At 36.4% G+C, this 144179-nt stretch overlaps 3 protein-coding genes across 12 annotated transcripts in view; 1 reads left to right on the top strand and 2 right to left on the bottom strand.

Annotated features, from left to right (window-relative positions):
* Positions 1-8490: 8490 nt before the first annotated feature.
* On the bottom strand, positions 8491-41656 carry calcrla (calcitonin receptor-like a). Of its 2 annotated transcripts, none has more exons than XM_055215003.2 (13): positions 41487-41656; positions 23196-23279; positions 22956-23103; positions 22368-22481; positions 19015-19127; positions 18820-18911; positions 18600-18726; positions 16288-16441; positions 16117-16177; positions 15747-15813; positions 14818-15036; positions 13673-13714; positions 8491-12118 (listed from the first exon to the last, which is right to left on the bottom strand). In XM_055215003.2, exons 2-13 carry the CDS (start codon positions 23256-23258, stop codon positions 11903-11905), a joined length of 1416 nt encoding a protein of 471 aa, XP_055070978.2. In that variant the 5' UTR covers positions 23259-23279; positions 41487-41656; the 3' UTR covers positions 8491-11902. The 2 variants fall into 2 exon arrangements, with proteins under 2 accessions (XP_055070978.2, XP_055070979.2); XM_055215004.2 differs by having other exon boundaries at positions 23196-23307.
* Positions 41657-42911: 1255 nt separating this feature from the next.
* On the bottom strand, positions 42912-80755 carry tfpia (tissue factor pathway inhibitor a). Of its 3 annotated transcripts, none has more exons than XM_055215029.2 (7): positions 80575-80755; positions 60608-60808; positions 49370-49540; positions 48717-48800; positions 47606-47683; positions 44202-44411; positions 42912-44054 (listed from the first exon to the last, which is right to left on the bottom strand). In XM_055215029.2, exons 1-7 carry the CDS (start codon positions 80654-80656, stop codon positions 43990-43992), a joined length of 891 nt encoding a protein of 296 aa, XP_055071004.2. In that variant the 5' UTR covers positions 80657-80755; the 3' UTR covers positions 42912-43989. The 3 variants fall into 3 exon arrangements, with proteins under 3 accessions (XP_055071004.2, XP_055071003.2, XP_055071005.2); XM_055215028.2 differs by having other exon boundaries at positions 60608-60811; positions 80575-80750; XM_055215030.2 differs by having other exon boundaries at positions 44202-44381; positions 60608-60811; positions 80575-80745.
* Positions 80756-123325: 42570 nt separating this feature from the next.
* Positions 123326-144179, top strand: part of gulp1a (GULP PTB domain containing engulfment adaptor 1a) — a 97506-nt gene continuing 76652 nt past the window's right edge. The window contains exon 1 of one of the 7 annotated variants that reach the window (XM_055215012.2): positions 123326-123617. The gene's annotated coding sequence lies outside the window, so the exon portion shown is untranslated. The remainder of the gene's footprint in view (positions 123618-144179) is intronic. The other 6 variants (XM_073854656.1, XM_073854653.1, XM_055215009.2 and 3 more) reach the window with 6 other exon arrangements.

The following is a 144179-nucleotide window of genomic DNA, read 5'->3' on the forward strand; positions in this document are numbered from 1 at the left end:
GTGATGTCATTTCCTTCAAATACAGCCTTGGAAGGCTGCAGCCCCGTAAATTGGGATTCGCCCAATAATCTGAATTTTTGACTAACCACCGGCCACAGGAAAAAACCCCAAAAAGGGCATGACCTTGTTGCACTTCCACGGAGAAGAGGAAGAGTTGCTTTAGTACAGTGGTTCCCAAACTTTTTCAGCGTGCGGCCCCCTTGTGTACAGTGCATTTTTTCGCGGCCCCTGAAAGAAAATTTATGACAAAAACAGTTTAAAAATATAATATTTTAATTAAACGAAACATATAAAATTATACCTAGTAGTGCTGTTGGTTAGTTGGCTTATTATTTTTTAGGTTTAATTACACAGAATTCATGATAAATGAATGTATTTTATAAAATGTCATAAAACTGGGGCCCCCCCCGGCACCATCTCGCGGCCCCCAGTTTGAAAACCTCTGTTTTAGTAGAGTGTTTTTGTCGCCATGCCATCGAGGTGCTGTTTTTTTTTCATCTCGGAGAGAAATCCCCTTTGTTTGGCATTTGCTGAGGAAAGCTTTCTCAATCTGGCGTGACCTTTCTGGACATTGTGCGCTAAGCTGCTGTCCAATCACAACACACTGGGCCAGCTGTACAATCATATTTCTAAAAGAGGGACTTCATAGAACAAGGAAGACATCAGCCTATTTTTAGGACAGTGAAAACGACAACGGCAGTATAGAGAAAAGTCAATTCTAATAAAATATAGTAAATAATATGCACCATAAACACAATCAAATCTTCAAAAACACAGGAAAAAACGCACCTTTAACAACCGCCCAAGTATATCTGGCATCAAAATGTTTTCTTTTTTTGTTCTTCTGTGATAATGGCACTCTTTGATTGATAATGATATTTTGCGTTCGAGCACATGAATTCGGTGTGCGTTCGCGTACCCTCTGTTTCTCGATGAATTGTGTGCGACTTATATAATGTTAAATTAATATAAATGTTCAATAGATCAAAGTATTGTGTTGTGTCACACATTACTAGTTGTTTGTTACACACATTTTTTTGTCGGTGGGTAATGATTGCCTTTTTCACTGGCTACCACCACAAGTATATTTCATATCTGTGGGAAACCCTGTATAATGCTTTTAATGTGAGTTTAATTTGTCCATGTGTGTTGCTTTGCGTTCAGTATTGACAGAATTATCAATCATGGTAATATTAAGCAAATGCGCAATTATTTAACAATACAATCATTTGACCGTTTGAGTGTTTTGTTCACAGCTATGTGTTTGTCTTTCTCTAGCTGTGCATATTAGTTGGGAAATAAAGCTACCTATTCTTATATTGGTGTAGCCTGTTTTCATCACATTTTGAGGCTAAATCCAGGTGACATTGGCTTCAAGCAACCTCGCACCCTGTGCTAGATCCCATTAGTCTGCTCTGCCTGCTATTTTGGTCATTTAGAGGTAACAGTAATGAGTAATCTTGAAACATGGGTCTTGTAATGGATGCTAACCTTTTTGCATTATGTCTATTGTGCAGAGATCCAAGACATTAATATCTAGACAGTGTTCAATTGATTAATATTAAAAGCAGACAAACCTATTGAGAAAGGCAATAGAAATATATTATCTCAGAATATATATTGTGTTCAAAGTGCGACAGACAGAGTTACAGATGTGTATATTGCTGTGAGAATTGAGATCATGCATATGAAAAATGGTCATATATGCTGTCATATACTATGTATATGCTGTACATATATCGTCTACTGTAATTAATAAACCAGGGTTACGCTTTACAGTAAGGTTGTATTTGTTAACATTAGTAAATGCACTAGCTGACATGAACTAACAAAGAGCAATATAGTTTAAGCATTTATTACTTTTGGTTGATATTAGGGATGGGATGGTATGAAAATTTCATATCATGATTATAATGACCAAAGTTATCACGGTAATCAATATTATCATTGTTTTGTTAAAATGAGATGGAAATGTAAAAAAACCTGATAAACACACTGAAAACATTTAAACAAGTTTTATTTTTGAAAATCACAATTTAATATTTCATCTCCCTGAAATTATTTCTGTGGTAACATAAAAAAATCTGTCTAATAAGTTTACCGGGAATGAATACAAAATACTAGACTTATTTTCTTGTGTCGTTTTGCTTATCAAGAAAAAGCATCTTAATTTAAGAATTTTTAGATATTTTTTACTGAAAACAAGACAAAAATCCTAAGAATTTTTTTTGCAGTGTGCTTTTTGTGCAAAAAATTATATGTTGCATGTGCGCGCCTGCGTCAAACTGATTCTGGCTGGACAGGATTTACCGCAAGTTTTCAAAATCACGGTAATCAAACTCGGTTGTAATGATAATTCAATTTTAAGGAATAATTGACGACGGGCCATTGAATTATAAGAAAATAATGCACACCAAGGTGGTAATGCGGCACGACGCGAAGCACCGCGGGTGTGCATTATTTTCAAATAATTCAAAGGACCGGAGTCAATTATTCCTCTTATACCACGGTTACCACAAACATTGCTCTGGTGCCTATTTTTAATACATTTGACAAGTTAGGTGTGCGGTTTACAGAAAAATAATCAACACCCATAGAACATTTCTCAGCCAATCAGAATGCAGCATTCAACAGACCCGTGGTATAATAAATGATAATACTAACAGTCAGGACATTTTATTTTGGTTAATCATGAAACCGGTGATCGTCCCATCCCTAGTTGATATTAGTTAATGCTAATAATTATTGTATAGTGTGACCTAAGTCAGTAATCATTTGCGGTCATGATGTTAAAATCAAAGTTTTGCTGAGGAAGTTTTGAATGAGCTTGACGTTGACAATGATGTTTCAGCAGTTGCATTACGTATATTAATTACTTTCATTTCCTTTATATGATAACCAAATGATTTTTACTGATACCCAAGCAGCACTCTTTGCATATTTTTATATTAAAATGTTTTCATAACGCTCGCATTTATGTTTTCAAAACACAATAGAAAACATTATTTAAAGAGAATGGATGGAAAATGAATGATATATGGTATTGCTCAGCCTTTGTTTTGTAACTGTGTGAAGTTGCATTTTCACCTAGTGAAAGATAATCAGATCGTTCATGTTAAAACACTTCTTGTTTTTATCCGGTCGTTTCTCATCCCCTTACTGGAAAATCTGCTGCTGCGTTCCTTCCTTCACCTGGCAGAACCGTCTCATCATTCCTGCCATATCTCTGTGCATACAGATGAGCACTGTTTGTTTAAGGCACTGACGTAGGCCGCTGTTGAAATTGCAGTACTGTTCTTGAAAAAAAAAAACGAACAAATGGTGAGAAAAATCCATGTGGGCAGATGAAAGAAAGCTTTTTTGTTCGGCAAGAGCTTTTGTCTGACAGCTCTCCTGCATCAGTAATGCATCATCTTCAATGGACGTTTCCTCTGATTGGACAGACTGATGCTGTGTCTTAAATTTTAGAAGGAATATATACCATTTCTAAGCTCTTCAAAAAAAGAAAAGATGCATATGACCATGACAGCAACAAAATACAATATTTGTCATCCGTACATAATCTAAGGTCCTGTTTGTAACTGGTATTAACATGCATTTTGGTCAGATCAAATCACAAGTGGATGAGAGAGACGCATCCCTGCTGAAAAACCAGCAAGACCAGCATATGTTGTGACCAGCTAAACCAGCCCCAAGCCAGCATGGACCAGCATGGGAATTATGCTGGTCTATGCTGTTTTTTCAGCAGGAATGTCTGTTCACACATGGGGCCTCATTTATGAAATGCTGGGTAAAAAGGCCTAAATTCAATCTTACGATAATTTCTCAAAAGCATGCACATGTGATTCATAAATGTGAATGTATAAAAAGACAACGTCTTACTTTCAGACGTGAAATCTATAAATCGCAAGTGAGCTTGAAATTGTTGCAGATTTCCACCTTTAAACAATGTCTTATTAAAGGCGGGGTGCATGATCTCTGAAAGCCAGTGTTATTATTTGAAATCACCTAAACACGCCTCTACCCCCATAGAACCTGGACCTTCTTTTGAAAGACCCGTGTTTGTTGTAGTCCAAGAAAAGAGGAAAAGAGATTTACGTTGGAAACGATAATTTGCGTCAACATTTACTTTGAGGTATGTACATTTTGCAAATTGTTAACATGTACTAATACACACCAAAGGAAATGTAAAATCATGAATCGGACTATAGTTGCCCTTTAACATACAGTACTTATATATTTTACACTGTGCTAGTATTTTGCATGCTTTTGTAGTTCATCTATTTTTTAATGATGCTGTAATTAATGCAGTAATAGCAGCAATAGATCAATCCATAACTGGTATTAATTACTGTAGATTGACTAAATAATTTAACAAAATTTTACAGTTTTAACCCTCATAAGTCCCGATTTTCCTGTTTACACTAAGGGTCCTTGGGGATCAAAATGAGGCCAGAAATTGATAGAGTGATTACAAAAAATATATACATTTTTAATAGGGATGAACGATATATCGGCAGACATATCGTTATCGGCCGATAACTGCTTATTTTTAATATTATCGGTTATCGGACTGATAGCAAAAAAAAAGCAGATAAATGAAAGCAGATAAACGAAGAGTTTCGTTGCAAAACGAGATAAATCCATTTTTTTACATTTTTTGTCAAAACATGTTTAATATTATGTTATCATGTTATTATTTTGTTTTATGGTGCTACTTAGTTGTATTTTTTAAGTTATGAAGGTTTAAATCAAAACAAACCAACTGCAGTTGAATTGAAATTAATTGGAATGCACAACCAAAAAACGAGATTTCTGAACAATTAAAAAAACGGTGCTTATCTCGTTTTGCAAATAAACTCTTCAAATGATGGATTATTTTGGTTTGCTGAACCACTTCACTTGCTCATTGCTGGCCATGTGGAGTTTTGATTGGTGCTTTCTGTGACAGCACGAAGATGACACGTGTTGCGTGCTTAAGAAGAGTATGCTAGTCTAGCAAAAAGACAAGAGCCGTTTCTCAATATGCGTTCTTGTCTGTACTTGCGTTCTTGTGGACTTGTGGAACGTCATCAGTCGCGGCCCAAGTACTGTTCCAATTCAAAGTTCGCATTAAGCCCAAGTTCACATAAAATCCCCGGATGTGTTCTTGATCCGCCCATTTTATCGAGGATGCATCAGAGGAGACTTGTGTGGACTTATGACAGCGAAGTTTCCCAGAATGCATTTCGCGTCAGAAGTTCGTTCTTCCAAGTCTGAACTTGCAAGTTCGAACTACGAAGGACACAAGTCCGAGTTTGGCGTACTTGGTATTGAGAAACGGCTCAGATGTCCACGGTCTGGGAGTTTTTCATTGTGAAAATAATATGAATATTTATCGGCCTATATATATATATATATATATATATATATATATATATATATATATATATATATATGGTTATTGGCCCCCAAATATAAAGAGTTATCAGTATCGGCCAAAATTTCCATATCGGTGCATCCCTAATTTTTTATGTTACAAATAATATATATATTTTTTTTTACTTCCCATCTATACATTAATGCTGTGTTTTGGGAAATATGAAGTACTTTTGTACCTGTTTTCCACTAAATTCCTCAACTACACCATAAGCCTGCATGTAAAATATCAAATTCTTCTGCAAAATTCAAATAAATTATGATCCAAATTTGATTTAAATTGTTTCTAGATATTGATTAAGAAATTGAATTTGCCATCTGCTAGTTAGAAAAAAACATAAAATAATTACAGTTTAGGAAATAAATCATTTTGAACAGCAGAGGGCCATAGAGACCCATTCATTTTACTGGATGTGGCCAACTGCTCACATCACTACTTTAGTGATACATGTTGTGAATTCATGTATATATAAACATTAGAAAGTACATTAAAAATAAATATTATTTCAAATAGTAGACATTTTCGTAGTTTTTGATGTATTTTGAAATGTCTGTTTTAACAAAATGACACAAAATTTGACTGAATGTAAGTGTGTGCGTGCGTGTGTGACTTTGTCTTTCTGTGTGTGTCTGTGTTATTATGTGGGTAAGTGTTGTTGTGTAAGTGTGTGTGTCTGAGTCTGTGTGTAAGTGTGTGTAGGCACGTGTGTGTAAAAAATGCTCTTTGTGGCAGGCATACCTTTGGGCTGTGTGTGTGTGTGTGTTTGAGCATGTCTTTTCTATATTGCATATGTGTTCTAGCACCAGGCCTTATTTTCTGTGTGGAAATGTTTAGATTAATTCTGAATGCATTGATTTTTTTGACAAATAATACAAATATATTTTTTGCATTTCACATTCATTTTCAATTGGGATAATTTCTTCAGAATGACCGAATTAAGCCAAGTTTTTTATATGAATATTGACAGATAATGTGGAACAGTAACAAAATCTTATTCCACTGAGATGAACATAATTTAATATCAATACAATTCGGCATCTGTTCACAAAGAAAATTAAGAAAAAAATATTTCTCTGTTTAGGCAAACATCTGATTTGTATTGCAAAAATATGAAACACATTTATATGATTTCCCAATGTTTGTTTTTTATAAGCAATTTTCCTTCAAAGCAAGCTAGTTTGTTTTGCATTAAAGTTGATTGATTGGTTTGTCTTGGTGGGAGTAAATGAGTATTATTATTATTATTATTATCAATTTAAGTCATAAAACTAAAATCTTACTAATAAATCAAATAATTGTTTGTTGTTGTTTTTATGTTCTGATCTGTTAGAAATGAAGATGTCCATAACATGCCTTACTTAAGTAAACACAATCTCCTTAGTGTTCAAACTAAATGGGGAAGAAAACATTTCATCTTAACTTATACTGATGGTCTCATGCTGTGGCTCTGTGAATCCAAATCTTTTGTTTTCCATTTAAATTGTTATGGACACGCTCTCTGCGATTGCCTCATTTTATGCTGTCTAAGATGTTAAACAACGTATGTTTTGAATTTAACGCTGAACTGTGGCATGACAGAGGAAACATCTGGTGGCCAGTACTTCCTTTTTTAGTCTTTACTCCCAGCATGATACCCCGTGGTTCCCATAAATAATCTGAGGACATGCAGTACAGACCTCATTTGAATTTACTTCACAATTTCCACCATTAAAGTAGCTACTGTACTTGTTAGCAGTACTTTTACATGTTGTTTCCCACATTCCAAAAAACGTACTCATAATGAAGTACGGGAGGAGCCTGATTATTCTGTCCTGTCAATCATCACAATCATATTTAAGCAGTCGCCTTCCTTCCTGCAGCAACAATCCTTCCGGTCTCCCCCACTCTTTTCTATTATATATCGCTTTTTACTAAATAAACATTTGGAAACAGAGGTCACGCTTGCCTCAAACATTAATGCACATTTTTCACTACGTGTCTTTAGTAAATCCTGACAGTAGTTTTTTAAAAGGTCAAAAGAGGCATTTGTGCTAATGCACGCTATAAATCTGGCCCTAAATAATCTCCTTCCATAAATTTGCGACTTCCAAAAAGTCAGTCGCAAACATAACTTGAGTTCAGCGCTAATTTTTCATTGTGTACAATGTAAACTATTTGTTCAAAGATAAATGAACATTAAACATTAACAAATCTTTGTTTTTAGAGAATTAAACTAAAATAACAGCCTCATGCAAAGCATTCTAGGAACCAGAAATCCTCATCAACCTTTTTCTGTTTTTTTCTTCAGATTTTGGTTCCCAGAATACTTTGCATGAGGCTGTTCTTTATTCTGTAAAGATTTGTTAACGTTTAATGCTCATTTAACTTTGAACAAACTAATGACAAACAGCTGCACTATTTCTACAGAAATTTTAGTGAATCCAACAGTATTTTTATGGCAAAAGAGGCTTTTGTGCTGGCACAACTGTTATAGTTTCATATTTTGTTTATTTAAATTAGTATTTTAGTTGTTAGACTGCCTATTGCTCAACACAATGTGTTGCTGTAGCCCAAGTTGTAAAGCATTGTATTAGCAGTGCAAGGGTTATGGGTTTGATTCCTAAACTGTAAAAAAATACTTTGCTGCCTTAAAATGTTTCGTTGAATCAACTCGGACCCACAAGTCATTTCAACTTACTATTATTTATCTTCACTGAGTTGTTATAACTACAGGTGAGTTGTTATAACTTATAAATTTAAGTTGACTTTTCTCAACTATATTTTATAAGTTGTGACAACTAATTTCTGTTGACATGACTTGTAAATCTGAGTTGATTCAACCAAAAATTTTAAGGCAGCAAAGTTTTTTTTTACAGTGTAGGGAACACACATATTAATGAAATGTTTGGCTTAAAGCACTGTAAGTCACTTTGGATAAAAGCGTCTGCCAAAATGCATAAATGTAATTATCTATGGATGTTCAGGCTTTATCCTTTCTTGTATCTGTGTATTCTAAAACTAATATGCCCGCTTGTAGTGATTCCAGTGAAACGGCACATTAAAATGCAAACAAGACTGTAATTACAATGATACACATTATTCCCACATTTTAATAACTGTTAGACGAATACACCCCAGTAGGACAATTCGGGAAAAACACAGTACATTCATACAGAAAAGAAATGTGTAATGGTTTAAATGCAGCATGATATACATAATTTAACATTCTGATATCAACTTGCAACTTTAAATACCATATCGGACAAAAAAGCATATGTATGTAATATTTGCGACATACAGTACTACAACACACATGAAACTGTCCTGCAGTGAGTGTTTTCACTAAAACACACAAAATATCAGACAACACAACAACAAAAACATTAAGATAAGCAACAGTAAATGGCTCACACTTATGAAAAGTGAACTGACATTGAAGTAAAAGTGGGTTTCAATTGCATTGGGGTAACCTGAAATAAACAATACAGCTGATGTTTGACTGGCATTTCTTTACATAGTGCGAAATGTTATGGTATGCATGTCAACACTGGTGTGTACTGTATGAAACCAGAGTAAAGTTACATCTGTTGTTTACGATGAAAGGGAATACACAATGCAAAGCAAGGCCAAAGCAATGCACACCCCTTTAAATATATTTAAAGCTAAAAATATAATATTTACATAGTATAAACACATTCCTATTCAGAAAGTCTATATGAACATTTGTCAGGATATGGAAAAAAAGTAGCAGTTAGGCAGAAAAATATTTCCAAAACAGAGTAAATATAATGTGACTAACAAAAATAAACCCTTAGCCGCTCGTATGGAATGTATGTAAAGTGATTTAGGCAGTTTAGGTTAGAAGATGAATTACATATGAGCAGTCTTTATTATGTTATGAATGACACTACACAAGAAAGTGATGTATTTACTGTACTATACTGTACTATACTGAGAGAGCTAATGAATAATATACTCTTGGTAGTGCAATATTGTACCTTGATTCAGTCACAGATTAATCATGCACTTATAAGTCTATGAAGTCATAAAATTAAATCAATACTGAAGGATTGGGTTTGGCATTTGCAGTATAGGTTTCATTGTGGAAAACTGATTAGAATATGACACACAATATACTGTTTCGTATGTTATCATGCTGTAAGGCTTTCACATTTAGTGAAAAAACAGTCACAAGTAGTGTAGTTATCATTGTACCAACAGCCAACAATATATTGTATGTAACAAAATTATCGATTTTTCTTTTATTCCACTGTAAAAAAAAATGTGCTGTAATTATGCAGCTGGTTGGCAGTAACTTACTGTAGAAGATAAAGACTGAAAATGTTTCATGTTCATTTAATTGTTGCCAGTAAATAACATAAATGTAAAATTTACAGTAAGTTACTGGCAGCTAGTTGCCAGTAATACCTAGTAATACTGTAATTTCTACAGAATTTTTTTTACAGTGCAAACACCGTTAGGATATAATGCAAGTAAACTTCCTACTGTGATTATCTCAAAACTTTATTTTGTGAGTGGAAGCAGTTGCTAAGGACTTAATTTGGACAACTTTAAATGCGATTTTCTCAATATTTTGACCCTCAGATTTCAGACTTTCAAATCTTGTCCTATCCTAACAAACATACATAAATGGAAAGCTTATTTAATCAACTTTCACATGATGTATAAATCTCAATTTCAAAAAATTGACCCATATGACTGGATTTGTGGTCCAGGGTCACAAATGTTACAGAAACTATGGTCCAGTGTAATTTTTGGGGACCATTAAGCAGATGTTTTTGAATTATGATGAGGAATCACTATATTTGAAGAGTTTGGTTCCAAAACGCAATAAATCCATTTTGACTAATTTGGGTAAAAATGTGTTTTCTATACCAAGAAAGTGACAAGATGAAAACCACTATTTTCTGTTAAAAATTTTCACATAGCATCTTTAGGTTATAATAACATCCATCAAATCCATAATTTGTTTTTCAAAGATTTATTATAAAAAATCAAAATGCTATAAATCTATTGAATCAATATATAAATGTGCATTCATCTTTGCCATGTTATATTCATTTAGTTGACTAGTGATATACACTGATTAAAAAAAACTAAACATTAATGGTATTAATCAAAACACTGACTTTGTCATATTAAAAACACTGTCATTGGTGCGGTCATACTTGGGACATCGTCGCTGAACTTTTTTGATAGCGATCCTGCTTGATTTTCTTGATTTTCGAGTAAAATAATGAAAAATTTTTCATAAGATCTGCTGGTGTCAATGTGTTAGCATGACAGAAGCTTGATGCTGTGGTGTGAGAACAAGCAACAGCCGGCATTTTTCCTTTGCCCGAGTGCCTCCCACGTAAATTATTAGATTTTGATGGCTTACGTTTCTTCCCCGCCACAGAAAACCACCACAGGTTTATCAATGCCATCAAAAGTATTATTTTGTTTTTGTTTGTTTGTTGATCACGAAGTACAAAGTAGATGAGGAAAACTGTGTGTATTCAAAGCGCTGCCATTATTGTGTACAATGCGTGGAATGGTGCGCTGTGATTGGTTAAGCAGATTTACTGCATTCTGCAGAGAAGGAGGACTGGCATTTGTCACCGTTTGGAAAAAAGGGAGAAAAGATGACAGAACAACAAGGCGGATATTGGATTTTGCGTAAAATTAAGAATTTACTTTTTAATACTGACCAGATACAATACTTATTTTGGTGGTAATTTATTTGTTTTTAAAATGGCGTTTATCACGTTTTGGAACCAAACTCTTAATTTGTAGTTTGTTACTGGTAACATTGGGAATTTTACCAATGTGTTGGATGTTGTGAATTTAAATGGTTAATGAGTAACAAGTTCATATCTTTAAATTTGAAATCATTAAAGGATTGAATCGCTGTTATTTACCAAAACTGCGTATGGTTTCAGAGGAAGATGATTAAATGTTAATTTTTTTCTTACTTTTTTTTGGCACTAATCTTTTGTGGACCCAGTCAATAAACTTCCTAATGAATTTTTTATTTGATTGTTCTCTATAAAAACAGAAACAAATGCTCTATAATAGTCTAAGTATTCAACTATACATGGGCACTCTGTTATTTTTCCTCGTGTTCAATAGTAAAAATATAGATTTCTCATTAGTCTGGTCTTCTTTGGGGGTAGATATATACAGTAATTACACAAAAGGGGTTGATCTTATAAGACAAATAAGTGCATTACATGTGTGATATCTCAGAGCGAACTATTTACACTTCGACCGCACACAGCAGTTAGGCAACCTAAAATACTGTGTAGTACAAAGACGAGGCCACAAGCGTCTCTTCATTTAATAACACTACTTGAAGGTAGTAATGTGTGTTTTTCAGTGTAAATACCAGGAGAAATGCTTTCGTCTCCTTCACCCTTCAAAAAGCACAAGCAGTGAATTATGGGTAAAAGGTCCAAGTCAGGCATTTGAGTGAAAATGCCAGCAGTTTTTTTCGCTGTTAAATCAGGCGAAGGGATTCTCTGGTTTTATGATGTTGTCAATATCATGGCAGTTTTTGCCGTTCAGGTGTTCTGTATGGCCGTCGATGCTGTAACAGCCCTGGACCTCAGTGATGGATGACGCAGTGTATGAGGCAGATCTCAGCGCATCAGAGTGGGTGATGGTACTGCCAAACTGAATGCGATACTGATTCCAGTGCCTTCTTAAAACCGCTTGAACCTGAGGAAGGTTTGCATATATTAGCTCCTCATGCAGAAAATCACATAACTAACCGTGCAGCATTAATAATAATTTAAAGGGACACTCCACTTTTTTTGAAAATATGCTAATTTTCCAGCTCTCCTAGAGTTAAACATTTGATTTTTACCATTTTGGAATCCCTTGAGCCGATCTCCGCGTCTGGCGGTACCACCCCAAGCATAGCCTAGCACAATCCACAGAATCCGATTAGACCATCAGCATCACGTCAAAAAATGACCAAAGAGTTTCAATACTAAGACCGACAGAAAATTAAAAGTTGTGATTTTCTAGGCAGATATGGCTAGGAACTATACTCTCATTCTGGCGTAATAATCAAGGACTTTGCTGCTGTAACATGGCTGCAGGAGTCGGAATTATATTACACACTGCCCGAAAATAGTCCCCTGCTATTGAAAGTTACAAAGGGGACTATTTTCGGGCCCTGCGTAATATTATTGCGTAATATAAATATTATTGCAGCCATGTTACATCAGCAAAGTCCTTGATTATTACGCCAGAATGAGAGTATAGTTCCTAGACATATCTGCCTATAAAATTGCAACTTTTAATTTTCTGTTGGTCTTAGTACACGGTGTAACTACAAAAGAGTCAAGTTTTAAATAGGAAAAATATCGAAACTCTAAGGTTATTTTTAAACGCGCGATGCTAATGGTCTAATAAGATTCAATGGACTGTGCTAAGCTATGCTAAAAGTTGTACCGCCAGACCTGGAGATCGGCTGAATGGATTCCAAAACTGTAAAAATCTAATATTTAACCCTAGGGTTATATTTTCAAAAAAGTGGAGTGTCCCTTTAAGACAAACGACATCTGCAAACATCTCTGCTGTTTGGTCTTTAACAAGTTACTCTGTTTATTGTAATAAAATACACTTTGAATGCATTTATAATACACCTTGGGAGGTATGACCAAAATCATTTCATATTACAATCATCATTTTATATACATAATATACATTGTGACATACACTCTAAAAATGCTGAAAGTTGCTTTTGATGAAAGTGTCTGCTAAATGCATAAATGTACAGTAAATATATAATAAGAATAAGTCTCGCATCAATGGTAAAATATATCTCTATATGGTCACATGAGTTAAAAACAAAAGATTTGAGCAGTAAAACTAATAAAATGCATCGATTTAAATATAAATAACATTTGGATGAGCCACCGTAAGCTTCTGTGAAACGGGTGTTTTACACACACCTGTGACCGCACATCAAATGAACTCTATATTAAAGCACAGATATGAGATATTGCCATAGCAACCTTACACAAATAGCATAGTTTTTCAGGTCACGTCCTTCTCTGTACGTTTTTTAACCTTCTCAGATATTAAATAACTAAAAATTCACAGTATTTTGCGATACATTCTTTTAGGTAAAAGCCAGTAGGCCATATTAAAAAAAGAAAAATTCATCTGATCTTTGCTTTCAGGGAAAAGGATGTTGGCAGATCTCTGTAATTCCGTAAAGATAAACAGGAAAAGTGTCATTTCAGTTTGGTAAACTCTTACCTCCCCATTGAAAAAGCAGAAGATTGTGGCCACCAGCAGTCCCTTAAAAAACAAAATCCCAAATGCGTATCATTAGTACATAAGAGGTTAGCTTTCATCCATAAACTATAAATGTCCTTTTATTAAAAAACGTTTTCTCTTTGTGTTTGAATGCATTTTGGCAGCGATTCCTGATGTGTATGAGAAATCATCTGGGATGACAAGCTTGTTTGCATTATTCATTGCATTGATTCTGTTAGGTCTGGTGACAACAGCTGTCCAAAGCTTCTCAGTGTAGCTTTATATACAATAGACTTCAAATTATTCTTTTCTTCCTGCTCAAGACCTATTAAGTTTGCCATGATAACAACATTTTGAACACTGTGGTGGTTTTAGGTAGCCTTAGGAAATTTGGCCATTTGATTAATTTTTATATGGTTTTAATATCAATTAGTTATATTATCAATTTATTAAGTAATATTACGTAATATTATATTAATATCAATTGTCATGATTTTATAAAAATGTAAGTTTTGCATACATGGAATTTATTTGGTGTGCTGTCACTTTAAGACCCTCATGTGATGCCTGGATCCAATAGACTGTTACACGTGCTTTTACTTACTGAACTGTTCGCATTCACACAACAAACTATGTTTATAAGAATAATCACGGCATTTTGAAAAAATTTGGGGAAATATGTCAGTTCAAGTCTTGAGATGTTGTCTGGGCACACCCTTGTGATCTGCACACACACAAAACTTTTCAAACGGCACATGAGTAGCGCATTAAAATCTGCTTTGCATCTTCTTTTCTGGAATATTTAAATTGGCAAGGCCTAAAAAACGTGCAAACTTGTGTGACGCACTGACCCGATCATGGTTGCCGCAGGCCATTAGGCACTTATTATCGAGCCTGTCTCTAAAGTAAAGCACGCACGTTAAGAATCGATTCAGGGATTTCCCGAATTGTTAAACTGAAGATTGATTAAAATCTGGAAATCTATATTTTATCGGAGACTCGTACAAAAAATAATGTGCATGTGATTAATTGTTTGAATTAAATATTGGTTCCAGTAGTTAATAAGCAAACAAATAGTCTGGTTAACACGGTACTAAAAACAAAATGACAAGAAATAGAATAATAACTAAATTATTTTCACATACCTGATAATGCATTATGATATGCATAATGTATTCGTAAATTTCTGCTGAAACACGCCCGCCGGGTTTGTATGGCAGGAGGACGTACTGGATGCCCAGTAGTGGAACCAGAATAAGCGTGGCCCGCACAGCTTTCATGTAGAGGCTCGATTCTGCCTGATGCGTTACTTTCAGCTTGGTGATGAGGACTCGTACGATGTTCAGCAGAAAGAACAAATTCACCTGAAAAGACAGGCTAGATGAAAGGCAAGCAAAAGCAGTGACAAAGCCTTCCAAGTGGCAGGAACATCCGATGAGAGTTTCATAACATAATGTTAGATGTAGGTCAGTGGCGGCTCGTGACTGCTCATACGAGGGGCGCTAATTCAAAATAAGTGTTCGGAGTGTCATGTGCGTTGCTTGCGTTTTCAAAATATGTGTTTGTTTCGTCATGTGAACCATGTGCATCACGTGTTTTGTCAAAACAAGTGCCTGCTGCACACACGTCAAAACCATTTATGATACAAGAGACGCTCACATTTACAAAATACACTCAAGGCACTCCCTTAACAGGAAACTCTGATTACGCATGAGATTATGCGAGTATCTGGCAAACGCAACATCTCTTTTATCATAAACCCTTTAGACGCGTCTGCAGCAGGCACCCACTTTGACAAGACACGTGAGGCACACATGATCACTCGACGCGCAAAACATATTTTGAAATTACAAACCACACACATGACGAGCTACATACATGTTGTGATGAACTTCGCATCGACCGCCCTCGAAAAAAGAAGTCACCGGCCGCCACTGATATAGGTAACATAAACTTTTAAACACTGAAATTGTACTATTTAGGAAAAAGTCAAATTAGCAAATTCCCCTAAATGTCTGCAAGTAATTTGTACAAATATTTTAGTTTTAATTACAAATAATAAAATATGTCTTACCAATAGTGCTGCACAGATAGGGCCGTGAATAATGTACAGGAGAGACGTATTTGAGCTGATCCAACAACTGAGTATTTAAATAGCAAAGAATTAGCCAAACATGTAACAGAAATTTAAGACAATTATTTTAAACAATAACAAATTAAATTTGGAAACAAGTTTCACACTCACACTACAAGATTTTCAGCTTAAATTGACCGACAGCTCAAATTACAAAACTTTATTATAAGCTTACCATTGTGAATTTGGGTAGAGGAAAGGTGTTTTGAACACTGAATTATTATGTTCTTGCTCAATAACTGATTTTTGTATATTTGTAACAAAAAGTCTGCATTGCAGATTTAAACTACACAAGATGAAGTATACTCACTTATCATTGTAGTAGTAACTTCTGGCTACGGCGTGTATTGTAGCTGGTATAAGTGGGAAACCTTTTAATGAAAAAAAGGTCAGCATTTAGTATTAATACAAGCATTACAGAACTATTAAAAATATTACAACAAATGCTAAAAAGAATGCATTCATTTAGCTGTATACTCACCCCATCCAAGGAGGTAGTACCACATTAAATGCTGTTTTTCAGCAAACACTGCCACGACAATAAGCGTGTGCAGGTAGATCCCTTCACACAGCATCCAGAAGTAGTTACATCCAAAGATGTACAGATGAATGAACTGTGATACCTTACAGCTGATCTAAACAGAAACATATAAAAATTATTAATTATGACATCTACTGTTTGGCTTTATTAAGTATTAAATCGTGAAATCCTAGAAGTGCGGTGCGTACAAACTGCAATTCTGTTTTCATTTACACCCAATTCAAAATAAGCAGACAGTATAAATGTTGTTTTTGCCAAGATATAATCTACCCTGATCATTGGCTGTTTTAAAACAATGGTTTGGTGTCTGGTAATGGGAAAATATGCTTTTATCAGTTTATTCCGATTATAGGCAGTTAATAAAGATTATTAGAGAAAGGCAGATTGAGGGCAAATGATGACAAGATTTTTTAAAGATGTCAAATAAACCATTGGTGTCCCCAGAGTACGTATGTGAAGTTTTAGCTCAAATTACCATATAGATCAGGGGTGTCAAACATACGGCCCACGGGCCGCATACGGCCCACAAAGGTGTCCAATCCGGCCGCATGATGATTTATTAAATATAAAATACATATTTTAAAAACCCTTTCAGGCGGGTGTCTAGTTCGTTTTTAATATGAGAGACTTGCGGAAAGCAGCAAAACGCGGAACATAGACTAAACACGGTGCCCAAAAATCTTGCTGTTTTATTGTTACTGCTCCGCCAACGATCCACTTATTCCGGTGATCCACTTCGTGTTTTCCCGACCGCTCCGCAGCATCTCTGTGTCCACTCTCTGCCTGGAGAGCGAAGACGACAGTTTCCGAAGTTCGTTTCATTAACAGGTAGTACATTAAATCAGTTGTTAAACAACAGAATTAGTAATTTGGAAGTTTGTTTATGTATTTCTTCCGGTAATGATTTGCTGTCGGTGTTTTAAAAGTGCTAACAACTTAGCAAGCAAACAACAACAAAATAGCCACATTCTTAGTATTAACGTTACACATGTCTAATCAATTGAATCTTCCCGATCAGATCTAAGTTAATATAAACACTAAATTTGCTGTTGTTGGCACACTTTGTAGACAAAAAATACAAAAAAGATCAATGCCTTCACAAAATAACGACAGAAGCGAAAGAGAGGCTGCTAAAGGCAGTTCAACATTGCAAACATGGATTCAAAGCTCCATCAAGCCAGCAGGTAAATCATATTGAATATTTTGCAGATTGTCACACTTTAATTCTTGTTATTATATCTCCCATTATAATCACATGCTAGTAATATAACACATCATATTTATAATACTTTATTAAAACCATAATAATAGTACCACCCCCCTTAGTGCCCTTTTTGGTTTGGGACACTGCCCCATCTAGCATTTTCATTTTCTAAATGACTGTTCTCATTACAAATATATTCCAAAGAAAAGTGAATGATTTATAAATAATTTTGGCATTAAGGAATAATGCAAAAGAAGTTAAATTAAGGCTTTTCAACCTAAGGCCAGTGGATTTTGTACAGATGTAAATTTGTGTATATAATATGAGTGTGACCTTATGAAATGTAGTTTTCACAGAGCTGTGTGTTTCTCTAGTTTTCTTGCTGAACAAAGTAATTAATTGGTTTGTTTAGTTAATATTAACACAAATATCAGCACACGAAGGTTTAAAAAAATTATCCGGCCCTCACATCATGGCGTTATTTACCATCCGGCCCTCAGCCTAAAATGAGTTTGACACCCCTGATATAGATAATTTATTACAGCATGTTAAAATTGTTACTTTGTACATGTAAGCTTTTAAATGCAAATGAGCTGATCTCTGCACTAAATGGCAGTGCCATTGTTGGATAGTGCAGATTAAGAGGCGGTATTATTCCCCCTCTGACATCACAAGAGGAGCCACATTTCAATGATCTATTTTTCACATGCTTGCAGCGAAATTTTTACCAAAACTAAGTTACTGGGTTGATCTTTTTCACATTTTCTAGGTTGATAAAAGCGCTGAAGAACCAATTATAGCACTTAAACATGGAAAAGTCAGATTTCGATGATATGTCCCCTTTAAATGGATAAAGGAACTGTAACAACCAGAAATGAATATTTGGTCATTATTTATTCACCCTGACATTTACCATATGCCAAAGTAACACAAAATTATATAAAAAGATGAATTACCATAGTTTATAGTCACAGTTTATAGATTGTCGACCATCAGTAAATGATTACTGAATGACACAATTGTCCTTCATTGGCTGAAAGCTACTTACTGGATTTTGCTGGACTAGTTCTTGGTTGTTTGCCACTGCTGTTAACCAAATGATAGTGATGATGGAGTTTAATACAAAGGAAAAGAAGAGGTTTTTGTGCAGGGTTATTCTCTGACAGCTTAAACTCCTGCAGGTACACAAAAAGAAGCACAACTGTAATACAACTCTAAACTACTTTGCAACATAAATATATGATAGGTGAACAGATAATTGCACTTACTTAAAATGGAAGAATATGGTGAGTGAAATAAACAAAGATGTAAGGGAAAGCCCATGACCTATTAATGCCAAGTAGAACAAGTTCATTGCGGTCTGCAAGACAATAGACAATAGAATCATGGGATATTTATATCACAAGCCAGTTCAGATTTGTGTTAATATTCATCTCAAGCCGCTGCATTGTTTGTATTCATACCCTTCGTCCTTCATTAGCGTGCAGATTACATCTGGTGTAATTTGTCCATGTTCGGTTGCTCGCGGGATGCAGGAACCACTGGCCACTTTCTGTGCATATTTTAATGACTATTTCTACATAGGAAACAAGAGTGTTAAATGTTTAAAACATTACTGACTGTGCATGGAAAAAAATTGTGCTAATTAGTACATTTTAATTCTGTTCCTGCACACACATATGGGACCCTGGACCACAAAACCATTCAGTATTGTAGGTCACATGGGTATATTTGTAGCAATAGCCAACAATGTATTGTGTGGGTCAAAATTATTGATTTTTATGCCAAAAAACATTAGCATATTAAATAAACATCATGTCCCATGAAGATAAATTTCCTAACATTTACATGAAAATGTATTCATCATTAGTGTTGCTAAGGACTTCATTTGAACAACTTTAAAGGAGATTTTCTCAATATTTCGATTTTTTGCATCCTCAGATTGCAGATTTTCAAATAGTTGTATTTGATCAGCTCTCAGCCAAATGTTGTCCTATCCTAACAAAAATACATCAATGACAAGCTTATTTATCTTTAAAAATCTAATTTTCAAAAAATTGACCCTTATGACTGGTATTGTGGTCCATGGTCACATATACAGTAAGATCACATAAAATTATTACTTAATAAGCACAAAATGGCTATAGATATTTATCAGTGTTCGGTAAAGTGGTACATCACGGTGTTAAAACAGCACAGTAATGTTGTTGCGCGCAAATTACCGCAAAGTTTTTATATCTAAATATATGGAGGAGACAGTGCTTTAAGTGGGCCGGAACGCGCAGGTACTCAGTACCGCCACTTCTAAAAATAGCTCTTGAGCGTACCACCACCTCTCCCTGAGCCCAGAACGTGCTTTTAGCGTACCGGAACGCTCATTTGCACATCTGTTTAAATCAGAGGTTTTAATCCTTTGGCTGCGCTGGCGCTTTTCAGAGCACTCTTCACAATGTACACTTCCTAATTCGTCCCACCGAGAGCAGAGACTACATTACCCATACACCCTTGAGTTTACAAGTTAAAAGCGCATGCATCGCCTTTGCTGTCAGTCAGCCTCAACGTGGTGTGGAGAGGTGTGACTCATACCCGTCAAGTATCCCGTTTTGGCCGGGAAAGTCCCGTATTTTACCCTTCTTTCCCGCCGTCCTCCCGTATTAGTATTTTCCTTTAAATCTCCTGTATTTTATCCTCCGTAATTTCGCACGCAAAGGTTGTGATCTATAAAAAGATCCTAAAGTTCGCTAAAGATCCACTGATTCCGCTAATCCACTTCGTGTTTTCCCGCCTGCTCCGCAGCATCTCTGTGTGCACTCTCTGCCTGGACGAGAGTTTCTGAAGTTCGTTGCATTAACAGGTAGATTTATTACATTATATCAGCTGTTAAACCGCAGAATTACTCATTTGGAAGTTTTTTTATGTATTTGTAAAATGTAAAAGTGCTAACAACTTAGCAAGCAAACAACATCAAAATATCCACATTCTTACTATTATCGCTTGTCTAATGGATTTAATGTTCCCGATCAGATCTAAGTTAATATAAACACTAAATTTGCTGTTGTTGGCACACTTTGTAGGAAAAAAAATACAAAAAACACAAATGCCTTCATAAAATAAAGACAGAGAACGGAAAGGGAGGCTGCTTCTAAAGGCAGTTCAACATTGCAAACATGGATTCAAAGATCCATCAAGCCAGCAGGTAAATCATATTGAATATTTTTTTGTCACACTTTAATTCTTGTTATTATATTTCCCATTATAATCACAAGTTGATGCTAGTAATATAACACATCATATTTATAATACTTTATTAAAACCATACTAATAGTACCACCCCCCCCCTTAGTGCCCTTTTTAGTTTGGGACACTGCCCAATGAAATTTCAATGAATTTGAACGCACAGTAGTTTTACCACCCGCAAAATGGAAAACAATGGGAAAAAATAAAGTGACGACTTTCTAGTTTTAAATTGCCAGTATTTTGTTATTCTTGAACCCATAGACATGGTCTTGGTGTCATTTTAAAGTTTTTGTTTTAAGCTCTTTCTATCTGAACAACTAGTTTTAGCATTTGACCATGCTGAAAATTTTACTTATATATCTACCTTTTGCACATTTTATGTATGTCAATGGCTATTTCTAGCTCAAGCAAATCCACAAACTTATATAAGGATTTATTATTTTTTACAAGGTCGTCTGTTGACTGCTGAATATAAAACCCCTTAAATATAGAAGTCCAGTCAGCAAAAAAAAGAAAAAAAAAATAGAGTACCGGCACTTTTTTTGGGCCACTTAAAGCACTGGGAGGAGATTGTATTTAATTAAATTGCGGAAATTTCCATATCACGTTTTTGGTAATAGACTACAGTGAACATCCTGTCAGAACATCCACTGAAGGCATCGTTCTAAAAACCATGGTTACCATGCGTCCGATGCCCATTCCCACTAAAGTCTGATGCCCATTCCGACTAAAACAGTAAATGTTCTTGGTTTAATTTGAAAGAACTAACAAAATTCTACCTTCTGTTAAAATGCATGCAAATATCTGCAAATTTCATGCTACTATCTGATAAAATGAGAAAGTTATAAGCAAAAACATGTGAATAGGCAGCATTTTCGGTCACACAATTTCCATACACATCCCTATATAACTTTTCCTCTGATTTCTAATGTTAAAAATATCATAACTTTCTCAATCCTAAATGGATTTTTACAATCCAGGTATCTTTGTAAATGGGAAAGTCTGCTCTGTCTACATTTTGAGAAGCGGGATTTTTGAAAATTTTGTCATCATACCTACAGTACAAGTGGGAAACTTTAGCTTAACTTTTAAAAGTGAAATGCAATTAAACACCTTGAAAATATCCTAATAAAAAGCTTAAGCAATATCCGAATTACTGCAACATGACAATTTAATACGGGCACATACCTAAGGCTAATTGTTGTGTATACTTGAAAACTATTTTATTTCTAATCACTTTCCAAGAGCTATTAGAAATCATTACAGTAGTTAAGTCCTTAAATGCAAAATACATTTTTTCTTCCTGTTTTATGCACTTCTACCAAAAATGCTTTTCTCTCATCACTTCAGCTTGTGGTTGGAAAGAAAACATCCCACCTAAGTTGATATTCAAACCACATTCACTCCCTGTTGTCCTGCAGGGCAGAGATGTTTCCTTTCATCAAAGTATTAAAAGCCATAGATCTTTTGATTTATGCTCATGTTTTGACAGTGAAGGAGAATAAAGCAGGGAAAAATCAAACACGTGAAAAGCAAGTAGAGTCGAACTTTATACAGGAGCACAGAACCTTAAATTCACCTGTAGGGTCAAAGTCCTGGTAATAGTCCGGGCAGTGTTGCTCAGATGTGACACCGGCATCTGTGTCGTCCCAACACAACCATCCATCCCAGGTTCTGTTGCATACTGGACCAGCTAAAGGAAACAAAGTAAAAGCAAAACATTTTTTTTTTATTCTGTCACCCAACAGAACCCTTCTCTAAAACTGAATAAATATGAGTTCCCAGAGGCATTCTCTGTTCTTGCTATACTAATAACACAAGATGACATAAACTAATATCATAATATATATATTTGAAGACAAGTGTAGTTGAAGCAGGAAAAATGGTGGTCATAATGTTATGGCTGATCGGTGTATGTATAAAGGGATATTAAAATCTTATTTGGTTTTTATTAATATTTTAGTCATTGAGCATAACGCATTTGTGCCACACACTTGCTTTTCAAGGGGTCCTATTATTAGTCCCGCCTTCCATTTTAAAGAACTTTAAAAATATATGGTTGGTTTTGGTTATGGATTGGGTTATAACCAATAAAAGATGTTGACCTTGGTAGGCCACCATTTGAATACTCTTATATATATATGTTAAAATACTGTTAAGTGCTTACTTTTTCTGTCTTGGGGGTTGTCCTTCATGATCCTCTGATAGCATTCGAACTGGGCAGTCACGATCTTGTTTCTGGTAATGGTAATGTCATGATACACATTCTGAGGATGCTGTTGCTGACTTTCGTTCACCTCGGGACTGGCAATAAGCTACATAAAGCAGACACGTTCAGAAAGTCATTTCTTCTTTCTATCTGGAGAACGTGATAACAGCTTTAGCAATAGCTTTATACTTTTCTCACCTCTGTGACAGATCCCAGCAGCAATAGACAAACCCAACAGCTGCGCATCATCTTCTTTGACATTTCCAATGATCCTCTATTGATCTGCAAGGCAGTTCACGTCAATAAAACACTGCACACAGTACACAGGGCTCTTTTACAACTATTGACAAAAGCAGAAGTACTCAAGTGTTCAAAGATGCACTTCAATGCATTTACAGACACTAAACTTATACCAAAGAGCTGGAAAAAACATTCAAAATATTTTAGGACAAAAGGGAATTCTTGTAACCACTGATCATAACACATGCAAGTATGCGTAATGCAAAATCGGTATTGTATCAGGTCAGTATTTAAAGGTAAATTCTTAATTTTACATAAAATCCAATATCCGCCGTGTTATTCTGTCATCTTTTCTCCCTTTTTTCCCAAAACGCAATAAACGCCAGTCCTCCTTTTCTGCAGAATGCAATAAATCCGCTCAACAAATCACAGCGCACCATTCCATGCATTGTAAACAACAATGGCAGAGCGCTGAATACACACGAAATCCTGGTTTTACTCGTCTTGTACTTCATGATCAACAAACAAACAAAAACAAAATAATACTTTGATGGCATTGATAACCTGTGTTGGGTTTTCTGTGACGGGAAAGAAACGTAAGCCATCAAAGTCCAATAGTTTACGGAAGAGACACTCGGGAGACGGAAAATGCCGGCTATTGCTTGTTCTCACACGACAGCATCAAGGTTCTGTCATGCTAACACATTGACCCCAGAGGATCTTATGAAAAAGTCAACGAAAATCGAGCAGGACCAAAACATTTTACAGCTGTTCACTGTCCAAAAAGTTCAACGACAAAAAATGGATTCAAAATGGATTTATTGCGTTTTGGAATCAAACTCTATATTCATGAATTTGCTCAGAAATGGCTTTTTTATTCATTATAAAATGTAGGCAAATAAAAAGTGCATTAAAATCATCCCAGTAATTCATGGTTTTATTCAACTGTATTATAGCATATATAAAGAGCTCAGATGCAAAAGTCTCCATCAAAAAATTTGAAAATGATATTGACTGAATGCTTTGGCAACGTATCATACGTTAATTAAATACATTTGCTTCAAATCCACTTAATCTCGACCTCAGGCCATTCAGAAATACCAGTTAGTTAGCAGAAACCAAAACGCCATGATGATTTTTCAGCAAAGTCCTTTATGTGCACGGAAGAAGACTCGGATGAATGACAGCATGTGAACGTCAAGGTGCAAGAGTTTTTTTACTCTGTTAAATAGGTTTACTGAATATATTAGAGTATTGACTGAATTTGTAACCCTTTTACCTTTATTCAGAAAGGACAGTGAAGAGTGACTGGAGACTTTTGCATTTAAACCTACGTAAAAGGGTTTTGCGACAAAAGACAAATTTGTTGAAGTGCACCTATTTCATTACTAAAAACGTTATTTTGTGTATTTGGTATAATACAATGTGTTTTATGGTTAAAAACACATTATCTTCCACATACCGTACATTTTTGTAGCTCCAGATGTACTGCTTTTCTCAAATGCATTGATTTTATACAAAACTTATCAATGGGAAAAGCGATGTACGCGGAAATGTGACGCTCCTTACCATGTTTGAAAGATTCGCTCACAATGCAATGCTAACAGGAGTTAATTTACAGGCTGTGAGTCCAAGCGGAGGAATTATGTTAATGTCGGTCTTGTCCACGTCAACAAGCCCAGGAAGTAAACTGTTGCCTACAATCTAGGGGTGCACCAAAATTTCGGTCGGCGAACATTTCGGACGAAAATGGCATTATCGGTTTCGGGGCGAAATAAAAAATCCAGCCGATAATGCCAACCAAAAATGAATGTCAACCGCGCCCCTCCCATCTGTGCGCTAGCGCTTGGGTTTCACTCACGGTGATCAGTCGTCACACACCCCTCCCCTTAGTGCTCAAGCAGGTTTCACTCACGGTCGAGCTGTTTGAACGCGTCTGCAAAGATTAAGCATGTCTTGATGTGTAAACTTTAGAGAGAGTTGTGCTAATGTGTCTCATACTGTAATCCATTAACATACATTTGGCGAATAAAGCAACGAAACACAACGTAACGTTTTTATGTGGAGCCTCCGTCTCTATGTCTGTGCGCGTTTAAAGTGCCCTCAATAGTGCACATACGAGAGACGTGTTTAAAAAAAACAAGCAAACATAAAATCTCTCAGTTATTGACAGGGCACATATAAATAAAATTATCTCCACAGTATTCTTTTTCTAATAAAAACATTTGTTTATGTCAAGTGTATGTATATATTACAGTCAGATTAACCTACTTAAGTCTGTTTCATTAATGTTAAGAGACAAATAGCTCTAAAAATAATAATATATTTAATTTATTGTGTTATGATTCATTTAATTCATTTGATTTCTGTACCTAATGCTAATTTCAGACCTTATTAATGTACAACTTTGTTCTTTTTTATAAATGTTTGCAATTTCTTTATTAGATTTTTCCCACCTGCTTTTTGCTGATCCGAAAAATAATTTGATCTGTGCCTCAAAAACTGTAATGTGATCCGAACTGTGAGTTTTTTGATCCGTCACACACCCCTAGTAAAGATTGTACACAGTGATAGTCATAAATGCAATTGCACTAATAATTGGCTTAATAATTTCTTTCGGTGTTTCGGTTTTTTGGCCATGGTTTCCTTTTTTCGGTTTTCGGTTTCGGGCAAGAATTTTCATTTCGGTGCATCCCTAACTACAATCTGTGTGTTTGTTGTAGTCCAAGAAAAGAGATTTACGTTGGAACGATAGCTTACGTCATCTGTACCTTTGACGCGACTATGTACCTTTGGGTATGTACCTTTTGCATATCGTTAACATGTACTAATACAAACCCTACACTCCAAAGGAAATGTAAAATTGTGAATCGGACAATAGGTGCTCTTTAAAAACCAATAAAATGACTTAAGTGGCATTTGTGAAAATAAGCCATTTCAATTACTGACTAATAACCTTTTCATAACTATTAAAGTGAAATTACTGAACCTAAATGATCATACCGGCCATCTGATCTGACACGGTAAAATCCCTCGGCTGTTCAGATGGAGGGTTTGGTGTATATTCATATCTGTTTGGACTTACTGATCTCGTGTCACACTCTTGTTGGAGGGGGGTTATTGCAAATTAGAAACAGACACATACAATACAGCATATGATTAAAGTACACTGGCAGATGCCCATGACCACTGAAAGGTCTGATTGTTGCTGCATCATTGACCGTGGAGCTAAAATAATACCTTGTTTACTTTTCCATCTGAGAGTATAAACATGCAGCCAGTGAATGTTTGTGAGCTTTTCTGCGAGCTGGTCTTGCCGATATCTTTATTCTGTTGATATCTGCGCTTTTTATGTTCTCCTGGTATCTGCACTATTTAAACAAACAGCAGTTTTATCTTGCTTATACAGCTTCAGATCACAAGCGTATGGGAGAATATTACGGATGGTGATTTCAGTCATTTTGAGCACTTGAGCGTTTGAGGAACGTGGTTGGGTGTAGGTGGTGCGAGTATCGTTTGTGCTATTTTCGTAATAGTTGGTTTCTGTACACATGCGTCACGCCAAGTCTTTACTGGCGGAGTTTGATTTAACAAGCAGTTTGCCTGTTCACGCCAAATGCAAAACTGCTGTGCGACGTGATGCAATTATAGTTAATCAGAAGTTAATTGTGACCCTGGAACACAAAACCAATCTGGTAATAAAGACTATAGCAACATGTATTACTAACAATAAATAATTATTTTATATATTTACGGTAGGAAATTATGATCTTTACTTAATTATCCAAATAATTGTTGGCCATTGCTACAAATAAACCCCTACCACTTATGACCACTTTGTGGTCCATGGTCACAATATCTGATGTTTAAAATACTGTTGCTTTTGGTGTAAAGTTAAATGGTTTGAAAAATCCTTTGTCCACATATTGTAGGTTTTGATAGTATGTTTACATCCAAACATCACACACGTACTGTGTGTCTGTTGGGGATTTAATTTCAAAGCTATTGGCATTCAGTCAGTGTCGGTCTTACCTAACAGCTTGCCCTCTTCTAGGAAGGAACATTAAAAAATGGCTGTGGGGATTTGCTCCCATCATACACACGTGTCTGTGAGGTCACACATGAGGTCAGGCACACAGTCGGCATTCCAGGTCTGGGTTTTGTGCAGGACAGTCACATTCTTCCATACCATAGTAAACTATTTATTTATGGACTTTGCTTTGTATAAAGGACCAATTTCATGCCGAATGAAGTTGGAAGCACAAAATGTTGTAGCAGTATATGCCACAGCCTAAGCTTATATCATCCATTGCTTTGAAATATCTGTGAAATCCCTCACATGTACAAAACGTTGTGCTGCATGTTTAATAACACAAGCAGCAGTACTCTGATAAAAAATATTAGTGCGCATCAACTTCAACCCATCATTTCTCCCGCTTGTGTTTTAGCGGCTCGCCCATAGACCACCCCCTCGAAGTAATCAGTACAGCAGTCGAAAGTGGACAAAAGAGACAGATTAAAATATCAGGTGTAAACGGGAATGTGTCTTTCTCCTCCACTTGTGATCTGATTGAGCAAAATGCATCTTAAAGGGACACTCCACTTTTTTTGAAGATATGCTAATTTTCCAGATCACCTAGAGTTAAACATTTGATTTTTTTATCATTTTGGAATCCATTCAGCTGATCTCCGGGTCTGTCGGTACCATTTTTAGCATAGCTTAGCATTATCCATTGAATCTGATTAGACCATTAGCATCGCGCTAACAAATAAGCAAAGAGTTTCGATATTTTTCCTATTTAAAACTTGACTCTTCTGTAGTTATATCGTGTACTAAGACCGATGGAAAATTAAAAGTTGCGATTTTCTAGGCAGATATGGCTAGGAACTATACTCTCATTCTGGCGTAATAATCAAGTACTTTGCTGCTGTAACATGGCTGCAGGAGGCGCAATGATATTACGCAGTGCCCGAAAATAGTCCCCTGCCATTGAAAGATACAAAGGGGAATATTTTCGGCTGCTGCGTAATATCATTGCACCTCCTGCAGCCATGTTACAGCAGCAAAGTCGTTGATTATTACGCCAGTTTGAGAGTATAGTTCCTAGCCATATCTGCCTAGAAAATCGCAACTTTTAATTTTCCATCGTTATTAGTACACAATGTAACTACAGAAGAGTCAAGCTTTAAATAGGAAAAATATCAAAACTCTTTGCTTATTTTTTGGCGTGATGCTAATGGTCTGGTCGGATTCAGTGGATTGTGCTAAGCTATGCTAAAACTGGTAGCGCCAGACCCGGAGATCAGCTGAATGGACTCCAAAATGGTAAAAATCAAATATTTAACACTAAAGGAGCTGGAAAATGAGCATATTTCGTCCCTTTAAATAAAACTGCAACATGATTTACCAAGGTTTGTGCTCATCATTTTACTGCTATTCAAAAAAGTGGAGTGTCCCTTTAATACCAGCTGTAAAGAGAGCCTGAAGATTTGTCTTTACCGGAATTAAAGAGACAATTAGAAATCTGTTTCTAATTCAAACTTTTTAACATGTAGGGTATGGAGTAGTGTGTGCGCCTTAACTTATAAAAGAAGTCTATTAGTTAAGTCTGCTATTATTTGCAGTAGGTTGGGGTCATTATTAATGAATAGAAAGGATATAGTTACATTGTCTGCAAGCACATGCAGCCTGGCAAATGGGTGTGAACTCCAAACACTACCGCATGGGTTTTGCAATCAAAATGGTCAATTTATTGAATGGGTCAACTTCTTTATTACCTCAACAGGTTATCAGACCTCGCATTAGGGGAGACCGGGGCTGGTTGTCTCACGGGTTGGTTGTCACACTGCTTATTACAGACACACTACATGGCGCTGTGGTACAATTTTGATATCAATCTGTTAGCCTTTAATAGCTTACTCATTTGCACTTGTAATTTTGCTGAGCAGACACAAAACATTGATGTTAGGAGACAAATTTTTTTTTTTATGCGTCAGAGTAAATTTTCATGTTGGTGTTGTTTTTGTGTTGAGATCTTGTAGGATATTAGTGATTCAAAAACAAAACACTCATTAAAAAGCTAAAAGTAGTAGCTTTATTTTGAGTCATCTTTTAGGGATCAAGTTAAAGCCGTGTGGCAGCTAGCTTAGCATGTTTGTCAAGAAGTCAGTTGGGGATGGTTGTCACATAGCTTGCGGGGTTGGTTGTCACATGTGAGTATTGGACATGTGGACCTTTTAAGACTGTTTGTCTGTTTGTTTGTTTTTGTTTGCTGTTAAAATAAAATAAATAAAGCATTAAATAAAGAGGTTTTAACACTAAAAATTATTTCATTTTATTTCTCAACACAGTGGACAATAGGCTTTATACCCAGCTGCACTACTTCCTGAACTTCAGCCAGCTTCTTGTCTCCTGTCCGCCACCACTGGACAAACTGACCAATCCAGGTGTGCCCGACCTCAGTAGTCACAACAACAATAATCAGACACACCTGGATTAATCAGTTTGTCCAATAATGGCAGACAGGAAACAAGGAGCTGGCTGAAGTTCATAGTGCAGCTGGGCATAAAGCCTATTCAAGTAACTGATCACCCACTTTAATGCCATTGTTTAAACATAATGGGCATTAATAACAACTATCATAGGGGTGGTATTCATATTAAAACTTATTTGCAGTTTCTAGCTTAAAAAACAAAAAAAGTTACACGTTATCTTTTCAGATCCCAATTTATCACTGAAATCATATTGAACTCTATAGGGACAACCAACCCCATACCCTGTGACAACCAACCCCATGATGGGGTTGGTTGTCACATTGTGTCAGAGTGTCTTTGATGGTTAATTACTTCCTGTTACAATACATTCTAAAAATAAAAAGTATACACATTTAAAGCCAAGACCCCAAAGTTTCATTTCATGTAGGAATTACTGCTGAAAGATTTTTTGAAGATGAGCAATTCATGCATGAGTAAAAATTGTGACAACCAACCCCGGTCTCCCCTATGCAAGACTATATATCATACATTTATTGAATACAAACAGAAGCTCTGTTTATATACGTGTAAGAAAACAATTGTGAAACAGGAGAGTAGCATTTAACCCCACTTAAATGAGGTTATGTTATTAATCCTTCAACAAGCCAATACTGTATACTGATTCAATCTCACAGTTTCAAAGAGTCCTTCTGGTAATGGGCAGTTTCAGTTTAGCTGCGCTATTGTTTCGGATGAAGTTCAAGCTAGGATGACCAAAGGATGTTTACTTGCCATTTAAGTTCCTGCTAAGCATTCACAGTTACATTTTCCTACTTCCAGAATAGCACCAGTTCACTGAGAAATCTCACAATGTGATCATCAGAGGTTAATCGAATTGCTCAACAACCTGCCCGCAGCTGCACGCATGTGGTTGTAAATATTCCCTACATACTACTTCTTAAGAAATCCGCATGTAAACAAAGGAACTGTGCACTTACGATAAGCGCTCTGTTCTCATGTTTTGTTTTGTTATCTTTAATGAACAGTTCAGGAATAGTGCATAAACCCATCTACATTTACACTTTTACACATATGTATTTTCCAGACTGCTTTCCCCGAAGTGGGGAACACACAATATGTGTGTTCTCTGTGAATTGAACCCATGACCTTTGCGCTGCTAAAGCAATGGTCTACCAGTTGAGGAGCATGTGCTTGTTCCAGAAAGGAAAACTCCAACAGGTGTCTTTGCACCAGAGATTCCCAGCTGTAACCTGCAACCTGATTCACACATAACAGCCCTTAGGCCACGGCTGATCTACACACTATTTCTACATTTTTGTTTTGTAAGAAACCCAGTTTCACAAATGTAGTTTTTGCCAGTTGGTTGCAGCTGATTTGCATTAGTCAAAGATAAGAGTGAAGCTGACATCGGCCTTCGGCACAGATGTTGAGTTTTATGAGGCATGCAGATGCTGGAAACAGGGCTGGTGATGCTCTTTGAAAGAAAGCTGCCTGTAAGTGCGTTGCGTAGTCCTAAGCTGGAATAAATGGATAGTTAGCTTGGGAACATGGCGAGATTTAACTTTCTCAGAGATTTCCTGGAAATGCAATACTTTAGGAGCCTGACTAATGATGGTGACCCAACATGATGACAACGTAGTTTATCATACAAAACATGTATAAAAGCCTTATGGCTTTATAAAGCAAACATTGATATATCAAGAACTGCAAGCCAAACAATGTGCAACATAATGAACACATGGGATTGGCACAAACAGCATTTATCTTTGCTCCTAGTGAACCAAATTTAGGGACAGATTTAGTAAACAGGGCAAACTAGCGAGCGCAATTCCAAAAAATCGCAGATGGGAAATTTCTGTCAAGGTGCACGTTAAAAAAAACACAGGCGTAACATCTCACTTCCATAATGACAAACGCAACTTCAAGACATGATTATAGGTGTTAAATATTGGCGCAAATAGCATTAAACTGATGAGCACAAACCTTGGTAAATCATGTTGCAGTTTTAATTAAAGGGACACTCTTCTTTTTTTGAAAATATGCTTATTTTCCAGCTCCCCTAGAGTTAAAAATACGATTGTTACCGTTTTGGAATCCATTCAGCCGATCTCCGGGTCTGGCGGTACCACTTTTAGCATAGCTTAGCATAATCCATTAAATCTGATTAGACCATTAGCATTGCGCTAAAACATAACCAAAGAGTTTCGATATTTTCCTATTTAAAACTTGACTCTTCTGTAGTTACATTGTGTACTAAGACTGAAAGAAAATTAAAAGTTGCGATTTTCTAGGCCGATATTACTAGGAACTATACTCTCAAACTGGCATAATAATCAAGGACTTTGCTGATGTAACATGACCGCAGAGAACCCAATGATATTACACAGCAGCCGAAAATAGTCCCCTTAGTAACTTTTAATGGCATGGGACTATTTTTGGGCAGTGCGTAATATCACTACGCCTGCTGCAGCCATGTTACAGCAGAAAAGTCATTGATCATTACACCAGAATGAGAGTATAGTTCATAACCATATCTGCCTAGAAAATCACAACTTTTAATTTTCCGTCGGCCTTAGTACACGATGTAACTACAGAAGAGTCAAGTTTTAAATAGGAAAAATATCAAAACTCTTTGGTTATTTTTTGCGTGATGCTAACGGTCTAATCAGATTCAATGGATTATGCTAAGCTATGCTAAAAGTGGTAGCGCCAGACCCGGAGATCAGCTAAATGGATTACAAAACAGTAAAAATCAAATGTTTAACTCTAGGGGCGCTGGAAAATTAGTATTTTTCAAAAAAGTGGAGTGTCCTTTTAAATACTCTCCCCATATAAATGTTGCATCTGAAAGGGAAAGCATTTTATCTCCCCTTTAAAAGATGAAAAGGCTAAATACTTGCCAATCCGAATGTACGCATAATTTCATGGTTAATTGCATTTAATTATTTGTGCATTTAGCATTGTTTTTCCCATTCTCTGTGTGACACTGTAAAGACCGGCGACCTATTTTCAATATACTGCAGACATCTAGACACTTTATGCTCATTGGCACTCTTTAGTATAAAGTCACTTCAATGTCATATTATAGACACTAATACTTTTAACAATGACAGCTGCTGCAATAACAATTTCAGTGGAGGGATTGCCTAAACTTGAACGTCAGGTTTGTCTGGACTGCTGCATGATATTACAAAACAGGTTGTGAAATCCTCCACTGTAAAACAAACATACTAACTTATCACAGATAAAAATCTGAAAAGTATAAACGGCAGTATAGACTGAACCAAAAAGGTGCAAATGTTTTATTAAGACTTAGACTTACTTCGTCAAGGGAGACAGCACAATGCAGCCTGTCATTTTAACATCTGCTAAATAAGGTCACCAAACTGCTGTTACGAAACACAGCAACTAACTAACTACCTGGACAAATCTGCTAATGTCGGTAATATGATCTGAAGTACCCGCTGCTGCCCCGGCAAATACAGCTGAACATGCAAAACCCCAGAGGTGACCATTATGATATCCTCCAGTGTGGCTACTGATACAAACAGATACACTCATGGCCAAAGAGAACAAAAATAAAACGGGGTGGCAAAGCCAGTCATATACAGTTACCAAAATACTCTTTTAAAAATAAAGCCATCACAAGCCGCCCCTGTATAACACCTCCAGGGGTAAATAAATATTTTCTGTTATTTCAGGACTCAGACCGTAAATCTATCCTGGCGTTAATATAATGTTTTCCATAGATTTACAGACAATTTAATCTGAATAGTCTCAGCCTTCAAATGTCATGCCCACAGGCGATTGGCTAAACACCTGATGCATAAGAAACACTTTTGTGAAACAGATTTTAAAAGTCATCCTCTGATTGGTTGAATTATACAGGATTTCTGGGAGATCTTTAACAGTCCGTCAGCAAACAACGCAAGGCCGTCTGATCGAAGAAGAAAGCTTTCATATTTACATCACAGTGACAATATGCTTCATCAAGATCAAATAACGGCTGCATGTTTTAAAGTATGCAAGAAATTTAAACATGTTTGCCATTGTTGTTATAAACTTCAGAGACATTTGTGAATAAAGGACGATTGCACACCAGTCTGTTATTGTGGCGACATCTCTGAGCCCCTGAACATGATGCAGCACAAAGTATAATGTGATTGGTTGCTTTACGTGTCCTTTGAATGGTCCTTGGCCATTCAAAGCTGCCATGGCTCGCAGACCTTCAGTAGGAAGGTCTACGCAAGACTAATCTGAATATAGATGCCTGTTATCATGGGAAATTTAAGAGTACGGATTTAGAAAATCTGCGTATATATTTAAATAGCTATAACAGTACATTTTCAATTTGTAAAGTGTTTGTCGTAATCAATCATAGGGGAACCAAGCTTGTTTATATAAATGAAGAATATTAATGAAGTCTTTTGTGCTTTCACATGACTCCTGAAGCACATATACAAATATGGTAAGCAGTTAGGACTTTCTCAAACTATATAAACCTAACCACTACCCTCTTGTGTTGTGCACCCTTCAACAAAAATTAACCTTGACATTCTACATCCTTTTATCCACTTCACTGCTTGGAAACACACCAAACACATGTAAATACAATCACAATATATTAAAAGAATCGTTCCCTCCAAAATGAAAATAGCGTTGTTCCAAACTTGTTCCAGACTTCTTCCAATAAAAAAAGGTATTTTGCATAACCTCTAATAACCCCTAAAAAGGACAAACAATCATCAAAAAGCAGAAGAATAGTACAATAAAAAATATAGTACATAAGTAGGGCTGGGCAATATACATTATATATGTATATATAATTACAGAGAATAGACAGTTTCATCGGACGCAAGTGTGGTGACGTGATTATGCATCTGTTCCGAACTTTACTTCCAGTTTCTGTTTGTTTAATGGTCTGACTAGTTGCTGAATCTGAACTCTTAAACAAATACCTTGTCAAAGATAACAAACACTCACCTAAAGGATTATTAGAAACACCATACTAATACTGTGTTTGACCCCCTTTCGCCTTCAGAACTGCCTTAATTCTACATGGCATTGATTCAACAAGGTCCTGAAAGCATTCTTTAGAAATGTTGGCCCATATTGATAGGATAGCATCTTGCAGTTGATGGAGATTTGTGGGATGCACATCCAGGGCACGAAGCTCCCGTTCCACCACATCCCAAATATGCTCAATTGGGTTGAGATCTGGTGACTGTGGGGGCCATTATAGTACAGTGAACTCTTGGTCATGTTCACGAAACCAATTTGAAATGATTCGAGCTTTGTGACATGGTGCATTATCCTGCAGGAAGTAGCCATCAGAGGATGGGTACATGGTGGTCATAAAGGCACGGACATGGTCAGAAACAATGCTCAGGTAGGCGATGGCTTTTAAACGATGCCCAATTGGCACTAAGGGGCCTAAAGTGTGCCAAAAAAATACCCCACACCATTACACCACCACCACCAGCCTGCACAATGGTAACAAGGCATGATGGATCCATGTTCTCATTCTGTTTACACCAAATTCTGGCTCTACCATCTGAATGTCTCAAAAGAAATCGAGACTCATCAGACCAGGCAACATTTTTCCAGTCTTCAACTGTCCAATTTTGGTGAGCTCGTGCAAATTGTAGCCTCTTTTTTCTATTTGTAGTGATGAGTGGTACCCAGTGGGGTCTTCTGCTGTTGTAGCCCATCCGCCTCAAGGTTGTGCGTGTTGTGGCTTCACAAATGCTTTGCTGCATACCTCGGTTGTAACGAGTGGTTATTTCAGTCAAAGTTACTCTTCTATCAGCTTGAATTAGTCGGCCCATTCTCCTCTGACCTCTAGCATCAACAAGGCATTTTCGCCCACAGAACTGCCGCATACTGGATGCTTTTCCCTTTTCACACCATTCTTTGTAAACCCTAGAAATGTCTGTGCGTGAAAATCCCAGTAACTGAGCAGATTGTGAAATACTCAGACCGGCCCGTCTGGCACCAACACCCATGCCACGCTCAAAATTGCTTAAATCACCTTTCTTTTCCATTCTGACATTCAGTTTGGAGTTCAAGAGATTGTCCTGTCCTGGACCACACCCCTAAATGCATTGAAGCAACTGCCATGTGATTGGTTGATTAGATAATTGCATTAATGAGAAATTGAACAGGTGTTCCTAATAATCCTTAAGGTGAGTGTATGTGTTGTTTATTTCGCTTGTTATATAATAAGCTACTTTAAAAGGACTTTGTTGTTATTTAATCTTAGCGGAGTTAAGAGAAGTTACGTGTTGACCATGAAAGCCCCTTGTTTATGTTGTTACTGCTGAAACAGTCTATAGTGAATACTGAATACCTACTGTGAATATCAAATACTAATTTGGTAAAAGCATGTTTTTAAAGAAAAATTGGAGAAAAATAAAAATAGTTTTTTTTAACTATTCTAGAGAAAAGAAAAAAATATTGAGACATACAAAGTATCGTCAAAGTTTTTTTTGTATATGGCAGATGCCAAGCGATTCGTCACATGAATTACTTCATAAGTGCTTTATTGTCCTGGCCACCATCCACATATTGCATTGTAAAAGCTTCACAACAGAAAAATATTATATGGGTTGTAACAGCATGAGGCTGAGCAGAAATGACATTTTTGGGTGAACTTCTCCTTTAAAGATAGAGTGCTAAAGTGGGGCACTTAGAAAACATTGTGCTGATAGCAAATCTCCAAAGACATCCTGCTGAGTACAGACAGCAAGCTTTGTGTCTTGGGCTTAAAAACATTTCCTTTGCAGACCATGAACCCTTAATCACAACAAAGATCACAACAAAGATCTGCTCTAGAGGCCCCCCGCATGAGCTCCTAGAATTCCTTGGAGAAAATAAAACTTAAAAATTCACCTCTATATTTAATGATGCAACTTTTACCCCTCGGGACCACAGAAAGCATGTGACAGGTCCTGAACTTGAACTGCAGGAGACTCGGTTCTTATGGGATAAAGATGTCGGTAAGTTAGAACGCAAGGCTGCGCTCCAATGAGTTATGCAACTCGGATAAAACTTGCATCAAGCAAGAAACCATGGAGGTGAGATGGGGGTGGTTTAGTGTTAAAATTAGAAGAGGAAGATACGGTTCCAACGTGTGCTCCTAAAGCATTCTGTGATAAATTAAATCCAACTTTAAAGGAAGCGTTTGGCAGACACACGATAACCTAAGACTGACCCACTTGGAAGTGGGTGGGCTTAGAAAAAGGCACATAAATTCCCAGGATCCCCCTCTCTTTTCGAGTGGTGGCATAGGCCAATAAATCTTAAAGCCAAAGGCAGTATGTTTAGTTTACTGTATATCAGCTAGCTTGGAACAAACATTAAACATCTCAATATTACAGCTGTTCAACAACCCACACAAAGTCCTTCAACTCTATGGTTCCCCTTTATAACTAATGCTGTCTCGTTCTCTCTGTCATCAGCTACATTTATAGGCATAATGAATCATAGTGCAGGACATTATGCCAGACAATATAGGGATATTTACTGTTCTAGGTAAGCCTGTGCAAAGTGTAAGAGTAAGAGACCACAAGAAAAAGTTACTGTTTTGCATTTTTTAACTAATTTTTTTCTGGGTTATTTTCGACTCAGCATTGGATCAAAGAAGTATGAACCCAACCTGTTGGTTTGTACTTTAACCTATGCTGGGTTATTTCAACCTAAAATGCTAGGTTGTTTTAAACCCATTGTTGGGTCAAATATAAACATTTTCTGGGTTAATTTAATCCAGTGGTTAGGTTTGTCCCTTTATGACCCAACGCTGGGTAAGAAAAGTGTAAGAATAGCAAAAATTGAATTTCACAATGCACATAATAATGGCACATCATATAAACAGGACATAGTTTGCGTGAAATCTGATGATTCGTGTTTTTCCAGCATGATTTGAGCATCTTGTGTGGTTTAAAAAAATTAAAAGTAAATGTCATCGGTATCCAAATTTGGTCACAAGATTAGCGATCTAACAAGAGTCTTATTTCGCATACATGCTTCTTATGATTTATATGTTTTTAAATCAGGTATAAATTACATACAGTACTGAATCCCAAATTTCTAATCTAGGATTTTTAATCTCCCAGACTTTTGGCCCTCTACTTTATACTGTAATGCAATTATGTGATGTTACATGTGCGTATCTGTCAGTGGTGGCCGGTGACTTCTTTTTTCGAGGGCGCTCAATGCGAAGTTTATCACAACATGTATGTACTGTAGTGCATCGTGTGTGGTTCCTTTTTTTAAAATATGTGTTCTGCGCATCGAGAGATCCTGTGCATCACGCGTCTTGTAAAAATACAGATGCGTCTAAAGGGTTTTTGATAAAAGAGATGCTCATGTTTGCCAGGTACTCTCATAATCTCGTGTGTAATCAGAGTTTACTGTTATAGGAAAAATCCAGATAATTTACTCACCACCATGTCATCCAAAATGTTGATGTCTTTCTTTGTTCAGTCGAGAAGAAATTATGTTTTTTTGAGGAAAACATTGCAGAATTTTTCTCATTTTAATGGACTTTAATGGACACCAACACTTAAAACTTAACTCGCCACGTAACAGTTTTTTTCAACGGAGTTTCAAAGGACTATAAACGATCCCAAACGAGGCATAAAAGTGTTATCTAGCGAAATGATTGTTATTTTTGACAAGAAACATAAAAAATATGCACTTTTAAACCACAACTTCTCGTCTAGGTCCGGTCCAGCGCGACCTAACGTAAATGCGTAGTGACGTAGGGAGGTCATGTGTTACATATATAAAACGCACATTTGCGGACCATTGTAAACAATAAACTGACACAAAGACATTCATTAGTTTCATTCAACATACAACAACGCCGGAATGGTCCTCTTTCTCAACACTTGTAAACACTGGGGCGGAGTTTCACGTTCGTCCTCTGTGACCTCTTGACGTCATGACGTATTGCGTGAGGTCACGCTGACGCTTTCAGGACCGGAGGAATACGAGAAGTCGTAGTTTAAAAGTGCATATTTTCTATCTTTCCTGCCAAAAATGACAATCGTTTCGCTAGATAAGACCCTTATGCCTCGTTTGGGATCGTTTAGAGTCCTTTGATACTCCGTTGAAAAAAACTTTTACGTGTTGAGTTAAGTGTTGGTGTCCATTAAAGTCCATTAAAATGAGAAAAATCCTGCAATGTTTTCCTCAAAAAGCATTATTTCTTCTCGACTGAACAAAGAAAGACATCAACATTTTGGATGACATGGTGGTGAGTAAATTATCTGGATTTTTCTTTTAAGAAAATGGGTGTATTTTGTGAACGTGGGCGTCTCTTTTATCATAAACTGTTTTGATGCGTGTGCAGCAGGCACTTATTTTGACAAAACACATGGTTCACATGACCCAACAAACACAAATTTTGAAAACAAGAGGAACACACATGACACTCCGAACACTTATTTTAAATTAGCCCCCCTCGGATGAGCAGTCACGAGCCGCCACTGGTATCTGTATCTCAGTGGTTAAAGCATTGTGTTAGCAATTATATATAATCAATTTAAAGAAACCTTAATAAAAAGAAACCAAACTTAAATAATTGGCTACGCAGACAATGAATACACAGCAGACTAGTACAATTTTCCCTTTTTCTCTGGAGATTTCTGAGGACCCAGTACAACCTCTCCAGACCCCAGTTTGAAAACACTTGGTATTATACCACCTGCTGCAAGCTTCCTTCATTAGGTTTTACCTTAAGCACTCTTTTAAATGGTTTCAAATATATTCAAGCAATAAATGGGCTTGCCACACTTCAACGCCCATAAAATCTGATGAAACTATAAGAGGGAAAATGATATTGCTCCATTAGCCTAATGCCAGTGTAATGGCTGACATACATCTGAAACAAAGCAATAAAGAAGAAAAACGAATTTCTTGCAATAATGCAACTAATGCATCTAATCGTTAGCAGCATTAATCTAATCTGCATGGCTTGTGATATAAAATGCATGACATTACGGTCTGACAGTGCACCGCTGCATACGAAGCATGGGTTGTTTTGCATTTGCATGCACCTCATTATACGAGTGCATCTGTTCCATCAACAAGTAGGACTATAAGCATATTGCTCAGACGTATAAACGTGCTTTGTTTTTCCAACTCTGGACAGGATGTAGATACCTATATTTACACTGAAGCATTCTGACATTGTTTACCTCCCTGCATTTCCGTGACAGGGGTGCAGGGTAAGCCATGGTGATAGCACGCTAACTCAATGCAATGTCGCAGGGGCAGGAACACAGCTTTGTTTCACTGAAATTAAACCTACACTATTCTTTTTAAGGTGTGTGATTATGAAAATGTACAAATTAGTCTACATACAGCAGTGTCTGCCTATGATAAACTAGGGGTGTATTAAAGTATATTCTTGCAGTCGCTAGGGTGTTTGGGTGGCTTCTAAGGCATGCATAGGTGGTTGCTAGGGTGTTCTGACAGTTGCTAAGTGATTGCTTTCTAGTCCAAAAGACCCCACTTCATAGTAACTATGAAATTCTGGTCCCTCTAAGTGTTTTTAGTTTCATCATCATTCACCAGGAAAATTGTTAGTGTGCCAAGTCTATCAAAAATAAAAGCACAGAAACCAAATTTTAAGTAGCTTTCATTTCTGTAGCACAAATAATGTGGGACCAGTTACAAAACAAACTTTAATACTCATTGCCTAAAGAGTTTGAACAAATACTGACGCTTGCCTTAGCACCATTCATTATTTGAGATTAAATAAAAGCATTCTGCAAAAAAAGATCTCAAGAAGATTGGATGGGTGTCAAACTTAGATGGTGTGTTATTGCATCACAGCAAAATCGACCAAATTAAAATAGATAGTGGATTTAGTAATGCATCCACCAACAACTCGAGAGCTTTTTAAGCTTATGTAATCACTAACCAGGCAGCCAAAATTCACACAGATCCAATGCTATCTATTCTGTTGGCTTTTAAATCTCACAGCTTCATTTCTTTCTCCTCCTTCTGTCAGTAAATGTGATGAAGTGTTAACAGACTATGGTATTTCTAGATACATCATGATACTGGTATTTTATCATCTTTTCGGTTCCTGACACGGGTGGTAGAAAAAATATGGGCACATATTATAAAATGGTATGAAAAGTTCTCATATTTAGAGTTAGTTATATGTATTTTTGGTGTATCAAAATTGAATATCAAAATACAAGCTGAGTCTTCTAATATCAAAAGACACTTTACTGGCACATTGTGCATTTTGTGTTGTCGCGTGCACATTATAACTCCTGCCTATTATCACTTAATGTACAATTCTGAATAGATATTGTTTCAAAATATTTTTTTCTTAAATAATGTTGTGTACTGCGCTATGCACCAAAATAAATACCCCTGGATCATATTCCTGGCTGTGTATAAACGAATAAAGAACAAGTATTTTAATGTACACTATATTAGACCATTCAAGTCTTTAACGTCAATTAATTTCACACATCCACACACAAATCTCTGCGGCATGCTTTAACTAACCAACAAAAAGGGCACTAATAAAACTAATTAAACTGCCTTTGGCATGCCACAATTGTAAATGCAAGACTACAAACCAAGACCACAAATCGTTTTTTATGGTTAAAACATTCGTTTCCAGCATTGACATGCAGCCCGTCTGACAGGAGAAGATCAAACGGGACTTGACGTAAATAAATTCCGTTCATAAATATATTATTTCGCAGTCCCTCATCTGTATCTTACCTGTATTTTAAATCCAAGGTGAGATCCAAAGAGTTTCAATTATAGCCGAGTGCGCTTTCTTGATATTTAAAACAATAACTGTTCATTACTGTCCATCAGCTTGCCATGTATTTAACTGTACTGTGAGAGCGCGGTTGCTCGCGCGCACGAGAAGCGCGTGAATGACGACGGCTGTCAGCTTCTACGGTATTCACTGTAGCAGCATCCGGTTGCGTCACTGCTTAGCTCCGCCCCAATTTCACGCTGTAGCTTTTAATGTATTGTTGTTTTTTGTAATTTTCGTACATTTTCATAAGGAATTCATATTTTATAGTTTTATTGTTTTGTTTTCAAATGTAGGCTACCTATTTACACCTTGTATGCATTGTTTTTTGAAATCAAAATAAAAAATTGGAAAAATGAAATAAGGCATCAACCAAAAAATGCCTTAATAGGCTAATAACAGAAATTATATATAAAAAAAAAACTTAATTGAAATAATAATAATAATAATAATAATAATAATATAAAACTCGAAGGTTAAAATCTATTCAGTAAATTAGAAAAAAAAATTATGAAGTATGTTAACAGTATGTATCTGTGTATACAAAAAAACAAAATGTAAATAAATATTTAATCATTTAATAATGTAGTCATCATAACAAAGAATGTAAATCCAGTTTTAATTTGATAGATGTACTATGGGTCCTTGCTCTTCCTTTCTATCCCGTAAAGGGTAATTGGCCTAAAAAAGATTAAAGAACTCTGGTATAGGCTATTTAAATTACTTTTATATGATGTTTATGTTTAGGTAAAACATTGCTAATTATATTTATAATATAGTTTCAATTTAAATATATATATATATATACGCCTCATGTCTCTAAAGCAGTGGTCTCCCCCGCACGCAGTCTGTGGGTTGCCCGCCAAAGCAAGTTCTATTAATAGCCTCAATTTTGATATTTATTTATTTATTACATATTTTTTATATTAGATTGGCTTCTTTTATGTATTTTAAACAATGATAAAACATATCAACAAGTAAAATAAAATTAAGTACAACAAAACAAAAAGTTTTGAGTATACTATATCAATAAAGTAGCCCTCTGATTGTTTTATTCATTATGGTTGTCATTGCCACAAAAAGGTTGGAGACCCCTGGTCTAAAGCGTAACATATGCTTACATAGCATAACAGCCCCATCTTGTGTTATATTGTAGTATTTTTTCTTGTAGTACTAGTTAGTTTTCATACTTAAATGTCTTTTGTGCAAGTTTCGTATCACTAAAGTCTAATAAACGTGTATTTAAATTAGTCATGACCAGCCCTGCTAAAATAAACAACTAAACTTTGTGCTTAGTGCAACATTTTTTGTTGAAATATTTTATTTTCCTGTCATACTGCAAGAAGAATGAGTCTTTAAACTTTTAAAAATGGACTCACTAATAACCAGGTAGTAGTTTATTTTTATTGTTAAGGTAACACACAGCACGCAAGTCTATGGATTTATCACTGTGCAAATTTATAGCACAATGCCAAAACAAGTATACAAAAAAATGTTGAAAAGTGAACTTACATACATACTGAATCAGTTCTTTTAAACAATGAGATAATAAAAAATAATAATTACAGCAAGGAAGGATATAAAGCCTTAGGAAACATTTATAATAGTTAGACATACTCAGTAGTGTTAAATACACTGTAAAAAATATCAGTAGAAATTGCAGCTGGGTTGCCGGTAACCCACCATACATTACATTTAAATGTATGTTATTTACTGGCAACATTATGTTCAAAGTTAAATGAACATTAAACATTAACAAGTCTTTGTCTTTACAGAGCAAAACTAAAAAAAGCATCAAGCAAAACATTCTGGGAAACAAAATCTGAAGCAAAAACCAAAAAAAGGTTGATGATGATTTCTGGTTCCCAGAATGCTTTGTATGAGGCTGTTATTGTATAGTTTTATTCTGTAAAGATAAAGACTTTAAAATTTAATATTTAAAATTTATTTAACTTTGAACAAACTCTTGCCAGTAAATAACATACATCCAAATCCAGGGTAAATTACCAACAACCCAGCTGCAATAACATTGTAATTTCTACAGATTTTTTTACAGTGTAGCCCCACAGGTGACAAAAAACCCTGTAATGTTAATAACAGGATAAGTCATTTTAAATGTTAATTATTCCTTACTTTCCCAGAAAACAATATAAAATGTTTAGGCTATACAATCTTGTTTGCACATAAAATACATACAACGCCATTACATTTAAAACACAGGTTTATATTCAAGAACTCTGATTTATGGATGGCAAAAATGTATCAACAGTGTGGCAGACACAACTGTTGCTGGAGTGCAGTGGTGATAGTTGTTAATTTGGATTTTGCATCCAGTGATGCAGTCTCTGTATATGATTCTCATTTGGGCTGCGAAAGGTTCTAGGTTAAGATCCCAGATGAGAATTATGTCTCAGCCTTGCCCAAGATGGGGTCGTAGCATTATCATGAGAAATGTACATCCTAGCTAGATGGCAATAAGATGTTTGAGTTCCTTGTCTTAATTCGTATTTGCCTTCTGCTGTGATCTAATAGAGAAAAAAACAATAAATATAAAAAACTGACACTGAAGCAATACAAACAATAATCACACTATTTCGGATATATACCATTGTTTAATTATAAACAAGCTTTTAAATGGTTATTATAATGATCAAAGGCCACAGGTAACTTACCTTTCATGCACATTTTCATACAGTGTCTCTTGAGGACAAAGTTGTTTTTGTTGCCTCCACAGCCACTGTAGCGAAACATCTGGCATCTCTTAGTCCTGGGATTGTAGACGAATCTTCTCACTGTTTCTTCACAATGGCCCCTATCAGCCGGACTCATGCAGAATTCAGGAGGCGTAAACTCTGAAATGTAATGACAATTAGGGCTGGCCCCTAATAGTCGACTAATCATTAGTCGAGCAGGAGAGGCTTGTTCGGATACATTTTAATTAGTTGATTAGTTGCAGAAAAAAACCCAGTCCTTGATTTACAGAGAGGTGAGGTGGAGTGATCATTTCTAGATGGTAATTTGAACCCCAATGAAACAAAATGTTGAAGTGCATGTTTGAACACAAACGTTATATGTATCTATTATTCTTTCAACCTCAAAAATATAGCTTATCATTTTTTAAATATAAGCAGTATACAATGTTGCCCATGTCTGCTAGCGCTAATTTAACTAACGTGCGTCTTTTTCAGGCACATATTCAAGTGTTCGTTCATGTGGAACTGTGTACATAGTGTCCAAAAAGCAAATAAACTTGCTAGATCTTCCGAGGGAATTTTTACTTTAAAAATTACAGACGTGGCCAATTCGCATGGTACTAAGATCACAGAAAACCTCCGCAATTATAACAAATGAGGTCACCAGGAAATACCAATTCTGTTTAAATAGAGAATAAGCTGTAGACTGTATAATGTAATACTTTGCATTTATAAATTATTTAAATCACCGGCCGCCTGAGTGATTCATTTATATTTCAAAGGATTATTATTATGGTTCAGTATGTCTCTGTAACATAAAACAATGTTGGAAATATTACACATAGCATTCTTTCTTATCCCTGAAACTCAAACCATGATGCCCCCTCAACCTCATATATATTTAAATAATGAATTAATATTATAAACGTGCGATTAGTTAAATAATAGCGAAAATGAACGACTACTAGTCGACTAGGAAAATCTTTGGTTGAGGGCAGCCCTAATGACAATACAATAACATACATTAGATGAGCTACAAGGTGGTCTTCAGCCACTAGATGGCAGTAAAGGCTATAAGCAACATCAGAGTATGAACAAACAATTCAAATGTGTGAATGTTATTGCATTAGATTATTTTCTAACAACAAATAAGCAAACAACACTTTGTGATGTGTTCTTTCACTGCAAAAATGACTTTCTTACTTAGTATTTTTGACTTGTTTTCAGTAGAAATATATAAAAATTCTTAAATCAAGATTTATTTTCTTGACGAGCAAAATAACCTAAAAAAAATATTCTAGTTTTTAGACAAAAAAATCAAATTGAAGTGAACTTGTGCTCAAAACAAGCAACATTATCTGCCAATGGGGTGATAAAATTTTGCTTAAATTAAGTGTTTAAGAAAAAAGAAAACTTATTTTTAGATTTTTTTTCTCACCTCATTGGCAGATAATTTTGCTTGTTTTAAATTTAAATTTACTTAAATTGTATATTTTTTGTCTATTAAACTAGACTTATTTTCTTAGGTCATTTTGTAAGTAAGAAAGTCATTTTTTGCAGTTTTGTGCTATTGCAGAAAAAAGGTTTAGCAAGATAGATGCTTTTTCACATTAATACAAAAATATCTTCAGAGATTCTACACATTCAAATTTAAATACTTCAGGACACCAAAAATAAACGTCTTTAGATTAGATAACCCAAATTAAATCAAACAATTTTTGCCCCTTTTTTCCCCTATTTATGTAAAGGTGCCAAAGAATGCATTGAAATAATATGTTAAATTGTTCTCTGATATTTACATAGAAGGTACACACTGCAAAAAAATTAATTTCAAGAAAAAAAATTCTTAGTATTTTTGTCTTGTTTTAAAGTAAAAATATCTAGCTTTTTCTTGATGAGCAAAACGACCCAAGAAAATAAATCTTTTAGTTTTTAGACCAAAAATATCAAATTTAAAGTCGCAATGAAATTAAAATGAAAAACTATATATATATTTTTAATATTGTGGTATTATTAACAAATGACTTATCTGTGAGCTTCATTATTTGTAAAAAAATTTGTGTGTGCTCATAATCTTTAATCAAAAATGCAAATCTTCTCCCCTCCTCAAAATGATCTCTCTTCACTTCCGGTCATAAGTATGGCTGGTGGGCGGGGTCCGGGAGAAGATCGCAGCGATTAGCAATTAGCAACACGACCCAACTTCAAACGATCCAATCAGATCTCGATGGACAAATTCAAATCTAGCCCTGCCTTATTTCATCTCAAAAGCCGTTTCATTCGGATACACGTCACCACATGGAAAATAAGGCAATCGCTACTTCCGTTTCATGGCGACTTTAAGTGATTTTGTGCATAAAACAAGCAAAAAAAATCTGCCAATGGAGTAAGCAAATTTTTCTTGAACATTTTTTTTAAACACTAAACTCAAGAAAAATTTAATATTTTTTTGCTTACAACATTGGCAGATTTTTTGCTTGTTTTATGCAAAAAATCACTTAAATTTGATATTTTTGGTGAAATGGTCTATTTTCACTGTATTTGAGAAGGTCATGAATACTAATGTTGAGCTCTGCTCTGATTGGCTGTTTCTCAGAGCAGCTCATTTCAGTAGCTCTGTTTGTGTGCAAACAGAGCTAATGCTTGAGCCTGTATCAGACAAATATATGTAATTATGGAATAAACAATTGTTTGGAGATTGTTAATGGATGTTTCTTTGTGGGGTTTTTTTTCAGTATGGACCTGCACAATGTAATTGTAACGTCAATAGGAGAACTTCAGCCTAAACTCTAGCATATAGCATTAACTAGCATACAGCTCCAACTTAGTAGTCACAACTTTGTTTTTAGCTTTGTAACAACATTGTAATTAATTTAATGTTTCATTTAATGTTGGGGGTGTACATCTAGACTGTAACGTCACAGTTGAAGTTATTTTGAGATTGGCCTGTTTTCCAGCGGTCTTTTGCATGCCGTGGTTAACATAAGAAGGAGGAAACAATCATGTTTGAGGCTCACGATATGTCATTACCTTGTACAGATCTCTTATTATTTATCTATACCTAGGTAAATACAGTTGTACATTTTACTGAACATAATTAATTTAATGTATCACTGTAACAATATGCTCATTTTATGAAGCATTGTGGAAAAAGAGGTGAATGCTTTGTATCATACAGGGATGTGATCTGCCCTTGATCTGTGAAGCAGAGTGTCAAAAAAAGTAGAAAATAGCCTACAATATGGACACTTTGTACTCAGACTGCATGACATGAAGGCACAGCTGTCCTTCACATTCATAGTTAGCATGTGTGTTTGTTCTGTGCATTCACATGTATGGGATGTGCGACTACTGTATGTGACATATTGGAAATCTGGTCTCACCTGCTTCCTGTGCAGCTTGTTGTGACTCCTTTGGCAGGTGCAAATGGGATGCATTCAAAGGCGCCTCATCTAAAGTAACTAAATACATAATAAAGAAATACACAATTGGTTTAATACAGGGTTTCCAAAACGGGGGAATTGCAGGGAGTTTGTGAGTTCATGAAAAAATTTATCAATAAAATTATTAATTACAATTAAATAACTGTCAAATAAAAATCTATATAAAACACTTACTAACAAAAAAAATATATTATTCATTTCATCTAAATGTCAAGTGACCATTACACAACACTACAATGCAAAAAATGATTTTCAAGAAAAAAAAATCTTAGTATTTTTGTCTTGTTTTCAGTAAAAATTAAGATGCTTTTTCTTAATGAGCAAACGACCCAAGAAAATAAGTCTAGTTTTTAGACCAAAAAAATCAAATTTAAGTGATTTCGTGCATAAAACAAGCAAAAAAATCTTGAACATTTTTCTTAAACACTAAATTCAAGAAACATTCAAACAAATCACTTAATTTGATATTTTTGGTCTAAAAACTAGACATATTTTATTGGGTCATTTTGCTCATCAAGAAAAAGCATCTTAATTTAAGACTTTTTAGATTTTTTTACTTTTTTTACAAATAATTTTTTGCAGTGTATAATATAACAGAAAAATGAGAACTCATGCAGAATGTACAGATATGTTTCATATCAATAAAAGAAAATTACCAGGTCAAGGTCCAATAACAGGTAATAATAGCAATAAATATGTAAAATACTACAGATTTTTCGTAAACGGATGAAAAAATTAGTGTTTTTGAAGTTAAACATGCAAATATGCTATTAAATGATTTAAATATTTACATAAAAAGTAAATGCACACTTTTTGCATCTGAACTCTTCATTTTTTTTAACCATGCAGACTCAGTAGTTCCCTTTCAGTCGGTCACTACAACGTCACGTCGTGACCGACGAATTGAGAAGAAGGACGTGACGTCTCCGTTCCCTTCCTTCAGGGAACGAGGGTTACATACGTAACCGAGACGTTTCATTATAAAATATCTATTAAAAAGAAAAATATTTTCTTACAATAATGTCATTAAGAGCATTGTGACATATCTCACCACGTCTAACAAGGATTTCTGTAGCAGGTTTGGCTTCTTCCACTGGCTTTGATGGCGCATTTAGGTCCATGTGGTTTGAGTCCGCTAAAGAGAAGAATATAACATCTATTTTAGTATCTGATGTCTCTTAACACATCCTGCCTGAACATATTTAATGATACTCAAATGGTTTTTGTTTTTTGATCAGATGCCGCTTTGACATCCATAGTAGTAAAAATGAAAATAGAATACTGTGGAAGTCAATAGGGCTTATGATTGGGTTGGTTACATACATTTCTTAAAATATCTTCCTTTTTTTTTCATCAGAACAAAGAAATGTATACAAGTTTGTAACAACATGAGAGTTTTCTTGTCATTTTTGGGTGAACTATCCCTTTAAGATAATCATGACACAAGTTACACTATTAGCAAAACTTCTAAATTGCAATTTATTAATACTTGATTATCATTCACTCAGTCTCATGTTGTGCCAGAGTTTTTCTTCCCCTGCCGGTTTGAATTTATTTTCTGTGTTCATTATTCTTTCAAATCAAGGATTGGGAGCTCAGAACAGCTATTGGCTAATATCATTATCATGCAAATGATTTTAATCACTGAGCCTGTACAAAAACAATTATTCAAAACAAGAGAGATGTTTTCTTGCTGGTACATACATTGACATCTGCCCTGGCATTCCTTTATGGTCTTGAAGTTGTTGGCATTCCCAAAGCAACCACCATAATAGAACATTTTGCATTCCTGGCTCTTGCTGTCGAAAAAGTAGCGTGGCACCAGACCTCGGCATGGCCCAGGCTCATCCTCCAGGTGGCATGGGCTCTTATTCTCTAAAAAACAAGAAAAAGAGAGAATAAAATATAAATTACATGCAGTTTTTTTACATATGGAAAAGTTTAACCATAAATGTTATAAGAGGCTTATGAAATATAGAATATATGCAATTTTTCGAAATGCCATTGTTTCAATATATTTCATAAGGCTTATGAATAAATATATTTACTGTAAAGCTGCTTTGCTACAATGAAAAACTGTGAACTAAAAACTCTTAAATATCAGTGATATTATGTTCATATCTTATTTTTACACTCAACGGTTTCAGCAGTAACAACATAAACAAGCGGCTTTCGTGGTCAACACGTAACTTTCGGTAAACCCTGCTTAGAATAAATAACAACAAAGTACTTTAAACGTAGTTTATTTATATAACAAGCAAAATAAACAACACATAGATTACCTAGAAAACCAAAAAATGTGTTATTTTCAACAAGGTATTTGTTCAAGAGTTCAGTAGTCAGACCATTAAAAAAACTGAAACCGGAAGTAAAGTTCAGACCAGACGCGCATCGCGTCACCGCAGGTGCGTCCGATGAAACCATCTAAACTGTACAGTTAGAAGCATTGCACATTGACACTTACATGCACACTTCACTCGCACATTTGCAATTGAGTAATTTAGTATTGTGTAATTTTGTGGTTTGTGTCATCATTTTTATATTTAAGGCTGGTAGAGGATTAACAGAGTAAGAATTTTTATTGTATATTGTAGGATTTTCAAACTTTTTTGTTAGCCGAACCTCCTTGATCTAAATGATTTACTTGAAGTACCCTGATATTTTAAGTAAATATTTTAATAATTGAATAGCACATTTGCACGTTTTACTTTAAAGCATTTATTTTCATCCATTTTAAAGTTTTTATCAGTACTATTTTGCATAGTTATTGTCATTATTTCCTGTTATTCGACCTTCATCTGGTCATTTTCTTTTATATATATTTTGCATGCATTATAGTGTTGTGTTATAATCACATGACATGCAGATTAAACAAATAAAAGAAACCTTTTCTGCTAGTGTTTTATTCAAAAAAAAAAAAAAAAAATCTATAGATGGTTTCATCGGACGCACGTGATACACGTCTGGATCCGAACTTTACTTCAGGTTTCATTTTTTTTTAATGGTCTGACTAGTTGCTAAACTGATCTCTTGAACAAATGCCTCATAGAAAATAACAAATGTTTTGGTTTCCTAGGTAATCTATGTGTTGTTTTTTTGCTTGTTACATAAATAAACTACGTTTAAAGTACTTTGTTGTTATTTATTATTAGCGGAGTTTACTGGAAGTTACGTGCAGACCGCGACAGCCGCTTGTTTATGTTGTTACTGCTGAAACCGTCTAATTATTGAAATTTTAATTGTAATTAATTCATTGTTTTCATCAACACACAAACTCCCAGGGGTTCCCAACCCCAGTTTTGGAAGCCCTGTTATCGTGCAACAGTGTGTTACCTGTCCATAAGACAATAATTTCTTAAATCTTGAATCTATACACTGTAAAAAATACTTTGCTGCCTTAAATTTTGTTGAATCAACTCGGATTAACTATTATTTATCTTGACTAGAGATGAGTTGTTATAACTTATAAAATTAAGTATATTTTATAAGTTGTGACAACTCATCTCTGTTGACATGAGTTGTAAATCTGAGTTGATTTAACAAAAAATGTTAACGCAGGAAAGTATTTTTTACAGTGTAGGTGTTCTGAGAAATCATAATCGTACAAACAGCAAAAAAGGAACCAAAGAAGCTGTCCGTCCCTTTTCTCTGTCTACGAATGTGTTTGTTGACGCCAGTTTTTGTGGCATGCCCAAGAGCGTATTGAAATGAGACATGGCCAAAATCCCTGCAGCACTTTTAAAATAAGTGTACATTTAAAAAAAAAGATCACACTATGAGTGCTTTTGTCTAACTGTAAGATTGATAACATAACAACACATTTACACAACAGAGACATCAGGAAATATTAATATAGGTATTGAGTATTTCACAAATAAATGGACGAATATTGCAATCGATTAGTAAAGTAATAGGTCACCCCTCCTCTTCACAAATATCCCGGCTATAAACCACAGTGAAGCTGAATTGATTGATATAATTCAGCTCCACCTACAGCACATATCCTGTTGAGAAATGATGGCTGGATTCCAAGACTCCACAAATTACAAAAGTCAATTAAGTCCTATCCACATTTTTGCTCCGTAATGCAAAATTTATTTATGGGCTCTGCTAATTAAAACTTTTTACAGAAGTGGCAATGCATCATGGAGAAAGACAGCTTTAGAAATCATCAGAGTATTTGTTTTTCCTCTATTTATCTGGTAAATTGGGTTTAAAGGAGCAAACCTGATCACAGACTCTGCTGAGGATTGTGCTCAAGAGACTCAAATTTGATTAAAGTTTGGTAAATGTTGTAAATAAGCAGCAGGATGATATTTATTCACATGTTATGTGAGGTGGGAGGTAAAGAAAAATCTTTGGGAAAATGTCATATGACATGTGTATGAAAGACAAACTGTTTTTATAAACATTTTTTTGTAGACCTAATGATCAAATGCCTGGTCAGTCTCTAGTTAGAAAACACTTTTTCACTTTATTCCTTTTTAGTCCATTTGGTCTCACAGTTAAATGGCATTAACCATTTAAACACTAGATGGAGACAAACATCCTTCAATTGTACTTCATCAATGTATTTTCCTTATGCGCAGTGATTCCCTGAAAGGATCTTTTTCCTAGCACATGGTAGCAGATTGTGGGGGTACATTTCATTCTTACATTAAAAGCACACTAGATCAGAAAAAAATAAAAACATATTTGCAGTCGACAGGATTTAGGAACTGATTTGGCAGTGCTGAAAATAATTTCGGGCATGCGGTGAAGATAGCAGAGTGAATCCAAACCCAGCAGTCAGTTCCCTACTGTGTCTCTATGGGGATCTTGGCAGTTTTTGGCAGTGCTTTATGTGCATTTTTGAGTGCTCATGTCCTCAGAGGTGCAAAGTTTCTGTTTTTTCCACTTTGTGGCTGTGAAGATACCCATGCTTGTGTAGTCGTTACATGCTGGAGTCTGTTTTGTGTTGATTATCGTGGTGACCTCTCACAGTTGGCAACAGAGTTCGGGCTTAGCAGGGGCCCATCCAATACAGAAAGCCCCCTGCGGGAAACTGTAATGAGATATGACTCAAATGCTGTAAATAATCCAACATAGCCTGACTTCATTGTCTTCTTTTTCATGGGAAAGAGATAAGAGTCCTTTATTATTCTGTTGGAAGTCATCGAGTTGTTCAGATTGCATCTTTCTGAACAAATTCGTTTTTTGTTCCCAAAAGTTTTTACTTTAACACTTCCTGACTTTCTTTCCCAATTTTGAACATGACACTTAATAGTACAGATTTGTTTGAATTTGTTTTGTGTCTTTCTTTAGAGGATATTTTTTGTATCAAACCTTTGTTTCAAAAGAGTACAAAATAAATATTGCTGCTTTAAAGTCACCACGAAATGGAAGTAGCGATGGTCTTATTTTCCATATCAACGCATGTATCCGAGTGAAACGGCTTCTGAAATGAAATAAAAACGAAGAGCAGGACTTTGAGAACTGACTGGATTGTTGGACGTTGGGCTTTGTTGGTAATTGCCACAATCATTTTCCAGGAAAAAACTAGTTTGCGATAGCACAGCACTCAGTTTTACAGAAGGTAAAAACAGGTAATTTCGAGGAGGGGAGGATGTGACCATTTTTAAAATTAAAATTATTAGAGCACATGAACAAAAAATTATAATAATGAAGCGCTCAGATAATTAATTTGTCATTAAAAAAAGGGGCTACTGTCGCTTTAAGAGCAAGTTCTGCACTGAGCCACATGACCTCATGTCACAAATCCGAAATTTTCACTGATTATGTTCACTTCAAGACATAAATAATTTTTGTTTTTACTAAAATACATGCCAAGATTGTTTTGTGTGTATCTGTCTGGTAAAGATACAACTCTGTATGCGAGTTTCTAAATGTGTGCTTTTGTACGTAACTTGCGAGTAACTGTTATGCAATGGATATCACATTTAAGTTTGCTGCGGGAGATTTCACTTCCTACGTGAGGATAGTAATGACTGACAAGACAATGTTGGAGGAATTTGTGCACAACAGATCCAGAGCATCAATGACAAATCAGTCCTGCGTGCTTCATGTACTGTTTTAGTGATCATGAAAGTGAAACTAATAAGCGAGCAAACATAATTTCAATACTCAAGGCACAAATTGCATAAAACATAATTACCCAACCAAATCTGCGAGAGAATGCAAAAGCATTAAAATGCACCAATATGATTTTTTGGGGGGGCGATACCGATTTAAACAGACAACTATTGGCGATACTGATGCAGATACCAACACAGTTGTCATATTAGCTAGTTTATTTCTGCATCAAATTATTTTTACTGAACATGAATTGGATTTATGTAACATTCAACTGTCCAACATAATAAGAGAGGCACAAAGTAAAATGTGATACAATTTTGGTCTTTTCCAAGATTTTGAATTTCCGTCATTTTCCCGGAAATACTTTTACTCTGACCGCATGACTCACGTGAATGAGTAATCTCTCACGTGTTTTACTATTTTTTCCCATCACATGTCCAACAAACTATAATTTGTACACATTTTATTTGTTTCGGGAAGTATTTAAAAAAAAAAAATGCTGGATTATGCAACAGACATGCAACTTACTCGTCCATTTGCCGATATGCCGATTGTTTCAAATTCATTAAAAATCATCTGATACACATCGGCAGCCGATACATTTGTGCATCACTAATTAAAATATATTTTTCCTCCCTAAGATAGCTTGATGGGCAATGCAGAGATAGGGCTCTATCTTACACCTGGCGCAATGCAGCGCAATGCGCGACGCAAGTGTCGTTTGCTATTTTCCACCCTGCGCAATTATAAGTTTCACGTTTAGCGCCGCATTGTTTAAATAGCAAATGCATTTGCACCTCATTTTGCGCCCATGGGCGTTCTGGTCTGAAAACGAGTTGTGTTCAGGCGCATTGTTGGCGCTTTGCTATTTTGAGGCAACTAAAATAGACTATGCCATTGACCAACAAAAACCTGCTCTAAAGTCTAAGTCAATGGCGCAATATGTATTTTTGTTATTTAAAGAGCGCATTAGTAATATGCGCCTAAACGGGACGACAACGCGGGTTTGCTCAACACATACATGAATGCGCAGCAGCACAAAAATGCTTTTAAATATGAAAGATTAAAAGATTGAATGTAAACAATTATTATTGAGTCTCTTGGACATAAATGAGGACTAATTATGAGACGTTAGAAGGCACAAAGAACTGCTTCACCTGCAGCCTGGTAAGTAAATAAATGCTTTGCTTTAAACATGCATCTGTTTTTAAATGCTACCTCATGGATTTATTGTATATGATGACTCTGTACCTGTGGATATGGTTAGATGAGAAACATTTTTAAGTAATGCTTAAAAAAAAACTGACGCTGTCCAAGTGCTGAAACGTGAGGGCCATTTGTAAATTCTTTATCTCCTGTTTGTTACAAATAAAGTATTTTTAGAGTAAAAACCTTTTCTTACATACTTCTAAATTATTTTTTGATGATATAGGATAGCCATACATTTAAAGCAATTGAAAGCCTGCTTTTTTACTTCAATGACTAAATGAAAACGGGTTTTAAAGGTTTTAATGAAAAAATAACAATTTCAAAAGTGAAAAACAACACAATTATTTAACATTAATCTTAAACTGGGGATCTTCTTCCTTCGCTTAGTTTTTCAGTTTACAAAGTCCGTCATCTAAATAGGGATTAGACATAGCGCCAGCACAACAGGCTTTTAAAGGGGATGAGAGCTGAGACTCTCATTGGTTTATTGCACGTTACGCCCAAACCCTTCCCATTACTCATTAAAAAAATAGGACCTACCCTTTTCGACCATGCGCACAAACCATTTTTCCCGTCGTTAAATTAGCAAAAGTGGATTCGGACACGCCCATTTAGACGTTGCGCTGTGCGCTTTAGACAATGCGCTTAGATCGTTAAAATAGGGCCCATAGACTTTGGTAGCCCGACAAAAAAGCACAATAGCTCCGGGAAGTCAAGCTAGCGATTCTGCAAAAAATTTATTTAAAGGAATAGCTTATCCCAAAATAAAAATTAGCCAATTGAAGTTATATAAAAACTATCCTGGGTAACGATTGAACTTAGCACTTAAGAGCGCTTTCTACGAGCTACTTAACGAACACTCGTTGTTCATTTACGTGCGTTTCCAAAAGATGCACGTGAAACGATCGCTCGCAGCTGGGTTTTAAGTGCTACTTACGAGTCGCTATCCATTTGTCAAGTGCTGAAATGTCACCAATAGAATGACTCGAATTTGTAGCAGAAGCTTGTTTAGGCTAATGATCTTCAGCCGATGTGCACTAATATTTTTAATAATATATTTTCATTATTGTTCAATCACTTTTTAAATGTTTTAATAATTTATTAAATATTCTTTTCCGTATTTAGTTAGGACTCGTCCCACTGCGAAATGCCTTCTGCGTTTCTATTATAGTTTAGATTATTATTATTTGTTGTTTATTATCTATGTTTATTAATTATTATGGATTATTGCATTGTACCGTAAATATTTATTTGGTTTCTTTAATTAGATGCCATTTCCCTTCAAAACAAAGTTTAGATGAATTATAGCAGCAATCGGTATGAACCATTTATCAATTTGCTATACCAACTTTTACCAAAATACAAAAAACTTTTACCAACTTGTACAAAATACGTTTTCCTTCTTTATTAATTTATGTTTAGTCATTTAAATTTGATTTCTCATTTGAATTTTAAATATATTATATTATATATTTAATATAAAATAAACAAAGAAGAACCCAATAAATAAATAAACATTTAAAACATTACATTATCGTCATTGCAGGAGTGCAGTTTGCTGGTTGTCCTGTAGGTGACCTTGTAACTCTGTTGTCTTACGATGCACTTATGAATGAACGATTACTCCAGAGCATTCGTAGATCTACCATGATTTTCAAGTGCAACTTAAGTTACGAAGCTTTTGCGAAACAGCCCGTAATTCTAAGATGATTCGTACGATCGTTTTTACGATCTACTTAGCCTTACGATGCTTTTGGGAAACCCGGCCCTGGCTCTTACCAGCTTTGGAATGGCTTTAAATCTGAAGCCATGAGACTAATCATATGATCACAAAAAACTATGATTGTTTTGCGTATCGATGTGGAGCCAGCATGCCGCCATTTTATATCTAGATGTGTTTACAATCCAACGTGATGTCGAATCGGTCACTAAAATGGCTCAAAGTAATAACCGTTTTCTCTCAAAAACATATAGTTTCCTTCAAAAGTCATATAACCCACCTGAGTCGTATGGATTCCTTTATCTGATGATGTATGGGCTTCAAACACACATGGCCACGAATCAATGCTGTTACAAGGCTAGGTAGAGCTTATATTATTTAATATAACTCTAAATGTGTTTGGCTGAAGAAGAAGGAAGTCATTTGCACCTAGGATGAAGTTAAATATGAGCAAATATTTAATCTGGGGTTAACTATTCCTTTAACATATATAATAATGTAGTAATGCAAGGACATAGAGGTGTTTACTAACTGCTTTTTATAATCAAATAGCATACCAATATTTATTGTTTGCCTGCATTGGGTTTTTTGTAAGATGTGTTCTACAAAGTCGTAATTATGACACGTTCTGGTGCTATAAACCAGCAATAATTACAGCACCACACCAAACCATGTATTACACGATTGTTTATATGGCATCTTTATGAGCAGCTGGCAACTCCCTCATAGTAAACCATTCACATGCCCATAAAAGTGTATAACATATAACAGAATGTTTGTTATATCTGTGATTATAAAGTCATTACATTGTTCCGGTCAAGGCCGCTGATTGGTCAATACAGCATTCCTGCTGTGCTATTAAACAATATATTGTAATTTTATAGTAATGGCTTTTCTTACTCACCTACTCAAATGAGTACTTTGACAGAGACCTGTTGCTTTTTGTCAAATGTCCACATATATAGTCTTACATGCTTCGAGTATGATTAATTAAAGCAAAGTAATTAACTTATTAAACATAACCGACATTAATGCACAGATGAGATGTGTTATAAATGCCTGATATGCAATGTATGCAGCTTGGAGAAGAAATAGAGACAAACTATTCTAGTAATTATTTATTACCTCTGCGAGCTGTCGCAGATTGATAAAACTAATGCGTGAGTAAATCCATAGATAAACAGCGCTTTGTCAACAACCATATTATTCTGACATAAATACCAGTTAAGAATTTCAATGACATATAAGCTGTTTTGTTTGTTACTTTCCTGACAATGTATTATTCCAGTGATATTATTCAATAAATGTATATTATTCTTCACTCTTTCAGACCCCTATTTATTACATTGTATGCAAAGAGGGAGTGATTGTTGTTATTATAAGGGTTTGTTTAAGCATAAGCATCCAAATATTTGGTATCGGTTTAAAAAAAAAACAGTATTGGTCGATCTCTACTGATATGCACTCTTTGGTATCATTATGTACCTCTGAGGTACTCATTTGAACTCTTTAGGTGTAAAGTTTGCTTTTTGAAAGGGTACAGCCCCAGTGACATCTAGGGATCATTTTTGACAATATTTTCTGACAGTGACATGATGTATCAGTGAAACAATGTATCAGTGACATGAGACTGCATATTTTGAATATACTCCCTTGTGCATGCTGCCTATTGACCCCCTTTAGCTGTGACTGGAGCTTTTACTGTTTAAAAACTGGACAATTTTTTTTATTTTTATTTAAAAATGTCCGATTTTATTATTAACTTGATATGTGACTTTTAAAGTTTTATGCATAAATACCCTGATTAAGATTTTTTAACCAATAGATCGATTAATCGAAATAATCGTTTGGTTATTCGATTATCAAAATAATCATAAGTGGCAAACCTATATGTGACTATATCCACAAAGCAGCACAGCCTGCTGTACCTTATTGCTTAATCTTTTTTATTGAACCCAAAGTACGCTTTTCTGGAATGCCATTTGTAAGTCGGGTGGAATATCGTCACTAAGAATAAGCGATGTTCATATTCTTACCCGTAGGTAAGAATTTATGACCAATTTATATTATCAGTTAAAAGGAAAAAAATATTTGTTAATGCACGATGCGTGTTGACACATGGCAGAAGTTTTGCCACTTTTCTTTCCTTAATTTGTGAATGTCCTGTGAATGATGCAAATTATTGGTGCCCTGACGGTCTGGTTAAATAATTTGATGATGTATGAATCCTGGTTCTGTTGTTAATCTGTTGCTGCTGTTAGCACGTTACAATAAAATAAAATGTTTAGGGCTGCATTACAACTAATCGCAACTAATCGTTTGCAGAATAAAAGTTTTTGTTTACATCATATATGTGTATTGTGTACACACACATGCATTTATATATCAAATAAATATTTACATTATTAAATTGATATTATACATAAATATGAATACTTAAATGAACAGTATGTAAGAAATCTATATCAATTAATCATAAAATGGCCCTGATATGTCACTAGACATTAAGAAATAATTTTCATTTCAAATACAACAGTGGTCTGGCCAGGATATTGTCATTTAAAAAGTGGAGTTGCAGCCCTCAACTTAGGGGCTGGTTACACTTGGCATTAAGATGTGTTTTCATCGATCGGATCACAAGTGGACGAGAGAGACACATTACGTTTACACCTGGTATTTAAATCCGTCTCTTTTGTCCACTTTCGACCGCTTCTGTGCTGAATACTATGAGGGGGTGGTCTGTGAGACGGTGGGCGAGTCTCTCTGCTGTCATTCAAACCTGAGCGGGGGTAATTATGAGTTTATATGTACGCAAACTAATATTATGTCGGAGTGCACTGCTTGTTTAGCAAGTAAACATGCTGCACAGTGTTTTGTACATGAGTATGTAAGAGCTTTCTTTGAATTTTCAGCGCAATTGATGAAATAGGATCGCGCAACTTTCACACGCTTTCAAAACGAAACTACGGAGATCAGCCGCTTAGTTTTATCAATGAAAGGCTAAAAATAGCGCTGTTCACCGAATGTTCACGCCAGAAGTAAAAAAAGACGTAAAACTTGTGTTTAATACCTCAGATTAGATAAATGGGCGGAGAGAAGGCGGTCGCGTGTGGCTGTTCGAACGCATTCAACCACATGTGCGTTCCGCAACTCCAAAGCGATCCGATCGAAAGTGGTTTCGACCACCTCTGGATGTGGTTGAAAGTGGTCGAAAGTGGACGAGCTTAAAACGTTTTGAACACCGTTTACACCTGGCATTAACGTCGTCCACTTGTGATCCGATCGACGAAAACATATGTTAATGCCAAGTGTAAACAGCCTCTGATGTTTATGTTGTCATTTTGTGTATTGGCCACCAGTTGTGTGATTTCAGTACCAGTTTTAGCCACAAGTTTTGTGATTGCAGTACCAGTTTTGGCCACAATCCTACATACTGTTCCTTTAATATATACAAATATTTTTTCTTAAAACTGTGTATGCATGTGTGTGTATTTATATATACATAATTATTATACACAATACACACACATACAGTATATGATGTAATCAAAAACTTTTATTCTGCAAACGATTAGTTGAGATTAGTTGTTATGCAGCCCTAGAATTTTTTTATTGTTTTTACTGGGTCATAGACAACTAGCAACTGAATTTTTACTCAATGACAATTTAATATTAAAATCTTATCCGTTAACGGTTATTGATTGGTTAACAAGCTGCGGTTGTCGGTCAGAAAAATGAACTGAAATGAACATCCCTACTACAAATAGAACAGGCCATCCAATCAAAAGAGCACAATAGTTACACAAAGAGTATAAAGATTTCCTTCATTTTTTGAAAATGTTCAGAAACATTTTTTGTTTGAGGGTAAACATTAATATTTTTATGATGTTTATTCATTATTGACAAGTTCTAGTAGGGTAAACATAACATTGACTTACCTTTCACAACACACATTTGCTCGCATTCCTCCAGGGTCTCGAAATTGTTGGCATTGCCTTGACAACCTCCATATTCAAAGGCCTCGCAGCGACCTGTGTCAATGTTGAAGTAAAATCTGTCCATTATGGCCTTGCAGGGCCCTTCATCTTTCTTCAGGGCACATGAGTGATGGAAAATGCGGAGTTCAGATCTCACTCCATCTGCTGAAAGTGGAAAGAAGCCAGGCTTTATAATTGCGTTCTGCACATAATTCATAAAACCCTGTGTGGGGAACATTACCCCCCCCCCTCCAAAAGCCTTATGGTTTAAAATGTTTTCTAGTGTCTATATAGAACTATATTCCTATATATAGGCCTACCTTCAATAAAAAAGTGCATAACTAAATAATGTACAGTATGTTGCATCTTTGATCATTGTGCTTAAGATGTAGCTCTTGTCTCAAATTTTGACACGTTAACAAGGAAAAAACATCTTGCATTTACATTTAGGCATTTAGCAGACACTTTTTTCCAAAGAAACTTACAACATTCAGGTAACACTAAAGCGATCTTGTTTATGTACTCTTTCATTCTTTCTTTTCTGCTGCTTTAAGAAAAAGATGAAATCAACATCGGCACATTTGCCGTTTCTGTTTAGCACAGTTGTACAGCATTGTGTTAGCAGCACAAAAGGTCATAGGTTTGAGAACATGCAACATAATGTTTACCTTGCAAAGCAATGCAAGTCTCTTTGGATATAATCGTCTGCAAATAATAGTAAAGTTGCTTATAAAACATTGACCTTGAAAAATCATAACTGTTTCATTACTATATAGCTTGAGCTGTATTGGAAAACATCATTATATATCATTTCTGAAGCTTCACAACCCTTTGTCAACCATCACTTTGTTAGCAGTGTTAACATTTAACTAAACTCTTTTTTTTTTTTGTCTTGCATAGATAAAAAAAGTCTTCGACCTACAAGAGGGTAAGTAAACAGTCTTTGGTATGTCTGGGTGAACTGCTCCTTCAAAAGCATGCTGTGTGAAGTGTATTCTCAGTGGTAAATCCTGTTCACACAAGGATTGAATCTACAGCACCACAAATGAAGTAACAGATGGTCTTGGACCTGAGTGACAACATCCTGTTGGTATCTGGATTTCTTTTTCTTTCACATCCTGATGTTCATCCCTCTGCTGTCTCTCTTACTACACAACTTGTGTTATAATGATCTCTACGGTGCTTTTCCACAATCACTTGGATTCCTCTAAAATTCCAATCTTGTGCAGAAGTGGGAAACACTAATCCATATCCTATAGTCTATATCTTTATTTAATCAGTTTGATATTGTTTGCCATCCAATAGGAAAGAAAAACCCACATCTTGGTCAGACTGTACAATAAGGTTGATTAGGACTGTGCGATATTAAAAAATTATGTAATAACTTGCTAGCCAATAAGATATGTGATATGGTAATGCTTCAAGGTAAAATGTATAACATCATTAAATCATATCACCTCTACTATCTCTCTACTATCTGTATCTACCTAAAGCTTTGAGTATGCAAAACTTTTTAAAGTGTTAAAATTATTCAATTATTATTACAAAAATTGTGTAAAAAAATTTAATTATTGCAAACCATTCACATATGCAATTTTTTTATATTTGCGGTGTTTCATTATATTTTGCAGCCCTATTGAATATAATTTTTTACATAATTTTGTTTACATTGCTAACTTCAATCTGAAAATAAAAATAGTCTGGAAAATTAATTACATCATTTACATGAGCTATAATTAAATGATGCTTGTTTCTAATGTATACTTAAGATCTCTTTAAGGAGCCCCTATTCATTTGCTAATGTTATTTTTTGCATTTTGTGTCATTTCACATGGTTTTCCACATTATTTTCCAGATACTGTAGATACATTTTTGCTGCTTTTTATGCTCCGCCTTTCTGAAACGGGTCGATTTTTACAAAGCTCATCGTTCTGAGAAGTGGGGTTTGCTACGATTGGATAGCTATCCAGTGTGTTGTGATTGGCCGAATACCTCAAGCGTGTGCGGGAAATGTGACGCTCCTGATCATATTTGGAAGATCAGCTCACAACAGCTCACTTTGCCAGCACGGCTTGAGCAGAATGTAAAGGTCGATAAGGTACGGATACTAAAATATAAAACCATGTCTGCATTTGTGATCGGTGAACGTGATTTCACCAAGTAAGATGTGATCCTGGATCAAGACCATTGTTGGTCCTGGATCAACATTTTCATTAACCAATCAGATTACAGGATTAGGATTAGTGTGTATGTTAGATTTAGGTTTAGAATTGGGTTAGGGGCTTTTAAGAAATACTCCTCAAACTATTATTTCACACTAATTTGAGGGTTCAAAAATGGTTAGGGTTTGAGTTAAGGGTAGGTTTGGGTATCTTTGATTAAAACGTTGATCCAGGATCAACAAAAAATGTTGATCCAGGATCACAACTTACTTGGTGAAATCACAGTGACCTTTGTGATCGTAGAAATGACAAACAACAACCAGGGCTACTCTAGTCTCCACTGCTCAAAACTCGCGTTAAAATAGTCAGTATTACATTATTTAAATATGAAAACATTCAGCTAGTTACTGTATGTTCACACTGCCACAGACTTTAGCTTCCAAAGAAGCTCAGTTCGCCCGGTCAAGGACGCTTGTCAAAAAGTACGGGGAAGCTTGTTGACCCTCTGGCCGCTCTGAAGTCTGTTTTATCTGAACTATTGTTTTGGTAGTAACGAAATTTTAAATCATATGTTTCTTAGGAATCAGCCAGCGAAGAACGACTAGGCTATATTCCGACTGGTTGCAGGTGTTTTGACGCTGCTTGCCGCATAGCTCATTACCATAAAGTTGAGCTTCTTTCAACTTTATGATTGACGCTCTGGTCGCTCAAAACGCGACGCCGTGGATTTGACACTCCTTGCAGCTGAGAGAAGCCACAGTGAACGTACAGTTACAGGCTGTGAGTCGAAGCGGGCGAAGTAAGGAATAATTGACGACGGGCCGTTGAATTATAAGAAAATAATGCACACCCAAGGTGGTAATTTTCGAATAATTTAAAGGACTGGAGTCAGTTATTCCCCATATACCAAAAGCATTGCTCTGGTGTCTATTTTTAAGACATTTGACCAGTTGGGTGTGCGGTTTACAGAAAAATAATCAACACCCATGGAACATTTCTCAGCCAATGAGAATAAAGCACTTAACAGCCCCGTGGTATAAGTTATGATAATGTGCATTGAGTCCACGTCAAATCGCTGTGGAACTAAACTGTTGCCTATAATCCTTACGTTCATTATAGTCAAAGAAAAGAGATTTCAGTTTGTAGACGATAACTTGCGTCGATGTAGACTTTGGGATTCGTAACTTTTCAGATCGCTAACATGTACTAACAAACACTTACACACCAAAAAAAAATGTAAATCATGAAAAGAAAAATAGGGGCTCGGTTTGACACGGTTGTTTTTGTTCCATGCCAATAAACAGTTCTGCAATGTAAAATTTTTAAACATGTAGTTTCAGTGTTTAAAATGGGATTTATTGAAGCCAGCTTCTTTTTTCCTAAGCTATAATGTTCTGCTCTGTTTGGCATCAACCTCAACACACCTCAATTTGGATACTGGTCAGAACTACCCAAAACTGGTGCATTGCCAACATCTTTGCTAATGCAGTGTTTGGGCAGGTTGCCCCATGTTGAGACTCAGTCCTAGCTTGTTTATATACCTGTCGAGAATAGTAGGTGTTGATTTTATCACAAGCAGGAATTCAGCTACTATCTCAAAAGAGGACTTTCAAGAACTCTCAGTCTCGTAAAAGTGAAGGATGGTTACAATGCATTGTACGTGTCACGTTTGCTTAAGGTCTGTTTTTTAGTTACCCAAGCAACAATGCCGTGATTAATACCACCAACAGCAGAGTTGAACTGTAACTTAATGGCACAATATAATGATGAGTGAAAACGTATTTGACATCTGTAAATTAGTAAGTGGTGAGTCAGTTTAAAATGCAGTGCAACTTTTTTATGTGGCATATTAAGAATTGGCTTCTCTTCGGTCTTGTCAGGAGTAGTATTAGTAATAAAGATACAGATGGGTGCGTTAGACAGTTGACAATGGCCTGACTTAAATAATGCTTTGACTCATAGCCAGAGGTTGTGATTCTTCCAGTCTGAGTCATGTTTTCATTTATCTGATTCAATTAGAAGCGGATAAAGTCCAGAGGCCATGGCTATACAGTATAGCCAAGAGAGATTTACAGATTCAACCGGTAAATCGGTTTAAATTACTCTCTATAAAAAAATTTGGGTCAGAATGGTACAAACCTAGACATTGGGTTACATTATCCCAGAAAGTGTTTATATTTGACCCAACAATGGGTAAATACAACCCAGCCTTTTAAGTTGAAACAACCTAGCATAGGTCAAATTACAACCTGACAGGTTGGATTAAAGCAATAAACCCCGAGAAGCGGTGGGTTACCAGTGCATTTTATAACAGCTAAGGGGCGTTGTTAGGCACGACGCGAAGCGGAGTATTACACAATGCGGATCACCGCGGATCATATTTGTGAGTGAGAGGGAGGGAGGGGTCCACCCTTCACTATCTCCAATTGGTTTAGACCACGATAGGTGTGTGTTTCTAACGTGTATCACCGCTCCGGCAGTGATAATGTGGGTTTGGAATGATTTGTAACATTTTTATAACGCGTGTAACGAGTAACTATGCAGCACATAAAAAATGTATTGGAGTAAAAGTATTAAACTCAAAGAAAAAATTTACTGAAGTAAAAGTGGAAGTAGGAGAAAAAAATAATACTTCAGTAGAGTACAGATACTCTCTTTTAGTACTTAAGTACAGTAGTGAAGTAGTTCTACTTCGTTACTATACATCTCTGCAAAATTGTATTTATATTCTTAGCATTTACATAAAATATAACAATCAAAAAAGTTCCTGACTGACTGACCCACAATTATATAAACAATTACGTAAAATATTGTAATGTATTTCTGTGTAATACGCTACCAAACAAAAAAGTCTAATAACCATACTGTAGATGTATAAGCATGCAATTTAATGCAGGCATACATGGAGTGGTCGTTCTCTTAAATGAAACAAAGTACTCTTATTAACGCAAATGCAAAATATCATCAATCATAGAGAAAAGATCACAGCATGTTATGAAGGTCATAGCAGAGATGAGACCCAATATTTTCCCATGCATGCACGCATGAACACCATTCTATTGTTCGAAATGTCAGTGGAGAGGATGTGTTACTGTAGATGTCATGATTTGATAAGTTCATGCAGTAGTATTTGAAACCACTGGCAATGTGTCTTAAAAAAGCTGACTGTCTTGGCAAGCAGCTGTCTGGGTAAGTTAAATAATTTATAAAGGTTGGAAATGATGGTGTATTAGGCCAGTGGTTCTCAAAATTTTTCAGCGTGCGGCCCCCTTTGGGTTCGGTGCATTCCTTCGCGGCCCGCCCAAAGAAAATTTATGAAAAAAAAAGTTCTAAAACTTCACATTTTAATTAAACAAAACATTAAATTATACAAAGTAGTGCTGCATTTTTTTTTAGGTTTAATTTCACAGAATTCATGATCAATTAATGTATTTTATAAAATGTCATAAAACTGGGGCCCCCCTGGCATCATCTCGCGGCCCCCCTGGGGGCCCCGGACCCCAGTTTGAGAACCACTGTATTAGGCAGTGCTCCATATGGTGCAGACCATAGACTGTAAAAAATATGGAAGTAGTGTCCATGACATCACCCATAGGTTTGTGAGGTGCTTTTTTGAAGCCAATAGTTGGCAGAGATTGCCGTCGCCATCTTGGCCGCGCGTCACAGCGCATCACTTGCGGATAACCGAAAATGGGTAAAGAGGTGAGACGTGGGTGAAGCTGAAATTGCTGATTGTTGAAACCACTCACACCTATTTTAACATGGTGGTGTATGAGAATTTACTCATTTTTGCAGCCAGCCACTAGTGGCCAGTCAATGAACTGCAGTTTAAGTCACTTCCATGTTGGCTTCATCAGATGGCGCTTTTCCATTGCATAGTACCCCACGGTTTGGTTTGGGTCAGGTTGGGTCAGATCACCTCACTTTGGCTTGGTTAGCTTTTCCATCAAGTTTAGTAACACTTTCGGAGTGGGAGGGATTATAGGTGTGGAACTGGACACACTACTTCCACAAAATTAAAATTGACCACCACAAATATATGTTTGCACATCACGTTTATTACTACCTCTGTCTCACATGACAGTTTCTGTACAAACACCGTGCCGTCGGTCGTCGCGCTCCGCTGAGCCTCATTTAAATTGCATTTAAGCATATATGCGGACGTGCGTGTCGCACATGTGCTGCCACAAACTGCAAGTCTGGAAAAAATGTTATAGTGTTCCTGATTCACAACCTGTGGATGTTTTTCATCGCTACAGAGGAGTTTGGGAACTTACAGAAAAGCACAAATGACAACAGGTTTACTCGAGACAGCGCAGGCTAGCATGAAGGTAAAGCTAATCTTTTACATTATAGCGATGACGCTGGTAGTGATCTACACTGTTTTCGCGTCACATTTTGGTATCAGCTCGGGTCGCTTGAACTCTGACAGAGGTGGTACTAAAAAAGTATTGGGTACTACGTACTGCACCCAGTGGAAAAGCTCCCAAAAGTAAGCTGACCCGACCCAAACCAAACCGTGGGGTACTACGGAAAAGCGCCAAGAGAGATCAGAAGGTGACAGAGGTGGTACTAAAAAAGTATTGGGTACTACGTATTACACCCAGTGGAAAAGCTCCCAAAAGTAAGCTGACCCGACCCAAACTAAACCAAACCATGGGGTACTACGGAAAAGCGCCAAGAGAGATCAGAAGGTGACAGAGGTGGTACTAAAAAAGTATTGGGTACTACGTACTGCACCCAATGGAAAAGCTCCCAAAAGTAAGCTGACCCGACCCAAACCAAACCAAACCGTGGGGTACTACAGAAAAGCGCCAAGAGAGATCAGAAGGTTGCCCCTTGGTGATCCTGTACCCCTCTCTCCACCCTGTACTTTCCTGTCCTCTTCTAAGTAACATACTGTCTATAAATTAAGGCAAATGCCCCCCCCCAAAAAAAAATCATTAGGAGATAGATCACTCGCATATCGCAAATATGCGACTGTGAAAATGATATCACATTTCGGTTAAAACTTCCAATTTCTTTATTGGTAACAGAACTGCCACATTTTTTTGCTGTAATACGATCGCACAAATATGCTATTGGAACATAAGCTTAGCTACAGTAACTGTTTTGGGGATTTTAGTAACACTTGTATTTGCCAGTGAGGACATTAAACTGTCCATTACAAACGCAAAAGAATAAATGAGAGGAAACTTTTACAATTACACAATATGTTCCAAATATTAGTTTAATCCTTAGAAGTGATTGTCTGACTTCAGAATGGAAGAAAAATATTATTTAGCCAATTCAATTATAGCCTATAGGGGAAAAGATGGCATCAAAAAATTATCAACCTCCAATGCAACTTTTCAGATTAATCCAGCTGTGTAAAGACTGATCAAAGCCAAATCTGAATAATAATTATAATAATAATAATAAGACAACCCACGTATTTCTTTTAATATTTTATCTTTAATCTGCTCTGTTTGCGTGCAAAAGCCATCCAATGTCAAGCCCGTTCAACCATGCTGTATCTTCATGAGTAACACAAACAGCCCAGAGGGCATTTGCAATAAGTTAGTGTTGATATGTGATCTTAGCTGGAATAAATTTTCTCTACGATCTGACAGAGAGACAAAAAACAATGTCAATACGTGCCTTGACTAAACCCTGCTGCTTAGCTGGTTCCTAATGAAAACAAACCGTTGATGTCATCACACGAAGAGTCACTGGGATACTTTTAATGCACCGTGACTTGATGAGTCTTGCTGATCTACTGGTTTAATCTCACCCTCAAATAGTGACCCTGAGTAGTATATACTCTATAGTCATATATCATTGCCTGTGTTTGAGCAATACACTATGAGGAAACATCACTTAGGTGACTTTTTGCCTGCACCAGCAAAACTTAAAAGGTTATATAAAGATTGTTACAAAAATGTGCTTGTGCTATTCTAAGCCTCTATAGGGCTTTTCACACCTGAAATTGTTAACCCTGGGTTATTCTAAACCCAGGGTTAACGGAATCCTGGGTTATTTTTTTCATGTTTCACACTGTTCAAACTTAACCAGGGGTTAAGAGATAACCCTGGGTATTCATAATTTGACGTTTCACACTGTGCATTCCTAAACCCTGGGTCAGGAGTCTCCAACCCAGTTTCAACACACCTGTCTTTAATTATCAAGCCTTGATTAGCTACTTCAGCTGTGTTTAATTAGGGTCATAACATTCTAACCCTGCTTCGTTTCACACTGCATGCGTTTGGCACCACAATGCAGGGTTAACACCACAAATGTGGTGCTAACCCTGCTCCAGAGCAGGGTTTCATAACCCTGGGTAAAAAGCGGTGCTAACACCGCTTTCAAATTACAGGTGTGAAACGCTCCTTAACCCAGGGTTAAAAGCGGGGTTTAGAATGAAGATAACCCAGGGTTAAGCGCAGTGTGAAAACCCCTTATGATTTTGTTTTTGTGGAGCACAAGTGTTTTATTGTTTTAATTGTCCAAACTTCTTTTCCTTACACAGTGAAGACACCATCAGGCTTCAGCTTTAATAGCAAACAGGGCCGGCCCGTCCAACAGGCAATACAGGCAGTTGCCTGGGGCCCTCTGACAAGACGGGGGCCCTCTATGCATAAAATTATTTTGTCATTGCACAACTCTCATGGACACGATCAGCAGGCATAACGCACTACATGCGTGGAGCAAAGCGGGCTAATTTGCATAATGTTAATTACGAGCTTGGAGATGTGTCTCATGCCTGGAAATGAAACGTTTGGGATTATGGGTAATGTAGTTTCGTATACTACATAATGTTTACGTTACATCTTTCAATAAAGATAAAAACAAGACTTATTTTAGTCAGGTTGCGGTGGTAGGCTTTGGCAAACTATGGCATTAAAACTGTACCTTTTAGGAGCTGAAGAGAAAAAGAGAAAAGCAGAGGAAGAAAAGCAATCACAAAGTAACGGTCTGTTCTGCTTTACATTGTTCAATGCGTATGCTAATTTAAAAACATCAGAAAAATGTCCATCACCCTTTCTAAATGAACCCATATGAAAAAAAGACTATTATACTATAGAATTTACTGTAGTAATCTGTAGTAAAATTCTTAGAGACTAAAAAATATACTATTATAGTAAGATTCAAAAACAGTATACAAAATACAATTTCACCCTATAGTAATTATTCTGTATTAATATCCATGATATTTGTATTGATACATGCAGTACTGTAGTTCTGTTGCACTACAGTTGTTGCACTATAATAACATTGCTTAATATGTTGCACTTAATAAAAACTTCTACACTTAAATATATACATTTTTCTTTTTGTGTGTTTTAATTTCACTTGTAAAATTGCAGTGCTATGAAAATTTTTACACCAGTGGGGCCCATTTTCATGGTTTTGCCTAGGGCCCCATAACCCCTGATAGCAAATACAAGTCAGTAGTGCTGTGACGGATCACAGTTGATCTAAAACAATTTAACCATAAAAAGTGAGCAGATTTCTGTACGCACATGAGGTTAAATGTGTCCGGTCCACCTTGAGTCAGACGTAATTCCCTTCAAAGATCAGAACTCCTCATGTGTAAACTATAGAGAGAGTTGCGCTACTGTGTCTCATACTGTAGTCCATTAACATACATTTGCTGAATAAAGCAATGAAAAACAACGTAAGGTTTTTATGTGAAGCGACTGTTTATGCTGCATCTTCATCCTGAAGCGCTGTTAGGAATTCGCCCTCCGCCTGTGTGTGTGCACGTGTTTAAGTGCCCTCAGTAGTGCATATACGGACTGAGCCGCGTTTTAAAAAGTAAGGCAACATAAAATCTTTCTGTTCTTGACAGGGCATATACTGTATACACAAAATGATCTCACAGTATTCTTTTTCTAATAAAAACATTTGTGAATTATAAGTCAGCCAGTCTGTGCTTATTTGTTCTTAAAGAGACAGTTACCTCAATTAACCTACTTAAGTCTGTGTCATTATTGTTAATCAAACAACCCAAGACAAAGAGAAAATGACTTCTGTGGCTCTAAAAAAATAATAATAATAATATTTAATTCGTACAATAAAGTGTTATTTTTCATTTAATTTGATGATTTATGTACCTAATACTAATTTTAGATCTTACTTAATATGCAACTTTGTTCTTTTTTATAAATGTTTGTAATTTCTTTATTTGTTATTAGATTTTTCCCACACTTTTTTTGCTGATCCGAAAATGTATCCGATCCGTGCCTCAAAAACCGTAATGTGATCCTAACCATGAGTTTTGTGATCCGTCACAGTCCTACAAGTCAGCTATTTAGGATGCTGTAAGCATCCTTTATGATGTGAAATGGTGAAAACATATTTAAAAACCTGACAGATGTCACTGAAATAGGTGTCCTAAAATATCACACTTGTCTCTGTGACAGTCCTAAACTTTGTAAACTGCAAACGAAAATGGACGTGGCCTGCAGTTAAAGTTTTTGTTTAGTCAATCGTAATGCTTTGAGGCGCTTTCTGTCTGTCAACGGTTTGACACGTTCAGCGAGCAGCTCATAACAGGGAACCAGAAAAGTATCCCTACAGAGCCAATTCTGTTTTTTGATTTTAACGATTGCCTCCAAGTGTTTCTGTGTTGGCTGGATTTTGAAAAATGCCCCACTTCAGTGGTTCGCATGAAAACTTGTAATGTGAACGCTGTCGTGCGGGCCCGCATGTGCACTGAGGTACCAAACCCGAGACTACCTGTATAGGGCTAGGTATTGGCAAGGGCCTCACGATACGATACATATCACGATACATATGTGCCAGTGCAATGCGTCGCGGTACGGTACAGTGCACTGTTGCGATACATTGCGATACCTTTTTAAAATTGGGGGGAAAAGAGCTAGATTTTTTTTACTTTTTTTAAAACCAAAGTGCTTCCACACATCGGCCTGAAAGCTGCAGGCATTTTTAAATTTTCTGCCATTTTCTCACTCCCGCTAACTTCTGAGAAATTGACCAAATGGCCGTATATGACAGACAACTGGACAGCGACAACTACAGCAGTGGCGGAGGAGGTTGTTTGACGCACACAGAGGGATTGGATGTTTTTTTATATATCGATACACTATCGTGGAAAAGTTTATCACGGATAGTTAGTATCAATATTTTTGCAAAGCCCTATACCTGTACAAGGTTGTCTGAGTTTGGTTACACTGAGACTGGGGCGCAATTCGCGTGAATGTGAAAGCAGCTCACACGCGGAATACTTTTAATAATACGATGATGATGTAGGATGAATGCAAATGCATCATCTTTGATAATAAGTGTGAAACTTATCGGCTATGTGAAACCACATAGCCCTGCGGGGGGCGTCGGAAAGAATTGCACTCGGGGTTTGGACCACAGCAAACCTGCTCACTGTAAAAACCACCTATTTTGGTGGCTAAGTTTGGCTGAAGTTCTGATAATGTTAACATCTTAAATCTTATTCATGCTCAAACATTCAAAGCTTGCTGGCGGCTCCACAAGAATTATAACAGGTTTGACATTAAAGGCCTCAAATCCCAGTAGAGACAGACTGCAATACAGCAGATTTGATCTTTCAAATTAAATCTGAGAGCTTAGGTTTAAATTTGTGTTCACAAAAGTAATTTTATGGCTTCTTGGCCTTGACTTTGCTTGGTCTCTTTACCTTTCTCTGATTTGCAATGGTAGGATTACAATAATGTATTATAATTTGAGCTGTCGGGTACAATTTCACGGTCAATGTTAGTTTGACTTCATTTGACTTTTATAGAAAATGTAATGCAAATGGGAGCTCTTCCGTGTGCTGATTTTTTCTTTGTTATTTGTACTTTTATAGAAAATAACTCCAATTAACTCTCTATCGCCATCTCTGTTTGAAATAAAAAGTTATAGATTACAGCTTTAAATAAATTGACCATGCATTCAAAGGGGACATTTCACAAGATGTTTTAAGGATGTCAAATAAAACTTTGGTGTCCCCAGAGTACATATGTGAAGTTTTAGCTCAAAATACCATATAGATAATTTGTTATAACATGTTAAAATTGCCACTTTGTAGGTGTGAGCAAAAATGTGCCGTTTTGGGTGTCCTGTTAAATGCAAATTAGGTGACTTGTGGTTGGATAGTTCAGATTAAGGGGCGGTTTTATCCCCTTCTGACATCACAAGGGGAGCCAAATTTCAATGACCTATTTTTCCCATGCTTGCAGAGAATGGTTTACCAAAACTAGGTTAATGGGTTGATCTTTTTCACATTTTCTAGGTTTATAGAAGCACTGGGGACACAATTATAGCACTTAAACATGGAAAACATCAGATTTTAATGAAATGTCCCCTTTAACATAAAGTATTTACATTGATCGCCTATACTTTAAACCATACAAGTCTATATTAAATATAGACTCGTATGAGTGAAAAAAATATAGATAAAAATGATAGATATTTTAAAGTCTGTATATTTAATAACATCCCTCTGGCATTGTATTGTGTTTAAAACAAGCATGCAATGACAGCCTCTGTTGTCATCTCATCATGGGAGCACAGATCTTTCTGACCTCTCCTGGTATTTCACTGGTATTCACATTCACTTTCACAGACCATTCAAAAGGGCCCCAAGGGAGGAGCTTTTGCAATTCTATGAACCGTTTCAATAAACGGAAAGTTCAAATAAGCCATTTGTCTGGAAAAGGGGTCAGAACCCAGGAAAAGATAGAGCTATCAGCTCAACCATGATTTCCTCTGACTCAAGAGTCATGACTAAAATTGGTACAAGGAAAAAGAAATTAACTGAGGATTATGCTGATTATCAGCTTAGGTTTGGTTTCAGTAAACATTAATTCACATTATTGTAAAAAAAGATAGTATGGCCAAAACAAACATGTGACCCTGGACCATAAAACGTCATATGTTGCACAGGTATATTTGTAGCAATAGCCAACAATACATTTATGGGTCAAAATTACAGATTTTTATGCCAAAAATCATTAGGATATTAAGTAAAGATCATGTTGCATGAAGATATTTTGTAAATTTTCTACTGGAAAATATATATATTATTTATCATTAGTAATATGTGTTGCTAAATACTTCATTTGGAAAACTTTAAAGGCGATTTTCTTAATCATTTAGATTCTTTTTGGCACCCTCAGATTCCAGATTCAAGTGGAAAGCTTATTTATTAAACTTTCAGATGATGTATAAATCTCAATTTTAAAAAACTGACCTTTATGACACAAATGTCTAAATATAACTTCTTTGTACGCCGCTAAATACACTGAAAAAAATATTCATTCAATTTACTCAATTTTTTAAGGTAAGTGGTTGCAATGAACTTATTTAGGCTACATTTAAACCAAACAAATAAAAATAGAAAAGAATAAAAAAAACTTTTGTTTTAATGTAGCTTAAAGGTGCAGTGTGTAAATTTTAGTGGCATCCAGTGGTGATGTTGCAAATTGCAACCAACGGCTCAGTCCACGGCTCACCCCTCACTTTTGAAACGCATAGAAAAGCTACAGCAGCCACCACAGGACAAACATATCATTGTTGGAGACAACTTAGTAAAAAAGTTTCTGTACAAACATGGTGGTACAAAATGGTGATTTCCATGTAAGGGGGCCCTCGGTGTATGTAGATAAAAACGACTCATTCTAAGGTAATAAAAACATAAAAGTTAACTAGGTAAGGTCTTTATACACCACTGATAATATAGTTATCTATATTATATTGCATTGCTGTCAAGAGATCATTCAAAAAATTACACATTGCACCTTTAAATGAATTGAATGAAACCACTTACCTTTAAAAAAAATTTAAGTAAATTAAATAAATCGGATTTTTTCAGTGTACAGACTATAGAACTAAAAAAAATAAAGGCTCAGATATTTGTATATATTTTAGGGCTGTCAAAATTAACGGCACTAATTTTATTAACGCACGATTAACGCAACACATAATTTCTGTTTAGCTGGATGAATTGAGGCGCAGCAAGTGACCTGAGCTGTCTAGATGAGTCGGAGGTTTTCATAAAAATAAGAACATTAAGCTCTCGTACAGCAAATCCAATGCTGTAAATGGTCATTAAATATCTAAAATGATCTTTATCTGCACGTTTTCTGTGAGGTGTACTGTCCCAAATCCATATAAAGCAAAGATGCGTCTTCTTTCACTTTTTAGTTTTGTTTTTAAAGCATTCAGAAATGATAGAAAATAGACTGCATCACTTGCTTGATGTTAAAATAATTATTAAGAGAGATACATTTCGGGACCTGTTTGATGTTAAAAGAGTTATTAAGAGTGACAAGACTCAAAAGCGATGTCTGACGGAGACGTCTGAAACGCATGCATACAAACGCGTGAGTGCGCAACCCCGATATATATAGACATCTAACACAAAATTACAGTTTTAAAAATATCTGTTATGACCTCTGTTATATCTGAAGTGAATGTTTGGATTAACTGTTGAGTAAAAGTATCTGTTGTGTATCATTATATTAAACCCTTGCATTAGCCTATCTTAAAGTGGTCTGTCTCAATGTCAAAATTAAACAATAAAAGAAAAACATACTTAACATATATTGATATTGTTTTTGCTCTGCGTAAACAGGTGTAGTTCTGTCATGCTTTGTTAGATTCCAACAATTGTTCCAATTGTTTTGAATTTTTTTAATAGAGAATGTTAAATTATAAATGACACACTTTTTTTAATTTGCTCATTCCAACTCAATTTGCCAGCGCATGTCACAAATGATCAGCAGCAAACAGAATGGAGAAAGAACAAGGTCTTCTAAATGGAAAATCATATATAAAACTATGGTTGATGGTTCTGTTGAAAATGTAAACAGGCTGTTGTAAACATACATTTGCATATAGCATATAAATTGACCAAATCCATGCGTGAAAAGTGTTACATTTAGGTAAATTTATAACAGATAAAAATGTGCGATTAATTTGCGATTAATAGCGAGTTAACTCATGAAATCATGCGATTAATCTAGATTTTAAAAAATTATCTATTGTCAATAATATATTTATAATAATAATAAGGTCAGTCATGTAATTGGGGAAAATATTTATTACACGTTTCCTCTTTGAAAAGTTACCAATATATCACCGGTTCATAAACTGTCATGCCATATCAACACAGCAGCATCTTGAAAATGGAGGTCGCATCTGGCGAATGTGAACTTCAATGCTGGTAACACAACAGCACAGACCTATTTTTCATAAAGAAAATCTCTGAGTCTGACTATTCACATTCACAGGACATTCACATTTTTCAGGAATATATCTGACAGAATCCTTCACGAGAGGTCAAACAACCACCTCCATACACTGTGCCAGATGACAACAGCAAAGTCAAAAGTATAGAGATGAATGATGAGGCCACTATTTATATTTTTATGTCAAATATCCATATTCTACAAAGCAATACCTTCCCATCTTAATCATTTCTTATATGGCTGGAGTAACAACTGAAGTGAATGTTATTTTTTTGCAGCAGTTATGTGATAATTGATAAAATAAAGTAAAAAATTTTACACTGCATGCTGTTCAGTTCATTAAGAGCTTTATGTGCTGTGTTTAAGTGTGCTGTGCAAAGATGCAAATCCTTTTAAGTGAGACGTAACAGTAAAATGAGACCAAGCATGAAGCAAATAGTGTCAAGCTGGCAGATTTTATAACATTAGCACATGCACAAGCCAGAATTCCGCTCTGTTAATATTTCATTGCATTAATACAAGCACCAATCTATTTTTAAAAATCCTTTAATTAAAACATATGCTATCATCATCATAACAACTACATTGTTGGGTTAAGATTGTGACCTCCAAGCATTCAGTGAAGCTGAAGAGATTTATAGAGGATGGAGAGGCAGCATATTGATTGCTGTTAAGCAAGTCTGAAACTTTACAAAACGGACTGCAGCCAAAAAAGTCATCGTTACTGTAATGAGATTAGTCTGTATTTGTATCTGTATATAAGGTAATATCAAAATAAAACGGTAGCAGTTGTGATAGTATGGAATAGGTTACGAACATAAACTCAGGGCTCTGGGTACGAATGCCAGAAATATTTAAAATGTGTTTTATATGTTGTATTTATATTCCAGTGTTACCCAAATTTACATTATTCTGCTGTTTAAAACCTTTCTTAGTGTACCACTGGCAAAAGGGTCCAAAATAGTGTTTCTTTAGGAAAAAAATGAGCTATATATGTTCTGCGATGTGACTATTGCTGATACACGAATTGTGGTGTTGATGCTGAAACAATATATTGTGCATCCCTATTAAAGATATCAAGGTTATATTTTTACAGAATGTTCTTAACATTATGGGTGCGGGTGCTTCTTTGTGCGATAGATTACAGAATCTACTACATTTAACAATTATTTATTAAATACTAAATATAAAATATCGTTCGTATTAACAAAAAAGTAAAGCCATTTTATTACATGTAATAAAAGTTTTGGCCTCTCGTAAATTCTTCCATTCTAATTTAATCCACAATTTACGCACATTATGCTATTAACATCTGTTGTTTCTATTTGCTTGACTGACAGTCCCTGCAGCAATAGCGTTACTTGGCAAATAATAAAATTTTATTTTTAAATTAAAATGCCAATATTCACCTAAGGTTAAATAGTTTGCATCTCTGGGTTTGCAAATAATCTGTTTTTTTTAAAGGACAGATTTTTTCGTAAAATAGCAATATGCTTTCAGGTGTAAAGCACTATGCAAAGGCTCAAACATAGTGAACATAAACTCCAGCCTTCTTTTATTTAATTGGTTGGAATGCTTCTCAGCTCTGTAATCTGATTGGCTGAAATTCGCGGTTGTCTTAAGAAACACTGACTTCTTAAAACTTTAAATTCTTGCTCGTTCGTATAATTCGAGTGTCTGTGAGTCGTTCACTGCGGCTTCTGTGAAGAGAAACTTTCATTTTGATTTGTCAACATTTTGACACTGATGTGCACTGTTAGATCGATCGTAGCACTAAGCGACTGTGTGTTTAGAAGGAGGCAGCAATTAAAGCAGCGAGTTACAAGTGGGTCCAGATAAAAAACACAGTGCTGTAATTGTTATTGTCATTATTGTCATAAACTGGCCCACATTGCCATGCGACTCACTGGGAAAACTCTCAGTGCTCCAGATGACCGGTTCGCTACTGCGTCCGCGTAACCTCTATATGTAGAAAAAATCTCACCAGTCCACATAAAAAATGGACTGGCCCCTCTGGCATTTGCCAGAATTGCCAGATGGTCAATCCGCCCATGTCCTTCAGACAGGAACGGTGGACCATGTCTCTTTCTTTCTCTCTCTCATTTCGGTCGTGTGCCGAGTGCGCCAGCTCGCGGTGTGAAGCGCGTCCGCAATACTCTCCGAGATGCACTTGACGGCCTTTTGTGCAGTGGATTTTTTTTTTGGACGACCTAGTTAAGGCGGTAGGGTTCCCCAGCTTGGGCGGGCCACCCGAACTGCAAAGTGCGGCAGGAAACCCTGAAATGTAAATTCTTTCACTCACCCACATGTTATTTTTAACCACTATTAGTCTTTTTATTATGTTGAGCACAACAGAAGATATTTTTATATATGATGGCACACAGTCGATGGTACCCACTGACTTTTATAGTAGGAAAAACAAATACTATGAAAGTCAATGGGTACGGTCAAGTGTGTGCTGCTTACCATCATTTATCTTCTTTTGTGCTCAACAGAATAAAGAAACGCATACAGGTTTTGTACAACATGAAGTTAAGTAAATGATTACAGAATTTAAATTTTTGGGTGAACCACCACTTTAAAGAGTAACAGTGCATCTCTAGCGTGTTTTTTGAGTGTTTTGAGCAAACGATTTCAGTTTATTTCTACAGAAGAATAATGCCATGCTCTTGAGGTGGATTGTGGGATTGACAGTGCTGCAAAGATGCCATTATCACACACCAAAAGCTCTAGCTTTGTGAACGGCACTGAGCGGATCAGCTGTGCTGTAGTGAAAACATAAAATAGGAGTCTCGTTTGAGAAACTTAAGGTAAGCAAATCAAGTTATTTGTAAATGCCAAATTTATGCTTTACTGCAAAAATAAAATAAAAAATAAATAAATGCATTTAATTTACATGGATACTAGCATTGTGCTATTTGTACACTAGAGGGTGCACAATTTTTAGCCTGTGAAAAACACATGAACTCAGTTTAAATATTATTGCAGTCTTAAATTATTTTATTTTTTTGCATAGTACCGACTTTGCTTACCCCAGTTTGAACCACGGTTGTATTTTTTATGCATATCTTGTATAGGTTTATAATGGGTTTATTGCACATGCCATTAAGTGATTCGTTATCAGGTAAGTTTTGATTTACTTATTGGTAACACTTTACAATAAGGTTCATTAGTTAACATGTATTAACTAAAATGAACAAACCATGAGCAATACATTTGTTACAGTATTTATTAATCTTTGTTAGTTAATAGAAATTAAGCTTTTAATTGTTGGTTCATGTTAGTTCACAGTGCATTAACTAACATTAACAAGATTTTAATAAAGTTTTAGTAATTGTTGAAATTAACATGAACAAAGAAAGAGTAATAAATGCTATATAAGTGCAGTTTATTATTAATGTCACTTATCACTAATGTTAACTAATTAACCTTATTGTAAAGTGTTACCACTTTAGTATATATGGGAGTTTTGTCAAAGGCCCATTTTAAACAACATTTTCAGCGTGCTCATGCGCCCAAATCCCTTCAATCCACAAGGAGCTTTACCTCCCCGACTTGGAAACCTTAGATACTGGTTTTAAAAAACACTGAGCCATTGTTGACAGAAATGAAATCTGAAGTTTGATTTGGATTTAATCCCAGTCAATGTTTGCATTTGAGTGCTCAGTGGTGGGAAACAAGCAATCCTTGTATCTAGTAATGTAACTTTAAGCATGATCTAAAAATGTTTACAATGTCAGAAAAGAATGGTCAAAAATAGTCCAAAACTCTCACTGGGGCAGTAACCTTTAAAATGTCATTTAGGTACACATTTGGTACCAATATGTACCTCTGAGGTACTATGCATTTTTTAGATGCAAACTAAGTTTACTACAGTATTTTAAAGGGGATCGCCCCAGTAAAATTATTTTTACCTGTTTTGTAGGTAACACTTTCCAATAAGATTGTATTTGTTAATATTAGTACATGCATAAGCTAACATGAACCAACAAAAAATAATATTTGTTAATGTCACAATTCTTCATGTTAGTTCATTGTGCATTAACTAATATTAACAGATTTGCCTTATTAGTAATCTAAAAACCTATGAGCTAAGATTAATAATTAATGTAGTATAAGTATTGTTCATTGTTTGTTCATGTTAGCTAACTTATGCATACTAACTCATCTACAACCGTATTGTAAAGTGTTTATAAGTACATGACTTGGCTACATAGTTTCTTTCAGATCAAAGTCCTTCATATGATATCAGTTATATGTGGGCGAGTTTACTCCTAAACACTCCTGAAAGTTATTTTGTTATTTGACTCAAGGTAGCTCTCATGACAATAGTGGTCGTTCAGGGGAGGGATTAAGTTTTCAAGATCAGACAGCAAATATTTTATCACACCCGTTTCTTTTTGTTGCCGATTATAAATCAAGTTCAAACAGCGCATTTAAGTTTTCTATTCTTAACCGCACCTCACATACGTAAGTTACTTCATACACTTGTATATTCATCCCACCTTTTTTTAAAAGAACTTGAAATTATAAACAAGTCAATGTATTAACTCACCCCTTGCAGAATGAGTGAAACATACTCCAATAAGAGAGAGGAGAAGTAAAGCTGTACAGGTCGGGTGAAGTACTGGAGCCATTATAACAGCCGATGCGAGCACACTTCTTCAGAGTTGTGAGTAAAGTTTAATGTGTGGAGTCCGCGCGCTCTTGCTATTCATTGACTGGGGTGTCACGCACTTCCGGGATACCGCTAGTTATGCTGAAACGCGTAATGAATAGATAACCTCTGTAACTTCACTGTAAAGAGAGGTGGTAGTCGTCATAGGTTGGACATAAATCACTTTTATTGGACTTTCGTATGCTCAGTGTTTGCTTGTGTATCATTTATTTTGATTTTACAAATTTTATTTGGTCTGTTTGGTATTTTTTGAGAGACTTTTTTATAGAATTTTAATTATAATAAATAAATATTAATTTAGCACTATTTACTAGTGACTTTAAATAAAGTTATTATTATATATATATAATTAAATCCAGAATAAAAGTGGAATAATATCATAATTTGCATTTTTATTATATTAAAATCAAATGTTTTTTTTTACAAATTCCACTTTTCACTAAAGTAAAACAAACATCTGTTACTTGAATTACACACATGTGGTTTGTCTTTCAACACTAGCATAAAAGTCTTTCACTCAGTCAAGTTTAGACAGATCCCTTTGGTGGTAGTTAATTCTTATTTTTTTAATCTGATTCCTATATGTGTTTTGATATATCAGCTGTTTGCTACTTTCTACATTGATCACTTTTCAAGCTTGGAAGAGAACATTATGTTAAGAAATACATAGACTGCAATTATTGTTATATTTTTATTGTTTTATTATACAATTATTGGTAACAATTTACAATAAGGTTCATTAACCTTCTGAATAAAACAATAAAACCATTACAGAAAATTCTAATGGTTTCCATTAAAATACGAATAGGAACCATTAGCTTTTACCATTAAAACCACTGTAGTGTGTTGTGGGCCATATTCCATTAGAAACAATACAATTCCCAATAAAACCAATAAAAGCATTAGAATTTTCTGTAATGGTTTTATTGATTTTTCAGCAGGGTAATTAACTACATTAGTTAACATGAACTAATAATGAACTGGACTTATACAGCATTTATCAATCTCTGTTAATTTCAACAATTACTAATACTTTATTAAAATCTTGTTAACATTAGTTAATGCACAGTGAACTATATGAACAAACAATTAAAAGCTTTATTTCTATTAACTAACATTAACAAAGATTATTAAATACTGTAACAAATGTATTGCTCATGGTTTGTTCATGTTAGTTAATACATTAACTAATGTTAAAGGTGCAGTGTGTAGTTTTTAGAAGGATCTCTTGACAGAAATGCAAAATAATATACAAAACTATATTATCAGGGGTATATAAAGACCTTTCATAATGAACCGTTATGTTTTTATTACCTTAGAACGAGAACTTTTTATCTACATACACCGAGGGTCCCCTTACGTGGAAGTTGCCATTTTGTGCCGGCATGTTTCTACAGAACCCCTTAACGGACAATTTTTTTTGACTAAGTTGTCTCCGACGGTGGCATGTTTGTCCGGTGGTGGCTACCGTAGCTTCTCTATATGTTTCAAAAGCGAGGGGTGAGCAGTGGACTACACCGTAGGTTGCAATTCGCAACCTCACCATAAGATGTCACTAAAATGTACACACTGCACCTTTAAATAATGAACCTTATTGTAAAGTGTTACCCAATTATTATAGTGCTCCTGGCCTCACCTGGCAAAATGTACTGGGTAGGGATCCATAATTTTAAATCTGTGTTTCTCAGGGTGAGATTTAGGCCACTGCTTTGGCAAAATAATATTAAGTCAAATTGAAACTGAATGAGTACAGAGCTTGCCAGTTAAAAATTACTGTATGCAAAGTTTTGGTTTTAGAGTAGAAATACAAATCTGAGTAATAGCCTAATAAAACTGTATGTGGTCTTGTCATGACACTTACATTACAGGAACTAGACAACTGGTATTAGTGACTCACTGTTGTGCTTGGCACGTTGAAAGGATGGTCTGTTTTTATCTTTTAGGGTATAAGATGATTCACCTTTAGAGGAAGTAATACAGCATCTATTAAGAGAAAACCGACACATAAGCCCACAGGAAAACAATGACCAAAACCCGAATCATGTTGCAGGGAAGTCCAAGAAGAAATATATTCTTCCATCTGTAAAATGTTACCAAACAGGCTATAGGAATATTACCAGTGGTAAAATCTACATTATCAGTTTTATTCAAAGCCAAAAATACTCTAATATCAATTATTGCATCTAGATACATCATGCATATTATTTAACATTCATTTATGTAGAAGTAGAACATATCAACTATGTACAACTATTGGTTTTCCCACGATATCTTAAACCTTGCCTGTTTTCGTCATCTTAGAAAAATGCGTATCAAAATATCCCATGTGCCAGAGTATAATGTACTATCTTGTTTCAGACCATTAACCCACATGAGATGCATGACTGTATATCATAGCATCTCATTGCAAATCCTTCATGGAGTACATTGTGCAAACACTTTATATCTACTACTTTACTTGACCAATTTATGCTTTTCAATCTCTGGTCCTCAGTCATTTCAGTACAAATGTTCATATGAAATTTCTTACCAGCAGGAGAGTATTAAATGTTTCACCAGCATTACCTAAAACATGATAGACGAACATAAGATAATACTGGTAATTGAAAACAACTTCAGTACAGAAAGGTAGATGGATAGAGAGAAAGATCTGATTGAATGTTCAGTATATTGCTATTTGTGGGTTGCTCGTTTTTACCAGAATAAAATGTGTACTTTGGTGTGTAACACCAGAAAAAATGACTATGTGATTTTGGTTGCCATAAACAAGAAAATGGAACCAAAATGCTATAAACCCTGAAATGGAAGCCTGTTATTATGATGCTGTTATTCCACAGAAAGAAGTGAAACAATGAGGAAAGTGCATAGTCAGGATAATCTATTTTCTTGAACACTTCCTTGTGTGTGTCAGATCGATCCCACAAATTGGTGTTTATTGTGAAGTCTGTGCAGACAATATGATAGATCCAGACATTCTCTCATCCTCCTGTGCTGTGCTGGCTGGTGTTGCCTGGAAACAGATGGGACATCAGAGTCCATCATGCATTTATGATGGTGATTACCTTGAGTATCAGTCTGCAAGGCCCCATTCAATTAGCCTTCACACTCAATAACTTGAACAGTTAGTCTAGGAAATTAAGTGAAAGATGATATTTTTATACTTAGTAACAAAAAGTTCTGCCTATGGATATTGTTAGTAAACTCATCTCAAGCAAAGTACCACCATGTCATATACAGTATAATGTGTGTGTTGTTTTATGGTAGTCTGCTGTTGCACCATCAAAACATTTCTTCACATTTGCTCCAAATAGCTTACATTTAATTTTCTACCTGTAAGTATAACACATTTAAATTATCATGTGAAAGCCAAGGCAACCTGTCAATAAATTGTTATTTATTTGTAACAATTAAATGAGAACATCATCTCTTATTTGCACAGTGTCTGAAGGTCATTATATTATTAGTGCTGGTATAAGCTCCAGTAATTTAATGTCACACATACCTGGGGGGAACTTGGGTTGCACCCCATTATGCAAATGCAATGGCATTTATAAAAGCAAACAGATCCGTCCAAGTGCAGAGATCTGAATATGTTTAGTAGAAAAGTTGGATAACTCCTGATTCGCTGTTGGTAAACAGCTATGTTTTTCCAGACAGATTTAAAAGCCCCCTTGTAGTCTCTGACATTTTATTATTATGATTTTTTTAAGTTCAATTTTGCAAAATATCACAATTTATGTTTGACCTTTAATACTAATTTAAACCCTACACATATGAAAACTATTGCTTTCACTATGCAAGATTGCACAAGCATCTATTCAGGGCAGATAATCTTATACAGAACAACAATTTTTAGTCAATGTAATATTGAGTATGTTTCAGCTTTAAACCTTAAATATGTATTATAAAACGGCTCGTTCTGGTTCATCATTCAGATTGGTTGAAACGCGTTCTAAGCCGTGATAAAATACCCCGGTAAACCCACGGTTCAGACCGCATCACAAGTATCACTGCGCCACTGTTGCTGTGTACTGATTTATGAAAGTAAACAACACAGTCTTTAATCATATTTAATTTTTTTCTACATTTGCACAATTATGGTGATATCCAGACAAATGTCATAGATATTGTTGAGTCATTTCGTCAATAAAGAGAAAACGTTCTCTGGGTTGTTTTTGAATTTAATGAATATTTCCGCTATTGTCCACTAGATGGCAATCTTACCCAACTTAAACACTGACGCATTTACTCAACACAACAGCGCTGTGGTGGATTTAGCGTAACGTGTGAGTTTTGATGGCTCTGAATCTGATCTCTTACAAAAGTTCTTCACAAAAATGGAATTATCTCTCCGCTTTTGAAAATTTGAGAGTTGATAACTGATAAGAGAACAAATGAAGGTAGGATGAAAGTTTTTTGTTGTTGTTGTTGGAAAGCGGATGGTCCTTTCATTTGATATTTTATGTTTTTTTAAAGAAGATAGTTTTTCTGTTAGGCATTAAACTAAAACTGGGTCGGGCAACTTAAAAAAAAAAAAACACACTGACTGACGGGGAAAGAGTTCAGCATGCTTCCAAGCATATTTGATCATCACTTCAACAGTTGCACGATATAAATGTTATTGTATATTTTAGATGAATGTTGATTTATAAAAATAAACACCACAGTCTTAAATTATATTTTCATTGTGCCTTTGCTGTGTCTGTGTTGCTTGAGAATTGCGCCCTGTTGCAGCCACACTTGATTCTGAGGAACTACTTTGTTTGGCGGAAGAGCAATATTTGTACTAATATAATTACAACTTATTTGCGTTTCATTTTGTGAAACCCTGCTATGCATATGAAGTAACCGTTTTATAAACGCAATAAACCCCCGCGAAGCAGTGGGGTTACAGTGCATTTTATAACAGCTAAGGGGGTTTTGGGCACTCCACTTCGCGTTGTGCCCAGTAACGCCCCTTGGCTGTTATGGAATGCACTGGTGACCCACTGCTTCTTGGGGCTTATTGCTTTAATAAATAAATATTAAAATTGAGGCTATAATTGGAATGTGCCTTGGTGAGCACCTCACAGACTCATGTTGAAGACCACTGTTTTAGACCCATTAAGGTCATGTATTCTGTCAGTGTTAGTGCTGCTAAAGAAAATAGATTTGATCTTAGCCAACCAATGTGTTCCACAGAGCCGGGAGTGAAGTCTTGTCTGGAATCCACAAATAGACACGTGGAGCGATATAACGTGAAGTGTTGCTTCTCCATCATACTAAATTTTAATAGGCTAGAACTAACTGTTGTTTTCTTTGCAATAATGTCTCTCAAAGGTCCACTGTGTAGATTTTTAGCGGCATCTAGATTGCAACTAACGGCTCAGTCCACAGTGTACCCCTCCCTTTCGAAATGCAAAGAGAAGCTACGGTAGCCGCCACAGGACAAACATGTCATCGTCTGAGACAACAAAAATGCATTTGTGTAGAGCAGTACCTGCATGTCCGTTAACATGGCGGCGCGAAATGGTGACTTTCATGTAAGTGGACCACTACAGAAACAACCTACTGAGCAAAGAAGAGAACCACTAAAATGACAGCTATCATTAGGGTATGCACGTGACGTCAGCTTCGGCGAAAGTAATTGCGGTTACGCCCACTGAGTGGCAAAAGTTACTAATGTAACTAAGTATTGTCCACCTCTGCTATCAAGTCCAACTAAATTCAATTTAAGCTGATATTAGTCCATTTTACTGGTATTTTCGCAACAGCCGCTATGAAAACCAGCCATTTCTTAAACGTTTGCCACTCGACGGGGCGAGTTCCGGGGTGGTCACGTGGAAAAGTGACGTCAATGCATACCCTCTATACTGCATCTCTTAATACAAAGTACAGAGGTTTTAGTGTAAGTGTGCCATGCAGTCAGTTACAACAACTGAGATAATACTGTCAAATTATGTTACCCACCTATCCATCTTTTGGAGAACAAATAGGTCACCTTGAGGAACCCATAGCCCGAAGTAAGTCAGTCTGTTGGCCCTTAGATGCGCTTGGGGTTCTGTGATTTCCTTATAATTTGGAAGAGAACATTCACTGATTAATATGTATTTGGGTCTTCTGTTCATCTAATATAAAAGGCCTGCAGGGTTAAATGTGTTGCCAATTATCCTATACAGTAAACTACAAAGGCTTGCTGGCATTATAAGAATTGCATTTGCAATACAAAACTTCTTAATCACTGCTGAATTACAGTATGCGACACAATACAAGATAGTATTCAGTTTTCTATTTCAATTCAATTTGATTTATATAGCGCTTTTCACAATTGTTAATTGTTTCAAAGCAGCTTTACATGAGTAGATGTTGGGGAAAACACAGAAAATCAATAGATAATATAAGAGGTAGAATATAGCGGCTAAGGATAAACCGTACAAGCAAGCGTAGTAATAATGTAACGTATACAGTAAAGTGCTGAGTTAAGACAAAGTTGGCTGACTCTCCCGGGGACAAAAACCCCTAGGAGAAAACCCAGTGGGAAAAACTCCTAGAAGGACAAAAACCCTTGGGAGAGATTGATATATATTTATATATTAGTGCTGGGCAAAGATTAATCGCGATTAATCGCATACAAAATAAAAGTGTATTTTTGCATAATATATATGTCTGTGCTGTGTGTAATTATTATGTATATACAAATACACACCCATTCATGTATGTATTTAAGAAACATTTACATGTGTATAAATTATTTCTAGTTTTATATATTCTATATATTATATACTATATTCTATATTATATTATATATAAACAAAAATAAGGGATATATAAATAAAAATGTTCTGAAATGTATATATGTATGTGTCTGTGTTTAAATATACATAATAATTACACACAGCACAGACATATATGTTATGCAAAAATACACTTTTATTTTGTATGCGATTAATCGCGATTAATCTTTGCCCAGCACTATTATATATATATAAATATATATATATACTACACTTATATATATATATATATATACTACACTTATATATATATATATATATATATATATATATATATATATATATATATATATATATATATATATATATATTAGTGTGTAAAAAGTAATACTTTCTGTAATGCTTTCTATTTGTATGCTTTTTTGCTCTGTAATTGTATAATATTCAACATTAGACTTGATGTTTGTTACATAGCTTCTGTTTTCAAATGCAGTCTGTTTAATGGTGCTCATCAGACTCATTCTGTGAGGTTACATGGTTTTTAATGCATTCATTTTTGTTAAAAGGAGATGCATATTGTAGTTCTGGCCCTTTTTTCACATTGCTAATTATCCAGACTGTAATTCCTCAGTGGAGACCACAAGAAATCTGCATACTAGAGATGCAAACCATATTGCTCCCTAAGGACAGCAGAAATGGGCATCGGCCCATAAGGATTAGAGGCCATAAATTGGAAGATCAAGAGGAATTATGCCCTGTAGTGTATTTAGCGGTTTTAAAAGAAACTGGTGGGTAAACAAGGGACGTGTTTTAAACAACACTAGCATACATTAAGGGAAAAGTCACTCTCAGAAAGCTGTCACTGGGGCAGTACACTTTCAAAAAGTGCACATTTGTACATAAACAGTACATATAAGTACTTCAAAGTTGCATAATGGTATCTGAGAGGTGCATAATGGTATAGATGGCCATCCCTGTAACAACGTATGCACCATTTATTCTGAAAGTGTAGATTTGAACCTACAGTAGAAGTTGAATTGTGCTCTTGCTTGACGTGTGGACAAAGTCCTTTTAGGGAAGCCGTGCCACTAGGCAGCCATGTTTGGAGCGCCTCCGGGCAGTTATTTTAGGGCGTTTTCACATTAGCACTTTTGGTGCGCACCCGGGTCCGATTGACATCAGAGTTCGGTACATTTGGATGATGTGAACGCTGTCTTCCAAACTCGGGTGCGCACCCGCGAAACGTACTCGAGTCCACTTAAAAAGGGTGGTCTGGGGTTCGTTTCATGTAAACTCCAGATCGGTTCGCTGTTACTGTGAGCGCAATCGTACCAAATCGCGGAAGTGAACCACTGTTAATTACGTATTATATGGAATGTCCCACCAAAACAGACGTGTGTGTTTGTGTGCATGCACTTACCTTGACAACAAAATGCATAGAATGCTTGCTTGAGTTTTGTTCTTAATTTTTTAAACCTTTGGTTTTGTTTTCAAAGAAATAATACAGAAACGCACTTTCGTCTGTCTGCCGCAAACATACTAAAGTCGTTTCGATGACAACGGGCTGTCCGCCGACATCAATTTTTGTGGAGGCATTCAGAAATCATCTCTCTGCTTGCAGAGTTAGTCAATCACACTTGTCGTCTTCTCGTTTACAGCGGTTGCCAAGCAACATGAGAACGTGCCGGCTGCAGCTTGATGATGCAAGCGTACCGCGGTTCGGATGCAAAAATAATATGTGAACACAGTCCATGGGGGGCATGGGGAGGGGGGAGCAATCGAACTCGGGTTCGGACCAGGCAATCGCAGCAAATGTGAAACCGTCCTTAGTCTTGCAAGACCTAGTCCTATTTACTTGAATGGAAAAAGACAGATCTCTCTAAAATCAAGTGCTAAAATCACAATTAATCAACATATTTCTGACCCACAATTTAACCTGATATTTTCTTTAGATTCTCTGTTGAAAGCACTCCTTATGATTGGGTTTCTTTGGGCCCAGAACTTCCTGACACGTTGATACAACTGTTGTCTTCACCTTCTTCCACTTCCCTTCCATGCTCTCATCCACCCTCAGCTCCTTCCATACTTCAAATTTGTTTTTGAGTGTGATCTTGAACTCTTGTAGCTTCATTGTGTCCTTCAAGGGTGAGGTCTTGAATCGTGGTCGGCAGGGCTCGGCTGTACAGTGTCTCTTCAGCTTCAGTCTCACTCGGGCAACTAAGAGATGATGCTCAGAGGCAACATCTGCTTCTCACTCTCACTTCTTGAAGTGATCTTCTGAACTTCCTCCCTATATACATATGGTCTATCTGGTTATCTGTTGACAGATCTGGTGACACCCACGTAGCTTTGTGTATCCTTTTGTGTTGGAAGAAGCTCCCTCCGATGACAAGGTTGCTTGTGGCGCAGAAGTCTACAAACCTCTCTCCATTGTCAGTCATTTCGCCAATACCCTGCTGTCCATTGATCTCCTCGTATCCTCTGTGTCACTGCTGATCTGTGCGTTGAAGTCACCCATAACTACAATGATGTTTCTGCTCGGACAACCTGATCTCACAAAGTTCCGTGGGATAGACACGGAATTTTTTGCTCATTTACCCGTGGCATTCTCACGGATCTCTGCATTTTCCATGGCTCTGATACGGACTGTCTTTTTCCGTGGCATTCTCACGGATTGGTTACTCAACTGCTTTTTCCTATTTTCAAACCATTTTCGCTTTGGTTTAGGGTCAGATTACGTGTTTGTGTTAGTATGTCACTTTAAGTATTGGTTTATACTATTTTTTCTGATTTATTCTTTTATATTTTTTAAACTTTAAACAATTGTCATCTGGCATTGGGGTTAGAGTTGGGTTTGGTTAGGGATGTAGTTTCATGTGAATCTAACCCTAAACCGAAGCAAAAATGGCAAAAAAATAGGACAAAACAGTTGAGCAACCAATCCGTGAGAACGCCACGGAAAAAGACAGTCCGCAGCAGGGCCACGGAAAAATGCGGAGATCCGCGAGAATGTCCGTGAGAAAAATTCCATGACTATCCCATGGAAATTCGTGAGATCAGGCTTGCTCGGATCTGGACGATGGCGAGCAGTCTTTTGTAGAAGTCCTCTTTATCTTCCTCATCACTTTCGTTTTTTGGAGCGTAGCACTGGATAACATCCATATTAATTCTTCTCATCCTGGTTCAGAAGGAAGCTACTAGGATCCGTCGTCCATGTGCCTCCCAGCCAGTGAGTGCTCTCTGGGCAGTCTTGAACAGAATCAGGGCTACTCCATGTGTGTGAGGTGCAGCGTCGTCTTCATGTCCTGAGAACAGCACTAGCTCTCTGGTGCCGAGTCTCTTTTGGCCTGCACCATTCCATATGGACTCACTGATCCCCAACATTGTTAGGTTGTAGCTCCTCATCTCAGCTGCTACCTGTGCCGTTTTTCCCGCTTTAAACATTGTGCGGACATTCCATGTTCCGAAGGTAGTTGTGGTCCTGGTAGACAAAATGGTCGTCAGCCTGATAGCTTCCAGGAGGCTTTCACTATCAGGCGTCATACTGTAGGTTCTCCTGCAGGGGGTCCCTCCTTCCCCAGGGCCTTGGTGTCTTTTGATTTTCTTGTTAACCTTTCTGTAGCGGCGGTGTTTTTTACGGGGAGGGGTTGCTAGCCCCTCGCCCAACCATCCTCCACCCGGGCTTGGGACCGGCCATATACTTTGAAAATATTAAAACTGTTTACCAAAAGACATCTGCCTTTATCAGTGCAAGTTTTGAAAATATTACAGACTTTGGAAAGTTATCTAAACTGAGTTATAGTCCCAAAAGAAAACAGCAGTGAATACAAGATTCTCTGTTGTCATAATAAACATTCAGCCTGTAACTTTAAGCCTAATTCCTTCCACAGTACAATGTCTGTGAAATTTTTACTGGGAAAAGTCAAGTCAGGACACGTGAATCCTTTTACTATCATACCATACAGTACTAGAAACTAAAGAATAGATGGCCTCACCTTGATGTCTCCGTAATGATAACATTCCCTGCTAAAACTGTGGGTGGAGGAAACAGAGGTCCAATGATAATGTGTGGTTAAATGAAATGTGACTTCAATATATTTTGATAGTCTTAAAGTGATCATCGTCAATGATGTGTACACTAAAAACTAGATGATTGATTGGGTGCTATAATGGGAATATCATAAGTGTCATTATTTTGCGCTGCAGGACATTAAGGGCCGTTCGGTTTAAAGATCTTTCATACCTATGATAAATTATAGTCCAGTGCTATACGTGATTAATCTTATAATGATCTGTTAGTTTATTCCAAATGAATAATAGAAATGTTTTGCTCTAACAGTGCATTAAAGGGATAGTTTACTAAAAAATGAAAACTTTGTCATAATTTTCACATCCTCATGTTGTTCTAAATCTGTTTGAATTTCTTTTTTCCAGTAAGGTCACATGCTTTCAAGTCAATAAAGGGGCAGCGTGCCAGCAGGTCAGAGCAAAAAAAGCACTTGTAATATTAAAAACTGTATGAAATAAACTTTAGAGCTCCCCTAACAATAAAAAATGCACTTTTAAATGTTTTTCTATCAGAAAATGAGTAGCCAATGTGTGTGCAGAAACACCCTGTACACTGTAAAAATACTTTGCTGACTTAAAATTTTTTGTTAAATCAACTCAGATTTTAACACAGTCTCACCCCATGGCGTCAATATTTGACGACACTTGACCATGCGTCAATATGTTGACGCGGAGGGTATACCTTTCGCGTCATTTTTTGACGAACTGGGGACTTCAATACTATTACGTCTGTTGCATTCTCTTTTCCTAATTTTTTACCATTTTCGCGTCGGTTTAGGGTTAGATTACGCAAAATTAAACAGTGTACGCGAAATTAAACAGTTGTCACCTGGCATTGGGATTAGAGTTAGGTACGCGAAATTAAACAGTTGTCACCTGGCGTTGGGGTTAGAGTTAGGTTTGGGTAGGGATGTCATTATGTAAATCTAACCCTAAACCGACGCGAAAATGGCAAGAAAACAGGAAAAGAGAATGCAACGGACGCAACAGTACCGAAGTCCCCAGTTCGTCAAAAAACGACGCGAAAGGTATACCCTCCGCGTCAACATATTGACGCATGGTCAAGTGTCGTCAAATATTGACGCCATGGGGTGAGACAAGTCATGTCAACAAAGATGAGTTGTCACAACTTATAAAATATAGTTGAGAAAAGTCAGCTTAATTTTATAAGTTATAACAACTCACCTGTAGTTATAACAACTCATCTCTAGTCAAGATAAATAATAGCAAGTTGAAATTACTTGTAAATCCGGGTTGATTCAACAAAAAATTTTAAGGCTGCAAAGTATTTTTACAGTGTACAAATCTGTATGAATTTCTTTTTTTTGATGACCACAAAAAGAAGATATTTTGATAAATGAGGGTACAGCTGATTGTAACCATTGACTTCCACTGTAGTGATGGGGTTCTGCTCATACAAATTGTTGGGAACCCCCTGTTTTACATGATAAAATAATGATGTAACATTTCCTTTTCCCATAAATACAATACTGTATTTGATCTTTATTAAGTGTTCGAAAGATTTCACATATTCATCTACTCTACAAGTGGCTCATGCTATGGCAGTCTCATACAGCACTACTTTTAAGGTCTATTCATCACTGTGCTTGTCGTATAACATCAGTGTATGTTCATATTTAAATAGCTTTGTCTGACTGAAATTATTAACATGTCTAGGTATTTTATTTATTAATACCAGACAGGCATCTCAACAACATCCTCCAGAGTTGCTCTAAAACACCCTGTTGTCCACAGAGGACCGAATGCCTGCAGTATTTCCCTACTCAAATTTAGATATCCATCAAAGTGAGACTCCCGTATGCAGCAAATGGAGCAAATAACTGTGAGGAAGAGACAGGAGGCTGAATTCACAACAAAGGTGCTGTCAAATCTCATTTAAATGGTTTACTGCCACACAAATGGATTTTTACATTTCCTATGAATCAAAGAAACTCTCAAGAAGGAGGATGCAAAGATAAAAGGCTCAGCACAAAACCTAAAATGCTAATTTAGGAAATCTAATGAACTGAAGAGTGAAAGCAGCGGTACTGCAAAATGAATACATGCATTCCCATGTGCTGTATTTTAATAAAAATGTTTCTACTTATGGACAGCCGCATCTGGGGGAAATATCAATTTGTTGTTTTTTTCATAGATCAGTGGGTTTTATTAGGTGAGAAACAGATTTCCATGTGAGAAATAAAAATAAAGAAATTAGGTAATTGTTGAAAATGGATTTTGGGGGATGCATGTACAGTACCCTCTAAAAGTATTGGGACAGTAAAGACAAAATTGCCCTGTTTGCTGTTGAGATAAAAAATTGTAAGATGAATAACAGGCAAACATAAAAAAATTAGCATTTTTTAAACATTTGATTATGTTTCAGCACATATATGCTTTACCAACAAAGAACAACAATCTTTTATCCTGAAGTGTGTTGTCATCGAATGCAAATCTCAGATTGCCGAAGCAATGGATAAAACTGATCACTTAACACTTGTTAAGTTGTTAAATACTTGTTGAAATCATTGTTTCAATATGCTTACATTACGTTGCTCCGTTGAGTTAGTAAATTGCATATGTTAAAAAGGTGGACATTCTGAATTTTTGTCCCATATTCACATTTTAATGTTTAGACATTTCTTGACTCCACAGCAAAAAGAGCAATTTTGCCTTTACTGTCCCAATACTTAAAGGGATAGTTCAGCCAAAAACGATATTAAACCCATTATTTACTCACCCCCAAGCTGTCCAAGTTGCATATGTCCATCGTTTTTCAGACAAACACATTTTCGGATATTTTAGAAAATATTTTAGATCTTTCTGTTGATTAAATGTAATGTTACGGGGTCCAGCAATAGTCCACGACCTTCAAGTCCAAAAAAAGTGCGTCCATCCTTCACAAATTAAATCCAAACGGCTCCAGGATGATAAACAAAGGTCTTCTGAGGGTAATCCGTGCGGTGTTGTTGGAGAAATATCCATATTTAAAATGTTATTAACGTTATTAACTACCTTCCGGTAGCGCCGCCATCTTAGACTCAGGAGAGAGTATTAGCGTAGTGTACGCACTTTTCTTAGTGACGTATGACAAATTCGGAGGGCGGGGGACAGAGCAGCAGCAGAGAAACCGCTGTATGCTACGTAAGCGCTCATCCTGAATGCGAATGACTCTAAGATGGCGGCGCTACCGGAAGGTAGTTAATAACGTTAATAACATTTTAAATATGGATATTTCTACAGCAATACCGCGCGGATTGCACTCGGAGGACCTTTGTTTGTCGTCCTGGAGCCGTTTGGATTTGGTTTGTGGAGGATGGGCGCACTTTTTTTGGACTTGAGGGTCGTGGACTGTTGCTGGACCTCGTAATATTACATTTAATCAACTGAAAGATCTAAAATATTTTCCAAAATATCCGAAAATGTGTTTGTCTGAAAAACGATGGACATATGCAGCTCGGACAGCTTGGGGGTGGGTGGATCATGGGTTTGATATCGTTTTTGGCCAAACTATCCCTTTAAGAAGGATACTTTATGTTCCATAAAGAACTTTTAAAGGGACACTCCACTTTTTTTGAAAATATGCTCATTTTTTAGCTCCTCTAGAGTTAAACATTCGATTTTTACAGTTTTGGAATCCATTCAGCTGATCTACGGGTCTGGCGCTACCACTTAGCTTAGCATAATACATTGAATCTGATTAGACCATTAGCATTTGCCTAAAAAAATAACCAAAGAGTTTGGATATTTTTCCTATTTAAATTTGACTCTTCTGTAGTTACATTGTGTACTAAGGAAAATTAAAAGTTGTGTTTTTTTAGGCAGATATGGTTAGGAACTATACTCTCATTCTGGCGTAATAATCAAGGACTTTTCTGCCGTAACATGGCTGCAGGAGGCGCAATAATATTACGTAGTGCCCGAAAATAGTCCCCTGCTATTGAAAGATAGTAAGGGGACTTATTTTCGGTTGCTGCGTAATATCATTGTGCTGCCTGCAGTCATGTTACAGCTGCAAAGTTTTGATTATTATGCCAGAATGAGAGTATAGTTCCTAGCCAAATCTGCCTAGAAATTCGCAACTTTAAATTTTTTGTCAGTCTTGGTACACAATGTAACAACAGAGAGTTAAATTTTAAATAGGAAAAATATCCAAACTCTTTTTAGGTGCAATGCTAATGGTCTAATCAGATTCAATGGATTGTGCTAAGCTATGCTAAAAGTGCTAGCACCAGACCCGGAGATCGGCTGAATGAATTTCAAAACGGTAAGAATCAAATGTTAAACTCTAGGGGGCTGGAAAATTAGCATATTTTCAAAAAAGTGGAGTGTCCCTTTAACCTTCTTCTTTTACAGACTATAAAAGGTGATTCTTTTGAGAACCTTTGTTCTAAAAAGTTTTTTGGAGAACCAAAACTGGTTAATAATTCAATCTTACACATGAGTAATTTCCAATAAACCATGATATGTCACTGTGCCTGTATTTGTGCTGGACTTTGAGGGAAATTCCAGTAAGGTCACATGCTGGCCAAAAAGTCAATACAGGGGCAGCGTGCCAGCAGACCAGAAAAAAAATGCATTTTAGATATTAAATACTGTAGAAAATTAACTTTAAGGGGAGGTTTCCCAGACAGGGATTAAACTAGTCCTAGACTAAAATAAATGTAAGAGCTGTTCAAAACAAATTGCACTAACATACTGTTTCTTAAAATACACCAGTGCTTTTGTTTAGCCTTAAAATGCACACAAGTAATGTTGTTAGTAAGGCATGTTTGTTAAAACTAGTTAATTAAACTAAGGCCTGGTTCTGCCTTAAGCTAATCCCTATCCGGGAAACAGACCAAATTGACTTTTTCTGCAACACTGATAACTCTCAGTTGTTGGAGAAAAGCCCAATATGTCGTTGGTTAAGCAATCTCGCGTTCTGGAACATTCAGTTCAAGCCTGTATCATTTTTCCACAACAATGTGAAACTAGAACGAGAAGATTCTGAGGTTTGAACTGTCAGGTATGCAGGGTGCAATTTTTTTTTTAATCTGAGATTTCAGGGAATTAAGCTTTTTCTTGTAACTGTTGAAATAAAATATGTATAGAAATGTAAGCAGTCCTACTCGCCCCCACACTGAGTGAGTTTGAACCGCTGTGGTCTGGCTTGACCGCTGGAGTCGGACGCTCTAATGAGATCTAACCTCTGGCGCTAGAGCATTTTGTAAGGTTGGGGAGAGAGGTTTACTTTTACTGCACAACTCTCACTGACTTGCTGGCCTCCGTTACAGAAACTTAATAAAACAATTACGGAACCTGAACTATACATGCCAGAATACATTTCTTCTTTTGCTTTTTGGCAGACATGCAAAAACACCTTATAATCATAATATTTTATTGGGAAAACAATGCAATGCACTACATACTCTCAATATAACAATAAACAGGCTATATGTGCTACTTAGACAAGACGTCAGACTAAGAAAATCGTCTGATGACGGATTTTTGACAACTTTTTCCTTTTCTGTGTAATCCTTGTACAGATTTCCCTCGATCCGACAAATGGTATTTTCTGTTGTCTCATCCTCAATGGTAATATTTCTTGGATTTGTTTTATGGTGGTCCTGTAAAATACAATGATATTCTGCTTGGAATCCTTTTCATTTATTATTTGGCTGTTTTCATGCTGAAATATACTATTGGTGCTTGGGACAACCAGATCAGATGGAGGAATAATCCCCTCAAGCCCACCCACCCAGCAACGTGATGCCCGGAGTTTGTGAGTTGCCCGCAAAGCACATTAAATTAATAGCATCAATTGTATTATTTATTTATTACGTAATTTTTATATTAGCTTGGCTTCCTTTAATGTATGTTAACATTTAAACAATGATAAAACATATCAACAAGTAAAATTAAATCAACGAGTAAAACAAAAACTTTTGAGTAGACTATATAGACTGTATAATAGCCCTCCAGATTGTTTTATCCATTGTGGTAGCTCTAGCTTTACACCATTTACCTTAGACAGTGTGACCAACCCTGTTCCTGGAGATCTACTGTTCTGCAGAGTTCAGCTCCAACCCCAATCAAACACGCCTGAACCTGGCAATCAAGCATTTCAAGGCTACCTCAAAATTAAAGTCAGGTGTGTTGAAGCTGGGTTGGAACTAAAATATGCAGAAGGATAGATCTCCAGGAAAAGAGTTGGGAACCCCTGCCTTAAGAGATTGTATGTTTTTAAATGTTTGGTGTTCTAGAATACAAAGAATACATAATATGATATGCATATAATAATATCCAGAGGGCTGAGTGGCTATTGGCTCATGTTCTTTATATACAGTGGCACTATGAGGACACTTTAAAATGTTGTCTATAGTATAAATGCTGTTGCATTGGATATTAAAACAAGTGTCAGTTTTAAAGAAATATACCACAGAAAAAATTTCAAACATTTCAATACAAATAATTTGGACATTTTCTGATTTAACTTTTAATTATGTCCATAATAATGTTTGTTTATTTATTATCACCATTTCAGCATCTACTGTATGATTATATTCAAGGTAAAAACTTAATCTATACACAAGTTGGGGAAGGACATTTTGCCATCTCCAATTCACCTAACCTGCATGTCCTTGGACTGTGAGAGGAAACTGGAGTAGGTGATGTGTTGAAATACTCTGACCTAAGGGGAAGTGACTTCATGAATGCACATTAAATGATCTTCAGACCACTTGGTTAAAGTCATTGCAAAAATTGTTTCAATTGAAAAAAGGTCTAGCTGCATCATTTTTTCGCATGAGCTGCTTGGTTTAATATTTTTTAATTTATTTAAAGGATATTTACTATAAAGCAATTTCATGCAAATGTCTTTTTTTAAGTTTTAAAAGTTTTTATCAATCCTGATATGTGTCAATATTTTGTGTCTTAACCCTGTAAAACCCAAATATAGAAAAAAACTTGAAAAAAATGTTTTACCATTTATACGTTGTTGTTGGACCCTCATGCAGCAAACAGATATTTGGGCAAACAAAGCCCAGAGAAGAAAACAGGACCGGTAAAGTATATTTTATAAATAATAAGATACAGATAGCTTCACATATTGATACATGAATAATTTCAAATTCTTGAATGAATAATTAATTTCCTAAAAACTTATTTAACAATCTTAAAACTTTATTAAAACTCAAAGTAGTATCAAAGACATTTAAAATCAATATTATATTTTGTTGCTACAAAAAATTATTTAAAAAGTTAAATTTTAAAAGTTTAGAAGTACAGCTAATTGACATAACAAGCTCAAAATCTAATATATCAAAACATTCAGCTGTATCTTATAGAATCTGCATGATCAAGACACATAACTAATCACAGAAAAAAAGATGTTAGGCATTTTACTAAAGTGATTGTTGATGTATTTAGTCCAGTAAAAAAGGTCATGTTCTTCAAGGCAGGTTTGCAGGTTTTGTAAGTTTACGGCCAGGAAAACAAACATGTTTACAATGTCTACCATTTCAAAACCATTGCAGACTTAAACAATAGGACTTTTAGTTGTGTTAATGTGGTTTTAAAGAGAAAATAATATGTACATGTATATTTTATTAGACCTTAAACTGATGCTGTAATATTACAACCGAAAGCTTTAAAGGGTTAAATACCAGTGCGAGGTTTTCATATATATATATATATATATATATATATATATATATATATATATATATATATATATATATATATATATATATATATATATATATATATATATATATATATATATATATATATATATATGAATGTATATGAATGTATATGTATATATATATATGTATATATATATATATTAGTTTGGTAAGTGCATCTTTTTGAATTGTCACATGATTCATAATGGCAAAATGTTAAATCCATAGAATGTTTCTTCCTCATAAATAAAAATAAATAAATATCCATTTGTTGCATCTGAATTCACAGAAATCCTACATGTTGTCTCCCACAAAAAATTGTCATCTTTTGTCACATCTATAGCACATCTATATTTTCTATTATAAAATAGAAAACATAAGTATAGACTGATATTTTTCTAATGTCATGACTCTATCAAACAGATTTAACAAATCAAATTGGAAAATGTTGTATATAAATAAATAATTCTAAATAGAAAACGGTTAGTTTCAATCCTTGATTCTGATTGGTTAATAGATGTGCTTTATTCACAATAAAACACGGCTATGACCGCTTCACCCAATGGTTCTATTTATCATTGCGCTCTTAGCAACATCCTTAGCAACCACACATATCAGTTTGAGAACGGTTTATTGTTTTTATTTGACCTTTCATGCATATTACACATTGGAACATTGTTGTTCATGGTCAGGGACTATTTTTTTCTAGCAGTAGGAATGCTTTTATTGATTTGACTTCATGAAAGTTGCACTAATATATTATTGTGTGGTAACCGTTTTATAAAAGCAATAAGGTAATCAACTTATTTATAAAAGCAATAAGGTATTCGAGGCAAGTGCTGTATTGTGAATAAGTACCAGCTGAAGGGTTTCCGCTTCCCGTTGTGTAATAACGCCATTCAGCCGTTACTTATTCACGATACAGCACAGCCTCTCGTACCTTATTGCTTATATATTCTATTTATTTAGTAAAATAATAACATACATATATTTTTTTGCACTATACAAACAGTTTCTTCAATATTTATTTTTCCCTTGCATTTGCACTGCACATTTTATATGAAAGCATGTCTTTCATCTTCCTCTCTAAATCTACAAGTAGAGTTTAGGCTCAGTCATAATTAGCAGAGGGCATCTCAGCATTTTACTGTATGACTGAGCTTCATCATCAAGCTTGTTGACTTGTGTGATGAGTGATGTGTTGTTCTGTAACTCAATTAAAGGAGACACAGCCTAAAGATTTTTCTATTTGTAAATGATTCTCTAATTCGCTTTACGAATGCAGAGGCAAGAGGAGATTTCTCATTCCTCAATACACCTGAGGAAACTGTCAGGACCTTTAATGAGATTCTCTCTGTGATTTTGCAGTCCCATACTAAGCAGGCACAGGGCTCAGGTGAGTAGCTCTCTAAAACAACAACAGGTACAAGGATCGAGAGAAATGGGATTAGGTTAATTCAATTTAAATGGACTTGTATGACAGTTTTAAAGTTTCCTGTTGCTGCCGTTTCAGTTATCGATCCGAATTAGCAGCCTTTTCTAAGGGCATGACCTACAGTAGTCTCTTTTTAATGAAATTACGCTATTGAACCAAAGCCCAAAATGACTTAAACCTTCTGAGGAATGAAAAGCTTAATCCTTGTTTTGAAGCTAAAGCTGTCCTTTTTTTTTGAAGATTCCCTATGGGTTTAATGTTGAATGATGCCGTTTCATTTCAAGGGGCTTTTATCAGAACAGACATCTTGGTTTTCGGTCTTTCTCTCATTTTTAGTCATAACACGTCTGGTATCTGCGGCTTACCTTCAGGTGAATATCACTCCTATCAACCACTTAGGGAAATGTCATCTCTAAGATGAAGTTTATTATATCACCAATGCCTGTAGATGAATGAATGTAAGCTTGGGTACATTGCACCAAAGGCCGTGAGTTATTAGCCCAGTTAATAAGACCCCAATCGTATCTACTGCATCAAACCACAAGGTGTGAAAAGTTTGATGGAGCTCCTGATAATAAATCGTGACCAGACTCAATTTTTGGTGAAAAATGCTGTTTTTAAAGTGGACCCGATGCATCACGGCTGAGTCTCTCCATCATCTGTGACATTCTGTCAAGGTTAAAAATTTTGTTTACGAGTCAACTTATTAATGTCACTGTTCTCATCGTCTTATTGCCAGTCACCAGAATTATAAAACGGGAGATAAAGTTGGTCATTCGACAGGAATCAGACAGACTTCTCTGTACTTGCAGACTGAATTTTGTAGGTGTCATATAAGGAAAACATTTTCAATCTGATTTTTAATAGTTTGCTTTATGTGCCCCCTGGACACATCTAATTTATATTTTATTTTATTTAAAATAATTTGACTTTATTACATATATTACAGCTAGGTGGTCAAGGGTAGAGAGTAAAAGAGCTTATAAAATTAGTACATTTTGTTAGATTTTTTTCCACTTAAATAATGTGCAATCATTTACAATATTAACAGCAATGTGTAGTGCATGAAGTGAAGTGCACTCTTAAAAATAAAGATTCCTTAAATGTTCTTTGTCAGGCTGTATGGCTCCATTAAAAACCATTAAAATCCACACATAGAAAATTGTCGAAAACAGGCCCCGAGTAATTGCTGGGGTGGTGCCCTTCCAAAGATGATAACTTTGCACCTAAATAGTCCCTATTTATACCTCAGATTGGTACCAAATATATTCATATCTGTATCCTCTTGCAACTTATTCATGTAGCAATCCCAAAGTTTAACCACAGTTCTTTTCTCTTGAAACTTTTGTATAAAATTATGTTTTGGGCCTCAGCAGGAGGATGACATATTGGCATGTTCTCATTCATTTCATCTTAAAGGTGGCATAGCATTTATAAAGCAAAAGGTTAATGGCATTAAAATGGCTTCCCCAAACAGGTTATTGATTAAATGCTCATTAAACTTGGAAAGTTTCTCAGCTGATGCAAATGTAATGCTCCCAACCCGTGGCCAAATGCATCTTTCATGCACATCAGATGGCCAGTCCAGCAATTTTGTTGCATTAACCTTTTCCATTCTTGGACTTAAAGTGAACCTATTTTATTGCTAAAAAACATATTTGTTGTGTATTTGGTATAATACAATGTGTTTGCATTAAAAAATGCATTTCTTTCCACATACCATTCTTTTGTAGTTCCAGATATACTGCTTTTCTCAAATGCTCTGACTTTGTACAAAGTTCATTGATCTGAAAAGCGCTGTGTCCCTGATTGGCCAGCTAATCTGTATGTTGTGATTGGCCTGAATACGTCAGACGGAAATGTGACGCTCCTTACCTTGTTTGAAAGATTCGCTCACCATGCAATGCTAACAGGAGTTAAATCAACACTAAAGAGTTTTTTTACCTTAAAATAACGTTTCCAAAAAAGTTTCAGTCATTCATCCACTCGAAACAGGGTGAGCGGCACTTTCACATTCGCTTTGCAGCCCTCTATTGGCCAAAACCGCACTAAAGAAGTTTCCAATCATTGGGTCGCGGTCCTGTAGTTCGAGTGAAAACTACAAAAACTTGCTTTAGGGCAGACCTACAATCCAATCAGAGCCAGCTTTGCTGCAGTATTTACGACAGTGGTAATGGACAATTCCGCTTCTAACCTGTAGGGGGAGCAAAGAGCAAAAACTCTTTAGTGTTGCTTTAAACTTACAGGCTGTGAGTCCAAAACGGAAGGAATTATGATAATGTCGGTTTTGTCCACATCAACCGGCCAAGGAAGTGAACTGTTGCCTACAATCCGTGTGTTTGTTGTAGTCCAAGAAAAGAGATTTACGTTGGAAACGATAACTTGCGTCATCGTTTGCGTTGGGGTATGTATATTTGCATATCGTTAACATGTACTAATACACACTTACACACCAAAGGAACCATAGAACCATTGGACCATAGTTGCCCTTTAACAAAATACAACCCTTTTGCATAAAGCTGAAATATTTATTGACTTGGCATAAAATATAATGGCAGATCATCCTCAGCCTTAAAAAAAGAGTTGTTGTTGCCGACAATTGCAGTATCTGATGGTTATTGCTTCATTATTTTATTGTCTTAAGCAGTTGGTTGTCTTCAAAAACCTTAATATAAATAAAATAATAATAGTTATTGTTTTAATTTGTTTCTGTTTTTCATTATAAAGGCATCTTAAGGACTCCTCGCTGACTGTTATTTTTTTTATTAGTGGATGTCCTTGTGCTCATTAATTTTGGTAGCACTGTAGTAGACACCAAAGTGTAGCATGTAAAGCTTTTTTATCCTCAATTAACTGTCAAAGCTTGGCCAGTAAGCAATTAACAAACTGCTGCTCAGTGACAAAAATAAAAACCCTTTCACGAGGGGTTAACGCTACACTTACACTAAATATTCAGCTGAAAACCTTTGAAACTTTTTGGAAGTTAATTTACAAAACAGCAGTGTTTAGGGGCTTGACTGAGATATTTGAATGCAAAGTGCAAGATAGCGTTGTCGTCTCTGTGTAAACTACAAAAATACAAATAGTACTCAGAGTAAAGTATAATGACATGTTTTTGGTGTATTTTTGTGGATCAGTGTGAATGGAGATTGTTTAGACACTGTTCGCCAAACATTTCAGAAATGCAAACAGAAAATCCTTATTATTTTAAGTAAGTCATTGTTTTGTAAACATACCCTAAGATTAAAAAACAAATCCAACTTAAATTGCATTTATGTGCTTACTTATTTAGTAATAAAAATAAACCTGTATTACATGCATGTATGTCAGAATACACAACCCTCAAGAAAGAATCACATTGATTTTAAGGTTGCCGACAGCTACGGTAATCACGGGGGCTTAAATTAAACACAGGGGGCTAAACGCTTCAAATTAGGGCTTACGTGGATACAATGCTAATCATTCCTGTCCTTTGAATTGGACTTTTGGAGTTTATATTTATCTCTAATCAAACACAACACAATCAGTTAATGAACCTCTCGAGTCTACTTGAAGGTTACAGGTGGATGTGCTGGAGCAGGGTTGCAGCTAAACTCTGGAGCCGAATCTGGATTCTGTGCTACAAACATGACATTGTGACTCACAACCCAGATCCTCTTTATTTCTCCCTGATGTAAAATCTCATTTGTATGTTGTGGTAGATTACGCCCACTGCAGACATGGTATTGATCCAAGGAGAGTAAAACTAAACCGGATGGATTCAACAAGACAGTGCAATACAGTCACCTTTATAAAAACCTAGAGACTAGAAAATAGATAAAACCTACCAAACCTATATATTTTCTCCAAAGTTCTCACACTTTCTAGCTGCATATTTCACTCGAAATGGCAAACGTAAAGTGCATTGCATTTCGTATGCTATGAATAACATTCCTTTTACATTTATGCATATGGCAGATGCATCTATCCAAAGTAACTTACAATGCATTACAAGGTATATATTTTATTAGTATGCCTTACCCCTAGGGGTAAAACCCATGAACTTTTACACTACTAACGCTCTACCAATGTTGCTACAGGAACACATTAACATCTTATACTCATTTAGTGATACATATCAGTTTTATTGGATTAATTTAGCATCTGGGATTTTCAAAAATGGGCCTGTTGCAGGAAGTTAACTTTAAACATAGCTGCAGTATAACTAAATGTTTCATTGTCTCTCCCACATTAAAAAAGAGGTACATAACGCAGTCAAGAGCCCTTAGATCAGTGGATTTGGACCTACTATCAGTTCCCAGAACTGGACTTCTGAATTGGAAACCAGGGAAGATCGTGCCTTTGGGGTCTATGGTCCAAAGTTATGGAATATTTTCTACCAATACTGTCCATATCAGATCCACCCAAACCATATCAATTTTAAAGCTAATTTTGAAAACATATCTTTTGTCTATTGCTTATAATAGTGATTTAAAAAATGTTTATTTTAAAGAGCATCAATTATCCGATTCACGATTTTACATTTCTTTTGGTGTGTAATTATGGGTTCACACCAGACGCTAGTTCAACGATTTACGCGAGTAGATTACATACAAAGTCAATGCAAAGACGCGATCAGCCGCGTCCTCGCGTGGAGCGATGCGAATGACGCAATATAGGCGCCGCGTTTGCCGCAAAACGCGTCTTCGCCTAAATTGAAAATATTCAACTCGAGCAAAAAATTTGCATGGCAGGAATTTAAATCCCGCGAGTAATCTAGAGTGAGTAACGCAATGCTCCGCGTTTGGTGTGTACGAAGCATAAATGTGTGTTAGTACATGTTAACGATATGCAAAAGGTACATAACACAAAGTAAACGATTTATCGCAAGTTATCATCTCCCATGTAAAAAAAATTATTGGACTACAACAAACACACAGATTATAGGCAACAGTTTACTACCTGGGATTTGTGATGTGGACAAGACCAACATTATCATAATTCCTCCCGCTTCAGACTCACAGCCTATAAGTTAACTCCTGCTAGTATTGCATTGTGAGCCAATCTTTCAAACATGGTAGGAGCGTCACATTTCCGTCTGAAGTCAGAGGTATTCAAGCCAATCACAACGTATAGATTAACTGGCCAATCAGGGACATACAGCGCTTTTCAAATCAATGAGTTTTGTACCAACTAAGTGCGTTTCAGGAAGAGGGTAAAAACTGTAGCTACAAAAATGTACATTATGTGAAAAATAATGTGTTTTAAACCATAAACCACATGAACACAATGTATTATAACGAATACACAAAATAATGTTGTTTTTTAGCATTGAAATTAATTTTTCTCCTTATATAGACCAGATCATGTTAAAGATAAGCTCTGGCTTATGTAAAGCACTTTGGTTAGACACCAGTTGTTTTTTAAAATGTGCTATACAAATTAAATTGTATTGTATTAAAATATGATAATGTTAATGCCACACAATTCATAAACAGTCAGTAAAATACTGGAGTATGATAGGCCTGTATATTACGATTTGCCAATTGAAACGCTTATAGCTCTTATACAGTAGGTCCAGGTACCCACCCTGAAATGAAACAATTTAAAACTGACTAAATATATGACGCAAATCCAATTTATTTTGTCCCCTCCTCTGTGTTTAAATGACTGAAAAGAACAATTATGAAAGCTGGCAGGCTACAGAACTCGCAGGCACTTTGAAGGTGGGCTTAATGTTTTGGTCAGTGGGTTTTGCAAGTGGAAGAACTTTGTGTGCCAAATTCATAATTGATTGCACAGAGGTTCATTTGACATGTTTAAATGGAAGTCTTAAATCTTGTGCAAAAACATGGCAGATAAGCAATAACCAAGACCTTGATAAAACAGACCCAAAGGTGCAGTTCGGGTCACGACCTTTATGTCAAATGGGTCGGGTTAGGTATTAAATTAATGCTGTTGATGGATAGCGGGTCGGTGTTGTGTTAATTACAATGAGTGCTTGTTTATCAAACAAGACCAGTGGTAGCTTGTGACTGCTTATCCGAGGGGCGCAAATTCAAAATATGTGTTTGTTGCGTCATGTGCACCATGCACATCACGTGTTTTGTCAAAATAAATGGCTGCTGCACACGCGTCAAAACCGTTTATGACGCTCACGTTCACAAATACACGCAAGACACTCTATTAACAGTAAACTTTGTTTACACATGAGATTATGCGAGTATCTGGCAAACGCGAGCGTCTCTTTTATCATAAACCCGTCTACGCATCTGCAGCAGGCACTTATTCTGTCAAGACACGTGATGCACACAGCTTCACTCAACACGCCAAACACATATTTTAAAATTACGAACCACACACATGATGGGCTACGTACATGTTGTGACAAACTTCGCAAAATCCGCCACTGAACAGCATTGTTTCCTGGGATTCAAACGCACGACCTTTGCACCCCTAACACGGTGCTTTACCAATTGAGCTACACAAAGACATAAACATGTTTTAGCCAATTCTGAAAATTAGCAAATCTGTCGAAACTTGTGAATGATTTTGCACGTTCAGGTTTAATGACATCATTTTTGTTGAGGACAGGTTTTTGGGGAGAGGGCGTGCGGCTGGCAAAGCAGCTAAAATCACTTACGGCACCATTAAGCAGCAATCCAGAAAGTGTCAGAATGTAATTTATAGACTCCAGATTGTTAAGTGAATATCTAAGTGCTGATGTAAAAATCCACATTCATATAATGCTGTAGCAACACCCATTTAAATAAATTACCTTTTAAAGGACATCACCGCATTCGCTTGGCTTATTTTGACTTATCTGTCCTCTGTAACATAGAGACAGCCAAGACTGGATATAGATATATCCTAATTTAATGTCGGCACAAATGCCATTGCAATTTATCATTTATGATTGTTATTTCTTTTAGGAGTGAAGAGTTTCTGTGTTGGTCATTAAGCTACATATTGTGAGTTGCATTCGATTTAAAAAAGACATTGGTTATTTTTAAGGCTTATCTGGGTTTACAGCGCATGTACAGTACGAGGAGTTATATTTCCGAAATGCTCTCCACCTTTAGTACACACTTCCAGATTTCAAACTATTGCACATCTGAAGTGACCTGTAGCAAAATCAGACTCGATAAAATGGACTGTTGGCCTGCAGGGAATACACAAGAAATGTCTGCTGTCAGCTCTCATATATTTTATGCCAAAGTACATTTTGGAAGTTTCATTATTTTTTTTCTTCTTCATTCCAATCTGCAGTTTTATCACAAACAGGAACTTGATAGGGTCTTGGTGGGCTATGTGTTTTATAGTTTAATGTTGCTGGTATTTTTCAGGAACATGTTGAAACACGTTTTCTACTTCTGGATGGAGTCAAAGCCTGGCGAGCTGTCTAATTAACCTTTCGCTAAAAATGTAAAAGTAAATGAATACTGATTTTTTGTGTTCAAAATTCTATTTTTAAATTAGTCCTGGTGATGATGAAATTAACATCAAACACAATGTACTTTTATATTTACAAAGAATAACTTGTGGTGATTCAATAAAGCAATAAGCCCCGCGAAGCATGCCTAACAATGCCCCTTAGCTGTTGTGGAATGCACTGTAACCCCACTGCTTCGCGGGGGTTATTGCGTTTATAAAACGGTTACTTCATATGCATAACGTTAGCGGAATTTTATAAAATAAAACACAAATAAGCTGTAATTATATTAGTACAAAAATTACTCTTCTGCCAAACAAAGTAGTTCCTCAGAATAAGTGTGGCTGAAACAGAGCGCAGTTCCCAACCAACACAGACGCAGCAAAGCCACAATGAAAATATGATTTAAGACTGTGGTGTTTATTTTATAAAACAACATTCATATAATTTATACATTAACATTTATATCGATCAAGTGATGATCAAATATGCTTGGAAGCATGCTTAACTCTTTCCCCGTCAGCGTTTTTTTTTTTTAAGTTGCCACCCAGTTGTAGTTTAATGCCTTGCAGAAAAATTATTTTCTTTAAATAAACATTAAATATCAAATGAAAGAACAGACCATCCGCTTTTAAACAATAACAAAAAAACGTTTGATCCTACTTTCATTTGTTATTTTATCACCTCTCAGATTTTTTTAGCTAAAAACGGAGATAATTCCATTTATGTGAAGAACTTTTGTAAGAGATCAGATTCAGAGCCTGATCAAAACACGCTGTTTTTTTGTGTTGAGTGAATGCGTCAGTGTTTAAGTTGGGTAATATCGCCACCCAGTGGATAGCGGAAATATGAATTTGAGGTAACTCCTCAGGGAACAGTTTCTCTTTATTGATCAGAGGTCCCCAACCACCGGGTCGCGACCCAGTACTGGGTACCCACCGGGTCGCAAGAACTTCTTGAAAATAATTTGTATAATAGCCACGTAATAGCTTAATCGGGTATTTTGTACTTTAAGAGCCGACTTCAAATAACATCAATTATTTCCGCTATAGCTGGAGCCGCGATCTTCTCTCTTTTTCTCAGCCTCTCTCTCTACCAGCGCATCAGCGATCACATTGCTGTCATGCAACCCAGTCTCACGGCAAGTCGTGTTATAGTAAAGAAAATTTTGATTAATTTATTCGTGTTTGATGACACGAATTTCCGCTGTTTTTCGTGTCTCTGGAGACGAATGTCTTTTTCGTCCTTCCCAGCACGAATAAGGACATTCGTCTCCAGAGAAATGAAAAACAGCAGAAATTCGTGTCATCAAACACGAATAAGTTAATCAAAATTTTTCGTTACTATAACACAACTTCCCGTGAGACTGTGTTGCGTCATTAGAGTTTGAGCATGCAGTACTTCTAAAACACAATCGATCAAAGAATTGCGGAGGTATGACTTTATGAATCATTTGCAAATGTACGTCGCAATGATATATGCGGGCACGTTCAACTGTGTGACAGCGCAAATGACTGAAAAGTAATTATTTTATTCTTCTTTAAAACAACTTCAGAATAATCCATCGATCATAGTAGGACCATGATCAAAATAAACTATTAGTCTAATAATATTTTAATGGCTACACTTTTAACGTAGGTTTGAAAGGAACCTAAACTTGTCAATCATCATTAAAATCATATGGTAAACGTGAGTCTCCGTGCCTCTGCGCCCAGCCGCAATTCTTCTGGCATCTCTCCTCCTTCACTGCATTTTTCTTCTCTTCTGTTACTTGGAATTGGGTCTCAAGCCCGACCAAGATTCGGGCTGCCTTCAACAGCAAGCCAAGTTCGTTTAGGTTCCATTAAGACTAAATGGGTAGGCAAACTAGTAAAAATAATGAAAGTAAAAAACAATCCGCCAAAATATGGTTTTACACGTCTATAGGAAATATACTATAGCCTAAATAAAACAATTATTCATTTTCCTAATACGTGGTTGTTATCTTTACTTCCGTTTAAAACGTACATTTCGAAAAGGAGGATTTTCAGCACGTTTGAACAGCAACTGAGCGACCCCAATCCCCCCCCCCCCCAATGTCACCCCACCCGGTCCGCAAAATTTTTTTAAAGCTGAAACCGGTCCGTGGTGAAAAAAAGGTTGGGGACCCCTGGATTAGATGACTCAACAATATTTATTGACATGTATCTGGATATCGCCATAATTGCGCAATTGTATACAAATTAAAAATATGATTAAAGAGTGTGGTGTTTATTTATATAAATCAGTACTCAGCAACAGTGGTGCAGTGATACTTATGTAGTGCTGTCTGAACCGTGTGTTTACCGGGGTATTTTATCACGGCTTAGAATGCGTTTCAACTTTCAACCAATCAGAATGAAGAACCAGAACTGCCCGTTTTATAATGTACATTTACTAGTACTGTATGTGTGTTTACTGAACCTTTTATGTAGCGTTCACACCAGACACAGAAGAGGTGGCAATGGCGAGTGATTTACATGTTAATTCAATGCAAAGACTCGAATAGGCATCCTGCGGCACGGCAAGCGTAATGGTGTTGCCACATACTCTGGGTTGAAAAATCAGATTTTCGCACTGCATTAACCAATCTGGAGCTTGCTCTAGCAGTGACGTGATTACAGGAAGCGAGCGGAGGCAGAAAAACAAAGCTACAATGGAGGACAATCTTCGTCATTTTCCAGGAATTAAAAGGATCTTGTTTGGAAGAAAGTGAGTGAGGAGGTCGAACAATCTCGTAGGTTTACTCAATTTGAGCTATATAAGCCCCTCCCATGACCCAAATGTACGTGTGAATGTCTCGCATGACTAGAATCTCACATGCGAATGAAGCAAGTAAACTCAAAATGTTCAAACGTCCAACTACGCGTAAATAGCACGTTTTTGCCGCCTATTCCGCGTCTGGTGTGAATGCACAGTTAAAGGGGCATTTCACATTACTTTTTTAAGATGTCAAATAAGTTGTTGTTGTTCCCAGAGTACATATATGTTCTAGCTCAAAATGCCATATAAATAAATTATTATAACATGTTAAAATTGCCACTTCGTAGGTGTGAGCAAAATGTGCCGGTTTTGGGTGTGTCCTTTTAAATGCAAATGAGTTGGTATCTGCACTAAATGGCAGTGCCGTGGTTGGATATAGTGCAGATTAAGGGGCAGTATTTCCCCTTCTGACATCACAAAGGAAGCCAAATTTCAATGACCTATTTTTTAACATGCTTGAGTTTCTAGGTTGATAGAAGCACTGGGCACCCAATCATAGCACATGGAAAAGTCAGATTTGTGTGATATGTCCCCTTTAAATAAAGTTTGAATTTAACACAGTAACTGACATTAATGGCATTGGCTGGTGTAATATGAAAGATTTGCCATAGGTCATCAAAAATAGGAACACAGACATCACTTTTATAGTGAAGCTAACGACAAGCTATATTTTAATAAATGAATGTGAAGGGTTCAGACCAGATGTCTTTTGATGGACAGGTGTCACTGAGGCAGACATTTTCAGAGTACATAGCTGAATGAACACACCCACCAGCGCATGCATGTGACTAATCCACATGAGGCATGGATGTATTTTCTACTCTTTGGACACTTTATCACAGCATTTGCAGCACAGCATTCAATTTTAATAACACGCATTATTTTGTGATGTGATATAATACTAATAGATCTTGCTAATACATAATTTCTCAAAATAAACAGTCTTGTTTTAGGGAGTACCATATCTCTGTCAATTCAAATATTACAATTATGTATTTGACAAATGCTTTTATCCAAAGCAACTTACAGGGCATTCAATTTGCAGTGTAAAAATGGTTAAACTGGTCCCAAGCTGTCACTGGCGCAGTACCCTTTAAAAAGATCCTAACATGTACCATTTAGTTACAGATATGTATACATTTGGTAGCAATATGTATATTTGTTGTACTAATATGAACCCTTTTATACAGTACCAATATATACCTCTGAGGTACTAGTATGACCTCTATAGGTGCAAAGGTGTACTTTTTGAAAGGATATTGCCCCATTGACAGCTAAGTACCATTTTTTGATCATTTTATTTCTGACAGTGTATACATTTTATTATGTCTGTTTCCTGGGATTGAACACAACACAATGCTCTACCCATTGAGCCACATGAACACAGTTAATGCAGTCTTGACACTGATAAAAGCATTTACCTCAAAATTAGGCAGACAGAAAAATGGTCCCAAGCTGTCACTGGGGGAATATCCTTTAAAGGTCCTAATGTGTAAAGTACACACTTAGGTACAGATATGTTTACATTTGGTGCCAATATGTACCTTTGAGGTACTAATATGCACTCCTTGGTACCAATATTTACTCTTAGATTTAAAATGAGCTCTTTAGGTGCAAAGGCGTACTTGCAGGGACAGCTTTTTTTGCAGTCTAACCCACTATAGTCTGGCTATGAATAACCCACTTCTGGGCAAAATTTACATGAATTTGTCGTTTTTGCCAAAATAACTTGTGAGCTGTATGACTTTCCATCATGTAAGCAAAGTCAACAGTAATTGCAAGATTTTTGGTTTCATTGTTTATTTCATTATTTTTTTAGACATCTATTAAATTTTGCCTTGTTTAAGCCTAGACATTTGGGCTGGTGTTTGGACAGCTAGATATCTTTAAAATGCAAATTTGCTTGTGGGAGGGACCACTTTATGACCATTTTTTTTACAGACAGTGTGTTTAGTGTTGCACAGATACAGTAATTACAGTTACATAAATAATGTTATGAAATATTACGTTTTAAATATAAAATTATGAACATAGATGAAATGTAATAGATATGAAACTTGAAGTCTACATTTAACTATTTTGTGATTCCATATGATATATTGATCTTCAGAAATTACATTTCTGCAAAACATTTTATTTTCACAACCCGCTTCAGCTGTATTGCTCTGCTGTTAGCCCGCTATAGCTGGAGAGATTATAGGATAAGTGTTTTTAAAGAGGCATGTAATAGACTATTTCTAGTGTAAACAAATCTTCAACCCAAGGGATGTTTTGACTTCCACATTCCATCTGTAAAAACAGCGGGCAGTCCTTGCAGCTTTTTCTGTCAACCACCTGCTGTCAAATGTTTTCATGACAATTTTACATACTGATACATTTTGGTGCTGGTTTCTTGTAGGTTAACATGACAAAGATGACGAAGCTTATCTACGATTATCGATCCTGTTGGTCCCCTAAGTGAGCCATGGAAAATTAGATTGCTTAAATTATATCATATAAGCTGCCACAATGATTTCCGCATGGCAGCACAGTAAAGCTCCTGCAGATAGACCATCAATAAGTTTCAAACATAGCATAATTTTTTTTTTAAATAAAGAATGTATTTCTGGCAAATATATAACAAGCCCATATATTTATGATTGTTAAAAATGCTGGGAACCTAGCATTGAGTCGAAAAGGGACAAACCAAGCCATTGGGTTAAATTAACCGTGAAAATGTTTATAGACGGTTTCATCGGACGCACGTGATACACGTCTGGATCCGAACCTTACTTCCGGTTTCGTTTTTTTAATGGTCTGACTAGCTGCTAAACTGATCTCTTGAACAAATGCCTCGTCGAAAATAACAAATGTTTTGGTTTCCTAGGTAATCTATGTGTTGTTTTTTGTGCTTGTTATATAAATAAACTACGTTTAAAGTACTTTGTTGTTATTTATTCTTAGCGGAGTTTACCGGAAGTTACGTGCGGATCGCGACAGCCGCTTGTTTATGTTGTTACTGCTGAAACGTCTATATTTGACCCAACAACGGGTTAAGACAACACAGCATAAGTTAAATTACAACCCAGTGAGTTGAGTTTGTCCCTTTTTGAAATAAGCCCAGCACATTTAAGATATGTAAACAAACGTTCAGAAAGTTTCAGTTTAGAAACATTATAATAAGTATAATAAGTGTAAGATAATAATAAACTCATCAAAACTAGGCCATAACACAAATGTAACTGGGAATTATGTTGTGACTAAAAGAATCCAAAATTTTGTGTATATTTTAGCATCTTTAGTGTAGTCATACTCTTCATCCTCTTCTTTTCATGAAGCGGCTTCTTAAAATTTCACCCTTGGATGATTTTTAAACAATGTTGAATTTGCATTTATGCATTATATGTGATCCTGTCTATGAAATTCAGGCTTTATAATATAATGATGAGATTATTAGAGCATCAAAGTTAAATTTCACGTTGCTCAGACAATATCAACGTTATATTTTCACAGAATGTTCATTATAAACACTCACCTAAAGGATTATTAGGAACACCATACTAATACTGTGTTTGACCCCTTTACTGAACTGCCTTAATTCTGTGTGGCATTGATTCAACAAGGTGCTGAAAGCATTCTTTAGAAATCTTGGCCCATATTGATAGGATAGCATCTTGCAGTTGATGGAGATTTGTGGGATGCACATCCAGCTCCCGTTCCACCACATCCCAAAGATGCTCTATTGGGTTGAGATCTGGTGACTGTGGGGGCCATTTTAGTACAGTGAACTCATTGTCATGTTCAAGAAACCAATTTGAAATGATTCAAGCTTTGTGACATGGTGCATTATCCTGCTGGAAGTAGCCATCAGAGGATGGGTACATGGTGGTCATAAAGGGATGGACATGGTCAGAAACAATGCTCAGGTAGGCTGTGGCATTTAAACAATGCCTAATTGGCACTAAGGGGCCTAAAGTGTGCCAAAAAATACCCCACACCATTACACCACCACCACCAGCCTGCACAGTGGTAACTAGGCATGATGGATCCATATTCTCATTCTGTTTACGCCAAATTCTGGCTCTACCATCTGAATGTCTCAACAGAAATCGAGACTCGTCCGACCAGGCAACATTTTTCCAGTCTTCAACTGTCCAATTTTGGTGAGCTCGTACAAATTGTAGCCTCTTTTTCCTATTTGTAGTGAAGATGAGTGGTACCCGGTGGGTTCTTCTGCTGTTGTAGCCCATCCGCCTCAAGGTTGTGTGTTGTGGCTTCACAAATGCTTTGCTGCATACCTCGGTTGTAACAAGTGTATTTCAGTCAAAGTTGCTCTTCTATCAGCTTGAATCAGTCGGCCCATTCTCCTCTGACCTCTAGCATCAACAAGGCATTTTCGCCCACAGGACTTCCGCATACTGGATGTTTTTCCCTTTCCACACCATTCTTTGTAAACCCTAGAAATGGCTGTGTGTGAAAATCCCAGTAACTGAGCAGATTGTGAAATACTCAGACCGGCCCGTCTGGCACCAACAACCATACCACACTCAAAATTTATTAAATCACCTTTCTTTCCCATTCTGACATTCAGTTTGGAGTTCAGGAGATTGTCTTGACCAGGACCACACCCCTAAATGCATTGAAGCAACTGCCATGTGATTAGATGATTTGATAATTGCATTATTGAGAAATTGAACAGGTGTTCCTAATAATCCTTTAGGTGAGTGTACAGTAAAGCTGGATTTTCACAGACAGTGTCACATGTAATACAATATATGAATTGTGCAAAATTGACTTACCTTTATTTATCTTACCGCCTACCTATACGCCTGCTTGTATATTACAAAATCTTTGAGCAAAGCAGCCTTCTAAGGGCTTTCTTTATTGGAGTCGTGATTTATTTTTGACACCTTTGAGTGACCTATTGTAGTCATGCATAAGCATAGTTTTGCTTATATTTGACCAATGTTTTATTTGTTTCAATATTATTTGCAACGCAGTGTGATAAAAATAGTCTGTATTTTTTCTGGTTAACACATGACCCAATTTTTTGCATTATCATAACTCTGCTGCAGCATATTCTGTGCTCATTGCAGAATGATTAAGGTACCTTTAGTCAAAGTCCCAATGTGCTTTTACACCTGGGAGAGTTTGGGTCTCATATTTTATATTGTGAAATAGCATACTTGAAACTATTTTAACTTTTATTATAGCTGTGGGGTTTGGGCTGGATGTTTTATTTTATACTAACACCAGTCAAACGTCCGCCTTACCTAAGAATGTGAACCCTACCAGAGAAAGTTTAAGGCAGCAATCTAGTATGGCTCGTATAGACTCTCACATCTTAAATCTGTTATGTTCATCATTAGCGCACAGTCAGCAACAACATTCCTTCCGTCTAACTAACCACACAACCACACTTGTGTGTCCAAACCTTGTGCTACAGTTTACTGAGGGCGAGAGCAATAGTGAGGTGTGAAATTCTGAGCCACTTTGAGCAAACTGTGATCGCCTTATCAGTGAACCGTTTTAATGGGATTTTTTCTTCTGCCCGCTAGTACTGTTTTGCTCTTCCCTGACTGGGTGTCTTAACTCCTGCTAACATGCAAAGTTTGTTCCTGGTGAGAAAAAAGATTAAAGCTAAAAGCAGTTCAGACAGGGTCTCGGTTCACAGCACATTTCAGTGCATAAACAAGCATATAAAAGTGGCAAATGATATAGTTAGAAGGTTCCTCATATACCATATGTATATATAAAGTGGTGGTAGTAATAATACTGAATAAAATGAAGTAATTAAGTAATGCATTGGCTGGCATAAACAAACAAGGAACAATTCTTCTAGCATTTACTGTTTTTGGTTCATGGTACATTTATTGTACTAATACAGATATTTAATCAAAAGTTGTTTCTATTCTTCTTGTTCTCTGGGTCTTGTGTGTGTGCTCTCCTGTCTTGTGTCTTTACCCCGCCCCCTTGTTTCTTTGGTAATTATTCAAATATTAGTTCATGCCCTCCACCTGGCAGCCCTTGTTCACTTAGTTCTCTCCTATTTAATGCCCTTGTGTTTGCTGTCTTGTGTGCTGGATTGCTGTCCTGTCCTTTCCCTTAAATTATTACCTTTCTTTGCCCCCTCGAGGGTATTTTGTTATTAAATAAAGTTTTGTGTTAAAGAGCTGTCTGCACTTGGGTCTGTCCAACTACAGACGTGAGCATTAACTAACATTAAAGGGGACATATCATGAAAATAAGTGCTATAAATGGTCCCCGGTGCTTCTGTCAACCGTGAAAATGTGAAAAAGATCAATCCAGTAACTAAGTTTTGGTAAACCATTTTCTGCAAGCATGTGAAAAATAGCTAATTGAAAATTGGCTCCTCTTGTGATGTCAGAAGGGATAATACCGCCCCTTAATCTGCACTATCCAGCCACAGCACTGCCATTTAGTGCAGAGATCAACTCATTTGCATTTTAAAGGACACACCATCGTGACTGCTCATCCGAGGGGCACAAATTCAAAATATGTGTTCAGGGTGTCAGGTGTGTTGCTTGTGTTTTCAAAATATGTGTTTTTGCGTCAAGTTAACCATGTGCATCACGTGTTTTGTCGAAATAAGTGCTTGCTGCACACGCGTCAAAACCATTTATGATAAAAGAGACGTTCACGTTCACAAAATACACGCAAGACACTCCCTTAACAATAAACTCTGATTACGCATGAGATTATGCGAGTATCTGGCAAACGCGAGCGTCTCTTTTATCATAAACCCTTTAGACGCGTCTGAACTTATTTTGACAAGACACGTGATGCACATCACTCGACGCGCAGAACACATATTTTGAAATTACGAACCACACACATGATGGGCTACATACATGTTGTGACCAACTTCACATCGAGCGCCCTCGATAAAAGAAGTCACCAGCTGCCACTGATTTAAACTTGTTATAAATTATCTGTGGGGTATTTTGAGATAAAATGTCAAATATTTACTCTGGGGACACCAAAGATTTATTTGACATCTTAAAAAAATCTTGTGAAATGTTCGTTTTAAGAGTAATAAATGCTGAAAAGCTATATATTGCTCATTAGCCTGGTTACCATTAAACATTTGCAGTATTTTCTAAATGTCGATAAAAAAGTATTGCAAAAATGATGGCATCTCTGACAGCAAAATTGGCAATGTTATGCATGCAATTCATTAAAAGTAGGCACACCACTATCTTGCACTGACGAAAGTATTTGAACACTTATGTTGAACGTATGAAGCATTATTTTTGAGAGCCACTTCATATAAAGTTTTTCTGGGAGGTTATAGTTCGTGATTTTGCATTTATAATGCATTTATAATGCGTCTTTTGCAGCCTGACCTGAACTGCTAGTTATTTCCCTACAATGACACTCACAATATGATTGTACTAAGTCTGAGTTAGTGAACGTACATCAAAGCGTTCTTTGGTCACATGGTTGATTACGTTGATGTTGATCATCTGTCCATCATCGTACAAGCCCGCCCTGACAATTTGATTGGTCCGAACAGTTTTTGTTCGAGCATAGTAGCGCCACAACAGAGCGAACTTCCCGTCCTGAAATGTTCTGGGCGGGGCTAAGTTCGGCTGGCACCCAAGCTATGAAAATCCACCACATGTGAACATTTCTGCAACACATGGGACTTTCGTATGAACTGACGTGTTTCAATTGGGCATATTTTTATTAGCAATTTCAATTTGCAGTGTATGAAAAATCCAAGCATTTTTCATGTATTTTCCGTAATATGTGTGTGAAAAAGTCAGCACAATAAAATACATTATGCTGTAGTAGGTTAACAAATTGCAACAAAGTTTTCTATTACACAGAAAAATACTTAAAATAAAACTAGACAGGCCACTACAACAGTTATTTACAAAGTGGTTGTTTTGATGATTATTTTGCATACAGTAAATCTCAAAAGATGAACAGATGTCAAACCATCTGTTAATCTGTGCAGGACAATGTCTCCTGGGACTCTAACAGGAAACATTACTGTCATCATCATAATATTTTATCCCTTTACAATAAACCTTTACAATTTACAAAATTATACAATACTATGTGTGTAAAACCTGTTATAGTGTGGGGGCCCCAAGTGGTTAAAGGCCCTTGGGCACAAACTTCTTTATCCAGTAGTTTAATCATAGTGTGCAGTGAAAAGCCTTTTATTATGCAAAGATGCTGTTAACATTTGTATTCCATCGTCTTGTCAGCTATACACTATATTTCCTTTAAAGTATGATGTCTGCTTACTGTAAGTACTAACAGGATTGGGAAACATTTATTCAACAGATAATCTATTTGGTTTGTGTGGATGAAACACTCTTCAAAATAGCACCCAGGTCATTTGTTTAATTGATCAAAAAGTCCTTCCTGTACATCAAAAGAGATGAGCTTAACTGAAAATGAAACAGGTTGTTTGATGTGCTTATTCAGTTTGCATTGCAGTAAAAAGCCACCCCATGTTTACATCTGTTTGTTTGTGAGCTCTCAATGAGTTTAGAAAGGATAAAGGGACTGAAAATTATTATGAATTTTTCTTTAGACATGACCACTGGCCTGAAAGCTGTTTGCTGGGTATTTACTGGGTTCTATATAAAGCACTTTATTGGTGTATGAAATGTGCTTTATAAATAAACTTGCATGTTGGTGAAGGGAGTCTGAGCTGCGATTTGGCTTTGGGTTGTATTCCATATAGTTCAACAAATATTTAGATTATAAAGTTCAATGAGCCATATCGTAGGCTAAAATTTCTCACTATAGTGCAAAATAAGCAAAACAAGCATTGGAAGTATTATACTGTATTAATATGGATTGATGCCCATTTAAATCTTTATGGTCTCGAAATATAACAATAACTTCACATGGACTCTAAGTCTATTTGTATTTATTCTTGAAGCTTTTGTTTATGAGGTTATTTAAAGCTCACATAACACTTGCTGTTTCTACTTATCTTACGTTAATCTTGAGTACCTATAGAGTATTACATCCTTCATATATCCAGATATATAGATCCAGTCTTTATCAGATTTATAAAAGACAGATCAGCTGTACCAATTTGTTCCAAAATAAGCCTGAGCCCCTAGAGGCGTACCGTCAATCATGCAATGAACACAAAACACACACAAAACATTATCCTATATCTCTGGATAACTTATGATTCACTACATGTTCCTGTCATTTACATTATATGCACCAATTGCCAACAAAATATAGACATTTGATGCAGTTTTACTTATCGCCTGTGACTCATGACCCAGCTGGGACCGCACCATTTCAACGAAATCAGTGTTAAACAAACACGCACATCTCCACTGCTCCTCCGGATAAACAAACTATCCATTGTTTCCATATGGCTGCATTCTTTGGAAAGCTGAATAAGCTTAAATACCCCTCACAAACAATAACACTTCTTTGGTGACGTTAATTCCATGTCAGCTCTCGGTTGTTGTGTGCATTCTTATTCATAAGAATACATACAGTATATATTTGTAGCAATAGCCAACAATCCATTTTATGGGTCTAAATTATAGATTTTTATGCCAAAAATTATTAGATATCAAGCAAAGATCGTGTTCTATAAAATATTTTGTAGATTTCCCACCGTAAATATATCAAACATTTATTTAACATTAGTTATACACTCTAAAAAAACAAACAGTGCTATATAGCACCAAAACTGTTGATTTGAATCGTAACCATAGAAGAACCGTTTTTAGTGCCATATAGCACCGGTGAAGCACCGGTGAAGCACCTGTGTAGAACCATATAGGTGCCATATAGCACCACTATAGCACCACATTTGGTTCTACATAGCACTATATGGTTCTACACAGGTGCTTCACCGGTGCTATATGGCACTAAAAACGGTTCTTCTATGATTACGAGCAAAGAACCACTTTTGGTGCTATATAGCACCGTTTGTTTTTAGAGTGTATGTGTTGCTAAGAACTTCATTTGGACAACTTTAAAAGCCTTTTTTTCAATAATTAGATTTTTTGCACCCTAATGCTGCGTAAAGACGCGTTAATGCGCACCTGGAGGTCTCGCTGCACAAATGAGGCGTTTAGCTCGGTAGATGCAAATCAGCCTCATTCACGTGTCTAGTTCGTGCGAATTACGTGAATTGAGCATTGCTGCGGGAAGCACGCGAGTTACAAAATCTGAACTTTGGCGGAAATCGTGCCCCGTTAACCAATCCGGAGCTTGCTCTAGTAGTGACGTGATTAAAGGAAGCGAGCAAAGTTGCAGAAGCCCCTCCCATGACACGAAATTCCACGTGAATGTCTCGAATGACTAGAATTTCACGCGCAAATGAAGCAAGTGAACTCAAAATGTTTAAGCATCCAACCACGTTCCAATAGCGCGTTATTGCCACCTCTACCACGTTTGGTGTGAATCCAGCTTGACCCCTCGTTCAGACAGCCAGCGACATTATCGCTGTGTGTCGCTTGTCTCTTTCAATGAGGCGTTTCTAAATCTGCTTGTCATAAACAAATGAGTACCATCCACGCCAGTAACTGAGGAGAGAAGGATGACGTGAACTCCACTGCTTTGTTCTCATTGGTAGTCGCTCCCGAAAGTCGCTCGACATTTGTATAAAGTTAAACTTTTCTTAACTTTCTCGCGTCGCTGGACACGCCCATACGGTCGCCAACGGTCACTGTCGCTCGTGTCGCCAGAAGTCGCCAGGTTTTCATTGAAATTAATGAGATCGCATCGCTCTGCTAATGCTTGTCGTTGGCTGTCTGAATGGGGCGTTAGATTCCAGATTTTCAAATAGTTGTATCTCGGCCAAATATTGTTCTATTGTCCTAACAAACCATACATCAGTGAAAAGCTTATTTATTCAACTTTCAAATATAATAAATTATGAATGCTTTTGTGATCCAGGGTCACATTTTATGGCTATTTGATAACAACACTACTGTATGTGCTGTTGTCTTTATTAGAGAGTCAATATTTATAAATGCTTGTTGTGTAAAATGACTAAGATGGAATGATGGATTTGTGTCTGATATGGTTCAGATTATTAGATGTGATTCATTTATATCAGCACTTTTTGAAGTGATAAAGATAAAAATGGTTTGTACTTCGTAGTCAATTAATGTATTTCTTATTTAATCTCCCAACTATAAATGGATATACTTTATATTTTGTTCTTTCAAATAACGTTTACAGTGCCTACCAATACATAATATTCTTTTGCTATACTGTATTTCTGTATTTTCTCTAATTTTTTGCAGATTATCAGATCTAAACTAATAACTAGTTTTGCTTTAGATTTAAAAAAAGAGCTGTTTAAATAAGCAAACAAGAAATAAAGATGCACATGCATTAGTGGAAAAACAATACAGTAAGCCCATGGCAAACAAGAAGGCCTGAATACATAGCGGTGAATATGGCTAACCAGACACAGGTGTGAACAATCGGGAAACAGAAACAGAGAAACTAAAAAACGCATCAGTGTTACATTATAATATGGATTATATAAATGTAATAAGATATTTTCATGCAGAAATGTTTTTGGTGGACAACTGAATCTCATTAGAACCTAAAAATCACTTGCTGTCACTAAGGTGGCACCATTTCAAAAAGTAAACATTTTTAAAGGGGAGCTACTGCCCTATGATGGCTTGGGAGGATTTTTGACAATTTTTTTCTGACAATGTGGAATTGTGGTATGCTTTTTGGAGAGTAACCTTCTTAAAGCCATTAAAAATGACTTGAAACTATTTTCTCATGAACACAATGGCAAATACCAGTGAGCTCTATCTTCTCATTAAGATATTCTATGTTTTCATTCAATTTACCATTTATCTTGATTGTCATCTATGAACTCCAGCCAACCCTGTTTAAAAGAAGGAAAATCTCTCAAACTGATTAAGCAAATGATTATTTATTTATTCATTTTGCAGCATTTTCATATCATGGGTCCATTCATTCAAGTGTCCAAAAACAATACTGTAAATTTCTCCTGAAAAGACAGTGATTGCATAAAAGTTTTAACATTTTGGTGCCCAAGGGAATTTTTAAGGCTTGCCACTCAATAATCAGTGTGATTGAAGCAGATTATTATTACAATTATGTATAAATCTAAATTTTATGGCCAGCCAAACGTTCAAACCTCTCATTCACTGACACTGCTAATGTTTATTTTTTATTTAAACCATGGTTAATTTTGTAAGGAATGTAAAAGTAGGCTAACCACATAAAAAAATACTGTATAATTAGTATTTGTTGGTACACTGTAGTAAGAATCGTAAAAAATCGTTGTGTTTTTGAACATTATCATAATAAATATTAAAGTAGCATATCTTAGAGTATTTTACTCTAGTTTATGAATTCACTATAGTTAATACTACAGAATACTAGGCTACTGTATGTGGAACTATGTACTTTAATATAGCTTACTACAGTATACTACATTTTACTAGTATAGTAAATAGTCTGCTAACATATACTACCGTGTTTTTCATATGGGTTGTGTTTTTGTTTGTGTCACAGTTGGCTGTCGCTTTCATCCTTGCAGTCCACATCACCCTCATCTGGCCCTTTAAACTTCCAGTCGGTTGGCGCGACTCCTGCGGCGGCATTTATCGGAGTGAGCTGACGTCACGAAACTTTTCCAACGGAGTGTGCGTGCGTGGATGATGAGAGGGTGTGAGCGTGGAGAACACAGCGAGTGAGTCCACCGCTCAGGACGGGTGAAGGAGTCCAATTTTCAGTAAAACCGTTCTTAAGCTCCGGAAAATAAACGCTTGGAATCGAGGCGAGACGGATCGCGGATCGTCTGTCGCATCGCTTCTTTTACAAATAGAAACTTTAAGTCTTGAAAAGTAAGTACGTCGTTTTATGAAACACGCTTTAAAGTTTCTTTTTTGCAGTTTGTTTGTCAGATTGCTTCAGCCATGGTCGACGACGCTTGTTTGTTTATGTTAACATCTATGTTGTTCGTTAATGCTATGGACGTGATTTGTGATGTTATGGACTGGAGGATGGAATGCGCGTGAGCAGGTTCATTTAGCGACATGGATGCAAGTATGCGAGCCGAAAAGTATGTCTGATCTTTTTGAGATTTAAAAAAAAATAAAATTAACAAGTTCATCGTTGTTGTTGGTTTAATAGATATGTTGTGTTTCTTACGGTTTTGCATGTGTTCAAATATGCACTTAAAGTGAAGCATATTGACAAATCTGACGATGTTGTGGCATTTGATAGATCGCGGTTCTCAAGTTTGATACATTGTGGGTCTGCGTTTAATTTTGAAATCTTGTTCAGTATCAGTCTGTCATGCTTTATGTACATGCTTGCAGTGATATTCATGTAGGTGATTTCTCTAGCTTGCTGACAGATTCCGGTTAGTTTACGTTCTCAATAGTTGTAAGCATTTTGGAGATGTAGAGTCATGCAACCATGCAACAGTCTGTTCATGCATGGATGCCTCTTGATGCCATTTTTTTAGTGTGTAATCTGCATCACACTACCTTATAAACGAGACAGATAAACAGATCAGCTTTGAGAAAAGCAAATTTATTAGTGAATCTCAGAAAGTCCACCAGTCTGATCTGCATCCTTTGTCCACTTCACTGTCTTTTGTGCAGCACAACATGTGTTGGTGTGTGATTTTCTAATACTGTATTTGCATTTGTTGAGGGTATTTAAATGGGAAGCAGAATGCATGCAGTGCATTGCTATATGTGACCTTGTCTGTGAAAACCGATCTGAAGTCTTTTTTTTTGTGATGTACTGTTTTCTATATAAAATAATCCAACATAATATAAAGTATATTGAATCTTGACTGAGTAAGGTCATGTCAAAAATTGGAATCATAGTGAAATTAATAGATGAAATCAAACTTTCATGCTCCTAATCTTATAATTAGATTATTATATAATTAGAACCCATCTGTGAAATCCAAAATGCCAAAGCTGAAACATTTTTGGTTCCCCAAATAACCTCTCAATTAAATGTAGTCTTGAAACAACATGTAATAGCAGAATTTTAGCTGTTTTTTGCAGAAACATTAGGGATACTTCTGTTACTTTTTTATTTATCCTTATATAAATTTTGCCTTTCTCCATGTAATTGAATCTAGTGAAGCAAAAAAATATTATTGCTGTATTTGGAGGTTTTCGGTTAGTGCTTTGTTCTGCTGGTATCTGTAATGAAATTTTTTCAGTGTTTTCATTTTTTTTCTTGTTTTTTTCTGTAGATTAATGTGATGTTTTCTGATCTAAACCCTCTTTTACTGTTTTTGTCTCACAAGCTGACTGAATGAGACTACAAAGCCACTTTCAATTACAAACTCTTGATATAGTTCATTGTTCAGTAGAGACGATATTCCTTTTGATTTCATTTTCATCAAAGAAGTTAAAAGGATCTTTTATGTTATAGAATACGCTTTTTAAAATGCACTCTGCAAGATAGAGTTTAAATGTGCAAGCTGTTCGTTTTCAGTGATTTGCTGATTTGGAAGTTTTATAGTTCATAGTTCCAAAAAAATGAAGGTTATCAGTGATGCTGAAATCTCTCTCTCTCTCTCTCTCTCTCTCTCTCTCTCTCTCTCTCTCTCTCTCTCTCACTCACTCACTCACTCACTCACTCACTCACTCACTCACTCACTCACTCACTCACTCACTCACTCACTCACATAGTGACTTTTGAAGCTACAACCCAATCATCACAGAAGCCTGGCAAAACAGGTTTGCTTGATTCATGAGGCTTTAAATACAGAAGACCACTTAAAATGTTGTCCTCTAAAATGTCCTTACCAGTCAGTTTTTACATGTCTCACTATATTAATCTTGCTTTTCTGCAGCTCAACTGGTAGAGCATGACACCAGCAATGTCAATATCATTGGTTCAGTTCCTTCACAAGTTTAAATGTGACTGCTGAATATATACATGTAAATGATATATCAAAATCTATTTAGTCCTGCTGTCTAAAGCCAGGAAAACACCACAAGATAATCAGGCTGAATTTGGGCCGATTTTCATTGAATTTACTAAATTTTTTAAGGTAACTGGTCGCAATCAATTTAGTAAGGTACATTTAAACAATTTTTTTTAATGTGCTTAAATAAAGTGATTGCAACCACTTACCTTAAAAAAATTGGTAAATTCAATGAATCTTTTTTTCAGTGTAGATGCGTCATGGCGCGGCACTTCTCATCCGGTGTGTGACCCCCTTATGCTGCATTCAGACCAGCCGCAGTAAAGGCGTCAAGCGCGAGTGATTTCAATGTCAAGTCAATGTAAAGATGCGTTGACACGCATCTGGAGGTCTCGCGGCGCGCATAAGGCGATTAGCGCTGAGCGGTAGACACGATTTCGCCTCATTCGCGTGAATGGTGCGGATTGAGCGTTGCCGTGACTTGAAAAATTTGAACTTTGCGGAAAAAACGCACCAAGTTAACCAATCAGGAGCTTCCTCTAGTAGTGACATGATTACAGGAAGTGAACAGAGTCGCAGAAGTCCCTCCCATGACACAAATTTCTGTGTAAATGTCTCGATGACTAGAATTTCACACACGGCTTTCACGGGCAAATGAAGCGAGTAAACTCATAAAGTTCAAGCGGCAAACTTAATGCGAATTTGACGCCTCAAACGCAGCTGGTGTAAACCCATGGTAAGAGTGTCTGAATCTGCTCGGAAGCACATCGGGGCCATCCTGGTCGCAAATTGCAAAAATTCAATCAGAAATGTGGGGGAAACTCCCAGGACAACCGCACACACACACGCTGTAGATAGCAGTGTTTCCGTTATATACATTCTACCGTGGCGGCCCGCCACGCCTAAAACATCCCCGCCACGCCTGCGGTTGTGGAAAGAAGGGATACAGCAAATGAAATCTTGCCGGATGAGCACTGTTTTGTCCTAATCCTTCACCCAAACCCAACTCTAAACACAAAATTTCACACGATTGTAGGCTGTGTTTGGATCTTATTTAGCCAGAGCCGCTGTTTTCATCCTAATAATCCTACCTCCAAATCTAATCCTAAACTTTTCGGCATTTGCTGTATCCCTTCTAGACAAAACCCACGGGGGCAGCTCGCAAAATAAAGAGCCCTACCAGACGGCTGTCTTTAAAAATAAATAAATTCCTTTCTGGATTCGCGTTGTTCACTCATTTATAAATAAATCGCCTAAAATATCAATTTCCCCCATGGGTTTAGTTTCATGCACAAATAGATTTAAATCAACATATGATGATTAGGTTACGTCTCTGTTTTGAGAAATAATAATAAAATAAATAAGCCTACACGAAATATGTTACGCTTAAATAATTATCAGATTGACAAAACTAATAAAAAAAGTATTTAAGTTTCTGTTCTTTTTTGTGACGCGCTGTAAAACCAAAGCAGCAGAAAGCATGTCATGTTTTTAATGATTTTAAATAAGCACAATGTTTTCTCCTTATTGTGAGTTTACACAAATAAAAATACAACATTTACAGTTTCTAATGTTGTTTTACTTTTATCTGTATGACAATAAATGTAGGGTAATTTTAGGTTCAAGGTCATCACGCGTATGCTGTTCACCGGCGCATATACACGGATGCACGGACACAGCGAGAAACTTTCGATTTAACATATTACGAGTTTTTTGGACATTCATTTGGAATCACTGTACTCATATAATCAACTTATCGGGCCATTAGTTATTCAGAATATAGACTATAGACGGTTTCATCGGACGCACGTGATACACGTCTGGATCCGAACATTACTTCCGGCTCGTTTTTTTAATGGTCTAACTAGTTGCTAAACTGATCTCTTGAACAAATGCCTCGTCAAAAATAACAAATGTTTTGGTTTCCTAGGTAATCTATGTGTTATTCTTTTGTTTGTTATATAAATAAACTACGTTTAAAGTACTTTGTTGTTATTTATTATTACCGGAAGTTACTGCGGACCGTGACAGCCGCTTGTTTATGTTGTTACTGCTGAAACTGTCTATAAGCGCAGCGTGCTGCTGACCGCTCAACTGTCAATCTTCCATTCTTCAGATCGACACTCACAAAGTTTCACATTTAATGACGAGATATTTGTCCAAAAAAGGCTAAATACTGAATACTACTCATATGGAAATGCAAGACATTAATACTGCCCTCCAAAGGCTAAGTGCAGTATCTACGCAAACACTGAAACTGAGAAAAATGGCTTTAAAGTTTTTTACACCAGCCAGTCAAACATGTTATTGCAATTTTGGCACACACATTTCTCTGAAATGGGACAAAATTTAACCAGGAGACTTTGTCACAAGACACAACAGATCTCACAAAGCCCATTTTAACCCTTAACTCAATTTTGACCAAATGCGTAGTTACTGCGCTTTTGCTTTGTAGGGCAGAATAGTCAAATCTGTTTGTAAGGAAACTTACATTATTCCCGTGGGAGAAGGACGTAATAAAAACTTGAGGCAGACGGTGAGACTGTTTCATCTGTTTTAGACAGCAGGGTTGGGGTACCCGCGGGTGAAACGCATTTGATGTAACGGGTGTAATAATATTAATGTGTCATTTGCGTTGTAGATGCAGGTCGGGACTCAATAAACAAGAGTTAACTGTGGGTCTAACATCCAAGACCAAAATTCGACTCGATTCCGATAGGTAACAGTTTTTAAAGGCCTTGTGTTTAAGCTCTGTCTGAAGACCCTTTATATTTAACTGCGCGATTTGCGGTGTGACCGGGTCGGGGTCTTTATGTCAGACGGGCCGAGTGTGGACTAAATTGCTGCTGATGTCGGATAACTGGTCGGGTGTTCTGTCAATCACTGCGGAGCGGATTATCATACAGGACTGTGCGTGATTTTGCAACAGCTCTGTAATGCTAAACACGAGCATGAACTTGCACACTACATTAAAACTACAATGAAAGATCCATACGAAGCTATAAAACCTATTTTTTTAAGAAAATACAGTTTAGATCAAACATAAAGCAATATGCTATGAATATAAGGAAAAGTAAATGACAGCATGAATATAATAAAAAATACATGTTAGTTTACTGTAGCCTATATTCTACATTTAAAAAAATAATGTACATTTTTAATCATCATGGGCGCCCCCTGCTACCACAGTTGAAAAAAATCCTAGAGGAAACACTGAGATAGTCACTTAATACGAAACGTTACCCAATCAGAAAGAAAGCTAATGAAAGATTAAATCATAAAAACTACATGGCGCAGCAGGCACAGGCCAAAGTGAGATGGATATCAGAGATGTAAAAAAGCAGTCCATTGTATTAATGCCATTTCTTTATGCCCGTTGTTCGCCATGTCTGTTTACTGTGAAGTCACGTTTGGCCACAAGAAACATTGCAAGATCTCTGCGAGATTTCCTGTGTTCTCAGTCAAGACTTGCGTTGTTTGTGAAGTTAATCTGCTGGTGCGTTGTGTTGTCTTGACCACATAGTGGCACAACACACACTATAGGAACAAATGTGTAAAATAGTCGATTTTTTTTATCTTGGTGTGGCCCTAGCTTAAGGTGGAAATTATATTAACCCTTTAGACACCATACAGTATTATTTGTTAGCAGGCCTAACACATATTTTAGCACACAACAGCAACATTGTAATTTCATTTTGTTGGTCTTTCTCTCTTGTTGTTCCTCTTCCATGAAAAATGTTGAATCCATGCTTTTAGCGGTAATATCTTACTGGAATAAAGAGTTCTTGTCAAAACCATTGTCATCCATTGGATACTGTGCTCTTGATTTCTCATGATTTAAACTCATGAGTGGGTTGAAAAGCATAATCGGACCCATTTTCATTTCTGTCCTCACTAACTATAAAAAAACTCTTTCATCTGTCTTCTGAAAGAACTGCAGCAAATTGCAAATGAGATCTTGGACCACATACTGTATATGTATGTGACCTAATTACTGGTACAGACAGTGAATTGTTTGAATATAATGGTTCTGTCATGAGTATCATGAGTTTTTTTTAAACTTTATAGGATTATTCATTGCTGATTTTATAACTTTGTTGCTTATTGCTTCTTAAATGATTTGATTTGCAGTTCTCTACAAGACCATAATAGAGAAAACAATAAACTAAAATTGCAACTAAGCATAAATCTGTCATGTCTGTAAAATTATCCTAATCAACACTGAGCATTATTTGCTATAGGAGAATACACAGACTAACACTATTTTCTTCATCAGAGCATTTCAGCGTTATGGATGTGACATTTAAATTAAAACATAATTTCTCAGAGAATTTATTTATTACCAATATACTGAACCATCTGTTTATATTTTCTTAAAACCCTGTCCAGACATTAGAAAAATATTAGTCTATACTTGTGTTTTCTATTTTATAATGAAAAATATTCATGTTTTATGGATGTACATATTTGTACATATTTCGTATTGATTCATACGACCACATTCGTAAGTTTTGGTACGATTTGCCTTGACCCCTGTGACGTTGGGGTTCGGTTTCCAGTTGTAAAAAACACATTATTTCCCACATACCGTACATTTTTGTAGCTCCAGATATATTGCTTTCCTGAAATGCTCTGATTTTGTACAAAGCTCATCGATCTGAAAAAACCTGTGTCCCTGATTGGCCAGCTAATCTGTATGTGGTGATTGGTCTGAATACCTCTGACGTCAGCCGGAAACGTGACGCTCCTTACCATGTTTGAAAGATTCGCTCACAATGCAATGCTGACAGGAGTTAATTTCCAGGCTGTGAATCCAAGCGGGAGGAATTATGATAATGTCGTTCTTGTCTACATCATCTATCACAGGAAGTAAACTGTTGCCTACAATCTGTGTGTTTGATGTAGTCCAAGAAAAGAGATTTATTTTGGAAACGATAACTTGTGTCATCGTTTACTTTGGGGTTTGTACTTTTTGCATATCGTTAACATGTACTAATTAAGCAATATCGCTCGAGTAGGAGTGTGATATAGCTCTATTAGCTATATCACACTCGGCCTACGGCCTCGTGCCTCTGGCCTACGGCCTCGTGCCTCTGGCCTAATCACAGCCGTGATGATATAGAGCTATATCACACGACTCCGAGAGCGATATTGCTTTTATACAACAGTTCGACGGCACACGTTTGAAAAACGAAAACTAGAAAACAACAACGGAGTTATTTTAAAAGCCTCTTTGTTTGAGAACTACTTCTTCCGCCACGGATTTGAGGGCTGCCAGAATGACAGGTAACACTTTCGGCTGCTTTGAATCTCATAATAACTCAATGGACGGATAGGCGTTTCTTTATATTAACGTTTTTTGGTCACAAAGTGTAGTTTTAAGATTAGTTCAGTCGAGAATATATATTTATAATTTTTAAATCTACAGTCGATTAGTAAAGATAGCGCCTGTTTGAACGTTTGCTTAGTGAGATTCGGTACGTATGAGAACCAAAGCATGAGCGGACGTCAGTGTTGACTCGCCCCGCTGACCACCGCCCTCTCTGGGCTACATCTCTGACAGGGATTCCCTGGCTCTGATATTCACCTTGTTTGTTTTTGATGGTCAAAATGAGATCAAATCAGCAGTATTTGGTGTCATGATAAAACTATTACTTGTTTTCTTATTCATATTTAGTGTCTTTTGTGTTGTTATTGTTTTGGCGCGAGGTAAAAGTTAATAAAACTATACTTATATAATGTTACTATTGGTTTCCCATTTACTCTTAACGCGATACGAGCACTCGATTATTATTATTAAACTTTGTTCTTGTCAGTACTATATGCTGCTGCTTATAAATATACCAGTGGCGATATTCTCATAACATGTTTTAATAGTCACGTCACGATTAAATAAATGATCAATGTCCACATTTAAAAGCTGCAGTGCTTACCTGCAGTTCCACGGTGTTTTCGCATTCTGATAAGAGATATAGCTCCAGAAGAAAAACCGAGTGTTTACATTCCTCTTTCCAAGTGTCCACACGATGTGACAAGACATTAATCCCATTAAGTTTAACGTAACATCCAAGAGCGCTGATCTTTAACGGAATAATAACTTCCGATTGGGATTCACCGACTGATTTACGAGCTAGTAAACTAATAAGACACACGGAGAGTGTTTAAAAACAGCGCGTCTGTGTTTTTCCATTCAGAGATGAGCCTGTTTAGGACCTCCATTCACTAGGTGGTGGAATGATATGAAAGGTGAAGCGGTTACTGTGCCGTTATCAGTACAATATCGCATAGCTCTTAGTAGGGGTGTCAACAATAATCGATTCGGCAATGCATCGCAATGCGCGCATGCACGATTCAGCATCGATGCAGCAAAGTGCCATAATCGATTATGTCACTGTTTATTTTCTGGCCTCGAATGGACAATAAAGTTGTGAAGTTTCAATTACTTCCGGGAGCATAACAACAACAATCAAGATGAGAGATGACAGTGATAGACGGGTAAATAAAAACGCACCCTTTTCAATGGAAAGTGGACATATAGGCACATTCCGGATTCTACGAAGCTAATGGGAAACTAGACAAGACTTACGCTGTGTGTAAATTCTCATCTCAGGTATATAAGTGTCATTGTCTTAAAGCTGTTAAGCTTCCGTTTTTGTTGAGAATAGTTGCACTTGACTGATTAAAAATTTGCCTTGTTGTGTACAGTAGAATTCTGATGCATCGCAATGCATCTTAGAATCGAATTGAATTGAATTCCGGTGAATCGTAATTGAATCGAATTGTGAGGGCAGTGCCAATGCACACCCCTAGCTCTTAGCCAATCAGATTCGAGAACCACAAAGAACTGTTGTATAATACACACTAACACACCAAAGAAAATGTAAAATCGTGAATCGGACGATAGTTGCTCTTTAAAGGATTGGTTCATCTTAAAAATTGCCTCATGCTATTGTAAATCCAAATATATCTATATATCACAAGATATATTTAGTCACAAGACTCTCAAGAACCAATGGGAATTGATGTCAAACCTGATTTGACACGTCCAAAGGTGTTATATTTGATTTGAGTGTGACTGAGGAGAGCAGAAGAAGAACTACTGAGGAGTCATACTGTATCTGTATTAAACTTAATATAAAGTTACCTTATTCACTTTTATGGTGCTATTTTTAATTACTTCTAATATCCTACCTTGAAAATTCACCACGTGTTCCAAAAAAATATATAGGCAAATGGGTTTGCAAAGACACAAGGCTGAAAACTACCTACTCCCTAATGCCGGAGGTGAATAGTTTTTATTTATGGTCCCTATTACATCTTTTGGACATTTATTGCATTTCTTAAACTCTATGACAAACAGTTGTTTACACAGCTACTGTTCCATAAATCTATCATATCTTAATTAGGTTGTTACCTTTGCTGACCTGAGAGGAAATGCAATCCTTGGGAGAAACTGAATATTTATACTTGGTTAAGCATTATGGTCACTGAAGTGTTTTAATGTATTCCTACTGTTCTGGCCCTTACCAAATGACTATAGGGTTGAAGTTCGTATCCTGCAGCGTTTGGTTGTACTTCTGGCTCTCATGCATCTCGGGTGGGCATAAGACAGCTCATGGGATATAAATCTTATTAGATTTGTGGCTTCTAGGTACAGCCACTGTTTGAAGATTTACCCTTGAGCTGACTACAATTGGTTTGTTTATTCAGTGGTACATCAATGTTTCTTGAAATACTGCGTGTATAAAAAGTATTGCTTTTTCAGTTTAATATACATTTGTTTTTTAGTTAAAAAATAGGATCAGACATTTCCTGTCTGTGTTATTTCTTGTTACTCAGGACACAGGAGGAGTGTTTTGGAGTGAATTGAGCATGCAAGATTATGTTTGTAAATCTTTCTTCTTTCATTGACTTTCCACCTGAGTTGGCAAGCGTTATTTTTGTTGACATTTCAAAGTGGAGCTAAGCCGTTGCCAGCAGTCTGCCATTGACCTTATAATCGTGAATGAAAAGACAGTGGCAGTGCTCTTCATTTGAGTGCATTTCTACAATTAACTTTAGATCTTGTTTGTTTAAAATGTGCTTTCTCCCCTCTATTTTAAAGGACAGAAATGTCTTAATTGTTTATAATTTCTTAATTAAGTTTATGAATGACTTTTACATTAGTTTTGTCATTCCATGCCTGTATTTTTACTCAAAGGATAACACCACTGTTTTTCAATATTTTACTATGTTCTTACCTCACCTTAGACAAATTAATACATACCTATCTGTTTTCAATGCGTGCACTTAATCTTTGTACAGCACATCGTGAGTGTATTAGCATTTAGCAACCCCCAATCATTCCTTAGGATCCAAACAGGGATTAATTTAGAAGCAACCAAACACTAGGCTTGGGAATCGAGAACCGATTGGAACCGGGCCTAGCTTTGCGATTTTCCCGGAATCGTTCAAAAGTTAAACTTTCGATTCCTAGTTTCGATTCACAGTCCGCCGACCGGAAAAAGAAACCGCTGAACACCAATGAAGAAGCGTCTGTTTCGTGCATAGGCACGTCGAACGTAATAAAGCACCTCGTTCATTGAGTAGAAATAAATGTGTGCCCCGTCTTTGACGCGCTGCGCCGACCGTCCTCCGCTGCCTCTTCCTCTGTCTCTGACCCCCAGCTTGGCACCGCAGTGACTGCACTGCAGTCCGTATCAAGTAAGTAAAACAATACATATACAATGAGGGCTCGCTAAATTTCAAAATCCCTGGTAGAAAAAAGAAACGCTAAAACAATGTTAGTCTTTGAAAACAAAAGGACTTACTATTTTTAAATTACTTGATTTCGCGCTTTTTGCTGAGCACAAGAACAAGCGCGTACTTGTGAAGAGCGGACCCGGAATGCAGAGGAGCGCGCATCTCAGACGTGAACACGAAAGGAATAATGGGTTTAATTATGCTTTCAGTTTCACTTATTGTTACGTGAGGATAGTAATGACTGACAAGACGACGGCGTACATACTACCTAACAAAATCTGAGAGAATGCAAAAACATTAAAATATTTTTCCTATGATAGCCCGACGGGCAGAGCGAAGATGCATTTTGGTAACCCGACAGGAATTCGCAATAGCCCCGGGACGTCGGGCTAGCGATTTTGCGAGCCCTGAAAAGAATGCCTGGAGCCAACATTGAGCTAACAAATTAGCCCATGTATTTTTTCATAGACAATTTACGAGCTAAGAGTGCGAATGTTAGTTAGCCCATCAATGGGAGCACAGTAACATGTTCAAGTACCTGCAGCAGCATCATACACTCATGTGTAAATGTCTTTTAATGAGGTTTTCAAAAATAAAGCTCTCTTGAGGAAAGTGTACCCCTGTAAAAATATATTCATAATTTATAATATTTATATTCAAGTTCATAGATTTGATATTTAGTTGAAAACAGCCATGTGAGAAATGGATAGTAAAGTTCAATAAAAGTCAAAAGTTTATAAAATTTAAATTGATGGAGAAGGTCATACTATTTCCTTCAGAAAGACCATTGGTCAGCTAGCTCATTTAAAATATACTAAACATTTTTGACCCTGCCTCTTAAAAGAATCGGAATCGAGAATCGAAACAAGGAATCGGAATTGGAATCGGAATCGTTCAAATTCAAACGATACCCAACCCTACCAAACACGTCCATGTTTTAAGGACTGTTACATGAGTAGTTGCATGAGTAAGTATGCATTTTCTGCATAAATCTATTGAATCAATATAAAAGTTATTTTTTAAATATCGAAGTAAGTTGATCAATATGATCCACATATGGTGCGCTGTGATTAATTGACACTGTGCTTGTAAACCAAGAGTGCGTGCGCAACATTACGCACAGTGCGTAGTCTAAACATTATCGATGACTTATCGAATTGTCATTTCAGTTTTATCGGGAAATTTTATATCGGTAAAATTATCATTATTGAATTATCGCCCAGCACTATTGACATCTGTTGCAGGCGTTCAGAGTGTAACGACAGTCAGTTACAGTTTACATTTCACAGTTTCTTGTCCGAATTTAAGATTACATTTTAATTTGTTTATTAAAATCAGCTTCTGGTCTCCTTCTCTGTGTATAGCAGCGTTAGCAACATTGCTATGCTAATCTTGCAGGCTTCCCTGAAGAGGGTCTTTGCTTTCAGTATGCTAACCGTATTTGCATTTTCTGTATCGGACCCCATCAGATCCACTGCGGATGCCATTTCGTTACGTTCGCTGCCAGCCTCGTCTCGCATGATGTTATGAAGCCCAGGTTTGTGTTTGGCATCGAGCATTGTTGTGATCATGGCTAGTTTAACTTCTGAGCCTCGCTTCCTTTTTTCCCCCGGCTGTATGTGTTTTGCGCAGGTGCCGCACACACGTGCATGATCTTGCTTATTCAACAATCGTTAAGTTTTAGAGATTTAATTTTTATCGACAATTAATCGAAGATCGATTATTTGTTAACATCCCTACTTACGATCCAAACAGGAATGAATTTAGAAGCCACCAAACACTTCCATGTTTTTCCTATTTAAAGACTGTTACATGAGTATTTACACGAGTATGTATGCATATTCTGCATAAATCTATTGAATCAATATAAAAGTTTTTTTTTCTTAAATAACAAAGTAAGCTGATCGACATATGATCCACATATGGTGCGCAGTGATTTGTTGAGCGGATGTATTGCGTTTTGCAGAGAAGGAAGACTGGCGTTTGTCGCGGTTTGGAAAAAAGGGAGAATTGATGAAAGAATAACACTTCGGATATCCGATTTTGCATAAAATGAAGAATTGACATTTAAATACTGTCCAGATACAATGCTGATTTTGGCTGTAACTCGGCTCCGCTGCGTTACGGCTCCGTACTCCGCCGTCCACCAATACCCACCAGTATTTGTTGCAGAGCGGCTGCGTGCTGAACTGACGAGGACCCATGAGGTCTCGCAAATTCATGTGATGATCGCGCGATACCTAGTTCTGTCTCTGCCCATTATGCCTTTGAATTATGACGTTTTTACAAACCAGCCCAGATCACAACACGAGATCTCGCGTAGACAGAGCAGTACATCAAATCCATCCAAAATTTAAAAAATAAGAAGGCAGCTAAAACATTTATTTATGCTCTATCTTTAATGTATTTATTTGAAACTCCCTCTGGCTCTGTTCTTGTCTATTATTAGTTGTTTCTGTATTAATTACTTTATTTGTGTGTGTGTGTGTGTGTGTGTGTGTGTGTGTGTGTGTGTGTGTGTGTGTGTGTGTGTGTGTGTGTTTGTAATGTTTGTATTGCAAAGATTTAATAAAAAAAAAACACGAGTTCTCGCGAATTCAGGTATGATCAAGCAATAAAGTCATGGCTCCGCCCTACGGAGCTGTCCGGCATCCGTCAAAAATAGAAGCTCTGCGTATTTGTGCCGGAGGCCTGCGGATGGCCGGAGCTGTGACGGATTCGGAGCGCAGTCAGTGGAAATAGACACATTGACTTGAATGGAAACCGATTGACTCCGCAGCCGTTCCGCAGCGGATCCGCAGCCTTTCCGCAGTCGGTGGAAATTGGGGGTAATGTTTTTAAAAAAATGAAGTTTATTGCGTTTTGGTAACTTTCTTTACCTTACTCCTTGCTTTATAAAAGTGCCTTATTCCTAGCACTTTCACAGCATCATCAAGCCTATACTTTTGTTGTTTTGCGACCAATGCCTTTGTATTTTGCATTGTTTTCTCCTAATTAACCAATGTGTTTGCTGTTTGCAGCATCTTTCCCATTGCAACACATCTAATCCCAAGATCTCAGAAAGATCTCTCCACTGCACCTTTGGTCTGTTTATCTAATTACCATGATTTAAAGTTATTTATGTGGCGGCCTAATCAGTGTGCCAAACTCTTCCCGAGCTAGACCCATAAAAATCATTCTCATTCAACCCAATGAGATTTATTTTTCTTCATTACAGAGCTTGTCGCCATTGGGATGCGATTTGCACTGATTTTATGCAGCCGTTGATAGCTAGTCCTGAGTTGTCAACATTAAGCAATTTACCTTTGCTCTTCTAATGTGACAAAGCGATGATGTCATTCCACAGAAGCTGTTTTTTGTGCTGCAGGTGTTCCTTTATCTATCCGATCTTTAATGTGTTATATTGATTCAGACTGTTTTATGATATAAGCCAAATTTACAGCGTATTTACTGCGTCCTGCTAGATGATCAAAATCTCCCAAGTGCCTTTCATACCACGAAAAGCGTTTTGTGACACATCACAGCCCTCTATCTCTAGAAGGACCTGCGATTACCTGTAATTATTCACATCTGTTAAATGACTCTAGATAATTCGCACACCACTGTGAATCGTACTTCACTATCACATTTTTCGAAACAGTAAAACCATTATCATGTATAATGTCATGCTTTTGCAGTAAAAAGGCAGGAGCCTCATTTATACAAAGCCTGTGTGATCAGATTTCCACCTAAATTACATGCATTTATTTTATGGGATTTGTCTGGCATTATATCTGAGCTCTGTATGTTTTTATGCATTTGCCAACTTTCCATTTACTCAAATGGAATATTTGTTTATATGTGTGCATGTAAGAAAGTAATGATAATGTGCATTTAAAATAAATGGATTCATGAATTATAGAAAATGTAATATATGAAATATGACAAGCACTATGCTATGTATGAATGAATAGGTTCTTGTGCTTTAATTTCATTCTGTCTCATTGATAAATAGTATTTGTATATGCATGCACAATGCACATTTTTCATGCAAAAAGACACTGTATTAATTATTTGTAAGAACATTCAGGAACAGGTACATTCATGGTTTAAATCATTTTACATGGCTCTTTATTAATGAGGGCACTGCTTCTTAAAAAGCACCATTGAGTTATGCAAAATGCATTGCACTTGAAGTTCGGTATTAATTTTCTAATGGTTAAAAGGGGTGATATGCACACACAGAGGTTTCAATTTACATTTTTGAAAATGCCTTTTTAAATTGATCTTTTTTGCATGAGCAAGCACACTCTTTCATTGCAGAGTTGATGAAGGTTAGGTTGATGAGTACAGAAATCAAATATGTGAAACAATCTGCATTAGTTATTTGAATTGTACTTTATTTTTTAGCAATGCAGAAACTGTGCACAGTTAGGGTAAATCATAGACACGATGTTAAAAATGGATAGGGCAAAATAGTATGGAGATTTTGACCTCAGGGGATGGATTATTGAAACCCTGTTCTTCAGTGACAGGTGAGGTATACTGTGCATCTTTTTGTACTTATGGAGTGGCAAGTTGAAATGCAGTGTATAAAAATAGACTACATGTCACAGAATGAACAGTTTACCCACCAAGAAAAATGCTTTTTCTGAGGTTGTGTTGTTTCAAACATTCATGAGTTTTGTTTTTAACAAAAATGTAACATTTTTTAATTTAATTGCACTGACTGGAAAGTGGCCTAATCATGCTTTTCAAAAGAGAAAAGAGCATCATAGACGTAGTCCAATACCATGTGTGCACTTTATTTTGAGTCTCCTTAAGCCATACAATTGCTTTGTTTGTGGGAAATGGACCATAATTTTAGGCATTATATTCACTGAAATCCACCCTGCTTTTATGGTGCTTCTGGCTTCTTTCTAAGCTTAAATACATTCATGCATTGTACAGTAATTGCTTTAAAACACAACCACAGCGTTTCAAATTTTTCAAATTTCTGCATTTTGTTTTCCACAAAAGAAGAATGTCATACTGGTGTGAAAAAGTGAGTAAATGATAAGAAAATTGCTGCATGTGAGTGTTGCCAGAATCTATCCTTTCCCAACATAAGAAAATAGTCATGGCTGATCTAACATATATCTAGTGTTGGCTGTTGCTAATATATATATTTTTTTCTTGAAAATTTGCTTTGCATGAGATGGGTTAATTGAACATTTATTTTGCTGTGTTGACATCTTTATCCTGAAGTAACCCAAACATGGCAGACCAACTTATGGCGCTTTTCCATTGCATAGTACCCCACGGTTTGGTTTAGTTTGGGTCGGGTCAGCTTACTTTTGGAAGCTTTTCCATTGGGATCACTTCGTAGTACCCGATACTTTTTTTCGTACCACCTCGGTTGGGGTTCCAAGCGACCCGAGCTGATACCAAACGTGACGCGTAAACACTGTAGTTCACTGATTGGTCTGAGAGAATCGTCATCGGCGCCGTCATCCTATTATGTAAAATATTAGCTTTAGCTTGCTGCTGCGCTGTCTCGAGCAAACATGTTGTCATCTGTGCTCTGTTTTAAGTTTCCAAACACCCTTTTAGCGATTAAAAATCCACAGGTTGTGAATCAGGAACACATAAAAGTTTTTTTCCAGACTTGCAGTTTGTGGCGGCACATTCGCGACGTGCACGTCAGTATTATTTATGCTTTAATGCAACTTCATTGAGGCTCAGCGGAGCGCCGTCGACAGACGCCACGAGTGTTTGTACAGAAACTGTTATGTGAGACAGAGGTAGTTATAAACGCGATGTGCAAAGTAAACTTCTATTTGTGGTGGCCAATTTTAATTTTGTGGCGGCACATTCGCGACGTGCACGTCAGTATTATTTATGCTTTAATGCAACTTCATTGAGGCTCAGCGGAGCCCCGTCGACAGACGCCACGAGTGTTTGAACAGAAACTGTCATGTGAGACAGAGGTAGTATTAAACGCGATGTGCAAAGTAAACATCTATTTGTGGTGGCCAATTTTAATTTTGTGGCGGACTAATAAATAAATGTATGGGAATGTACAGGACGCTCTCTCTTGTATGATGTCACAGCCGTATGCAGCGCAAATATAACGACACGCCTATAATTCCTCCCACTGCGAAGTGATACTAAACTCAATGGAAAAGCTAACCACGCCAAAGTGAGGTGAGCTGACCCGACCCAAACCAAACCAAACCGTGGGGTACTATGCAATGGAAAAGCGCCATAATGGATTATGTACTACTTACAGTAAACCTCATTCACACAGCACTTTGGTCCCAGAAAATACTCGTAAAATTGGCAGACAAGCTTCTGTGAAAAGAGGACCTAGTAACATTGCCGTAAGATACCCGGAAAGCCCTTTATGTGAATGAGACGCAGAAACAATGCCATAAGGGATTTACATTCAGATCAACATACACAACGAGAAATGTCTGCATACTGGACTGAAGCAGAGATCAGGGAGCTCATCACTATCCATGCTGAAGCTGAGATCATTCACTAGCATACGAGAACAATGCGTTATGCGGTCTTTTAGTCTTATCATAAATTAAAATGTACGTGAGTGGTTTATGGAGAGAGAAATAACAGATAATAAGCAAACTTCAGACATTGTGGAAATACCAAGTGCAGGCAGGGCCGGCTCTAGCCCTTTGGTTGCCCTGGGTGAGATTGACTTTTGCGCCCCCATCCGGCTAAAAAAATGCTCTTATAGTCACTCCAACAAGCAAATTATGACTTTAATGATACACTCTAATAAATTACACATACCAAAATGCTACAAATAATAAACAAACAAAAATGCTTTTATGGATACTGTAGATACCACTGTACAATTAAGTATCCCTATCTTAAATAATAAAAGCAGTTGTTTCTGGCATTTTGATTCACCTTCAAAATTACTAGTTACTAGTTACTTCCGATCTGATAGAAGCATAAAAACACTGAATTTCAGACTACTTGGAGGGCTTTCACAAACATCTCCTTGAAAGTCTCATTGTTCTGCTTATGTACGTAAAACCTAGGTTAAAGGGACATTCCACTTTTTTGAAAATATACTCATTTTCCAGCCCCCCTAGAGTTAAACATTTGATTCTTACCGTTTTGGAATCCATTCTGATCTCCGGGTCTGGCGCTAGCACTTTTAAGCATAGCTTAGCACAATCCATTGAATCTGATTAGACCATTAGCATCGCGCTCAAAAAAATAACCAAAGAGATTCAATATTTTTCCTATTTAAAACTTGACTCTTCTGTAGTTACATCGTGTACTAAGACCCTCAGAAAATTTAAAGTTTCGATTTTCTAGGCAGATATGCATAGGCCTATACTCAGTGTTGGGGGTAACGAGTTACAAAGTAACGGATTACAGTAACTACATTACTTTTTTGGGTAACGAAGTAAAGTAACGCATTACACTAATAATATTGGTAACTACACTACTTTACTAGACTATAGGAACGCGCTTTCCTGCGTTACCCAAGCAGTGTTTGCCTGGGTGTAAAGTTCTGTCTATTTAAGTGGTGCGTGCATGCGTGTCCCTGTACGTGTGCCGTTGCCATAGATATTGATTTGACGGAGCTGCTGGTGCAAAGGGGAGCGGGAAATGAAGACGGAGGGTTTCAGCCACTGGGGCGATATTCACATAACTTTCAGCGTATTGCTCGAAAGGACAAAAATATTCGTGTGAAATGCACACTATGCCCACACGACAAGTGTCTTTTCAACTGCTGACAACGCGATGAGCAACCTGTCTGAGCATTTGTAAGCCCAGCATGGCAATACAACACTTGTGGCGAAAGATCCTGCTTAACTTTACCGGTCAGGGATCGAGAGGTCCGAACCCGAAGACGGAATTAGGTATGAACCTCAATCGAGTCAGAGCCAGAGCATAATTCTTTTAAAGAAATTATTTGAACGTAACCCGAACAGCAATGTCGCGTGCGCTCAATTTATAGAAAAAAGCCAGGAGTCAGGACCGCTGTTTTCTTCATAATCTTACTTCCAAATCTAATCCTATAAACTTTTCGGTGTTTGATGTATCACTGTTACCGCCCTGCCAGACTGTCTTAAATAGAGAAATAAGTTAATTCCTTGATTTGCGTTGTTGATTCATTTATAAATAATTCCCCCAAGGGTTTAGTTTATGCGCAAAAAGCATTAAAATGAATAGAACGTGATGATTACGTCTTTCTTTGGTGAAAAAATAATAAAATAAATAAGCCTATATGAAATGTGTTTCCCTTAAATAATTAGCAAATTAACAAAACGAATTCAAAAGTAGCCTATATGAGTTTATTTATTGTGTGACGCGCTCCCAAACCGATGCAGCACAAAACACTTTTTACCTATTTAAAAAAGCACAATGTGTTGTTATTATTGTGAGTGTAACTTTACATAAATAAATTTACACATTACAGTTTTGAATGTTGTTTTACTTTCATTTGTATGACCATAATTTAAGGTAATTTAAGGTAATGCAAAATGCAAGCTCCTCACGCGTTTCATGCCATCACCCGCGTGGGTTTACACAGGGCAGCGAGAAAGAGACATTAAACTTTAAACATTTAACATTCTACTTGAGTTTTTTTGGACATCCCTTTGGAATCACTGCAATCATATCATCAATTTATAAGGTAATAATAAATATAAGCGCAGCGCGTATGAGTGTTCAAACACTGCTGACCGCTCAGCTGTCAATCAGCCGACCCTCACAAAGTTTCAGATTAAATGATAATATATTTGAACAAGCATGGTCCTGTGCTTATTTCTGTCAATGTTCTGCGTGAAGATCTTTAAAGGTTTCTACTTACATCACGATTTGCGGTGCGGCCGGTCGCAGTCTTTATGTAAAACGGGTATGAAATAAATTGATGCTGATGTCGGATAACGGGTCAACTGTTATTTTAATCGCGCGGATGCGGGTTATCAAACAGGACTGTGCCTGACTCGTATAAGGAAAATGGAATGACAACAAGACAATTATAAAATAGCCTACATGTTTATATTCTGTATGAAACCACCATGGGCGCTAAACTTGCGGTGTTAAAGGGACAGTTCACCCAAAAATAAATTATAAATTTTGTTACAGACCTGTATAAATGTCTTTGTTCTGATGAACAAGAAGCAACATGTTTTGAGAAATGTTAATAACCAAACCAAGCATGAGCCCCATTCACTTCTATAGTAGGAAAAAATAATACTATGGAAGTGAATGGGGCTCATGAATGGCTTGGCCACTATCATTCCCCAAAATATCTTCATTCATGTTCACCAGAACAAAGAAATTTGGACAGGTTTGTAACAACATGAGAGTTACAAACCTGATTTACAAATAAATTATACAGAATTTTAATTTTTGGGCGAACTATAAATCCGATGGGGTAAAAAATGAGGGTGCACCTAACTTTTGTGCTGGTGCACCTAAGAAATTATTTTTTTCTTAGGCGCACCAGTGCAACCAGTGCAAAAAGTTAGTCTAGAGCCCTGGCCGGTCATTTAAAGTAGTCACTCATCATCCGCCGACCCCGCCTAAACCATGTCCATGTATCTATGTGGTAAATTAAGAAAAAGGAAAGTAAAGTAATAAGTAGTGAAGTTACTTTTCAAATGCAGTAACTAGTAAAGTAATCTCATTACAATTTTAAGAAGTAACTAGTAACTAGTAACTAATTACATTTTTTGAGTAACTACCCCAACACTGCCTATACTGTCATTATGGCATAATAATCAAGGACTTTGCTGCTGTAACATGGCTGCAGCAG

Source organism: Misgurnus anguillicaudatus, chromosome 17 (genome assembly GCF_027580225.2).
Source record: "Misgurnus anguillicaudatus chromosome 17, ASM2758022v2, whole genome shotgun sequence".
Lineage (NCBI taxonomy): Eukaryota > Metazoa > Chordata > Actinopteri > Cypriniformes > Cobitidae > Misgurnus > Misgurnus anguillicaudatus.

Excerpts from the sequence above, each read along its gene's own strand:
- calcrla (XM_055215003.2), bottom strand. The coding sequence starts at position 23,258 with ATGTCAAAGAAGATGATGCGCAGCTGTTGGGTTTGTCTATTGCTGCTG. Across the intron at positions 22,482-22,955 it reads CAACCCCCAAGACAGAAAAA|CTGGTCCAGTATGCAACAGA; the intron begins GTAAGCACTTAA and ends TGTTTCCTTTAG. Across the intron at positions 18,912-19,014 it reads ACGCTAATGAAGGACGAAGG|ACCGCAATGAACTTGTTCTA; the intron begins GTATGAATACAA and ends ATTGTCTTGCAG.
- tfpia (XM_055215028.2), bottom strand. The coding sequence starts at position 80,656 with ATGGCTCCAGTACTTCACCCGACCTGTACAGCTTTACTTCTCCTCTCT. Across the intron at positions 49,541-60,607 it reads GCAAATGTGTGTTGTGAAAG|AGAATAAGAGCCCATGCCAC; the intron begins GTAAGTCAATGT and ends CTTGTTTTTTAG. Across the intron at positions 47,684-48,716 it reads AGAAATCCTTGTTAGACGTG|TTACTTTAGATGAGGCGCCT; the intron begins GTGAGATATGTC and ends TTATGTATTTAG.